This window comes from Salvelinus sp. IW2-2015, linkage group LG26, assembly GCF_002910315.2.
Source record: "Salvelinus sp. IW2-2015 linkage group LG26, ASM291031v2, whole genome shotgun sequence".
Taxonomy (NCBI): Eukaryota; Metazoa; Chordata; class Actinopteri; order Salmoniformes; family Salmonidae; genus Salvelinus; species Salvelinus sp. IW2-2015.
In genome coordinates, this window is record NC_036866.1 from 10,307,604 (window position 1) to 10,420,767 (window position 113,164).

General features: G+C 41.8%; 3 protein-coding genes across 3 annotated transcripts; 2 read left to right on the plus strand and 1 right to left on the minus strand.

The window, feature by feature from the left end:
* Positions 1 to 230: 230 nt before the first annotated feature.
* jak3 (Janus kinase 3 (a protein tyrosine kinase, leukocyte)) lies at positions 231 to 36,439 on the minus strand. Its single transcript, XM_023972118.2, has 24 exons — positions 36,250 to 36,439; positions 35,509 to 35,731; positions 34,996 to 35,113; positions 34,640 to 34,757; positions 32,836 to 32,981; positions 32,414 to 32,726; positions 21,839 to 21,961; positions 21,529 to 21,686; positions 21,334 to 21,445; positions 11,260 to 11,440; positions 10,887 to 11,011; positions 10,560 to 10,691; positions 9,512 to 9,599; positions 8,973 to 9,097; positions 8,564 to 8,702; positions 7,786 to 7,931; positions 7,286 to 7,436; positions 5,369 to 5,493; positions 4,477 to 4,666; positions 3,777 to 3,901; positions 3,498 to 3,670; positions 3,010 to 3,127; positions 2,684 to 2,797; positions 231 to 2,261 (listed from the first exon to the last, which is right to left on the minus strand). Exons 1-24 carry the CDS (start codon positions 36,343 to 36,345, stop codon positions 2,142 to 2,144), a joined length of 3,459 nt encoding a protein of 1,152 aa, XP_023827886.1. The 5' UTR covers positions 36,346 to 36,439; the 3' UTR covers positions 231 to 2,141.
* Positions 36,440 to 58,271: 21,832 nt separating this feature from the next.
* Positions 58,272 to 67,512, plus strand: slc5a5 (solute carrier family 5 member 5). Its single transcript, XM_023971785.2, has 14 exons — positions 58,272 to 58,694; positions 58,908 to 58,973; positions 59,592 to 59,643; positions 59,846 to 59,913; positions 60,010 to 60,164; positions 60,281 to 60,421; positions 61,590 to 61,719; positions 62,078 to 62,166; positions 62,263 to 62,375; positions 62,551 to 62,621; positions 62,833 to 62,919; positions 63,226 to 63,428; positions 63,664 to 63,767; positions 65,318 to 67,512. Exons 1-14 carry the CDS (start codon positions 58,329 to 58,331, stop codon positions 65,518 to 65,520), a joined length of 1,848 nt encoding a protein of 615 aa, XP_023827553.1. The 5' UTR covers positions 58,272 to 58,328; the 3' UTR covers positions 65,521 to 67,512.
* A 23,363-nt stretch (positions 67,513 to 90,875) lies between these two features.
* ccdc124 (coiled-coil domain containing 124) lies at positions 90,876 to 105,180 on the plus strand. Its single transcript, XM_023971128.2, has 5 exons — positions 90,876 to 90,964; positions 103,330 to 103,513; positions 103,701 to 103,902; positions 104,007 to 104,112; positions 104,388 to 105,180. Exons 2-5 carry the CDS (start codon positions 103,355 to 103,357, stop codon positions 104,587 to 104,589), a joined length of 669 nt encoding a protein of 222 aa, XP_023826896.1. The 5' UTR covers positions 90,876 to 90,964; positions 103,330 to 103,354; the 3' UTR covers positions 104,590 to 105,180.
* The last annotated feature ends 7,984 nt before the right edge of the window (positions 105,181 to 113,164 follow it).

Sequence of the window (113,164 nt, forward strand, 5' to 3'; positions counted from 1 at the left end):
AGACATTGAATGAATTCCAGGGTGGACTGAAGTTGTAAAATAGGCTACCTATTCTGTATTTTCTGTATATTCTGTATTTTATTTATGTATTTTGTATGTAAGGCTTTTGTGTGTGGGGATTTTGTGTGCAGGGCTCAATTGGAAAAGAGACCTGGGCCTCAATGTTGACTTCCCTGTTAAAATAATGGCTCAATTAAAAAAGTTTAAAAGTAAACCTGAAGATGACAAGCTCTTATAAGAGTATTGTTTATTTGTGTGCTTAGACACTCTAAAGATTACATCATGATTTATTATCAAAAGGTTTCTTTCCAGTCGTTGTTAGGTTGTGAACAAAAAGAGTAAAACTCACACGGATGATTAGAAAAAGCTCAAACAAATGTATTCAACCCACTGGACGCTACTGCAAACACAACATACAAGTCACTCAAACATGTGTGTATGCATTCTGACTAGGCTGAGTCACCTCCTTGTATGTATGAAATAAACAATCTGTCTATGTTGCTAGGTAAGAATTCAGTCTATTCCTCTTACTGGTATTGTCATGGCCCTGCCAAAGTTCCTTCTCTCTTCAACTGTTAACTGTAACTCGAGTTGAGTTCCACATGCTTCCTGGTACTACTTTCTTGGAAACTGGCCTGCCTTATCAGGAACTGAGACTAAACTGTTGCATGACACAAGTCATTTTTCCAACAATTGTTTACAGACAGATTATTTCACTTATATTTCACTGTATCACAATTTCAGTGGGTCAGAAGTTTACATACACTAAGTTGACTGTGCCTTTAAACAGCTTGGAAAATTCCAGAAAATGATGTCATGGCTGTAGAAGCTTCTGATAGGCTGATTGACATCATTTGAGTCAATTGGAGGTGTACCGATAGATGTACTTTAAGGCCTACCTTCAAACTCAGTGCCTCTTTTACTTGACATCATGGGAAAATCAAAAGAAATCAGCAAAGACCTCAGAAAATAAATAGTAGACCTCCACAAGTCTGTTTCATCCTTGGGAGCAATTTACAAACGTCTGAAGGTACCATGTTCATCTGTACAAACAATACTATAAGTATAAAGAATAAACACCATGGGACCACGCAGCCGTCATACTGCTCAGGAAGGAGATGCGTTCTGTCTCCTAGAGATGAACGTAATTTGGTGCGAAAAGTGCAAATCAATCCCAGAACAACAGCAAAGGGCCTTGTGAAGATGCTGGAGGCAACAGGTACAAAAGTATCTATATCCACAGAAAAACGAGTCCTATATCAACATAACCTGAACGGCCGCTCATCAAGGAAGAAGCCACTGCTCCAAAACCGCCACAAAAAAGCCAGACTACGGTTTGCAACTGCACATGGGGACAAAGATCGTACTTCTTTGAGAAATGTCCTCTGGTCTGATGAAACAAAAATAGAACTGTTTGGCCATAATGACCATTGTTATGTTTGGGGGGAAAAGGGGGAGGCTTGCAAGCCGAAGAACACAATCCCAACCGTGAAGCATGGGGGTGCCAGCATCATGTTGTTGGGGTGCTTTGCTGCAGGAGGGATTGGTGCACTTCACAAAATAGATGGCATCATGAGGGAGGACAATTATGTGGATATGTTGAAGCAACATCTCAAGACATCCGTCAAGAAGTTAAAGCTTGGTCGCAAATGGGTCTTCCAAATGGACAATGACCCCAAGCATACTTCCAAAGTTGTGGCAAAATGGCTGAAGGACAACTAAGTCAAGGTATTGGAGTGGCCATCACAAAGCCCTGACCTCAATCCTATAGAAAATTTGTGGGCAGAACTGAAAAAGCGTGTGCGAGCAAGGAGGCCGACAAACCTGACTCAGTTACACCAGCTATCTGAAATGTTTGACCCAAGTTAAACAATTTAAAGGCAATGCTACCAAATACTAATTGAGTGAGAAAGTGGTGATCCTAACTGACCTAAGACAGGGAATTTTTATTAGGATTAAATGTCAGGAATTGTGAAAAACTGAGTTTAAATCTATTTGGCTAACGTGTATGTAAACTTCCGACTTCAACTGTACATTTATTATACATGTAATGTAATCAATAAGTTCTAATATGGTAACAGGAATAAGTATATTTCAAGTTAGAATCCAACATTCTCTAATAGGGTTGGCTTCAGTTATATTCATCCCTTTGAACCTTCTCTCTCATCTTGGATGCTGGTCTCAATCTGATCTCCCAGGGTGGAGAAAGTTGGCCGTTCCTCAGCGCTGTATCCCCAGCACGTCGTCATCATACTATAAATCTGTTAAATAAAACAAGGGAAGGTTACAAAAACAGGCAAAATAATAACTTTCATACCTGAGACATCCCTATGTCTAGTGTCTATGCCTGTAAAAACTCAGGATAGGACCAGTAGTCATTTATTTATCTTAAACTTTGTGCACTCCTCAACACGCATTTAAAAGCATTGTGTTGTTGTAAGTTGTAAGTATGGACTAGCTAAAGCAGCATTTCCCAAACTTGGTCCTCGGGACCCCAAGGGCTACACATTTTAGTTTTTGGCAAATTAGGGTTAAGTGCCTTGTTCAAGGGCACATTGATGGATTTTTCACCTTGTCGGCTTAGGTATTTGAACCAGTGATCTTTCAGTTACTGGTCCAACAATCTAACCGCTACGCTACCTGCCACCCTAAGCGTGGCATATGGCTGTGGAAGGTGTCTTACTCTGGGAGGGCAGATTGGTGGAGCAGGCAACCTCCAGTTGTCCTTCAGGATATCAACCAGATGCATTGAAATGGAGAGACCCTGCATGTCATTGCCAATCTCCTGCATATATAGCTTTAAATGTGCAGTGGATGGGAGAGAAAATATGTCAGAATCAAATTAGGCATTTATGGGCAGGTAATGTACAATCATAATAATTTAGTTAAAATCATTGACACAAAAAAATGTAATGTCAGTGTTGGTAGATTTGAGATAGCTCAAGCTGAAACACACATATTTAATGAGACCAGTAGAACAAGGTATTAAGGCTTGGTTTAGCCACTTACCCTCTTTGGGTTGCAGTTGTGCTCACAATAGGAGAAGAGCTCATGAAGGACGACTCCAAAACTCCAGACATCTGACTTGTGGGAGAATTTAGACTCTGTGATGGACTCTGGGGCATACCTGGGTATGAACAGAAGCCTTATTAGAAGACAACTTGCCTTAGAGCTAATTTCCATAGAAAATGAAGATCCTCTCAGCAGCACTTCAAGTCTATTGACCTGGATTCATTGGAGAATCAGGTGCGTTAGTGCATGAACAGAAATATGCACACACTAATATCCGTTCCACACTATCGCGCTAACCCTAACAGTACTGTACTTTTACTTTGTGCCAGCAACATTGATGGATGTTCATCCAGCCTAGCGCAGGACAGCTCAGTTTGGATCAGTAGTGTGAAAAGGTAACAAGTGTCTCCAGGAAGAACACTGAAGTAGATCATGTCATTTCCACACATGAGTGGAAAGTAAATTCCAAATGCAATGGCAGTTACCAGAAAATTGGGCTTTCTCCAGGATGTGTCACACGGTAGTACTCCTTGTCAAAGGGAATGATCTTTGTCAGGCCAAAATCAGCTATTTTGACCAGTGTGTCACTTGCTACCAGAATGTTCCTAGCAGCCAGATCCCGGTGCACGTAGCGCATGCTCTGCAAGTACTCCAATCCCTAAGTGTGCAAAACAACACAATTAAGGTTTCCCCCTTTACAATGTAGAGATAAACAGTCTTTTATGGAATAGTCAGGATTTCTGCTATTTGAATTGGGCTCATACTTTACAGATTTGAGAGGCAAAAAGCAACATCCGCCTGTTGTTGACGTGCTGCCGGTTCTTCTCCAGGTATCCAATCAGACTGCCATAGGGCAAATATTCCATCACCAAGCTCATGCTGAGTCGACCTACCCAAAATGTGGATAAACATTTCAGAGAGTTAACACAAACATTCCTGCCTTGAAACAGCTATTATTTACATGTAGGCTGAAGGTTCTTACATCTAATACACTACCTAATCTTTTACATGTTTTTCCAAGAATAGGAAGAGAAAGAAGTTCCCTCTGGGGAAAAACAAATATTTATATTTTATTCAGTGTGTTGAGTATACATAACAAAAGGGGCACATTTAAGAAGCTAATAAAGATATGGAGGTTGACAAAGACAGTTTTTAGATGGTCTAAAGTTATCAAGTAATGGCATTTCTGGCATTTCAGCTATGATTATGAAAATCACAAAGATTTCAGCCCATTTTATGTTCCATTGACTGTTGCATGGTCTATTGACAATGACGGAAAGGATACCAAAAACCCCAACAAACTTCAAATATGAGTTTGTCTAGCGACACTTGATAGAACAGGTTAATTTCCCATGCTATCAACTGTGGTGCAGCTGCAGATAACCTTTATTTCATAGGTGTCATTATAGCCTACAAAAAGTGTTATTGGGGTCTTGGTGTATGAATGTATTTGCATGTTCTTACCCATGCTGTAGCAGACGCCCCTGTATTTGACAATGTAGTCACAATGCAGGGAGCGAATGGTGTTGATTTCCTTTTGAAAGTCTTCCAGGTTTGACTGCTTGTTGGGCTGTAGCTTCTTCACAGCAATCAGCTCGCCTGTGTTGTCCCCCAGAGGATCATATCGGCACAGCTCAACACTGCCAAAGTTCCCCTAAATACAATGAGGACAGAACGTTGTATATTAAAACATGTACTGTAATATACAGTACAACAGGGTGGGGGTGTTTGTATTTTAACCTAGTCAATTCTAGGATTGAGTTCTAAATTAGATTAAATTGATGTTTTGAAAACTGTCATAATTGAAAGTAATGTTCACCTCTCCAATTCCTGAATTCAAGTTACTGTACTGTATGTTGAAATAGATTTGACCCTTGGTACAGGATGCCTAAAATGTTTTGTTCAGAATAGTGTGGATTGCAGAAGGATAGGAGAACACTGTCCTCTTGTGGTACATGATAAAAAGTGAAGTGACCATTTATAGGGCTTCGTTTTTTTCTCATTATTTTCTTTTGTTCGCCAAATAACTTCTGAAAACAGAGAGTCGGTCGACTTGCGTTCAGCCATGCATTTTTTTAGAATCAACATAAAGGCACAATGTGTAATTTCAACTGCCTGACCCTGCCACTATGTTTGGTGAGCCAGGGGATAGGGCTGGGGAAATGCAACTACTCTCAATGTCATAGACGTAGCTACTGTATGGATGCAAGGACTGACAGTAGCCTATAAGAAATTAATCATCATAGCTTTTTAAAGCTATACAATGTTTGTTTACAAAGACTCAATTAATAACAAAAGGATATGAGGAGTGGAAGCACAGCATGTGGGAATGCAACTCATGCAGGTGACAAGTTACCTTCCCCAGAGGGGAGATGTAGCGCAGGTGTCTCTCCTCATACACTGATTGGTCCTGCTGGTGGGAGGGGCCTAATGCTCTGTCCCTGTCAGGGAGAGGCTCCGCAGCGTGGAGTATCACATAATCTATGGCACAGGAAGAAAGGCGCTCAGAGGCTATGTCACTACTGATGCCTTTCATAAATCTGTCTTACACATAGGGACAGATTTAAAAGTGTTTGCCTCAGAGCAAAGATATCTTACAAATGAAAGGAATAAAAGGTTATCAATAAGTAGAGGTCAGCTTAAGGTAACTGTCCAGTGTTTCCAGATTTCTATGAAATATGACCTATAATTACTTACAAAATGAGTGAAATAGTTTCCTTCCAAAAAATGCTAATTAAGTACGTTAAAAGCAGATTTTCTGTGTTGGAATGGGTTCTTCGGGCTATACACATAGGATAACCCTTTTTGGTTACAGATAGAACCCTTTTGGGTTCTATGTAAAGTCCTTTCCACTGAGGGTTCTACATGGAACCCAAAAAGGTTCTACCTGACACCAAAAAGGGTCCTACCTGGTAAGACTGCCCTGACAAAAATGTTTTGGGGTCAACCGAGAGTCTTTTAAAATGTGTAATAAAATCAACTATATGTAGGCTACTGAGCTTGTCTGATGCTTTAAGCACTGCGATTAAAAATGAAAACACACAAATTACTAAAGAGGGAGCCAGAGATCAATATAGCTAAACCAGAAGAAATAAACCTCTTCCCGACCTTCCTCCCACTGCTGCTGGCCTTTGCAGATTCTGCCTTTAAGCTCCTGAAGTTACCGGTAATAGGCTGCACCAGCGATCGGCAACCTTTTCCATTTGGAGTGCCAAGTTATCGTACCATTTCTACTGAGTTGTGTGCCAGTTATGATTTCATATGCACATTTTCGTGGAACAGTTTCAATTCATTTATAATAAAGTCTTTATATCTGAAAATCAATGTCGTGGTTAATCAAAATGTAATCTAAATGAAAATGATACAAATCTAAAAGTAACTTCTATTGCCATTGCTACGTTGAGGAACTATTGTCAGTCTCAATGGATGTAAAAACAGACTTGCTTTACTTACAGTGATGGTGAGTTGAGACAATCAGAAAAAGTATCAGATCCCCAAATGGGCCATTTATAGGCCTACATTTGCACGCAGGCCAGGTAGCCTAGGCCTACTTCTATGAGTAATCAGATGTGTTTCCTTACTCAAGATTGAACAGAGCACTACAAACAAAAGACAATTAATAAATTGCCAACTCGTAAATGGAATGAAATAAACCAAAACTTTGTTCTCAAAAGTGTAGCCTAGGTCGTGCGCTCTGCAAACAACTTGTCCACTTCTACAATGACAATGATAAGACTGGAGTAATAATAATATATTGAATGCATTAACAGAAATTACCCTAACCAAACAAACATTGTAGATTTGAAATCTTGGGAATTAACGGTAGGCTAAATGTAGCCTACTACTGGTGATACTGGTGTGCCATCCCCGCGGCCTCCGCAATGGATTAGTCCACTTAGACAGGCGTAAATCAGACAGGTGTCTTTTCTACCATCCATTTAAAAATATATATATCGACAAAATAAATCTTGGTTGACCAACAGCCTATCGACCAAACAATCAACCAGTCGACTAAATAGGGTCAGCCCTACTACCTGGAACCAAAAAGGGTTCTCTTATGTGGACAGCTGAAGAACCCCTTTGGAACCCTTTTTTCTAAGAGTGTAGAACAAATAGGTCAATAAAAGACAAAGCCCCTAAACTAAAGGGCAGTTTGTGTTTAGCTGTGTTTTATTAAACAAATTCCCACCTGAAAATAGCAGGTAGAAACTATAATTCTGGACCACACCAGGTGTTTTAAGTAACATAGTTTGGTTTCATTAGCGAGAAGTACCTGACGTTATCAGACTGTTCAGTTGGCGAATTATGCTTCGACAGGAGGGCCTGAATGCAGGCTGGTAGTTCATACACTGACTGATAAGATCCGCCAGCTCTGTCCACTCTGAGGAGGGTAACTGCTTGTAGGTCTCATAAAACTGCAGCTTCTGCTTGAAAGAAGCAGAGGTTAATTCAACATACTGGGTTTCTACAAAAACGCGGTGGTGAATTTGAGTGGAATTTGACCACAGATTTTCTGAAAACCGCTTAAAAAGTAATCAACATTGGATTAATGTAAGTGTAATACTCAGGATGTAGACAAAGTCTAATCCAAGGAGAATTAACAGTTGGTAATTTCATGTGGGTTTTACAGAGAAAATAAACTGCACCTGATTTTCCTGAAACTCTAATTGTATAGGTTTCATGAATACATTACTTTGGCCCTTATCCACAGGGTAAGTCAATATCAGATACTGTACATTGTTGTGTTAGTGGTAGTAAAAGGTAGGAGTTTACCCTCTCGAGGTCCAGGCCTTGTAGTGGTGCCTGTCCTCCATTGAATAGCTCCCACAGCGTGGCACCGAAGCTCCACTTATCACACTCCAGCTCTAGCCTCTCTGGATCCTCCAACACCTCCGGAGCTATCCACGATGGGGTAGATCCTGTAGCAGCGCACTGTAGTCCTGAGGTACAACGTCACACTCGAGCACCCAGCACAATTAGCACTACGTACACGCACAACAGAAAGCAGGAGGTGATCGAATGCACAGCGACGTATACTGCAGAGGAGGCCCAGGCTGCGGAGCAGCACACACACGCAGCACGGGTGCACCACAGCTTACACCATAGGAGCGAAGAGCAAGGACCCACAACACACCACACACATAGACTGCTGGAGGACGCGCCGATCACACGAACAGTATTCTTGAGCATCGAGTAGTCGAGACGATCGCACGGAGTCAGCGTCGAGTACTTGAATCGGACTCGAGTGCAGGCGAGAATAAAGCAAGCTCGCAGCCGATGAGAGTGGCGTATGAGTAGCTCCAGTTGGGTGGCAGCCAGCTACGGAGCACAAGCACCAGCCCACACTATCAGAGCATCACATGGGATCGGAGTGGTTACGGGATTCAACCCACAGCAACACACAACAACACACACACACACACAAGCACATACAGTATATCCAGAACAAAAACAGTTAAAAGCATGAGGTTCTTCAATAAAACATCACTTTTTCGAAGCCATTCCCAGTGTGCATGTATACTCTCTGCATTACATTATGATAACTGTTTACCATCTCTGCCCAACATTGCCACGTTGATGCCCGGGTCACTCAGCTTGATGAAAGGAGAACTTCCTTGGGATGCGTCCCCCTCTCTGGCCAAGAGCAGATTTTTGGCACAAATATTCCCATGAGTAATGTTCTTCTCTTCCTATTTGATGAAGGAAGAGACAGATTGTAACAGTTTATTTGAATAGTTCTTAACGAACGTGTATGCTCAAACATTGAGCAAGAAGTAGCAATTTAACTAGTGTATACACTAGTATTAACAATGAAGGAATGTCTAAGGATAGTTAATCAAACATCTAATGATAATCTATTTGAACAAAAGTGCTTCCACAGAAAACATACAAAATCCTTCCTCAGAAGTTAAGTATTATCAACTGAAGATAAATCAGGCCAAAGATCAGGTTCATCTCACCAGGAAATTGAGCGCACTAGCCAGCTGTTTGGCTACGTCAAGTTTCCAGCTGACCGACACTGACCCTTCCCTCTTCAGGTACAGGTCAAGGGCACCACACTTGACAAACTCCTGCACCATGACGTCTGCAAGGTTAAGAGATGACCAGCGTAGCATGATTAGATGTGTTACGATAGCAGCAGCTCCTTGAGAGAGAGTTGAGTCAGAACTGCTCAAAGCCCCCACAGAAAATGAAGTGGAACTGCGTTAGCAGACTCTGTAGCACTTTAGATTACAGTGCCCTTAATACCGTGTCACTACTCATATAATTACAATGTAACAAGTATTGTAATTACTCATTGTTACAATGAGTTACAGTGAATTTACGGCAGTAACCCTAACCCTGACCGTAGCCTTAACACTGACCTCAGCTCTAACACCATGAGTTGTAGTTAATTTAAATTGTGCCTGGATTTATTTTGAATTTTTTTAAGGTTTGGTGATTTTGTAGAAATCTGTGAGAAGTGGGATGTTAAGTTGAGAGGCTGATGCTTACTCACTCTTGGATCTGTGAACACTTATCCCATAGACAAGGAGAAGGTGCTTGTGGGAAATCTGGCTCATCAAGCTGGCAGCTTCAAAGAATGACTAGAAATGACAAGCAAACGAACACTTAGAATGGGTGACCACTGTAGCTACTCTCCTTCTATTTGTACAGGGTTTTCTTCAGTAAGGTGTAACAAGGGGTTGATACAAGCTTTGGTATCCTATCTTAGCTACTGTTTCATGTGGCAAAAAGCTAGGGCCACCTGCTCTAAAACATCCCGTAGGATTCAAGACAATGAAACACATCCGATAATACGTTTTTAGAATATTCCAAAAAGAGCTGATATAACATGACACAAGTTAACAAAACCCCTCCAAAAAGTTTTCTAATAGGGTCTGTGTCTTTAGATGTAAGTTTGCATACCTGCTTAGTTTGTTATACCATAGACCACCCCTTCCCAAATGGAAAAACCCTCCAACTGAAACTGGCTACTTGAATAATAATATATATATATTACCTTTATTTAACTAGGCAAGTCAGTTAAGAACAAATTCTTATTTACAATGACGATCTACACCAGCCAATCCCGGAGGACGCTGGGCAAATTGTACGCCGCCCTATGGAACTCCCAATTACAGCCGGTTGTGATACAGCCTGGAATCGAACCAGGGTGTCTGTAGTGACACCTCAAGCACTGAGATGCAGTGCCATAGACCACTGCACCACTAAATCATTTTTTTCTTTGACGTTGTAATTGTTGTCAAAGAGTAATTATATTGTGCCGAGTGTATTGCTCTTACGGTTGATCGGATCATTTGACTCAATACATGTCAATTAAAGTAAAGTAGGATATTAAAATGGTCCTCTTATTATTGATTAATAACTAAAAGGACTCATAACATCCAGAAAAAAACTCAGCACCTGGGTTTAAACAAGAACACCTTCTGGTAGATATGGACTAATGCCATGAATGGGGAAATTACAGTTCTGATCCATTCTGATGCAGCCACAGTATAACATTCTATTTGACTTCTGAAATGCACATGATCTGTTTTGCGTACCTCCCAGCAGTTTTTGTGGTTTGCATCCAGCTCCTTAAGCAGAACATCTGTCACATGTCTCTCCCCATCGCGGATGTCTATCTTGCTGCCTTTGAAGATTCGCGTGAAGGATCCCTGTCCCAAGCTTTCACACTGACAGAAATTATACACACAGTAAAGTGAGTAAACCATTCATTCACTCAAACTGTCAGTCATGGCCTTGCCTGTCTTCCCTTATACAGGATTTGTCATATGACGGAATCCATTTAAACTTGAATTGCATTAAACCCACATAACAGAGAACTGATAGGATGTTTGAGTAAAGCTCCAGGCTTCTACTGAACTCACCCATCGCAGATCCTCGTACTTGATCATGTGGAACTGGATGTGACTGGGTTTGGTCCTTTGCAGCGTTGGAGACCCCTGTGTCTCTACTGAGCTGCTACCGCGTATGATCACCATGTTTGAGAGTTCTACAGCAAGAAAGGTGTAGTTTTTGTGATGAATGATGTAGCATTACAATAACTATGCAGATGTATCATTGCTAATTGTTATGATTGAGATATGTATAATCAAATAAATATTATGTCTTCTGATTTCAAAATGAAATATATTTTAGTCTCATTTGATTGTGAAGTAACCAATGGTCAATGATCAGAATCCTACGATTTAGCTTTAAGTTTGAGCAATATAAATATTAAACTGGCTTGTTGTCCTGTACCTTTCGGTCGAGGTGGACAACATCTTTCCAGCTTGACAGGAACCTCAGCCAGGAGCAGCTTGCTTTGTTGGAAGAAGTCAGTGAGTTCCCTCAAGCTGAGGAAGGACTTGTGGACCCCCGAAAGACTGAATTGTTCATTCTTCATAATTAGACAGTCTTTGTAATCCAGCCCAAGAGGAGTCTAAGAGAATATCAAAAAGTACACCCCGTAACACTTTATTTGGGGCGGCAGTTAGCCTAGTGGTTAGAGCGTTGGACTAGTAACCGAAAGGTTGCAAGATCGAATCCCCGAGCTGACGTTCTGCCCCTGAACAAGGCAGTTAACCCACTGTTTCCTAGGCCGTCATTGAAAATAAGAATTTGTTCTTAACTGACTTGCTTAGTTAAATAAATGTAAAATATTCAGAAAATGCTGCTGTTGTCAATCTGCCGCCACAGGCGGCCTCCTGAGCAGGCCTGCTGTGAGTGAGACACACCCAGAATGTTACTGCTAGCTATCTAGCTAGCTACTTGTGTCAACACAAGCACTATTATGGATAACAGAACAACTAGCTAGGTAGCTAGCAAAGACTAGCTAGCTATATGCCTAAACTACAGAAATCATGATGACGATAACTAGGGGTAATGTAGAGTGTCTATGCCAAATTGTCATACATTCATCTTCCCTACCACAGATTCTCACAAGGTCAGACTCCAGGATGGGAAAATGCTTACAAGAAAGAGTCAGAGTTGTCGATTTCCATTGTTACATGTAATGTTAAAAAGGAAAGAAAAAGACAATCCCATTTTTCTAAATTAGATAGCTATCTAGGCTACTCACCATACTATAGGCTACAGATCTGAATCATCACTAGAATAGATATTTATATGTTATTGAGTAGGCCTGTATCTTTGTTTAATCTAATCTAATTATTAATCTAACAATACAAATCCTTATTGTTTTGTAAGATATGTAAGGTCTTTTATATGTTGCAATAAAGTTGACTAAAGTAGTAGCATTTTTTTAAACGTATTTTCACTTGGTAATGAGTAATAAGTAATTATATAGAAATTGCTTATAGGTAACTATAAAGTTACACTTCACTTTATATAGCTAAATCCTGTGTAACAACTAGCAAAAACCTTGTACTTATGCAGATATGTACTCTGTGTATCACTGTGTTTATTTTCTCACTTGGATGGCACTTTCAGAAGCTGACGATTAGATTGTCAGAATGGTTAACATAATTTGTAGGTACACTTCAAGTAAGTACACTTCAAGATATACTTAATTTTAAATAGATAAATCCTGTGTAACACCTATTAATTACATTGTACTCATGCAGATATTACACATACTCTGTAGTGTACTTGTGGGTTTATCCTCTCACAGCTATACAATTAGGGTCAGGTTGTCAGGATGGCTAACATACTATATGAGTACACATATATAAGTACACATGGGCTCCCGAGTGGCGCAGTGCAAGAGGCGTCACTACAGTCCCTGGTTTGAATCCAGGCTGTATCACATCCGGCTGTGATTGGGAGTGTCGAAGCGCGGCGCACAATTGGCCCAGCATCGTCCAGGTTTGGTCAGGATAGGCCGTCGTTGTAATTAAGAATTTGTTCTTAAATTACTTGCCTAGTTAAACAAAGGTAAAATAAAAAGCTGGACCTAAAGACGTCACAACTTTAAACAAAAAACATAGAATGTCAAAGTAAAATGAAGTGGTTGAAGTGTTTATATTACCCATTTAGTCCAAATCAAATAAAATTGTATTAGTCGTGGGGACGACGTCATTGATGCACTTATTGATGAAGCCAATGACTGATGTGGTGTACTCCTCAATGCCATCGGAGGAATCCCGGAACATATTCCAGTCTGTGCTAGAAAAACAGTCCTGTAGCTTAGCATCTGCTTCATCTGACCACTTTTTTATTGATCTAGTCACTAGTGCTTCCTGCTTTAATTTTGCTTGTAAGCAGGAATCAGGAGGATAGAATTATTGTCAGATTTGCCAAATGGAGGGTGAGGGAGAGCTTTGTACTTGTCTCTGTGTATGGAGTAAAGGTGGTCCAGAGTTTTTCCCCCTCTGGTTGCACATTTAACATTCTGATAGAAATTTGGTAAGACCGATTTAAGTTTCCCTGCATTAAAGTTCCCGGCCACTAGGAGTGGCCCTCTGGGTGGGCGTTTTCCTGTTTGCTTATGGCGGAATACAGCTCATTGATTGCGGTCTTAGTGCCAGCATCAGTCTGTGGTGGTATGTAAACAGCTACGAAAAATACAGATGAAAACTCTCTAGGTAGATAGTGTGGTCTACAGCTTATCATGAGATACTCTACCTCAGGCGAGCAAAACCTCAAGACTTCCTTAGATATCGTGCTCCAGCTGTTATTTACACAAATACATAGTCCGCAGCCCCTTGTCTTACCAGACACCGCTGTTCTATCCTGGCGATACAGCGCATAACCAGCCAGCTGTATGTTGATAATGTCGTCGTTCAGCCACAACTCTGTGAGGCATAAGATATTACAGTTTTGAATGTCCTGTTGGTAGTTTAATCTTCCACGTAGGTCATCGATTTTATTTTCCAAAGATTGCACGTTTGCTAGCAGAATGGAAAGCAGTGGGGGTTTATTCGATTGCCTACGAAATCTCAGAAGGCAGCCCGCCCTCCGGACCCTTTTTTTCCGCCTTCTCTTCACGCAAATGATGGGGATCTGGGCCTGTTCCCAGGGAACCAGTATATCATTCACGTCAGCTCGTTGGACTAGTTAAAGGAAAAGAGGATTCTGCCAGTTTGTGGTGAGTAATCGCAGTTCTGATGTCCAGAAGTTATTTTTGGTCATAAGAGATGGTAGCAGCAACATTATGTACAAAATAAGTTTAAAAATAAGTTACAAACAATGCAAAGAAACAAACAAAAAAACACAATTGGATAGGAACACGTAAAACGTCAGCCTTCTTCTCCGGTGCCATCTTTATTCACAAATTGCGCATTAACAAATTGACGACAGCCTGTATGCCATGCCCACCTATCTGTTTCATGTCTCAGGTAGCCCGCAAAAGCCAGTGGATAGAATGCAAGAATTGACTAATATTTGTCATAATCCTAATTGTCATGTGCCTATGCCTACTTATCGCCAGAGTCTGTGCCATGGTGAAACTTGAACTCATGTACTAAATCTGAAACAATATGATGGTGACATTTAAAATTGCTGACATTCTTGAAAGTCAAGACAATCCTTGTCCTGCAAAGAAACATACTTTTTTTTTATAGTTGAATAAATAGATTTTGCAAGCAGTAAGCGTTTTCGTGATGCCATCACTTGCCTCACATCTTCTAAATTAGAATTTTTTTTTTTTTAACACTGTTTTCATCATCAATTTTCACAATAAAGGAAGTTCGACAAAAGAAAATCCATCCCTGTTGAACGGATAAAATGTTAGTTGATCTTTAGAAAATGTATCTTACATCTGCCGTTTTCATTACGTAGCAATGATTTTTTTTGCCACATTGCTTAAATCGAATAAACCTGGGCCAATGGAAACCTGCCTACTGTTTTTGCTAGCACTTGCCCCCAAAAAGTGTACCATCTGTGTTAACTTGGTTGAGTTTACAGATATACTGTAGGTCAACCTCACTGACTGGATAACTACCAATACTGGTGGTATCCCAGATTATAATTAATGTGTATGTTACCTATTATGACAACTTGAACCTCCTTGCCATCCAAGTGAGAGGATAAACCCACAAGTACACCACAGAGTACATGTAATATCTGCAAAAGTACAATGTAATTACTAGGCGTTACACAGGATTTAGCTATTTAAAATTAAGTTTATCTTGAGGGACACTTACTTGTAATTTACATAAAAATATTTTAACCTTTATCTAACTAGGCAAGTCAGTTAAGAACACATTCTTATTTACAATGACGGCCTCCCAGGGAACAGTGGGTTTACTGCCTTGTTCATGGGCAGAATGACAGATTTTTACATTGTCAGTTTGGGGATTCAATCCAGCCACCTTTCGGTTACTGCTCGCCCAAGGCTACCTGCCGCCAGCAGTTTTAATCGGAACAAGATAGTTCAATGGAAATGCTCTGTGGCAGGCAATTTTCGCATCTACTTTCTATGCAAACTTTGTAAATGTCGCCAAAAAGGTAAGGTAATGGAAACATAGCGACTGAGTGGAGATTTTGAAGAGTGCACATTCACGGGTAGGTAATTAGTGCCTACTGAGTCTCCAACCATTGTAATCTCGGACAGCCAGAGCATCTGTCCACAAGAGATTACAACCCTGTGACAGTTATTAATGAAACAGATGCAGCTGAGAAGAAACTAAACACTAAATGGTGAATTTAGTGGAAACTTTCCCATTTGTAACAAGCATTTGTTGTTACACCTCTGTAATTACAGACTGCAATTACCACCAGTTACATGGTGTTATTATAGTGTAACGGAGTTATTACAATTAACTACAATAATTGTTACAGTGTAATTACACATGTAATTATACAGTACTAAGGACCCCTTAAAATTAAGTGTTACAAGAAAAAGTTTTAAACTGTAACCAGGGTATTTGCAAACAGCACAGGAATGAAATCATCCACATGTATTGATCTCATCTTTACTAATGCTGCAGAAATCTGCTCTAAAGCAGTATCCACATCCATTAGTGATCATAATATAGTAGCCATATCTAGGAAAAACAAAGTTCCAAAGGCTTGGCCTAATATAGTGTATGAGAGACCATACAAAAGGTTTTGTAGTGATTCCTATATTGAAGAGAATATTTGCTGATCTGTGGTGTGTAATGATGAGCAACCAGACGCTGCACTTGACACATGTATGTAATGTGTTATTCCAGTTATTAATAAGCATGCACCCATTAAGAAAATGACTGCAAAAACTGTTAAATCCCCAACGAATGACAAGGAATTAAAACATGGTATGGTTGAGAGGGACGAAGCAAAAGGAATGTCAAATAAATCTGTCTACACAGCTGGTACTGTAAATTGAGAAATCATGTGACTAAACTAAACAAAAAAGAAGAAGAAACTGTGAAACTATGAAACAAAGATAAATTATATAGAGAATGATAGTAAAAAGCTTTGAAGAAACTTAAACCCCCCTAAGGTTGGTGTCCGCGCCTCCGAGGAAATCAAATAAGCGTAATAAAGCAATCCCCATCAAAATCCGTCAGTTTAAGCTAGAGATATGTTTTTTTCAATCCACCATATCTGCCTATGTCGCACTTCTGAATCTGCGCTGAAAGGTGACAGAGCTAGAGCAGTGTTTGTCAGACCATGAGACATCCCGAAAATCGTTCTTCTCACAACATTGTCTGTAGTGTCCGAACAGGATGGTGTTCTCAATTTTGCTCTATGACCGCGACAATTGTCAGGAGACTCGTCTGAAGTCGGTACAGACCCTTTGCTATGAGACTCGAAATTGAGCTCAGGTGCATCCTGTTTCCATTGATCATTCTTGAGATGTTTCTACAACTTGATTGGAGTCCACCTGGGGTAAATTCAATTGATTGGACATGATTTGGAAAGGCAAGCCAAAAATGATTTGGAAAGGCAAGCGCAAAAACCAAGCCATGAGGTCGAAGGAATTGTCCGTAGAGCTCTGAGACAGGATTGTATCGAGGCACAGATCTGGGGAAGTGTAACAAAAAAAATCTGCAGCATTGAAGGTTCCCAAGAACACAGTGGCCTCCATCATTCTTAAATTGAATAAGTTTGGAACCACCAAGACTCTTCCTAGAGCCGGCCGCCCGGCCAAACTGAGCAACCGGGGGAGAAGGTCTTGGTCAGGGAGATGACCAAGAACCTGATGGTCACTCTGACAGAGCTCCAGAGTTCCTCTGTGGAGATGGGAGAACCTTCCAGAAGGACAACCATCTCTGCAGCACTCCACCAATCAGACCTTTATGGTAGAGGACTCTCAGACAATGAGAAACAAGATCTCTGGTCTGATAAAACCAAGATTGAACTCTTTGGCCAGAATGCCAAGCGTTACGGCAGGAGGAAACCTGACACCATCCATACAGTGAAGCAGGACTGTGAGACAAGGATCGAGGGAAAGAGGAACGCAGCAAAGTACAGAGAGATCCTTGTTGAAAACCTGCTCAAGAGCGCTCAGGACCTCAGACTGGGCCGAAGGTTCACCTTCCAACAGGACAACGACCCTAAGCACACAGACAAGACAACACAGGAATGACAAGTCTCTGAATGTCCTTGAGTGGATCAGCCAGAACCGGACTTGAACCTGATTGAACATCTCTGGAGAGACCTGAAAATAGCTGTGCAGCGACACTCCCCATCCAACCTGACAGAGCTTGAGAGGATCTGCAGAGAAGAATTAGAGAAACTCCCCAAATACACGTGTGCCAAACTTGTAGCCTCATACCCAAGAAGACTCAAGGCTGTAATCACTGCCAAAGGGGCTTCAACAAAGTACTGAGTAAAGGGTCTGAATACTTATGTAAATGTGACATTTCTGTTTTTTATTTGTAATAAATGTGCAACAATTTCTAAAAACCTGTTTTTGATTTGTGATTAATGGGGATTGTGTGTAGATTGATGAAAAAAACGATTTAATCCATTTTAGAATAAGCCTATAACAAAATGTGGAAAAAGTCAAGGGGTCTGAATACTTTCCAAATGCACTGTATGGAGACCATTTGCTGCCAAAAATAGAATTTAAATACATCTAAAGGAAAATAATTATAATTATAATAAAATGTTTCCTGATCTTCAATTTTATATATTTTGTGTGACTATCTGTTGTTCCATGTAGTGAATGTGTTATTCAAAGCATTTGTATGGGCTAATAGCAGTAATGCCCAAAATAATTTTTCATCAAAGAATTTGGTTCTATTTTTATTTGATAGTTCAAGGGGTCATAATATTCTAAATCAAATAGCTAAATGACCCTAGATTTGAGCTTTATTATGATGATAGTATTTCCATAAATTAAATTGTGTACTGAAGCATGTGTGTAACTGTATGAAGTGAAGGTCTTAAGTTAAACCATTCTACTGCAATGGTTTTACAAGTGTAAGGGCTATGAAATAAGGATCAGTTACTAGTCGGATTGTACAACACAGAATGAAGGGTTTGAAAGTGTGTGGTTTTATGTGTTGATTTCACTTACTTTTAGTATACAGTACCAGTCAAAAGTTTACACACATCTACTGATTCAAGAGTTTTTCTTAATTTTTACTATTTTGTAGAATAATAGCAAAGACATCAAAACTATGAAATAACACATATCGAATCATGTAGTAACTAAAAAAGTGTTAAACAAATCAAAATATATTTTATATTTGAGATACTTCAAAGTAGCCACCCTTTCCCTTGATGACAGCTTTGCACACTCTTTGTATTCTCTCAATCCGCTTCATGAGGTAGTCACCAGGAATGCATTTCAATTAACAGGTGTGCCTTGTTAAAAGTTCATTTGTGTAATTTCTTTCCTTCTTAATGCGTTTTAGCCAATAAGTTGTGTTGTGACAAGGTACGGGTGGTATACAGAAGATTGCCCTATTTGGTAAAAGACCAAGTCCATTTTATGGCAAGAACAGCTCAAATAAGCAAAGAGAAACGACAGTCCATCATTATTTTAAGGTCAGTCAATACGGAAAATGTCAAGAACTTTGAAAGTTTCTTCAAGTGCAGTCGCAAAAACCATCAATCACTATGATGAAACTGGCGCTCATGAGGACCACCACAGGAATGGAAGACGCAGAGTTACTTCTGCTGCAGAGGATAAGTTCATTAGAGTTACCAGCACCTCAGATTGCAGCCCACATAAATGCTTCACAGAGTTCAAGTAACAGCCTCCAGGCTGTGTAAGGGCTATTTGACCAAGAAGGAGAGTGATGGAGTGCTGCATCAGATAACCTGGCCTCCACAATCACCCGACCTCAACCGTATTGAGATGGTTTGGGATGAGTTGGACCGCAGAGTGAAGGCAAAGAAGCCAACAAATGCTCAGCATATGTGGGAACTCATTCAAGACTGTTGGAAAAGCATTCCAGGTGCAGCTGGGTGAGAGAATACCAAGAGGGTATAAAGCTGTCATCAAGGCAAAGGGTGGCTACTTTGAAGAATCTCAAATATAACATATATTTTGATTTGTTTAACACTTTTTTTGGTTACTACATGATTCCATATGTGTTATTTCGTAGTTTTGATGTTTTTACTATTATTATACAGTGTAGAAAATAGGAAAAATAAAGAAGGAACCCTTGAATGAGTAGGTGTGTCCAAACTTATGACTGGTACTGTGCGTATTTTGATAGAACCTCCTTTGATAGTTTAAGCCATAATCTAATGATTACCTTAATATTTAACAATCGCTATCACAGAAGTGATAAAAGGAGGGAGTGTAATTGTACACAGTATGCATCTACTCTCACTCTTTCTTGGTTCATGCAGGTGACTGTGATTTCCTCCTCAGACCAATTGGCAAAACACCCAGAATATGTTCTGGAAGTTGGGATAGGAGATATTGCTCAGTGTCTTGGGAAACTGAGCCCGCGCTATAATAGCCAGTCACCTGCAGGAACCAACCCTATGAGTCATGCCTATGTAGCTTTTTTGTGTAGCAGTATATAAGAGGACAGAAGGGACCGCCCTGGCGGAGCTTATGGCAGACTTGTACTTTGTATGTGTGTTGCTTGTAACCTCTCCAATTAACTGATAATAAAGAATGATTAATTTAATATTGACTTCAGGTGTTTCCTTGGTATTGAATTTCCACCACATACTGATAAGATGTTAGCTGTTTTGATAGACTTCAGTGCAGCTTTTGATATTATCGATAATAATCTGCTGCTGGAAAAACTAATGTGTTATGGCTTTACATCCGCTGCTATATCGTGGATTGAGAGTTACCTGTCTAACAGAACACAGAGGGTAACTCAACATTATACACGTCAGCTACCACAGCAAGTGAAATCACTGCAACACTTAACAAAGAGCTGCAGTAAGTTTTAGAATGGGTGGCAAGTAATAAGGTCGTACTAAATATTTCAAAAACTAAAAGGATTATATTTGGGTCAAATCATTAACTACTACCTTATTACTAAACCTAACTAAATCTTGTAATGAATAATGTGGAAATTGAGCAAGTTGAGAAGACTAAACTGCTTGGAGTAACCCTGGATTGTAAACTGTCATGGTAAAAACATATTGATGCAACGGTAGCTAAGATGGGGAGAGGTCTGTACTTAATAAAGCGCGACTCTGCTTTCTTGACAAAATAAGTCCTACAGGCCCTAGTTTTGTTACACCTGGACTACTGCCCAGTGGTATTGTCAAGTGCCACAAAGAGGGATATATGCAAATTACATTTGGCCCAAAACAGAGCAGCACGGCTGGCCCTTAAATGCATATTGTATATGCAGAGTAAACATCAATGACATGCATGTCAATCTATACTTCTCAAAGTAGAGGAGAGATTGAATGCATCACTACTTGTCTTTGTGAGAGCTATTGACATGTTGAAAGCACCGAGCTGTCTGTTCAAATGACTGGCATACAGCTCAGACACCCATGTATACCCCACAAGACATGCCACCAGAGGTCTCTTCACAGTCCCCAAGTCCAGAACAAGCTCTGGGAAACGCACAGTACTACATAGAGCCATTACTACATGGAACTCTATTCCACATCAAGTAACTGATGCAAGCAGTAAAATCTGATTTATAAAACAGGCACAACTAAACCTTATGGAACAACGCTAACTGTGAAGAGACACACACACACAGGCACACACACACACACGCATACGTGCACACAGACGCTGGCACACACACTCTACACACAGGTACATGGTAATATTGTTGTATGGTGGTATTATACATTTTCTATTGTAGATATGCAGTGGTGTAAAAATGTTATAAGATGTACAGTTATTTTATTTGTTTTGATTGTAAGGGGGATTCCTAATAAATACAATATAATACAATACAGGTGGACCATCAGGACTATCTAAATAAAGTGTGACCAAAAGTAAATCCAGATTAAAGCAATTTGAGGATTGATTATGTGTCATAATTGTCAACTTTTTACCTGAACGCAGACAGTGAGAAAGAACTTGTCATAGTCTTTGGGGCTGCGTCTTAGCAGAAACCTGCCATCTTTGGCGCCTACTTTTTTCAGCTTGTGCACTGCAAACTCAGACCTGAGAAAACAACATATAAAGGCACACAGATGTTAACATCTAATTTATCTCTATGGGTTTGATATAAGTCTGAAAGGACCTACGTGATTGGCCCATGGCAGTTGCTTTCAATGTCTTCAAGCAGGCTGGGAGGTGCAACGTCTTGACAGAAATAGTGACTGGAGTCTGTAGTCAGCCTGAAGTAGCCATCCACAAGTGAAACAAATGAAAGCGCCTCAGTCACTGTTTGAAACTCGGCCTCCTGTGGAGAAAAATGGTGACATGCACACTTTTTCTTTAGCCATACACCCCCCGAAATGGATGTTGCTCAGGTGCAATGAGTCAGCATCAATTGTTGTTGATTAAGCATTAATTAAGGATGTATTGAGCATTGATTCAGTGATATCAACCAACCAGGCATCTGTCGTCCTGCCGGGTGATCGTGACCACCCTGCTGTCCTGGGGAACCTGCTCGTGGCATGCCCTCTTGATGTTGATGTCGATGATCTCTGGGAAGTCACAGAATGTCTGCCACTCCTGTGAAAGAATGTACAGTTATGAAAATACTACAGTTCCCTGAAGGAGGGAACGAAGTATAACATACTTTGGGGAGTTAACCCTGAAGCAAACTGAAATCACGCCCAATGTGCCAATGAATGCCGAGCCCGCCCTTGGAAGCCCCGCTTTCCTGGCTATAATACCGGGGCTCGCATCCATTTCCTCAATTCAGTACCGCTCTTCAGCGAGCCCAAACCCCATTGACGGCTCGGGGCCAAAATATGTTATACCTCGTTCCCTCCTTCAGGGAACAGTAGTTATAGTCATAACTGTACGTTCCCTTGTTCCCTTTCAGTCAGTCACTTGATATAACATACTATGGGGACATACAATCAAGCCCCAAGCCGGCTCAGAGGGTACCAAACTAGGAGGCCCACGGCAGCCCAAGCACACACAGGTTCCTCCGGCTCAAAAAAGGCTACAGAAGCCACTTTTTTCCCTCAGACTTAACCGAGAAGCCTGAACTGTCAGAGAGAAGCCTGAACTGCAGTCTAAGTTCCTATAACCCACAGTTCCAATACCAATATTTACCTTGAGAGCCTGAAATGTCAGAACTCGTACAAGGAACTGCAAGTCCAAAACAACAAACACCTGTCGTAACTTGGTAAAGTGCACACGGGCGCTGCATAAACATCGACCAGAGACACACGACCCCGGCAGACCAAGGCTCAAACCCACAGGGAACAGTGGTAACCCGGACAAAATCCTGCATAACTTCGACCACGGCAGCCAAGTCCTTAAACCCCATCGGTTCCAAAAAGGCTCACACAAGACCTGAGTCTGGAATGCCAAAACTCACAAAAGGAACCGTAAGTCCAAAACAACAGGGAACCTGCTGTGACTTGATAATGCGCATTCGCACTCTGCCTCATCGAAGACACAAGGTAGCCCAAGGCTTAATCCCACAGGGGAACTGTTTCAGACTGTTTCAGACACCTCTGAAGACACTAGACACTTCCATGGCAATCGGAAGAGCTTAGGTGTTTTACCTCTGAACACTCAAATGCTGGTTTTTCAACCGACTGTTGGATAAGGGGAACCATGGGGTGTTTAACAACACTCGGTGGAGAATACAGATCCTGACTGCCAATGTGTCCAGCCTGAGACATTAAGTTGTCGGGTGTAGAGTATTGCAGACTCGAAGTACTGTTATAAATAGCCAGGACCAAAAAAAAATCACGATTTCACTAATATCATCGAAATCAATAAATCATAGCACGTTTTTGGGCTCATTCAGTAGTTTTAACCTGATAAAGTAGAATCCTGTTGAAAAATTATTTTAAAAGTAACATTTAGGTATATTCCTTAAACATACATTGAAAATGACACTGTTGCTGCTTCCTGTTGTTATGGGTTTTTGACACCGGTTTTAGATGTCCAAATTCATAATCAATATGCTGAAATAAGTTGTGATATTTTGAAGACCAATACATAAAGGTTGCTCCCTACACACACACACACGTGTCACACTTATGTTCAGATTACTTGTATTTTGCTAAATTAGTACCTTCTAAACTGCACACACACCAATATCTTTCAAGAAGCCACTCAAGACTGGAATTGATTAGCTTGTTCTATTGTAATCAATAACGCGTGCAAATGAATCACTAAAATTGATATTGGATTGAAATCAATGGAACAGGGACAATAACCGCGGCGACATGTACCGTTTGCGCTCTTCTAACAGAAATAAAGCTATGAACTTGGGCATACTATGTGTGTCTGTCGATAGATGACAACCTGTCGTAGCCATTTATCAACCTATATCTCTGTGAGAAAATTATTTTGGTAGATGGCCAATACGGAAGGATAGCTTAACCATCAATCCATGAATTCATGTGAGGCCAGAGACTTTTATGGAAGGGGCGCCTAACTGGGGCATATGACAAAAACACTTGTTCTAAACCAAAGATATTGATCTGTTTTAAATAATCGATTTTGTTAGATCTTGATGACGATAAAGTTTAATACTAACATCACCAATCTGAGGTTAAAAGGATGTGTATTGCCTGTAATTCTTGTGTTTTTTGTTGTTGCTATTTTTTCATTGATTTGTTATGTGGCTAATTCCTTAAGAGGATGCTCCTTTTGTGGTCATGCCATAGGTAGTGGTGGAAAAAGTACCCAATTGTCATACTTGAGTAAAAGTAAAGATACCTTAATAGAAAATGGCTCAAGTAATAGTATAAGTCCCCCAGTAAAATTCTACTTGAGTAAAAGTCTAAAAGTATTTGGTTTGAAATATACTTAAGTATCAAAAGTAAATGTAATTACTCAAATATACTTAAGTATCAAAAGTCAAAGTAAAAGTATAAATCATTTCAAATGTCTTAGCTTAAGCAAACCAGACAGCACCATTTTCTTGTTTTTTTACATTTATTTACGGATAGCCAGAGGCACACTCCAACATTCAGACATAACTTACAAATGAAGCATGTGTGTTTAGTGAGTCCGCCAGATCAGAGGCAGCAGGAATGACCAGGGATGTTCTGTTGATAAGTGCGTGGATTGAACAATTTTCCTGTCCTGCTAAGCATAAAAAATTTAATGAGTACTTTTGGGTGTCAAGGAAAATGTATGGAGTAAAAAGTACAATATTTTCTTTCGGGATGTAGTGAAGTAAAAGTAAAAGTAGTAAAAAATATAAATAGTAAAGTAAACTATAGATACCTAAACAAACTACTTAAGTAGTACTTTAAAGTATTTTTACTTAAGTACTTTACACCACTGGCCATAGGCTTATTGGGTTTTTGGCTGGGCGCTTGAGGGGTGGCAGCATTGAAACAGATTCACGGGATAGTCCCGGTTTCTTACCTGGGCCATGCCAATCGGCCACTGAAGGTGTGTTTTAGGACACTAAAGGCATGTTACGGGTATCAGGGCCATCAGACTGTTAAACAGCCACCACTAACATTTAGCGGCCGCTGCCAACATACTGACTCAACTCCAGCCACTTTAAAAATGGGAATTGATGGAAATTATGTAAAAATGTACCACTAGCCACTTTAAACAATGCCACTTAATATAATGTTTACATACCCTACATTACCCATCTCATATGTATATACTGTACTCTATATCATCTACTGCATCTTGCCATCTTTATGTAATACATGTACCACTAGCCACTTTAAACTATGCCACTTTATGTTTACATACCCTACAGTACTCATCTCATATGTATATACCGTACTCTATACCATCTACTGCATCTTGCCATGCCGTTCTGTACCACCACTCATTCATATATCTTTATGTACATATTCTTTATCCCTTTACACTTGTGTGTGTGTATAAGGTAGTAGTTGTGGAATTGTTAGGTTAGATTACTTGTTGGTTATTACTGCATTGTCGGAACTAGAAGCACAAGCATTTCGCTACACTCGCATTAACATCTGCTAACCATGTGTATGTGACTAATAAGATTTGATTTGATTTGATTTGATTTGATTTGGGTACAATAGTATCAGGGACAACACCCTCATCTGGGATGGGGGAGGTTTTTGCAGGAGGAATATTGGAAGACAATTGGAGGTTTAGTTGCAGCTACATGGATAGATGTCAGACATTGATTCTGGTAGTATTGGTACGTATGGATACATTAAGGGGGTCTAGCAGCTTGATCTTCATGGTACTTTTTGGTAGTAAAAACAGACCTCCATCCTCTGCCAGCTTGCTACCCATGGCCCGGCTAGCTGTCTGAATCAGCTAGCTGTCTGAATCGCCGTGACCCCAACCAACCTCACTACTCACTGGACCCTTATGATCACTCGGCTAAGCATGCCTCTCCTTAATGTCAATATGCCTTGTCCCTTGCTGTTCTGGTTAGTGTTTATTGGCTTATTTCACTGTAGAGCCTCTAGCCCTGCTCACTATACCTTATCCAACCTTTCAGTTCCACCACCCACACATGCAATGACATCACCTGGTTTCAATGATGTTTCTAGAGACAATATCTCTCTCATCATCACTCAATGCCTAGGTTTACCTCCACTGTATTCACATCCTACCCTACCTTTGTCTGTACATTATACCTTGAAGCTATTTTATCGCCCCCAGAAACCTGCTCCTTTTACTCTCTGTTCCAGAAGTCCTAGACGACCAATTCTCATAGCTTTTAGCCATACCCTTATCCTACTCCTCCTCTGTTCCTCTGGTGATGTAGAGGTGAATCCAGGCCCTGCAGTGCATAGCTCCACTCCTATTCCCCAGGCGCTCTCTTTTGATGACTTCTGTAACCATATAAGCCTTGGTTTCATGCATGTTAACATTAGAAGCCTCCTTCCTAAGTTTGTTTTATTCACTGCTTTAGCACACTCTGCCAACCCGGATGTCATAGCTGTGTCTGAATCCTGGCTTAGGAAGGCCACCAAAAACTCTGAAATTTTCATCCCTAACTATAACATTTTCAGACAAGATAGAACGGCCAAAGGGGGCGGTGTTGCAATCTACTGCAGAGGGAGCCTGCAGAGTTCTGTCCTACTATCCAGGTCTGTACCCAAACAATTTGAACTTCTACTTTTAAAAATCCACCTCTCTAAAAACAAGTCTCTCACTGTTGCCGCTTGCTATAGACCACCCTCTGCCCCCAGCTGTGCTCTGGACACCATATGTGAACTGATTGCCCCCCATCTATCTTCAGAGCTTGTGCTGCTAGGTGACCTAAACTGGGACATGCTTAACACCCCAGCCATCCTACAATCTAAGCTTGATGCCCTCAATCTCACACAAATTATCAATGAACCTACCAGGTACCACCCCAAAKCCRTAAACACGGGCACCCTCATAGATATCATCCKAACCAACTTGMYCTCTAAATACACCTCTGCTGTTTTCAACCAAGATCTCAGCGATCACTGCCTCATTGCCTGCATCCGTAATGGGTCAGCGGTCAAACGACCTCCACTCATCAATGTCAAACGCTCCCTGAAACACTTCAACGAGCAGGCCTTTCTAATCGACCTGGCCGGGGTATCCTGGAAGGATATTGACCTCATCCCGTCAGTAGAGGATGCCTGGGTATTTTTTTTAAATGCCCTCCTCACCATCCTAAATAAGCATGCCCCATTCAAGAAATTTAGAACCAGGAACAGATATAGCCCTTGGTTCTCTACAGACCGGACTGCCCTTAACCAACACAAAAACATCCTATGGCATTCTGCATTAGCATCGAACAGCCCCCGTGATATGCAACTTTTCAGGGAAGTTAGAAACCAATATACACAGGCAGTTAGAAAAGCCAAGTCTAGCTTTTTCAAGCAGAAATTTGCTTCCTGCAACACAAACTCAAAAAACTTCTGGGACACTGTAAAGTCCATGGAGAATAAGAACACCTCCACCCAGCTGCCCACTGCACTGAGGATAGGAAACTCTGTCACCACCGATAAATCCACTATAATTGAGAATTTCAATAAGCATTTTTCTACGGCTGGCCATGATTTCCACCTGGCTACCCCTACCCCGGTCAACAGCACTGCACCCCCCACAGCAACTCGCCCAAGCCTTCCCCATTTCTCCTTCTCCCAAATCCAGTCAGCTGGTGTTCTAAAATAGCTGCAAAATCTGGACCCCTACAAATCAGCCGGGGTTGACAATCTGGATCCTTTCTTTCTAAAATGATCTGCCAAAATTGTTGCAACCCCTATTACTAGCCTGTTCAACCTCTCTTTTGTATCGTCTGAGATTCCAAAAGATTGGAAAACAGCTGCGGTCATCCCCCTCTTCAAAGGGGGGGACACTCTTGACCCAAACTGCTACAGACCTATATCTATCCTACCCTGCCTTTCTAAGGTCTTTGAAAGCCAAGTCAACAAACAGATTACCGACCATTTCGATTCCCACCGCACCTTCTCCGCTATGCAATCTGGTTTCAGAGCTGGTCATGGGTGCACCTCAGCCACGCTCAAGGTCCTAAACGATATCWTAACCGCCATCGATAAGAAACAATACTGTGCAGCCRTATTCATTGACCTGGCCAAGGCTTTCGACTCTGTCAATCACCACATCCTCATCGGCAGACTCGATAGCCTTGGTTTCTCAAATGATTGCCTCGCCTGGTTCACCAACTACTTCTCTGATAGAGTTCAGTGTGTCAAATCGGAGGGCCTGTTGTCCGGACCTCTGGCAGTCTATGGGGGTGCCACAGGGTTCAATTCTTGGGACGACTCTCTTCTCTGTATACATCAATGATGTCGCTCTTGCTGCTGGTGAGTCTCTGATCCACCTCTACGCAGACGACACCATTCTGTATACTTCTGGCCCCTCTTTGAACACTGTGTTAACAACCCTCCAGACAAGCTTCAATGCCATACAACTCTCCTTCCGTGGCTTCCAACTGCTCTTAAACGCAAGTAAAACTAAATGCATGCTATTCAACCGATCGCTGCCTGCACCTGCCCGCCCGTCCAGCATCACTACTCTGGACGGTTCTGACTTAGAATATGTGGACAACTACAAATACCTAGGTGTCTGGTTAGACTGTAAACTCTCCTTCCAGACTCACATCAAACATCTCCAATCCAAAGTTAAATCTAGAATTGGCTTCCTATTTCGCAACCAAGCATCCTTCACTCATGCTGCCAAACATACCCTCGTAAAACTGACCATCCTACCGATCCTCGACTTCGGCGATGTCATTTAGAAAATAGCCTCCAATACCCTACTCAATAAATTGGATGCAGTCTTATCACAGTGCCATCCGTTTTATCACCAAAGCCCCATATACTACCCACCACTGCGACCTGTACGCTCTCGTTGGCTGGCACTTGCTTCATACTCATCGCCAAACCCACTGGCTCCAGGTCATCTACAAGACCGTGCTAGGTAAAGTCCCCCCTTATCTCAGCTCGCTGGTCACCATCGCAGCACCCACCTGTAGCACGCGCTCCAGCAGGTATATCTCTCTGGTCACCCCCAAAGCCAATTCCTCGTTTGGCCACCTCTCCTTCCAGTTCTCTGCTGCCAATGACTGGAACGAACTACAAAAATCTCTGAAACTGGAAACACTTATCTCCCTCACTAGCTTTAAGCACCAGCTGTCAGAGCAGCTCACAGATTACTGCACCTGTACATAGCCCATCTATAATTTAGCCCAAACAACTGTATTTATTTATTTTGCTCCTTTGCACCCCATTATTTATATTTCTACTTTGCACATTCTTCCTCTGCAAATCTACCATTCCAGTGTTATACTTGCTATATTGCATTTACTCCGCCACCATGGCCTTTTTTTGCCTTTACCTCCCTTATCTCACCTCATTTGCTCACATTGTATATAGACTTATTTTTCTACTGTATTATTGACTGTATGTTTGTTTTACTCCATGTGTAACTCTGTGTTGTTGTATGTGTTGAACTGCTTTGCTTTATCTTGGCCAGGTCGCAATTGTAAATGAGAACTTGTTCTCAACTTACCTACCTGGTTAAATAAAGGTTAAATAAATAAAAATATATATATTAATCAATAACAATTTTGATCCGAATGTGCAAACTGTCCAAACAGATTAGAAAGTAAGGTGGATCATTTTAAATATTCTATTGGACGATAAACAGATTTGGCCAATTAATCTATATACTATATACTGTACATGGTGGTGGCTTAATCAAGCTAGTCATCTTGATTTCTTTCTTGTATCCTTCATGCTGGCACCAAAAGTAAAAAAAAGCTTTATAGGGGGCAGAATGCAGTCGGACCATCAAATATAACTCTTACAGAATTTCCACGTGGGCGAGGATATTAGAAATGTAATCAAAGCCTACTGGATGACAACCTGTTTTTAACCAAGACAAAGAATTGTATAACTTTTTTTCCTGCATAACATAGGTACAGCAGATTCCCATATTGTATGGGACACTTTTAAATGTGCCATTAGAGGTCATGCAATTCAATACTCATCTTTAAAACAAAACATTTTGGTCAAAATAGTTAATATTATATTCAAAGGAAATAGTATAAATAACAGTACAGATGGATAGCAATAAAAACGGTACCATAGAGGCACAGAATAAGTTATGGAGGAACTTATTTGGGAACGATCAAGTATAATGTATTACAAAAGTAAAGCGAATTGGATGGAAAATCTTCAACATAGAAATGCTACCAATGCGGCCTCCTGAGTGGCGCAGCGGTCTAAGCCACTGCATCGCAGTGCTAGAGGCGTCACTACAGACCCAGGTTTGATTCCGGGCTGTGTCACAGCCGGCCGCGACCGGCGCACAATTGGCCTAGTGCGTCCGGGTTAGGGAGGGTTTGGCCGGTCGGGATGTCCCTGTCCTATTGCGCTCTAGCGACTCCTTGTGGTGGGCTGGGCGCATGCACGCTGACTTCAGTCGCCAGTTGTACGGTGTTTCCTCCGACACATTGGTGTGGCTGGCTTCCAGGTTAAGCAAGCAGTGTGTCAAGAAGCAGTGCGGCTTGGTTGGGTCGTGTTTCGGAGGACGCATGGCTCTCGACCTTCGCCTCTCCCGAGTCCGTACGGGAGTTGCAGCGATGAGACAAGACTGTAACTACCAATTGGATATCATGAAATTGAGGAGAAAAAGTGGTAAATAAGCATTTCATGGTAAGGTCTACACATGTTGTATTCAACGCAGGTGACAAATAAAAATATATTTTATTTAGCATGTGTAAAGATCCATGACCTTCCAAAGCCGACTAATCAAGACTGGTCAAGCTCTGTTTTTATTCTGACTTCTCAATACTGATCTTCTACTTCTTATCATTAAAGACATTCTGACTTACATGTACACACTCGGAACAGGCCATTTTACGGTGTTGCCTCCATTGACCGAGCCACTTGGGAGCACTGTTGCCACAGTAAATTATTGGGGAGGAGGGCCCCGAGCCAAACAACCTTGTTAGCGAAACTGGCTCATCAAAATACATCAGCCTGTCCCTCTCAGGAATCCAGAGAACTGGCTCTGTTAATTCAGAAGCACTGTGCTAGGATTACCCCTCTTGTTAGCCTCTTGAGCTAAGTAACGCGCCACTCATCAGCAAAATCTTTAAACAGGGGTTAGCAACGCTTCACAGCTGCAGGGACAGGAAGTAAATACCTTCCCCCAAACCTGGAGGAACCCCTATCAACTCTGACCACCGATCTTTCTCACAAAGTCAGCCCGACTCCCAGTGGAAGTTGAACCCAGCCGGAGACAATGGTCTTGCAAACTGGTCTGAGCCAAGGCCTCCTGAGCGTGTTTCCAACCCAGGCAAAAGGACAGCACTCGTGAGTATCTTACATTTTTCATTGTGAAACCACATGCCCTAGGGCACGGTCAGAGGTTCAAACTCGGCTGGTTAGCCTTTTCAAACGTACTCTTACCACTCAAGTAAGGAAGCATTAGCTACACAAGCAGAGCAGAAAGTAGTTAGCTTTCACCAAACACAAAAACCGATACCAAGACCCAAAACTCGCAACATCTAGGGGGACGAGTACTTTCTCCTCATAACGGACACATAAATCAGATCTGAATCTCCTAGCTATCATGTGCTTGAAACTGAAGAGCGAAGAATTGAGGAAATGGAGCGAGCCCCGGTATTATAGCCAAGAAGGCGAGGCTTCCGAGGGCGGGCTCGGCATCCATTGACAGGTTGGGCGTGATTTTAGTTTGCTTCAGGTGAATAGGATTGGTTATTGACTCCTGTGATAGAAAAATTACATATTTACCTGATTTGTTCGATATTTAGCAATTATTTACTTAACAAACAGTGAGATATTTTTGTCCTGCTAATACTGAGTTTGACTGTCCACTCTAGCTTCCTGCAGCTAGGCCGGGTGTCGTGGACATGGGTTTTACTAAAGATAGCTTGAAGCTGACAATTGATTGATGTCTCGGTGATAAAAAACCAAACAGCCAAATTCCATTCTATCATTAGTGGGGCATGTGACACATATGTCTCTCGTCTAACTGGGCCTACATTCTATCGAGGAGATTGTGGTTGTAACTGGGATAGAGAGGAGTAGAACAAAGGCCTCAATGGTTCTTAGACATCCTCGCATCTGGGAAATTAGGCCAGGGTCGGGGGTTTAAATAACGCCAGGTGCAGATAAAGACAGGATGAGACCAAAGTGGCTCATGGTGCCCCGCAATCTATATGGGAAGGGTGGAGCCAGCCATGGTTGAAGCATTTTTAGGTTTGGTATATAAAGATATGGTATTCTCTGTATGATTCAAGCACTCGGTCCGACAGTCAAGACTGCTGGGCTGACGGTTTCATTACTGCAATAATTAATAGATATAAAATAAAGATGATTGTTTGAAGAAATGACCAAGTCTCTCTCAGTACTGAATTTCCACGACACTCCCCATAGCATGTTATATCGAATGACCGACTGAAAGGGAACATTATTTATGTTTTGCGGTCAGTCAATGTAGATACAGCATGATAATCATGATCATGACCCACAGTAGGGACTTTGCACTTTCTCTCACCAGGACATCGGCAGGGCAGTGACTTCCACTGAATTGTATGCCGCTCTCCCCGGCGACCCGCATAAGGTTGAATGTTGGTTCCTTCTGCTGCAGCTGGGAGCCGGGGTGGTTCACCTGAAAGGTCTCAGTGCCGTGGGAAGGCTCCACCCCTGCCAGCTCCATCAGGTACTTCAGCTTTAGACTGCGTTCTCCCACCGAGCAGCGGCCAAGCTTCTTCAGGAACCGTTTCAGAGTGTTGCGGATTCTGTAGCGCGCAAGCCGGCTCAGTTGCTGGATTTCCTGCCGATGAGTCTCAGGAAGGCATGACTTGTAACTGAAAAAAATGGTAATTGATCTATTCTGCACAGCCAAATAAGAAACCAAGAGACCCGTTGGCATAAAGAAATGTACTCATTTTCATACCCTCTTTTCAGTATTCATACCTGACATTCTTGCACACCTCCCTTACACTCTGGTTGTGTTCCTTAGCCAGTCGCCATAGGTCGAGCACTGCCAGGCCAAGACACTCCTCCTGGACGCTCAAGGGAGGTGAGACCCCCGCCTGGCCAGCCACAAAGTCACTACGGGACTAAAGGGTCACAAAAAATTAAGACTATACACAGAACGCAGGAAGTAGTAGAACACTTACAGTGCCTTCGGAAAGTATTCAGACCCCTTGACTTTTTCCACATTTTGTTAGGTTACAGCCTTATTCTAAGATTGATTAAATTGTTAGCTTTTTTCATCAATCAACACACAATACCTTATAATGACAAAGCAAAACAGGTTTTAGAATTTTTTGCTAATTTATAAAAAATGTAAAACTGAAATATCACATAAGTATTCAGACCCTTTACTCAGTACTTTGTTGAAGCACCTTTGGCAGTGATTACAGCCTCAAGTCTTCTTGGGTATGACACTACATGTTGGGCACACCTGTATTCAGGGAGTTTTTCTCATTCTTCTCTGCAGATCCTCTCAAGCTCTGTCAGGTTGGATGGGGAGCGTTGCTGAACAGCTATTTTCAAGTCTCTCCAGATTTGTTAGATCTGGCTCAAGTCTGGGCTCTGGCTGGGCCACTCAAGGACATTCAGAGACTTGTCCCGAAGCAACTCCTGCATTGTCTTGTCTGTGTGCTTAGGGTCGTTGTCCTGTTGTAAGGTGAACCTTTGCCCCAGTCTGAGGTCCTGACCGATCTTGAGCAGGTTTTCATTAAGGATCTCTCTGTACTTTGCTCCATTCATCTTTGCTTCGATCCTGACTAGTCTCCCAGTCCCTGCCGCTGAAAAACATCCCCACAGCATGATGCTGCCACCACGATAATTCACGGTAGGGATGGTGCCAGGTTTCCTCCAGACGTGACGCTTAGCATTCAGGACAAAGAGTTCGTGATTGGTGGAGTGCTGCAGAGATGGTTGTTCTTCTGGTTCTTGGTCACCACCCTGACCAAGTCCCTTCTGCCCCGATTGCTCAGTTTGGCCTGGCGGCCAGCTTTAGGAAGAGTCTTGGTGGTTCCAAACTTTGTCCATTTAAGAATGATGGAGTCCACTGTGTTCTTGGGGACCTTCAATGCTGCAGAGTTTTTTTGGTACCCTTCCCCAGATCTGTGCCTCGACACAATCCTGTCTTGGAGCTCTACGGACAATTCCTTCGACTTCATGGCTTGGTTTTTGTTTTGATATGCACTGTCAACTGTGGGACCTTATATAGACAGATGTGTGCCTTTTCCAAATCATGTCCAATCAATTGAATTTACCACAGGTGGACTCCAATCAAGTTGTAGAAACATCTCAAGGATGATCAATGGAAACACGATGCACATGAGCTCAATTTCGAGTCTCATAGCAATGGGTCTGAATACTTATGCAAATTTGCTATTTCTGTTTTTGTGTTTTTATACAAAAAGTCTAAAAACCTGTTTTCGCTTTGTCATTATGGGGTATTGTGTGTAGATTATATTTTTATATAATCCATTTTAGAATAAGGCTGTAACATAACAAAATGTGTAAAATACAAAATGTCTGAATACTTTCCGAAGGCACTGTACATATACATGCATGTGTTCTGCCCTTGTGGACATTCTAAAGCTAATCATTCACAACAAATGGCCTTATGTAGTGTTGGAAAATCACAATTGTGCGATGATGTTATTTCACATTATTTATTGCAATATGTTAACGTCAAAATAGTCTATATCTAAATGTGAGATTTGGCTTACTGCAAAGGTTGGAAGTGTTTTCTATGTACCTGGGCAAAGAGATAATCAATGACACAGTAGTCGAGCACTGCACTGATTCTGCCTCTTCTCAGACAGTAGCGGTATGATGTTTTTGACCCCTCTCCAAACCAGTTGGCAAAGAAAAACCTTTGTAACAACAGGGGAAATAAAAAAGTACCATTTTATACATACATGAGTCATCCAGTTCACATTCACAGCTATTAAAATCCCTTTGTATGAGACAACAATATGGTGGTGCTATGCTGGTGCACTACACATGACTAAGACCAAATAAAGTCAAACATAATAGTTCATATTGGGCATAAAATGTATTTCTAGTCAAATGTTTGTTTTTTACACAAAAATTCATAAAGTTTTTTCTCACCTGACTCTGTAGTGAATGCTAATGCTTTCATCAGTGCTGAAAACATGTGTTGGGGGGTAAAAGTTGGACAGATCATCAAACGCCAAAGCAAATAGGCTGTGGTACACTGGTAGGATTCCTAAGGAGAGAGAAAAGTTATTGTCAAAACGTTTTTTTTGCAGGTTTGAACATCCATGCTAATACGTGACTGCATTCTCAAGAAATAGAAAGCTTAGAGACAGCAAGGTCCTGAAGGAAGATACACAAGGCTCCAATAAATATTTTGTAATTCCACAACAAATGGGTATGCACACTCAAAAGGTGGCGTAGTCAAGGAAATTTCCAAAATTCCTCCCTTAAAGGGGCAATCTGGGATTTAAACAACAACAAACTCGCCACTTTTTTGGTAAACAGCTGAATGCTGTTTATTTCACACCATATTACAATTATTCCTCAGACTGTTACAATATATGCTCTTCAACATGGTAAAATAAAAATATTACAACCATATTCACATAAAAACACATATCTTACCACATTTTTTTGCTGCCAGGACACAGACCCTTTCAGCAGAGATTTGTCCAGAGGATATGTTGAACGTTGTTCCTGCCTTTGTGGCAGGGAGGAAGTAGAGATGGACTTGTAAACCAGAGCCAGAACCAGACCTTTGGCTGCCCCCCCTCTCCCTGTCCATTAGAGGTGCTGTCTCCTCCTCAGTGAGATCCATTGGCAGAACCACTCCTGAAACACAAATTACCTGAGAAACTGCAAGTAAATTGAGGGGAGAGGAAGGATAGTGACGTCCTAGATTTTACAAGAAGAGGATGACATCAACAAGCTCGCTACTGAAGCCACAAGGGGATATGAAATGTTATTAAAAGCTAGGGGTTTCCAAAACAGAGGAACTAAACCATGGGAATCTACACAATACATTTTGTTGAATCTATTTCAACAAGACCAGGTTGAGGCTTTTTGGATCAGAAAACTGAAAATATATGTTGAAAAATATATACAATAGTGAAAAACATACCATGTGGAGAGCAACATTGTCATTTAAACAAACCTAACATTCCAACACAGTTGTGAGTCTTAACATTCAAAGTTTAACATTTGAACTGGACTCAAGCACTTAATCACATAACCCTAATTACTTAATCAATGTTGTCTTGACACTACCTAGTGTCAGCTTGACAAAAATAAGCAGTAAAAGACATCAATTTAAGTTCAGTCTTCACCACTACATCCACACAGTAGCCTATGTACGTACTCCATTACCTCAAAATATGATGGACAGCAAGGTGTCTTCTTTCTGATCAGGCATCCATGTCTTCGATGTCTCTTGTTGATGAGGCTTTTGCTTCTATGTTTCATGGTGGTGGGAGGAGGAAAGTAATACAGTTTCCTGTTTGAGACAGAGCAACATATTTCCAGACCAAAAAATGTATCTTGATTAGTATCGTCAACCTGTTTTAACCTCACTCTGTTCTAGTTTGCAGAAGAGACTTAACAATAAATTACATCTGTCAATACCATTTCCTCTGTGGGGAAAGGGAATTTAAGAAGTGAAAGTGTGACAATAATTGTGTGTACATTTTCTTGCAATAGTATTTGAGAAATTATTTTTGTCTTTTTCACATGTAGCAGATATAGACAGAAAATGTGTAAACAGACTTGAACATGAGTTGGAATGTTATTCAACTGACTTGTTCAAGACAAAAAGAAAGCTCTTTGAAGCTGTACCGTGGTTTCCTCTTTCACTGACAAGCAGTGGGTTCTTGTAGTTTCCTGTCGCGAACCAAACAAAAAAAGATACCCAAGTTATATGAAAGTGAAAACCCTGTGTTGTTCAATGGGCACACTTAGTTTCCCATTAGGCATTGACTGTATTTGCCATTCGAGGTTATGTTTCTCTTAATGTCATTTAGATTTCACCATAGCCTCGCAAACCTCTCTATCGGTATATGATATTATTCAATATTGCCCTTGATTATTTTAATCAGGTGTGTTGATGCTGTACTACAGTTGGTCATCATCCATTGTTTAGACTATAGGGCCATACCATTATGAGTCTTCCGTTAAGAATTCATATCATATTTGCTGAGTGTACCATAAACTGCAAAGGCAGTCTAACTTGAAGATGTTCATCCGAATGTTGTAAGTAGAGTGCGGGTTTGCTATTACTCTTTATGGAGTGCAGGAGCACTTCAAGATTTCTGGTCTGCCAGATTTCAGAGACCTTGTTAGTTCCAACTGTTTACAGAGTTTCAAGCACATCAGCTAGTTGACATGAATGGCTCATGGGGTGGAAAAGTGAGAGGTTCTAGGTCAGATTGAGCAGGAAGCAGGAAGCAAAGGCAGAACACAAAACACAGTTTAACATTTATTTTCTTAAGGCATGATTTTCAGTTTCAGCATACAGCTTCCAGCACATTCTCAATACAGTTAAATTCCTTTGTTTCCAAACTCTGTTCCATAAATATCACTTCTTACTTTTACTATAAAACCATGCTACTTAAAATCAGACACTTAGTCAATTACAGCACAAACTCATTTGTCACGTGCTCTTCTATGGTATATTGGCGTCGCACAATTTAGTGTGCATGCTGCCACCTACTGTGTAGAATGGAAACAGGATTCCATACAAACTAGCAAAATAAATAAACTACACTAAATCAAACTGCTTTTCTGTTCAAAATAAAAACAGATATTATCCCTACATAGGCTCAAGGGGAGCCTAGGAGGGCGGGCCGTCATCTGGCGCCAGTACCCCTTGCAAGTCCTCTGTTGTAAACTCCTGAAGTCCCAAAAAACTTTTCTGCCGAGGCCACAATAACGTCCAGTTTCTTTGACACTTGAGCTATACAGTTTATAACTGTGGCAATGAACGCCACAGAATCTAACTTTTTAACACACAGGGTCTATTTTGACTGGCAGCAAACGTTTACAACTGGCTGTGGTACATCCAATACCATATCTTCACTAGTCACTTTTTCTCAATGCTTTTATAATCACTGCCGCATAGGAGATTCGATTGACCACTCAAACTTTTGCCACCTCAATCTCCTTCACCCTTACAGGGCACTTCAGGAACTCAGGATCATGATCCCCACCACAATTTCAACATTGTCATCCTTCACACCTTTCTTCAGTATACTCTGTCCGTCTGCACACACTTTCAAATCAAATTTTATTGGTCACATACACATGTTTAGCAGATGTTAATGTGAGTGTAGCAAAATGCTTGTGCTTCTAGTTCTGACAGTGCAGTAATATCTAACAAGTAATCTAATAATTCCCCAACAACGACCTAATACACACAAATCTAAAGGTGTGAAGGAGTATGTACATATAAGTATCTGGATTAGCGATGGCCGAGCGGCATAGACAAGGTGCAGCAGATGTTATAAAATACAGTATATACATGTGATATTAGTAATGTAAGATATGTAACATTATTAAAGTGGCATTATTTAAAGTGACTACTGATCCATTTATTAAAGTGTCCAGTGGTTAGGTCTCAATGTAGGCAGCAGCCTCTGAGTTAGTGATTGCTGTTTAGCAGTCTGATAGCCTTGAGATAGAAGAGTTTTTTCAATCTCTCGGTCCCAGCTTTGATGCACATGTACTGACATCCCCTTCTGGATGATAGCGGTGTGAACAGGCATCGCTCTTGAAACATGCCCAAATCCTTACATTTTTTTACACTGCAATGGTTGGGGAATGAAAGCTCTTACAGCAAATCTTAAGTAACCAAGCTTCACCTGTGTAAGTAAATCTCTATTAAAACACAGAACCGGTCTCCCGAGTGGCGCAGTGGTCTAAGGCACGGCATCGCAGTGCTAGCTGTGCCACTAGAGATTCTGGGTTTGAGTCCAGGCTCTGTCTCAGCCGGCTGCGACCAGGAGACCCATCGGGTGGTGCTCAATTGGTCCAGCGTCGTCCGGGTTAGGCCGGCAGGGATGTCCTTGCCCCATCGCGCACTAGTGAGTCCTGTGGAGGGCCGGGCGCAGTGCATGCTGACCCGGTTGCCAGGTGTACGGTGTTTCCTCTGACACATTGGTGCGGCTAGCTTCCAGGTTAAGTGGTCATTGTGTCAAGAAGCAGTTGGGTTGTGTTTCGGAAGATGCACGGCTCTCGATTTTCGCCTCTCCTGAGTCCGTATGGGAATTGCAGTGACAAGACTAACTACCAATTGGATACCATGAAAAAGGGGTAACAACTTTTTTTTTAAACACAGAACCGACACTTGCCTCCATTCACCTAGTGGGTAAGGTGTTGGGCACCAACTACCCCTAGAATTCTCTTCAGGTATTTAATGTTAACATCTGTTGTCACCCCTGAAATGACTCCTTTAACAGGCACTCTGCTCCAAAGTTCAAAGCACAATACTTCTGTTGTATGGATTATTTTGAGGCCAACTGCAATATATCTCTATTCTTCATAAACACAATTAATCAGTATATGACCAATCCACCATGCCTCTGGACTGCATCACCTCCTGTGGGCAGCCACCAACAAACACAAAAACAGGGGGTTTAAATACGTTTAGCACAAATCACATGACCAGTCAATTATCCAAAATAAATAATTGTTTCTGATTACATGCAAATGAGTCACACCTGTGACACACATGTACGATATTGTTAAGTAATCACCAGAGTTTTGGACTCAAGCGACAAATTTGATGACTTGAGACTTGACTTTATAGAAAATAAAATAACTTGAGACTTGACATGGAGCCTCAGGACTCGACTTTGACTGATGACTTGAACTTATCTGGACAGGTTTTGTAATGTTTTGTAAATTATTTTGTGGCACGGAGTCTACGTGGATTACTCTACACACACAGCCAGAGACAGTAAGCAGCATCGCTCTTGCAAAAAAAAATGCAACAGATTGGCTAGTGAAACACATACACAGCACTCTGATTGGACCAGCAAACTGACAATCAACATAGATCGGGTGAGCTAGCAAACGTCATATTGCAGGAAGAGAGGATTGCCATATAAATATGTAGCTCAAAGTTTTGGGTGATTAAGAATATTAACTGTTTACTTTGCTAGCTCACCAGCAATGGGGCAACAATTACTAGCATAGGCCTACTGGTCTTTTGGTATGTAACAAATGCTTGAAAATTATGATTTACTTATGAAGTTTGCATTTGGAATGTTTTGTTTAAAATAAATTACTGTGGTGAAGACGTACCATAGGCACAGATCTTCACTTGCGCTCACCAAACTCCTGCCAGAGGAGAGTGCTTTTTTTCTCTTGTTGAAATGTTTGCTTTCGCACGTTTAAATGCATAGGCCCTATGTGGTAAATCTATATTCCATTTAATACTACAATAATTGCTAGCGTTTCATCATTCCAACCCTGTACCGTTTATTGCAACACCTAGACATTTCTGTTTCATGTTTGATAGGCCTACGATGCATTTTAATTTAGCCAACCATTTCAAATAATTGTAATTCACCACTTCTGAGGATCACTTAGAAGGTCACACAGACACTTTTCAGAATGAGGTCCTTCTTCCAATAGGGTTTCACCAGGTACCGTGCTTCACAAAGAACCCACAGTCACCCTGGCCCCTCACCCCTACAGACCGCACCAATCCCCACTGTGATCAATTCAGTGTCAGGACGGCTCTAGGTCGCCCGCAACTGACCAGTGGCAGAGTATCTTTGAGTTCACAAACTCTCAGATTACTCTCCTCTGACTCGGCTCTGCTTACGCCTCCAAGGTGCCCCCCTCAGACAGGAATACACACTCAGAGCCTACGTAATAGAGGCTTTTCTTAAAAACTTGACTTTGTGTGTTTCGCTCAACTCTTTATTTTTTTAAAACTAAGTTCGAGATGTGGTATCCACTCGACTCTCAGATCTTAGGTTGGTCCATCTGCTCTGTTCCCGAAGTGTGGTCTCCCTGAGATCCCAAGTTTGAGGGATCCCTCGTGCACGATTTAGCCAGGTCGTCAGGAGCGGTCATCAAGTGAAGATTCACATCCCATTCCCCTCGCCAAAAGTGGTGGTTAATTTCTTTACTATCAAATGAGGAGAGACAAACTTATCACACAAGTCAGAGTTATACTTAAACTAAATCTTTAATCACTTATTAATAAGGGAGCAGGTCAATACAACGCACACATATAAAGTGAATTGATTGAGTGCTCTACGATAATGAAGGCTGGTCATGGCTGGTCGACGATTCATGCTCAGATGATTCGTTGAGAGCCCAGAGATAAAAGTACCAAGGTCTTTTATAGCCAAGATACACCCCTTTCAACCAACATGACAAACAGATATGTAGAATGGGTCACAAGGTTAAGATCTGTATGAAAGATACCTATAATACATCGCAGACAGTATCTGCTGTGTCAACAGTTCTTATTGTATAGAGACCAGTGTCCGGCCCCGTATAGAACAGAAACATTAACTCATTGCTCTGGAATGCTTTTTAGGTTTTATCACCCAAAAGACATCGTAAATCTCCTGTCAGTGTTATCTCCCAGAGGCCCATCCTCAGTAGAACACACACACACAATAGTTAACAGAATACTCTATTCTGTTGCATAAAACAACCATTTGATGCAATAAAAGTATTATAACATAATCTTGCAATTTTCCACCATAGTGGGAGCAATGTTTATTGTGCACCTGGACATTCACAAGACTCAAGGTAGAAGTTCTATTTATGTAATTCAATGTATTGTTTCCTTTGTTCATGTTTCCCGGGTTATGTCGGAGTTCCGCGTGTCTTTGTCCTATGTCTCTATCTTTCTGGTTGTTGGTAATAGGAGCATGCGTGCCTCTGTGTGCATAGAAATAGGCTACATGGCCGAGCGCCACGCTTTGGAGTCATGAAGTTGAATAAGATTAAATGAGTGTTCCATGTATTCATGGTGTCGAAATATCATTAAGTCTGATTAAGACAATTGTAACAATGGATGTGGAAATCGCCTTTGACCTTGTAGAACCAGTTTATTGGTTGTAATTGCCAATTGGGTAAGTGTATGGTCCTGGGGGCTTATGTAGGCCTACCTGTTTGAGCTCCTGTTAGACAGATTCTATTTTTGGTTTCTCAAGGGGAGGCTGTACAGTCTTGCCCTCTATCTGCGTCCGTTCAGATAGGACAGGTTAAGCCTGATACAGAGGCTATTTCCTTTGGGCTATTGCCCGTGTATATTTGGTAAATCTACTTGTATTGTTTATTTACTTATTTATTTTTCTCCCCAATTTCGTGGTATCCAATTGGTAGTAGTTACAGTCTTGTCTCATCGCTGCAACTCCCGTACGGACTCGGGAGAGGCGACGGTCGAGAGCCTCCGAAACACAACCCAACCTAGCCGCACTGCTTCTTGGCACAATGCCCATCCAACCCGGAAGCCAGCCGCACCAATGTGTCAGAGGAAACACCGTACACCTGGCGACCGTGTCAGCGTGCACTGCGCCCGACCCGCCACAGGAGTCACTAGTGCGCGACGAGACAAGGATATCCCTCCCGGCCAAACCCTCCCTAACCCGGACGACGCTGGGCGAATTGTGCGCCGCCCCATGGTCCTCCCGGTCGCGGCCAGCTGCGACAGAGCCTGGACTCAAACCCAGAATCTCTAGTGGCACAGCTATCACTGCGATGCAGTGCCTTAGAACACTGCACCACTCGGGAGGCCCTTACTTGTATATTTTGTATGATATGGTGTTTTTGTATTTATTAAGGATCCCCATTTGCAGCAGCAACTCTTCCTGGGGTCCAGCAACATTAAGGCAGTTATTTATAATAAAAAATATTACATGACATTACATTTCATAACACTTTTCACAAAGTAGTGTGTGTGCCCACTACTCTATTACCACATTTACAATACAAAATCCATGTGTATGTGTATGTAGTTTGTATGCGTGTGTCTGTGCCTGTGTGTCTGCTTGAATCAGTTACCTGATGTGAAATAGAGTTCCATGTAGCCATGGCTCTATGTAGCACTGTGTGCCTCCCATAGTCTACTCTAGACTTTGGGATTGTGAAAAGACCCCTGGTGGCATGTCTTGTGGAGTATGCATGGGTGTACGAGCTGTATGCTAGTAGTTTAAAACAGACAGCTCGGTGCAATCAGCTTGTCAATACTTCTTACAAAAACAAGTGATGAAGTCAATCTCTCCTCTACTTTGAGCCATGAGTTTGAGATGCATATTTATTCATATTAGCTCTCCGTGTACATTTAAGGGCCAGCCGTGCTGCCCTGTTCGGAGCCAATTGTAATTTTCCTAAGTCCCTCTTTGTGGCACCTGACCACACGACTGGACAGTAGTCCAGGTGTGACAAAACTAGGGCCTGTAGGACCTGCCTTGTTGATAGTGTTGTTAAGAAGACAGAGCAGGTCTCCCGAGTGGCGCAACAATCTAAGGCACTACATTGCTGTGCTTGAGGCATCACTACAGCCCCGGGTTCGATCCCAGGCTGTGTTGGAGCCGGTCGTGACCGGGAGACCCATGAGGCGGTACACAATTGGCCCAGCAACATCCGGGTAAGGGGAGGGTTTGGTGGCCAGGATGTCCTTGTCCCACTCTAGCGACTCCTTGTGGCGGGCCGGGCGCATGTACGCTGACTTCAGTCGCCAGTTGTACAGCGTTTCCTCCGACACATTGGTGCGGCTGACCTCCGGGTTAAGCGAGCAGTGTATCAAGAAGCAGTGCGGCTTGGCAGGGTTGTGTTTTGGAGGACGCATGGCTCTCGACTCTCCCGAGTCCGTAAGGTAGTTGCAGTGATGGGACAAGACTGTAACTACCAATTGGATATCACATCACGAAAAAGGGGTAAAAAATAAATCTTAGCTACTGTTGCATCAACATGTTTTGACCATGACAGTTTACAATCCAGGGTTATTCCAGGCAGTTTAGTCACCTAAACTTTCTCAATTTCCACATTATTCATTGCAAGATATAGTTGAGGTTGAGTGAATGATTTGTCCCAAATACAATGCTTTTATTTTTTTTAAATATTTTGTCATGTAGACACACTGGCTTTACTCAAAGACAGTGGAATGTCATTAGTATGTCATGTCATGTCAAATAGACAAATATTTGTAGTTGAACAAGTCATTGCATGTATAGATTCCATTTTTTTTTACTTGACTTGAGACTTGTGACTCGACTTGACATGCTCTTAGAATGCAACTTCGACTTGACTCGAGTCTTGACCTACTTCAGACTCAAACCTTGTGACTTGAGACTTTCTTGTGACTCGAATAATAGTGACTTAGTCCCATCTCTGGTGATCACAAATAATCATAATTCATGTTGATAACACTGTCCTTTCTCATTGGCTGTGGTTTGCATTCTGTTGTGGAATTATTCTGTAATGAGCAATATCGTTGTTGTCCTACAGTGCATTCCTAAGTGTCAGGAACAGTCAAAATCATGTTTTTTCCCTTTTTTTCATGAAATTTGATGAAATCAGATCAAAGTATGAAACATTTCTACATTGATAGTTTTATCAAAGTTAGTGGTCCCCTCCCCCATGTCAAATACTTGGATTCAGGAGGCAGTATTATAAAGGGGATAGGGTGACATCACCCTAACTCTCATTTTAATATACCAATGGTAAGATGATATATATTCTCTTACCTAATTTAAATAAGTACCGCCTTGTAACCAACACAGGAGAAGGTGTGGTTTATATAAACTGAGCAAAAAAATAAACGTTCTCTCACTGTCAACTGCGTTTATTTTCAGAAAACTTAACATGTGTAAATATTTGTATGAACATAACAAGACTCAACAACTGAGACAAATTGAACAAGTTCCACAGACATGTGACTAACAAAAATGGAATAAGGTGTCCATGAACAAAGGGGGGGCCAAAATAAAAAATAACAGTCAGTATCTGGTGTGGCCACCAGCTGCATTAAGTACTGCAGTGGATCTTCTCCTCATGGACTGCACCAGATTTGCCCGTTTTTGCTGTGAGAAGTTACCTCACTCTTCCACCAAGGTACCTGCAAGTTGCCGGACATTGCTGGGGGGAATGGCCCTAGCCCTCACCCTCCGATCCAACAGGTCCCAGACGTACTCAATGGGATTGAGATCTGGACTCTTCGCTGGCCATGGCAGAACACTGACATTCCTGTCTTGCAGGAAATCACTCACAGAACGAGCAGTATGGCTGGTGGCATTGTCATGCTGGAGGGTCATGTCAGGATGAGCCTGCAGGAAGGGTACCACATGAGGGAGGAGGATGTCTTCCCTGTAACGCACAGTGTTGAGATTGCCTGCAATGACAACAAGCTCAGGCCGATGATGCTGTGACACACCACCCCAGACCATGACGGACCCTCCACCTCAAAATCGATCCCGCTCCAGAGTACAGGCCTCGGTGTAACGATCATTCCTTCGACGATATACGCGAATTCGACCATCACCTCTGGTGAGACAAAACCGCGACTCGTCAGTGAAGAGCACTTTTTGCCAGTCCTGTCTGGTCCAGCGACGGTGGGTTTGTGCCCATAGGCAACGTTTTTGCCGGTGAGGACCTGCCTTACAACAGGCCTGCAAGCCCTCAGTCCAGCCTCTCTCAGCCTATTGCGTACAGTCTGAGCACTGATGTAGGGATTGTGCGTTCCTGGTGTAACTCGGGCAGTTGTTGTTGCCATCCTGTACTTGTCCCGCTCGTGTGCTGTTCGGATGTACCGATCCTGTGCAGGTGTTGTTACATGTGGTCTGCGAGGACGATCAGCTGTCCGTCCTGTCTCCCTGTAGCGCTGTCTTAGGCATCTCACAGTACGGACATGGCAATTTATTGCCCTGGCCACATCTGCAGTCCTCATGACTCCTTGCAGCATGCCTAAGGCACATTCACGCAGATGAGCAGGGACTCTGGGTATCTTTCTTTTGGTGTATTTCAAATCAAATCAAATCAAATCAAATGTTATTTGTCACATACTGTCACGTTCCTGACCTGTTTTCTCTTGTTTTGTATGTCTTTATTGGTCAGGGCGTGAGTGTTGGGTGGGTAGTCTATGTTTTGTATTTCTATGTTGGGTTTTGTGTTCGGCCTGGTATGATTCTCAATTAGAGACAGGTGTGTATCGTTTGTCTCTGATTGAGAGTCATACTAAGGCAGCCAGGGTTTCACTGGGGTTTTGTGGGTGTTTGTTCCTGTGTCAGTGTTTGGGCCACACAGGACGGTTGAAGGTTAGTCACGTTTGTTGTTTTGTAGTTTTGTAGTGTCTTGTTTTACGTTTGTTGCTGTTCTGTGCACTTGCGTTATTTAGCTTCACGATCATTTGTTGTTTTTTGTTTGTTTGTATAGTGTTTTTGTTTCATGTTCATCTTCGGTCATTTATTAAAAGAAGATGGCTTATTTTCCTCATGCTGCGTTTTGGTCCGAATCTCTTCCACACGATCGTGACACATACACATGGTTAGCAGATGTTAATGCGAGTGTAGCGAAATGCTTGTGCTTCTAGTTCCGACAATGCAGTAATAACCAACAAGTAATCTAACCTAACAATTCCACAACTACTACATTATACACACAAGTGTACGGGATAAGGAATATGTAATAAGATATATGAATGAGTGATGGTACACAACAGCATAGGCAAGATGCAGTAGATGGTATAGAGTACAGTATTACATATGAGATGAGTAATGTAGGGTATGTAAACATAAAGTGGCATAGTTTAAAGTGGCTAGTGATACATGTATTACATAAAGATGGCAAGATGCTAGATGATATGAGTACAGTATTATACATATACATATGAGATGAGTAATGTAGGGTATGTAAACATTATATTAAGTGCATTGTTTAAAGTGGCTAGTGGTACATTTTTACATAATTTCCATCAATTCCATTATTAAAGTGGCTGGAGTTGAGTCAGTATGTTGGCAGCGGCCGCTAAATGTTAGTGGTGGCTGTTTAACAGTCTGATGGCCTTGAAATAGAAGCTGTTTTTCAGTTCTCTGGTCCCTGCTTTGATGCACCTGTACTGACCTCGCCTTCTGGATGATAGCAGGGTGAACAGGCAGTGGCTTGGGTGGTTGTTGTCCTTGATGATCTTTTAGGCCTTCCTGTGACATCGGGTGGTGTAGGTGTCCTGGAGGGCAGGTAGTTTGCCCCGGTGATGCGTTGTGCAGACCTCACTACCCTCTGGAGAGCCTTACGGTTGTGGGGAGCAGTTGCCGTACCAGGCGGTGATACAGCCGACAGGATGCTCTCGATTGTGCATCTGTAGAAGTTTGTGAGTGTTTTTTGGGACAAGCCAAATTTCTTAGCTCCTGGGTTGAAGAGGCGCTGCTGGCCTTCTTCACAACGCGTCTGTGTGGGTGGACAATTCAGTTTGTCCGTGATGTGTACACCGAGGAACTTAAAACTTTCACCTTCTCCACTACTGTCCCGTCGATGTGGATAGGGGGGTGCTCCTCTGCTGTTTCCTGAAGTCACAATCATTCTCCTTTTTTTTGTTGACGTTGAGTGTGAGGTTATTTTCCTGACACACACTCCGAGGCTCACCTCCTCCCTGTAGGCCGTCTCGTCGTTGTTGGTAATCAAGCTACACTGTAGTGTCATCCGCAAATTGATGATTGAGTTGGAGGCGTGCAGGGCCACGCAATCGTGGGTGAACAGGGAGCAGGAAGGGCTCAAAGCACCCTTGTGGGGCGCCAGTGTTTAGGATCAGCGGGGTGGAGATGTTGTTACCTGCCTACCACCTGGGGGCGGCCCGTCAGGAAGTCCAGGACCCAGTTGCACAGGCGGGGTCGAGACCCAGGGTCTGAGCTTGATGCCGAGTTTGGAGGGTACTATGGTGTTAAATGCTGAGCTGTAGTCGATGAACAGCATTCTCACATAGGTATTCCTCTTGTCCAGATGGGTTAGGGCAGTGTGCAGTGTGGTTGCGATTGCGTCGTCTGTGGCTTATTGGGTCGGTAAGCAAATTGGAGTGGTCTAGGGTGTCCGGTAGGGTGGAGGTGATATGGTCCTTGACTAGTCTCTCAAAGCACTTCATGATGACGGAAGTGATGCTACGGGGCGGTAGTCCTTTAGCTCAGTTACCTTAGCCTTCTTGGGAACAGGAACAATGGTGGCCTCTTGAAGCATGTGGGACAGCAGACTGGATAACGATTGATTGAATATGTCCGTAAACACCTAGCCAGCTGGTCTGCGCATGCTCTGAGGACGCGGCTGGGAATGCCGTCTGGACCTGCAGCTTTGCGAGGGTCAACACGTTTAAATGTTTTACTCACCTCGGCTGCAGTGAAGGAGAGCCGCAGGTTTTGGTAGCGGGCCGTGTCAGTGGCACTGTATTGTCTCTAAAGTGAGCAAAAAGTTATTTAGCCTGTCTGGGAGCAGACATCCTGGTCCGTGACGGGGCTGGTTTTCTTTTTGTAATCCGTGATTGACTGTAGACCTGCCATATACCTCTTGTGTCTGAGCTGTTGAATTGCGACTCTATTTTGACTCTATACGGGATTAGCTTGTTTGATTGCCTTGCGGAGAGAATAGCTACACTGTTTGTATTCGGTCATGTTTCGGTCACCTTGCCTGGTTAAAAGCGTGGTTCGCGCTTTCAGTTTCACGCGAATGCTGCCGTCAATCCACGGTTTCTGGTTTGGGAATGTTTTAATCGTTGCTGTGGGTACGACATCGTCATGCACTTTCTAATGAACTCACTCACCGAATCAGCGTATTCGTCAATATTGTTGTTGGACGCAATGCGGAACATATTCAATCCGCGTGATCGAAGCAGTCTTGAAGCGTGGAATCAGATTGGTCGGACCAGCGTTGAACAGACTGAGCGAGGGAGCTTGTTTTTTGGTTTAGTTTCTGTTTGTAGGCTGGAAGCAACAAAATGGAGTCGTGGTCAGCTTTTCCGAAAGGAGGGCGGGGGAGGGCCTTATATGCGTCGCGGAAGTTAGTATAACAATGATCCAAGGTTTTACCAGCCCTGGTAGCACAATCGATATGCTGATAGAATTTAGGGAGTTTTGTTTTCAGATTAGCCTTGTTAAAATCCCCAGTATAACAATGATCCAAGGTTTTACCAGCCCTGGTAGCACAATCGATATGCTGATAGAATTTAGGGAGTTTTGATTTCAGATTAGCCTTGTTAAAATCCCCAGCTACGATGAATGCCGCCTCAGGGTGTGTGGTTTCCAGTTTACAAAGAGTCAGATAAAGTTCGTTCAGGGCCATCGATGTGTCTGCTTGGGGGGGAATATATACGGCTGTGATTATAATCGAAGAGAATTCCCTTGGTAGATAATGCGGTCGACATTTGATTGTGAGGARTTCTAGATCAGGTGAACAGAATGACTTGAGTTCCTGTATGTTGTTATGATCACACCACGTCTCGTTAATCATAAGGCATACACCCCCGCCCCTCTTCTTACCAGAAAGATGTATGTTTCTGTCGGCGCGATGCRTGAAGAAACCAGCTGGCTGCACCGACTCCGTTAGCGTCTCTTGAGTTAGCCATGTTTCCGTGAAGCAGAGAACGTTACAATCTCTGATGTCTCTCTGGAATGTTACCCTTGCTTGGATTTCATCAACSTTATTGTCAAGAGACTGGACATTGGCGAGTAGTATGCTAGGGAGTGGAGCGCGATGTGCCCGTCTCCGAAGCCTGACCAGGAGACCGCTACGTTTKCCCCTTTTACGGCGTCGCATAGGGTCGCCGGCTGGGATCAGATCCATTGTATTGGGTGGAAGGCAAAACACTGGATCCGTTTCGGGAAAGTCATATTCCTGGTTGTAACGGTGGTGAGTTGACGTTGCTCTTATATTCAGTAGTTCCTCCCGACTGTATGTAATGAAACCTAAGATTACCTGGGGTACCGATGTAAGAAATAACACATAAAAAAACAAAATACTGCATATTTTCCAAAGAACGTGAAGCGAGGCGGCCATCTCGGTCGGCGCCGGAAGTAGGAAGTAGTCAGTAGAAAGGCTTCTTTAGTATCCTAAGTTTTCATAACTGTGACCTTAATTGCCTACCGTCTGTAAACGGTTAGTGTCTTAACGACCGTTCCACAGGTACATGTTCATTAGTTGTTTATGGTTCATTGAACAAGCATGGGAAACGGTGTTTAAACCCTTCACAATGAATATCCGTGAAGTTATTTTTACGAATTATCTTTGAAAGACAGGGTCCTGAAAAAGGGACGTTTCTTTTTTGCAGAGTTTAGCTAGACAGTTAATCTACTGGTGCCAAAATTTGACTGTACAGTTGTGGCCAAAAGTTTAGAGAATGACACAAATATAAATTTTCATAAAGTTTGCCGCTTCAGTGTCTTTAGATATTTTTGTCAGATGTTACTATGGAATACTGAAGTATAATTACAAGCATTTCATAAGTGTCAAAGGCTTTTATTGACAATTACATGAAGTTGATGCAAAGAGTCAATATTTGCGGTGTTGACCCTTCTTTTTCAAGACCTCTGCAATCCGCCCTGGCATGTTGTCAATTAACTTCTGGGCCACATCCTGACTGATGGCAGCCCATTCTTGCATAATCAATGCTTGGAATTTGTCAGAATTTGTGGGTTTTTGTTTGTCCACCCGCCTCTTGAGGATGGACCACAAGTTCTCAATGGGATTAAGGTCAGGGGAGTTTCCTGGCCATGGACCCAAAATATCAATGTTTTGTTCCCCGAGCCACTTAGTTATCACTTTTGCCTTATGGCAAGGTGCCGCATCATGCTGGAAAAGGCATTGTTCATCACCAAACTGTTCCTGGATGGTTGGGAGAAGTTGCTCTCGGAGGATGTGTTGGTACCATTCTATATTCATGGCTGTGTTCGTAGGCAAAATTGTGAGTGAGCCCACTCCCTTGGCTGAGAAGCAACCCCACACATGAATGGTCTCAGGATGCTTTACTGTTGGCATGACACAGGACTGATGGTAGCACTCACCGTGTCTTCTCCGGACAAGCTTTTTTCCGTATGCCCCAAACAATCGGAAAGGGGATTCATCAGAGAAAATGACTTTACCCCAGTCCTCAGCAGTCCAATCCCTGTACCTTTTGCAGAATATCAGTCTGTCCCTGATGTTTTTCCTGGCGAGAAGTGGCTTCTTTGCTGCCCGTCTTGACACCAGGCCATCCTCCAAAAGTCTTCGCCTCACTGTGCGTGCAGATGCACTCACACCTGCCTGCTGCCATTCCTGAGCAAGCTCTGTACTGGTGGTGCCCCGATCCCGCAGCTGAATCAACTTTAGGTGATGGTCCTGGCGCTTGCTGGACTTTCTTGGGTGCCCTGAAGCCTTCTTCACAACAATTGAACCGCTCTCCTTGAAGTTCTTGATGATCCGATAAATGGTTTATTTAGGTGCAATCTTACTGGCAGCAATATCCTTGACTGTGAAGCCCTTTTTGTGCAAAGCAATGATGACAAAGCAATTCCTTGCAGGTAACCATGATTGACAGAGGAAGAACAATGATTCCAAGCACCACCCTCCGTTTGAAGCTTCCAGTTTGTTATTCGAACTCAATCAGCATGACAGAGTGATCTCCAGCCTTGTCCTCGTCAACACTCACACCTGTGCCTGTGTTAACGAGAGAATCACTGACATGATGCCAGCTGGTCCTGTGGCAGGGCGGTAATGCAGTGGAAATGTTTTTGGGGGATTCAGTCATTTGCATGGCAAAGAGGGACTTTGCAATTAATTGCAATTCATCTGATCATTCTTCATAACATTCTGGAGTATATGCAAATTGCCATTATACAAACTGAGGCTGCAGACTTTGTGAAAATTAACATTTGTGTCATTCTCCAAACTTTTGGCCACGACTGTAGGGTATCAGATAATTTAATTATTTTTTTACCATAGATGAATAGTGTGAACTTATGTTTTCCCTTTCATCTGTCTAGTGTTAGTTAGTTACTGGCTATAGTAGCTAGGTCTTCAGCCAGCATGAAACAAAAAGGGGGGGGGGACAAGGTTTGTTCAAAACTCTGACGCAGTTGTCATGTCAGGGCACACACTTAATGTATTGTGAAATCTGTTTTAAAATGCATTTAAATGTTTAAAAATTGTATTATTTGCTTTGGCAGCAGCTAATGGGGATCTATAATAACCACAAATGTCAACACATCCCTCAGTGCTGCTGTGAACCGCATCACAAGAGACATGCCAAACGAGAGATGTAAAAAAAAAAATCTAAAATGGGCATCATTGATGCAATTTCAATGTTGCTTTGTGTATCACCAAATTTGCTTAAGATGATTTTACTGCAACACTTCTCACTGCATCCAAGTTTCTTAACATAGCTGTTTCAAAGAACTGTCAGTCAAGGCGAGCACATTGTTATAAGCTTCCCGCCCATTCAGTCTGTCTCTAAGGGCTTACAAAAGTCTTCAGAGTACACTTTTTTGTAGACATTGTCGATACAACTCTGCAACCAGCTGTTTTCTTCAATATTGGATGACGTACCAGATATTTGGTAGCTGGTGAAGGGACCAATTGTGTAGGCTTGTAGGGAAGAAGCAAACGAGTCAATTAGGTATGTGTACGTTTTTGGAGCCTTGACGGTAGCTGTTGGTCAGCCAGAGCTAGTGAAGTGTTTCTACATCAGGAGTCATACAATTCTCATTTGTCAAGTGCAGCTGTATTCAGTTGGATAGTCTTCAAAGAGGCATTGCGACAACTAGTATTGTGACAAAAGCTGAGTCGTTGTGAGTTTTCCAAGACATTTACACTGCCGGATCTCCTGTACTTTTGGTGTTCAGGCCCTTTATGGCTAAACTAATATCGTGAAATGCATTCAATGGGAACTCAAGACTCCCATGTAAAGGTGATTTGTAGCATGAAACAGAATTAACCTGTACTATCTGTAAAATAGGGTAACTTAAAGCTAAAGAGGGGAGTCACAAATACCACAACCTCTCTTTGTGAATTGTATTTGTAAAGCAAGTTTGTGTTGAATATTCTCCATTGTGTTTAGTTCTTAAAAGGTACAGTCTGCAGATGCTACATCCATTTTTGGACTTATGAAATCTTAAGTGATATCATGGATGGTCAGTCCTTGCATCCCAATGCTCTGTCTATGAATTTGAAAGTATTTTTTTTCGCAAGCTCCATCCCTCAGCTTTTTACAGAAATGGGGCAGGGAAGATGCTTTATCTTTTTAACTGCTGGTTGTTGCTTTAAAGATGTGTCTGCATACACAAGGACATGTAATTAAATGTTTTACATATTGATCTATTTATGGACGTCAATTAGTATATTATGCCCATGGATTTCAGCCTGTGTTGACTCATATGGGCATCAAAAGAACTGAACTTGAATGTTTTTATAAAATCCTGAAATGTTAGCACATTTTAAATGTAGGTGAAAGTGAACTGCATATACTCAATTAAACATAATCAAGATCTAAACCAGTGTTAATTCTGATGCATTTACAGTGTTTTTAACACAACATACGATTGCCCATTCCTTTCCCATTAGTTAATTTCAGCAGCATGACAATAAGGAACAATTCAACTTATTAAAATCCCTCTTATTCTAATCCTCCTGACCTATTTTACTCGTGCTCCTCCCCCAATACCTTGTTCAACACACGAAGCACCTTCCACTCACCAAGTTTGCAAAGCCACTTTTAATGAAAGGTTCTGCTATTCTTTGTCCTCACTTGGCATTCTACAAATGTCCTAATGTCTTAGGCTATTGCCAATTGAAACTCTGCAGAAGAAGAAGGTTAGAAGGTAAAGGGTTTTCAGAGACTGGGAATTTGAGTTTTAGAGGACACAGGTAAGGTTTTTTGAACTTTTTCAAGTTTGTCAAATTGTTTTGTGGTTTTAATCTGATCATGGATACAGGTTATAATGGTATGAGTTTCCCGCTTAACCTGTATAATGGTCTCATAACCAAATGTTGGGTTATTGAGACAATATTTATGAACCCACTATGGTTTTAGAGGTAGGGGAGACAGAAAGTGGCGGGGTCCTCCCTGAGACATTTCTCTTGCCACCTAAAGCCCATTTCCTGCATTTCTAGACAATTTTGACATGATCCATGGCACTTCTATTCAGTTATTTTTTTGAAAATCAAAAATAAGCAAAAAGGGGTCACTGTCATCAAGCTAGCTAAGAGATCATTATTAAACATGTTAAAGGATTGATAAAATAACAAACTAGAGCAAAGGTAATTCAATAATCAATATTGTATTGCACCTTGAACCAAATAGCCTAACAAATGGAACTTAACGCAAAGTACAATGACTTTTGATGGTCTTTATGAAGACTTCCTCTATATCAAACAAATTTAGTCAGACAATTGTTAAAGTTTTCATGAATATATAGTTATAGTCTTCACTCTTTCCGACTCTGTTTTGTCATTTACCCAGAAAGTAATCCATGGGACCAAGAGAGACAGTCATCTATGGTTCAAATTTGTTTCAAAAGCCACAGCCAACTTAAGCTAACTTAAGGCAACAATAACCAAAAAACTATGGGAGTGATAGGGACCAGCTCACCATGTAAAAGTAACTCAGAACCAAGTTTTTCAGTTGATTTGGTCATGCCATTTTAAACATGGCGATGTTGCCCCTATCTGTTGTTTTTTTTTGTTAAGTTAGCAGTGTCTTTTGAAACAAAACAAAACTGTGGATGACAGTCTCTCCTGGCCCCATTGACTTCTTTCAGGGCACATGGACAAATTGAAGTAAAAAAATGTTAAGATCCTTTAACATTTTACTTGGTCCCTTCAAATTGAAACACTTTAGCCCCAGAACATTTAGTTTCATACCCTCAGCATATAATCAAATGATGTGCCAGAACAGGAGCTATACAGACCTTTATCTGAAGGAGTACTTCACTGATTCACGTTATATAGGCTGCATTTTGTGATGACATTGGCCTACTTTTGACTACTTTGATACACAAACTTGATACACAAACTGTAAGTGAATGTCACAATAGTTTTGGTCCCCTAAAATGGGTGGACTACATACAAAAAGTGCTTTAATTTCTAAACGGTTCACACAAAATGGATGAAAATACCCTCAAATTAAATCTGACAATCAGCACTTAACCTCAGAGTCATTGTATCATTTCAAATCCAAAGTGTTGGAGTACAGAGCCATAACAACAACAAATTCACTGTCACAATACTTTTCGAGCTCTGTAAGTTCCTGGGAGTCTTAGCTTTCAGGAATGGGGTCATAATAGGTAATAACCCAAACTGCCAAATTCCCACACTGTCACGCTGGCTATAGAAGCCGCTGGTTGCGGTGTCAAACTTGCCTGGCTACCCATCCACATCGCTCTGGCAAAACACCACGCACACTAACATTTCTTCTCTACGATGAGTATGGATTTGATTCACCTCCGACGACTTCTTGAATCGGAACACATTCAAACCGTTCTGATTGGTCCGAGAAACCGAATCCTGAACCATGTCATTTTGACTTAAACACAAACGACTTCTTGGATAGCAGGTTCACACTGGCGCAATCGATAGAGCATCGAAATTCAATTCAGGATGAGTCGCCAGGCAAGTGTTAAGGGTTGCATTGCTGCAGCACTTTTTGTATAACAGTGAAATTATAATAATTGTGGGGGGGGGTTGTCGGGGAAGTTGTGCCCCAGTTTATTATACAGTATAAAGTTTTGTCCTGCAGTGGCTTCAGAAAGTATTCATATCCCTTGACTTATCCCACATTTTGTTGTTACAGCCTGAAAAAAACAAATTATTAAATATTATTTTCTCATCCATCTACATACAACACCCCATAATGACAAAATGAAACCATGTTTTTAGACATTTTGCAAATCATTGAAAAGGAAATGCAGAAATATCTAATTTGCACAAGTATTCACACCCCTGAGTCAATACATGTTAGAATCACCTTTTTGGCAGCGATTATAGCTGTCTTTTTTTTTTTATTCACCATTCAAAGTGTAATTAATAACTTTACCATGCTCAAAGAGATATTTGTCATTTTTTACCCATCAACCAATAGGTGCCCTTCTTTGTGACACATTGGAAAACCTCTCTGGTCTTTGTGTTGATTCTGTGTTAAATTCACTGCTCGGCTGAGGGACCTTACAATTATCTGCATGTGTGGGGTATGTTAAACATTATTATTGCACACAGAGTGAGTCTATGCAACTTATTATGTGACTTGTTTGCAAATCTTTACTCCGTAACTTATTTAGGCATGCCATAACAAAGGGGTAGAATACTTATTGACTCAAGACATTTCAGCTTTTCTTTTTTTAATTAATTTGTGAAAATTTCTAAAAACAATATGGGGTATTACAGTTGAAGTCGGAAGTTTACAGTTTAGGTTGGCGTCATTAAAACTCGTTTTTCAACCACTCCACAAATTTCTTGTTAACAAACTATAGTTTTGGCAAGTCGGTTAGGACATCTACTTTGTGAATGACACAAGTAATTTTTCCAACAATTGTTTACAGACAGATTATTTCACTCATAATTCACTGTATCACATTTCCAGTGGGAGTTACATACACTTAGTTGACTGTGCCTTTAAACAGCTTGGAAAATCCCTGAAAATTATGTCATGGCTTTAGAAGCTTCTGATAGGCTAATTGACATAATTTGAGGCAATTGGGGGTGTACCTGTGAATGTATTTCAAGGCCTACCTTCAAACTCAGTGCCTCTTTACTTGACATCATGGGAAATCAAAAGAAATCAGCAAAGACCTCAGATAAAAAATGGTAGACCTCCACAAGTCTGGTTCATCCTTGGGAGCAATTTCCAAACGCCTGAAGGCACCATGTTCATCTGTACAAATAAAAGTACGCAAGTATGAATACCATGGGACCACGCAGCCATCATAACGCGCAGCCGTCATAACGCTCAGGAAGGAGGAGCGTTCTGTCTCCTAGAGATGAACGTACTTTGGTGCAAAAGTGCAATCAATCCCAGAGCAACAGCAAAGGACCTTGTAAAGATGCTGGAGGAAACGGGTACAAAAGTATCTATATCCACAGTAAAATGAGTCCTATATCAACATAACCTGAACGGCCGCTCAGCAAGGAAGAAGCCACTGCTCCAAAACCGCCACAAAAAAGCCAGACTACCGTTTGCAACTGCACATGGGGACAAAGATCGTACTTTTTGGAGAAATGTCCTCTAGTCTGATGAAACAAAAATAGAACTGTTTGGCCATAATGACCATCGTTATGTTTGGAGGAAAAAGGGGGAGGCTTGCAAGCCGAAGAACACCATCCCGACCGTGAAGCACGGGGGTGGCAGCATCATGTTGTGGGGGTGCTTTGCTGCAGGAGGGACTGGTGCACTTCACAAAATAGATGGCATCATGAGGATGGAAGATTATGTGGATACATTGAAGCAACATCTCAAGACATCAGTCAGGAAGTTAAAGCTTGGTTGCTAAATGGTCTTCCACATGGACAATGACCCCAAGCATACTTCCAAAGTTGTGGCAAAATGGCTTAAGGACAACAAAGTCAAGGTATTGGAGTGGCCATCACAAAGCCCTGACCTCAATCCTATAGAAAATGTGTGTGCAGAACTGAAAAAGCGTGTGTGAGCATGGAGGCCTACAAACCTGACTCAGTTACACCAGCTCTGTCAGGAGGAATGGGCCAAAATTCACCCAACTTATTGTGGGAAGCTTGTGGAAGGCTACCCAAAACGTTTGATCCAAGTTAAACAATTTAAAGGCAATGCTTCAAATACTAATTGAGTGTATGTAAACTTCTGACCCACTGGGAATGTGATGAAAGAAATACAAATATTCTCTCTACTAATATTCTGACATTTCACATTCTTAAAATAAAGTGGTGATCCTAACTGACCTAAGACAGGGAATTTTTACTAGAGTTTAAATGTATTTGGCTAAGGTGTATGTGAACTTCCGACTTCAACTGTATGTGTATCCATTTAAAAAAAGGAACTGGATGTGTATCCATTTGGAAAAAGGAAAGGGTTGTGAATACTTGCTGAAGGCACTATATATGACTGGGACTCATTTTATCTGTAAATGTAAAGTTTCTTTCATTCAATACATTTTTCCTAGAAACCTTTTATCAGATGCATCAATTGCAGTTGAAAGGTCAAAACAGCAGTTTAAAGGTGCGGTATCAAATCAAATTTCAAATCAAATTTATTTATATAGCCCTTCTTATATCAGCTGATATCTCATAGTGCTGTACAGAAACCCAGCCTAAAACCCCCAACAGCAAGCAATGCAGGTGTAGAAGCACGGTGGCTAGGAAAAACTCCCTAGAAAGGTCAAAACCTAGTATTAGTATTTGTATCATATCCTCTACGTCGTAATTTATACTCATTATGCATACATCCTATTCAGTCCCAAGAAACACCTGGAGCATCTGATTCTACCATCCAACACGACAAGGAGGACAAAGCAATGGATGGAGAACATATCACCGAACGACCCCGACCAGGCTTTGTCCTGGCAGACTACGTCGTCTTTGCTGCCATGCTGCTCGTTTCCATGGGAATAGGGCTTTTCCAGGCCCTGAAGAAGAAACCGGGTGATGCTAAGGTGGATGACTTCTTCACCGGTGGCCGTAGTATGCCAGCCGTACCCGTGGGAATGTCACTGTGTGCCAGCTTCATGTCAGCTGTCCAGGTCCTGGGAGTGCCAGCCGAAGCCTCCCTCTATGGTTTTAAGTTCCTCTACATGTGCCTCGGGCAAACCATCAACTCCTGTCTGACTGCATACCTGTTCCTGCCAGTATTCTACCGCCTTGGTATCACCAGCACCAATGAGGTTTTGTTACCCTTTACATTGACAGTATTCATAGAGATGCCATGCACATACAACACATAGCTACTAGATCTATGCAAGTAAGAAATAGGGTTATGGCCAAGCAACTGTTGAAATTTAAATGTTTGTGTGTGTGGGAAAGGCAGGGGGAGGGATAGGAAGAACAGTATGTGTGGAAGGATGATGTTTTGTTTACTCTTTGCTTTGCTGTCACAGTACCTCAAGATGAGATTTGGCAGAGAGATGCAGCTGCTTGGAAGTGTCCAGTTTATAGTCTCAACAGTAAGTAAGGCAAACTGATAGAGCATGCGCAAAGTCATCCTCATGTGACTTATGCATAATGTTGAGGACAGAATGTGTATGTATGTATGTACGTACATACATACATACCTACATATTAGATATGTGTGTGTGTATAACATATAGCGTCAATTGGCCATTGTGTCACGACCGTTATATGACGAATGAGTGGACCAAGGCGCAGCATGAAAGAAAGCCATCTTCTTTTAATGAAGAAAAACAAACACTTACTAAACGAACAAAAAACAAACGTGAAGCTAAACCGAACTAAGTGCACACATGCAACATAGAACATAGACAATTACCCACAATCACCTAAAGCCTATGGCTGCCTTAAATATGGCTCCCAATCAGAGACAACAATAAACAGCTGTCTCTGATTGAGAACCAAACCAGGCATCCATAGACTTTCCTAAACCTCTCTACTGAACACAACCCCATACACTATACAAAACCCCCTAAACAATACACACACCCTAAACTAGACAAAACACACAAACATCCCATGTCACACCCTGACCTAACTAAACTAATAAAGAAAATCAATATAACAGAGGCCAGGGTGTGACACATTGATTTATACTTTATCATTTTTTCCAGCTGCTCTACACAGGAATTGTGATCTATGCTCCAGCCTTAATCCTGAGCCAAGGTATGACCTCTGGAGAAGCAAAATAATGTGTATGCAACCTCATGTATGTAATTCATTATAAATGCATGTATGACTATAGAGACCATGAGCTGTTGTGAAGGTTTAGTAAGCGTTATAATGCTCTATACCACCTGTGTGTGTGATACATTATCAATGTGTTACGTACAATTGTTATTAATATGTTTTAATTATTGTATTCCAGCCACTGGGCTCAATATGTGGGCATCCCTCTTCTCAACTGGGTTCATTTGTACTCTTTACACCACATTGGTAAGACTTCTCCATACTTCATAGTAAATGGACTGTATTGGCGCAGGGTGCTACTCTGAATCTATCTTGTCTGTCTGTCTGTCCTCCGCACCACAGGGGGGCATGAAAGCAGTCATCTGGACAGACGTGTTCCAGATCCTGGTCATGCTCTCGGGCTTCATCGCCATCTTCATCCAGGGCACTGTTTTGGTTGGTGGGCCAGCAATGGTTTTGGAGATTGCCAACAATGGATCACGAATTAACTTTAATGAGTAAAAAACGGCCTTTTATTCAACTAACAATATGCCTTTCAGCTATCCATTGCACAATCGCCCCAAAAAATCACACTTACCGTTACTACACCATCAATACCTTCTCTTTTGATCAGTTTTGACTTCGACCCAAGGAGGCGATACACATTCTGGAGCTTTACTGTTGGCGGTACACTGTTGTGGCTGTCCATGTATGGTGTGAACCAGGCACAGGTACAACGCTACATCTCCTGCAGAACTGAGCGACAGGCCCAGTGGTGAGTGCAGACATCCGCTTTCAGCAAAGCCTAAGGATCACAGTTTCTTATTTTCACATAAGATAAAGCAAGATAATGTAAGATTAAGATCATATGCAAATTCACATTTTGTGAAATATATTAATGTATTTTTAACGCTGCCAATGAATAAAAGCAGATTCTAGATTCTTTAGACCTTCCTATATAAAAAAGGGAGGGATATAACTGTAACCAACTGGACTAGTAGTTACAGGAAATGGAATAAAATAAACTGGTAATACGCAACCCCTTGGTTTATACAGAAGCAAAGGGGAGTTCTGAAATACTAAGGAACCCTGACGCATACAGGCTATCAAATTAACGTTAAGAGAAGCACAGTGCATGTTCAATAGTTTGTTATACAGTAAGTCAAATGAGCAATGGTGTTTTTATTATTTACAAATAAGAGCCACAAATCACAATCAGTTCACACATGAAAGGCTGATTACTGATAGGAATGTTCAGAGTAATTATAACCAGAAGGATGTAATGATTCCCAAATCACTCCAGAATGACTCACTTTACTCTATAAGACGCACAGCACTTCTGTAAGAAAAATGTTCAGTATATGTTTAGACAAGGGCTCTCCAACCCTGTTCCTGGAGAGCTACTCTCCTGTAGGATTTCAATCCAACCCCAGTTGTAACTAACCTGATTCAACCAGCTGATTGTTAGAATCAGGTGCGCTAGATTAGGGTTGGAGTGAAAAACGTACAGGACAGTAACTCTCCAGGAACAGGGATGGAGAGCCCTGGTTTAGACCATCACTCAAATGATGGCAGTCCAGCACAGTCCCTGTCCCAGATTAGTTGGATTAGAGGGAAGGGTGTCCATGTCTTACCCACAAGACCAGGGTCCTTATTCATAAAGTGTGATCCTCAGATAACGAGTGCTGATCTAGGATAAGTTTTACCTTTTATTATGTAATGAATAAGATCAGCACTCCTACTCTGAAACTGTTTATGAATATGGTCCCTGGAAATGATCATTTATGATAATTCAACTGTTTGGCTACAAGGAGGAACAGGACGTCTACTGATAAAACACTGTCTATTGACCGATAATATAAAACAAGGATGTTTGCTGAAAAATAATGTCCCACAAGGCTGTGCTGGACTAAACGTAGATGGTTGCTTGTCCTTCTCTGCAGGGCGTTGTTTGTCAACCAAGTGGGCTTGTGTCTCGTTGTGGGCAGTGCAGCCACCTGCGGCATTGTCATGTTTGCCTTGTACTCCCACTGTGACCCTTTGAAGTCTGGAAAGATTGCTGCTCCAGACCAGGTAATGAGTAATGACATAACTACTACAATCTACACCAGTGGTTCCCAACTTTTGTTGTAGCCTCAGACAAACACACCTGATTCAACTCATTGAGGGCCTGATGATTAGTTGACAAGTTGAATCAGGTGTGCTTGACAAGGACTACAATAAAAATGTGTACTGTTGGGGGTATTCAGGGACCGGGGTGGTCCTAAAGTGAAATCTACATCCACTTGAGGTACCAGGAGAGCTAAAGTAAATGCACCCAATGGACTTTCACAGAATTGTAAACATTTTTTTTTTCTCCCTTTTTATGAATTTATTGCGCTTGTGTTAATATTTGGGCTCTCATACATTTCCCCTCTTCTCTCTTTCAAAGTATATGCCATACTTGGTGCTGGACATCTTTCAAGACCACCCTGGTTTTCCCGGTCTTTTTCTGGCTTGTGCATACAGTGGCACCCTGAGGTATCCAATCCCTATCTGTAATATGCATCAAGTCATAAATCAGCATATGACTGACACCACTGATGACATCATTGCTGGTAATTCACTGCTTTACAGTACCGCCTCCACCAGCATCAACGCCATGGCAGCTGTTACCATGGATGATCTACTGAAACCAACTCTAGCCAACATGTCACAGAAGAGGTTGATTTTAATTTCCAGAGGGCTGTGTAAGCGCAATTTTAAAGTTATATTTTTGTATTAGGTCAGCAACTATTTCTCTAAAGTGAAAAACACCCTAAATAGTTAGTTTGTGTACCAAATTATTAAATAATCAATGTGGTACAAAACAATGTGACCTTATCAAGCCGGCGTTGTAGCATCTAATGTGTCGCTGTGTTTTAGCTTTCATGTATGGGGCTGGATGTATCACGGTGGCTGCTCTCTCATCCTTCTTGGACTGGGGAGTTCTTCAAGTAGGTTCCTCCCTTCACCATATTACATCCCTCCTCATGTTTAAAGTCTCTGTAGGCCACGGACTCAGATCAGGTACACAAAAGGCTTTCTTATGGACACCAATACAAGTATACCAAAATGCTGTCCTGACATCCAGCCATAAGCCTTGGGGACTGAGAATAATGAAGGATTTGTCCAGTGTCACATTGTCCCTATTCTTCTCCTCCTCAGGGGTCCTTCACAGTCATGGGAGTGGTCAGTGGCCCACTTCTTGGGGCTTTCATCCTGGGGATGTTTGTTCCCGCTAGTAACAGGCCGGTGAGTTGGACAAGATGCTGTTTGCACAATGGGAACATTTGGGAAGAGAGAGAAGATCAGCTGCTCATGTAATAAGAGTTACAGGGGTGTCCATCCATGGTTCTATTTTGATGCTTAGGAGGGTGCCATGATTTGATATGGGGGTATTGCCCAGTACCCTTTTTCACCTTTGTAATTCTAACCCTCCATAGGAAGATTGTTGGTACAGCTAATGCCACAGTTTTGTTTTAGCTCATTCCAGAGAATTTCATAATGACTGATTGCCTTCAGAGATTATATTACAAGTCTTTTTACTTGTGTCTTCAGGGCGTGTTTAGTGGCGTGGCGGTGGGCTTCTCCATCTCCTTGTGGCTGGTCATTGGATCAACCCTCCATCCTCCCAGTCTGCAGACCATGGGAGTCCTGCCCACCTATACAGATCAATGTCCATCAAGTAACAGCACAGTCAACAGCAGCCTGGGCATGGACACACCCTCCGCCTCCACGCCGCTTCCCCTATATCAACATGGGTGAGGAAGACATATGGAGAGATACTAACAAACTGAGAGTAGTACCACCAGTAGAAGTAGCAAAAGTGTGTTATCATCAATCATATATCTCATTAAAGTGTTCATAACTCAATAACTTGTCTCTTATCTTGAATGTTTGATAGTATATGGCCCAGATGTTCCTGGTCCGGTCACATGGTTAGGAAAGGCTCTTGGCCTTATGAGGTACGCTGACCAAGGAAACATTTCTCCACAGACTGACGAGTCTGCAGAACTTTTATTCCATGTCCTACCTCTACTTTGGTGCTGTGGGGACAATTTCAGTGGTGCTGGTTGGGGTAGCTGTGAGCTATGCAACAGGTAATAAAAGTACAATTTCTTTATCGTTTCCTCAATGTTTTTATTGTTTAATACCATGTCTTGACCATTCAGCTCAGACAGACATACAGTGCATTCGGAAAGTATTCAGACCCCTTGACTTTTTCCACATTTTGTTACATTACAGCCTTATTCTAAAATTGATTCAATTAATTTTTTTACCTCAATCAACCTACACATAATACCCCATAATGAGAAAGCAAAAAACGTTTTTTAATTTTTTATGTTTGCATATTTACATAAGTATTCAGACCCTTTACTCAATACTTTGTTGAAGCACCTTAGGCAGTGATTACAGCCTTGATTCTTCTTGGGTATGATGCTACAAGCTTAGCACACCTGTATTTGAGGAGTTTCTCCTATTCTGCTCTGCATATCCTCTCAAGCTCTGTCAGGTTGGATGGAGAGCGTCGCTGCACAGCTATTTTTCAGGTTTCTCCAGAGATGTTAGATTGGGTTCAAGTCTGGGCTCTGGCTGGGCCACTCAAGGACATTCAGAGACTTGTCCCAAAGCCTCTCCTGCGTTGTCTTGGCTGTGTGCTTAGGGTCATTGTCCTATTGGAAGGTGAACCTTCACCCCAGTCTGAGGTCCTGAGCACTCTGGAGCAGGTTTTCATCAAGGATCTCTCTGTACTTTGCTCCGTTCATCTTTCCTTCGATCCTGACTAGTCTCCCAGTCCCTGCCGCTGAAAAACATCCCCACAGCATGATGCTGTCACCACACTTCACCATAGGGATGGTGCCTGGTATCCTCCAGATGTGACGCTTGGCATTCAAGCGAAAGAGTAAAATCTTAATTTCATCAGACCAGAGAATCATGTTGGTGGTGTGCTGCAAATATGGTTGTCCTTCTAGAAGGTTCTCCCATCTCCACAGAGGAACTCTGGAACTCTGTCAGAGTGACCATCAGTTTCTTGGTCACCACCCTGACCAAGGCCCTTCTGCCCCGATTGCTCAGTTTGGCCAGGCGGCCAGCTCTAGGAAGAGTCTTGGTGGTTCAAAACTTCTTCCATTTAAGAATGATGGAGGCTATTGTGTTCTTGGGGACCTTCCTTGCTGCAGACATTTTTTCTTACCCTTGCCCAGATCTGTGCCTCGACACAATCTTGTCTCGGAGCTCTACGGACAATTCCTTCGACCTCATGGCTTGGTTTTTGCTCTGACATGCACTGTCAACTATGGGACCTTATATAGACAGGAGTGTGCCTTTCCAAATCATGTCCAATCAATTGAATTAACCACATGTGGACTCCAATCAAGTTGTAGAAACATGCACCTGAGCTCAATTTCGAGTTTCACAGCAAAGGGTCTGAATAGTTATGTAAATAAGGTATTTTTGTTTTTTTATAAATTAGCAAAATATTCTACAAAACTGTTTTTTGCTTTGTCGTTATTGTGTGTAGATTGAAGAAAAAATGTAATTTAATCCAGAATAAGGCTGTAACCTAACAAAGTGGGGAAGGGGTCTGAATACTTTCCGAATGCACTGTATATATACACACTGTGTGTAATTATATTTTCTGTTTAAACAGGACCTACCAAGAGAAATACCATTGACCCTGGCTTGCTCTGGTGGGACTTACAACAGAAAACCCTGGACAGTCAGATGGACAATCCACAGATAGTGCCTCTACACCACTTGCACAATGAAGATGTTGGTGAAAAAGAGGCCCTGAGCGCTACGCGGAAAACTACCTTAACTCAATGTTCCCCAATAAAGTATAGAGAGCTTTGAGAGAAGAGAGGTGGACACACACACACAGTACCAGTCAAAAGTTTGGACACGTACTCATTTAAGTGTTTTTCTTTATTTGACTATTTTCTACATTGTATAATAATAGTGAAGATATCAAAACTATGAAATAACACACATGGAATCATGTAGTAACCCAAAAAGTGTTGAACAAATCTAAATATATTTTTATATTCTTCAAAGTTGCCTCCCTTTGCCTTGATGACAGCTTTGCACATTCTAGGCATTCTCAAAACCTGCTTCACCTGGAATGCTTTTTCAACAGTCTTGAAGGAGTTTCCACAAATGCTGAGCACTTGTTGTCTGCTTTTTCTTCACTCTATGGTCCAACTCCTCCCAAACAATCTCAATTAGGTTGAGGTTGGGTTATTGTGGAGGCCAGGTCATCTGAAGCAGCACTCCATCACTCTCCTTCTTGGTCAAATATTTCCACTGGTGTAATGTCCATTGTTTGTGTTTCTTGGCCCAAGCAAGTCTCTTATTATTATTGGTGTACTTTAGTAGCGGTTTCTTTTCAGCAATTCAACCATGAAGGCCTGATTCACGCAGTCTCCTCTGAACAGTTGATGTTGAAATGTGTCATTACTTGGACTCTGTGAAGCATTTCTTTGTGCTGCAATCTCTGAGGCTGGTAACTCTAATGAACTTATCCTCTGCAGCAGAGATAACTCCGGGTCTTCCTTTCCTGTGGCGGTCCTCGAGAGACAGTTTCATCATAGCGCTTGATGGTTTTTGTCACAGTACTTGAAGAAACTTTCAAAGTTCTTGACATTTTCCAGATTGACTGACCTTCATGTAATGATAGACTGTCATTTCTCTTTGCTTATTTGAGCTGTTCTTGCTATAATATGGACTTGGTCTTTTACCAAATAGTGCAATCTTCTGTACTATTTGTGTCACAACACAACTGATTGGCTCAAACTCATTAAGAAGGAAGGAAATTCCACAAATTAACTTTTAACAAGGCACTACCTCATGAAGCCACCCTTTACCTCATGAAGCTGATTGAGAGAATGCCAAGAGTGTGCAAAGCTGTCATCTTGGCAAAGGGTGGCTACTTTGAAGAATCTCAAATATAAAATATATTTTGGTTTTGTTTAACACTTTTTTGGATACATGATTCCATATGTGTTATTTCATAGTTGAAGTCTTCACTATTATTCTATAATGTAGAAAATAGTCAAAATAAAGAAAAACCCTTGAATGAGTAGGTGTGTCAACTTCTGACTGGTACTGTATATCTCTATATCGAAAGGGACAGAAATTGTCATCCTCAGGCACAGCAGTTTAATTGAGGTCCTTCAGCAACATGTACATCATGTACAATTATCTGAGGTAGCCAGTATATGTTCATATCATGGGTTTTGAATAGAATATTTTGTATGGGACACATGGTCTTTCATTTTAAAATGAGATTTCATTGTGGTTATATAAGGGGATATAGCAGACCTAGATAAATACTGATTTAGCTTGGAGTATGCACTTTTGGGACATAGTACCGGGAAAACTAAATCAAGTGCAGCTCAATTATTTGAAAGCATTTTAACCTTGGTCTGTAATGTATAGTACCGTAATGTATAGTATACTATGTTACATAGTTGTAAGCAATATAACAATGTCTGACTAAACACTACAGTTTTACAGTAGCTGCCTATGTAACTACCATGCAAATACAGTTATAGCAACACTTAAGTAGAATGGAAAGGTTTTCATTTAATTTTAGTCAGTTGGCATTCAGTTGAATGGAATCAATCAATAGAATCAAATGAAGCCACAGACGTGTTTTGTCATTGATCAAAGGACCTTTCACAAAGGAGTCCATTATGGTTCTGTCCACATGCCTTATCAGCTACACACACACCTGCAATTCCAACAGTGGCGATGATAAACATGAAACCCAATGAGAGCATCCCGAAACCAAAGTGTTGACGCATCATATCGCCTAGTCTCCTTTCCTCCTGATATAAACTATAAAAAAAACTGAAATGAAAGAACTGGACAGATGAATGGACATTCCCAGCAGTTATTTATTATAATGCCTTCAGTGCAGATGAATGAAAGGAGACAAGTATAGGAATCCACTTTAGACTATTGAGATGTAGCTTTATGCTCAGGGACATTCTTTGAAATCCAGGAATATAGACTGGATGATTGTTTAGCAACAAAACCGACGAGTGCGCAACTACTGTATGGGGCAAAACAGACAGGATTGGCTTAGATTGTTCACAACATATAAACTATATTTGAAAACATAAATGTGCACAATGAGCACTTGTCTCAAATAAATCGGTACAGTTGTTGGTTAGTTAGCTAGCAAATGTTTCGCCATATTAGCATTGATATGAAATCAGTCAAAACACCTCAAAACAAGAACAAGAAAAGTAGCTGAAACGAGCCCCCGACACAAAACTAGAGTTGCTACCCAAGCCGGCTGGTCGTTCGTTCTATCGGTTCAGTTGCCAAGAATTTCTAAGTCTTTTTGTTCTGTATCAATGGACGTGACCCAGTTGTTTGTTCAAACTGTTTTATTGCCATACTGGCTGGCAACGTTTTTATCCCATGCTTGCTAGCTAGCCAACTACGGCTAACTTAGTCACGCCAAACAGTGCAGCCAGAGTAACAGCAAAGTAGCAGCATTTGCATTTGTTTAAGCTGTTTTCTAGTGACATTTATTTGGAAACATCCATAACAATGGGCTAATGATGCGTGATTTCACCTGACATAGACAATGTGCTCTCTCATCACTGTTGTTCAGAGGAGCTAGCCAACACAGCTAACAAAATCACTTCAAACTGAAGCTGGAAAGACTGCAGACTAGCTGCATTTCTTTTAAAATGTCTTTGTATATATCCATAAAAATTTGCTGATTCATGATGTTGGATTCTAGCTGTAAATATACTCACTATTCTAGAAGTTAATGGTTACATTGGGGCGGCAGGTAGCCTAGTGGTTAGAGTGTTGGACTAGTAACCGAAAGGTTGCAAGATTGAATCCCTGAGCTGACAAGGTAAAAATCTGTCTTCTGAACAAAGCAGTTAACTCACTGTTCCTAGGCCGTCATTGAAAATAAGATTATGTACTTAACTGACTTGCCTAGTTAAATAAAGGTAAAATAAAGTATAAGGAATGTATATGTTGGGGTCAATGGAGGGTGGATAAGAATTTAGTATTTCTTAGGGATCCCCAACGCAGTAGCTACTCTTCCTGGGGTCCAAACACATTAAAGCACTTACATTACATATAAAACAGTACATCATAACATTATTACACCACTACATATTTACAATACAAAATGTATAATACCACCATACAACAATATTACAATGTACGCGTGTCTGTACCTTTTGTGTGTGTCTCTTCACAGTCCCCGCTGTTCCATAAGGTGTATTTTTACCTGTTTAAAAAAAATCTGATTTCACTGCTTGCATCAGTTACCTGATGTGGAAAAGAGTTCCATGTAGTCATGGCTCTATGTAGTACTGTGTGCCTCCCATAGTCTGTTCTGGACATGGGGATTGTGAAGAGACTTCTGGTGGCATGTCTTGTGGGGTATGCATGGGTGTCCAAGCTGTGTGCTAGTAGTTTAAAGACTGCTCGGTTCATTCAGCTTGTCAACACTTCTTACAAAAACAGGTAGTGATGACGTCAATCTCTCTTCCACTTTGAGCCATGATAGATTGACATGCATATCATTAATGTTAGCTCTCAGTGTACTTTTAAGGGCCAGCCGTGCTGCCCTGTTCTGAGCCAACTGCAATTTTCCTAAGTCCCTCTTTGTGGCACCTGACCACATTACAGAAGTCTAGGTGCTACAAAACTAGGGCCTGTAGTACCTGCCTTGTTGATAGTGTTGTTAAGAAGGCATAGAAGCTCTTTTTTTATGGACAGACTTCTCCCCATCTTAGCTACTTTTGTATCAATATGTTTTGACCATGACAGTTTACAATCCAGGGTTACAAGCAGTTTAGTCACTTAACTTGCTCAATGTCCACATTATTCACTATGAGATTTAGTTGAGGTTTAGAGTTAAGTGAATGATTCGTCCCAAATACAATGCTTTTAGTTTTGGAAATATTTAGGACTAACTTATTCCTTGCCACCCATTCTGAAACTAACTGCAGCTCTTTAAGTGTTGCGGTTATTTCAGTTGCTGTAGTAGCTGATGTGTACTGTATAGTGTTGAGTCATCCTCATACATAGACACAATGGCTTTACTAAAAGCCAGTAGTATGTCGTTAGTGGATATTGAAAAAAGTAAGGGGTCTAAACAGCTACCGTGGGGAATTCCTGATTCTACCTGGATTATGTTGGGGAGGCTTCCATTAAAGAACACCTTCTCTGTTCTGTTAGACAAGTATATATCCACAATATAGCAGGGGGAGTATACAGCCAAGTCTGTTGTAAAATAGCATTGTATCTAGTCAAACACAATTTTTTCCAGACGTTTACTAAGGGTTGGTAACAGGCTGATGACTTTTGCTTTGCTCCAGGCCTGAGGGAACACACTTTCTAGTATGCTTAAATTGAAGATATGGCAAATAGGAGTGGCAAAATCGTCGGCAATTATCCTCAGTAATTTTACATCCAGACCCCGGTGGCTTGTTATTGTTGATAGACAACAATAATTATTTCACCTCTTCCACACACTCTACGGAATTCAAAAGTACAACGCTTATCTTTCATAATTTGGTCAGATATACTTGGATATGTAGCGTCAGTGTTTGTCGATCGTATGTCATTCCTAAGTTAGATTTTCTTGCCAATGAAAAAGTCATTAAAGTAGTTGGTGTAATGAACGAGGGGAGACAGAGCTGGTTTCAAGCGCAGGGCACAGCAGGTGTTTATTGCGAAGGACCACAGGAGGAGGCAGGTAGCTGGATCCAGGGGCAGGCAGAAGGTCATACACAGGGGGTCCAAAAGGGCAACAGTACAGGCTGGGAAAAGGCTAGTAACGTAGTCCGGGAGATCAGACAAAAACTATCATACACAGGAGGAGTAAATCACAGGGAAAAACAGAGCTCTGGAAGACGTGTATCACAAAACAAACAATGCCTTATAGTGATGGGGTGCAAAGAACTGAACTAAATAGTGTGTGATAATGACATACAGGTGTGTGAACAGGTGATTGGGATCTGGAGAGTGAGCTGCGTTCAGGGGATCTAGGTGTTTTGAGAGTGTGAGTTGGAAGCAGACTTTACAGTTGGCAATATCAGTGGGTTTTGTGATGAATGAGCCATCTGATTCAATGAATAATGAGGCCAAGTTTACCCTTTTCCCTAAATTTAATCTAAGATGCTCCAAAGCTTTTTACTATCATTCATTTTCATTTCATAGTATAGTTTATTTTTATTTAGTTCAGTCACATGATTTCTTAATTCGTAATACGTTTGCCAATCGATTGGGCTGCCAGACTTATTTGCCATACCTTTTGCCTCATCTCTCTCAACCATACAATTGTTCAATTCCTCATCAATCCAAGGGGTTTAACAGTTTTTACAGTACATTTCTTAATGGGTGCATGCTTATTAGCAACTGAAATAAGCAATTTCATAAATGTGTCAATTGCAGCGTCTGGTTGCTCATCATTACACACCACAGACCAGCAAATATTCATTACATCATCAACATAAGAATCACTAGGAAACTTATTGTATGACCTTTTATACACTATATTAAGCCCAGGCTTTGGCACTTCGGTTTTCCTAGATATGGCTACTATATTGTGATCACTACATCCTATGGATTTGAATACTGTCCCCACAGTGACCGTACGTGTATATACCACAACCAGAAGCCATGGATTACATGCAACATCCGCACTGAGCTAAAGGCTAGAGCTGCTGCATTCAAGGAGCGGCACTAACACGGAAGCTTATAATAAATCCTGCTATGCCCTCCGACGAACCATCAAACAGGCAAAGCGTCAATACAGGACTAAGATTGAATCGTACTACACCGGCTCGTCGGATGTGGCAGGGCTTGCAAACCATTACAGACTACAAAGGGAAACACAGCCGAGAGCTGCCCAGTGACACGAGCCTACCAGACGAGCTAAACTACTTCTGTGCTCGCTTCGAGGCAAATAACACTGAAACATGCATGAGAGCACCAGCTGTTCCAGAAGACTGTGTGATAACGCTCTCCACAGCTGATGTGAGTAAGACCTTTAAACAGGTCAACATTCACAAGGCCAGACGGATTACCAGGACGTGTACTGCGAGCATGCGCTGATGAACTGGCAAGTGTTATCACTGACATTTTCAAACTCTCCCTGTCCGAGTCTGTAATACCAACATGTTTTAAGCAGACCACCATAGTGCCCAAGAACATTAACATTAGTAACCTGCCTAAATGACTACCGACCCGTAGCACTCACGTATGTAGCCATGAAGTGCTTTGAAAGGCTGGTCATGGTTCACATCAACACAATCATCCCAGAAATCCTAGATCTATTCCAATTTGCATACCACCCCAACAGATCCACAGATGATGCAATCTCTATATTGCACTCCACACTACCCTTTCCCACCTGGACAAAAGGAACACCTATGTGAGAATGCTATTCATTGACTACAGCTCAGTGTTCAATACCATTGTGCCCTCAAAGCTTATCAATAAGCTAAGGACCCTGGGACTAAACACCTCCCTCTGCAACTGGATCCTGCACTTCCTGACGGGCTGCCCCCAGGTGGTAAGGGTAGGTAACAACACATCCGCCGCCCTGAACCTCAACACAGGGGCCCTTCAGGGGTGCGTGCTCAGTCCCCTCCTGTACTCCCTGTTCACTCATGACTGCATGGCCAGGCACGACTTCAACGCCATCAATAAGTTTGCAAATGACACAACAGTGGTAGGCTTGAACACATACGACGAGACAGCATATAGGGAGGAGGTCAGAGACCTGGCCATGTGGTGCCAGGAAAACAACCTCTCCCTCAATGTGATCAAGACAAAGGAGATGATTGTGGACTACAGGAAAAAGAGAACCGAGCACACGCCCATTCTCATCGACGGGGCTGCAGTGGAGCAGGTTGAGAGCTTCAAGTTCCTTGGTGTCCACATCACCAACAAACTAACATGTTCCAAGCACACCAATACAGTCGTGAAGAGGGCACAACAAAACCTATTCCCGTTCAGGAGACTGAAAAGATTTGTCATGGGTCCTCAGATCCTCAAAAGGTTCTACAGCTGCACCATCGAGAGCATCATGACTAATTGCATCACTGCCTGGTATGGTAACTGCTCGGCCTTCGACCGCAAGGCACTACAGAGCGTAGTGTGAACGGCCCAGTACATCACTGGGGCCAAGCATCCTGCCATCCATGACCTCTATACCAGGCGGTGTCAGAGGAAGGCCCTAAAATTTGCCAAAGGAAGGCCCTAAAAATCGCCAAAGACTCCAGCCACCCTAGTCATAGACTGTTCTCTCTGCTGCCGCACGGCAAGTGGTACCAGAGTGCCAAGTCTAGGTCCAAGAAGCTTCTAAACAGCTTCTACCCCCAAGCCATAAGACTCCTGAACATCTAGTCAAATGGCTACTCAGACTATTTGCATCTACCTACATGTACATATTACCTCATGTCAAGTGTCAGTTGTGCAGAGGCGCAGGACACAGAACTGAGTAAAATAATGTACTTTACTCTGAAAAATAATCAGCCAATAAATCCATGCAGGGATAACAAACCCTAACACAAAAGACTAACACAAAACCAGGAACAATCACGCACAAAACATAATGAGAACCAGAGGGTTAAATAGGGAAATAATAATAACGTAATGGGAACCAGGTGTGTACAATCAAGACATTACAAATGGAAAAAGAAATGTGGATCGGTGGCAGCTAGAAAGCCGGTGACGACGACCGCCGAACGCCGCCCGAACAAGGAGAGGCACCAACTTCGGCGGAAGTCGTGACACCTCAACTAAACGGTGCCCCCACACATTGACTCTGTACCGGTACCCCCCGTATATAGTCTCGCTATTGTTATTTTACTGCTGCTCTTAAATTACTTGGCACTTTTATTTCTTATCTGTATTTTTTTTAACTGCATTGTTGGTTAAGGGCTCGTAAGTAAGCACTTCACTGTAAGGTCTACACCTGTGGTATACGGCACATGTGACTAATACAATGTGATGATTTCATTCCTGTGCTATTTGTAACTTCCCTGGTAGGTTGACTGATAACCTGAACCAGGTTGCAGGCACTGGTTACAGTTTTACGTTTTTTCTTGAGCGGGCAGCTTGATGAAAGCCAGTCAATATTTAAATCACCCAGAAAATATACTTCTCTGCTGATATCCCATACATTATCAAGCATTTCACACATATCCAGACACTGACTGTTAGCACTCGGTGGTCTATAGCAGCTTCCCATAAGAATGGGCTTGAGGTGAGGCAGATTAACCTGTAGCCATATTATTTTTTATTTATTTAACATTTATTTAACTAGTCAAGTCAGTTAAGAACAAATTCTTATTTACAAATGACGGCCTACCAAAAGGCAAAAGGCCTCCTGCGAGGACTGGAGCTGGGATTAAAAATAAATATAGGACAAAACACACATCACGACAAGAGAGACAACACAACACTACATAATGAGAGACCTAAGACAACAACATAGCATGGCAGCAACACAACATGGCAGCAGCTCAACATGGTAGCAGTACAAAACATGATACAAACATTATTTGGCACAGACAACAGAACAAAGGGCAAGAACAATAAATCATGCAAAGCAGCCACAACTGTCAGTAAGTGTCCATGATTGAGCCTTTGAATGAAGAGATTGAGATAAAACTGTCCAGTTTGAGTGTTTGTTGCAGCTTGTTCCAGTCGCTAGCTGCAGCCAACTGAAAAGACGAGCGACCCAGGGATGTGTGTGCTTTGGGGACCTTTAACAGAATGTGACTGGCAGAGCGGGTGTTGTATGTAGAGGATGAGGGCTGCAGTCGATATCTCAGATAGGGAGGAGTGAGGCCTACGAGGGTTTTATAAATAAGCATCAACCAGTGGGTCTTGCGACAGGTATACAGAGATGACCAGTTTACAGAAGAGTATTACTTCAACAGTATTGAACATGAGATCCTCTAACCTTTACAGGAATGTGGTTCTGAATATAGACCGCAACACCGCCATTGGCATTTCTGTCTTTACATGTTAGCAATGTATTACTACCACTGTATCATCAAAGGTATTATCTAAGTGAGTTTCAGAGAGTCAGAATATGAATGTCATCTGTTACAAGAAAATTATTGACTTCATGAACCTTGTTTCTTAGGCTACATACGTTAATATAGGCTATTTTTAGCACTTTTCTGGGTTGCTTGATTGTTTTTAATGCTTTACTGGGAAGCTTATCAGAAGTAGACTTGCTCATGTTATTTATATTGGAGCTAATAGTGCATGGTGAGTTGAACACAGTGTACTTCCAAATAGGACACACCGCCTCAGTGCTAACAGTGTAACTCTAGTTCATAGGCACATGATTACTGCATAAAACAGCTATGTTCAAAAGAGTTATTCTGGGGGACATAAATTAAGTTACTTACATTGTGTCTGCCAACGCCCCTGGGATAATGTACATTTGATGCAGCATTATGACAACTCATTGTCACAATGGTAGGGATTAACTGAGCTGGTCTTGGGTCATTGAGAAGTGATTGTCTAAACAAAGCCTTGAAATGCGTGGACAGAGTCCAGGAGTCAATATGATTTGGATGGACTCAGTAATTCCTGTAGAGTATCTTCTGTTTCCTGAAGGTGCCAAAATGATCTATAAAAGTGATTCCAACAGAGCTACAGTAATATTTTAGCCAGATGTGTAATGCCAGTAGTCTGCTGAATATTTTATACCCGCGGCCCAATGATGTTACCGGACCTGAAATTATTGGACGCTTTTTGGAATCTTTCAATGCTAGAATCAGTTCTGTAAAATCAATTCTCAGAAGTTCAGAGCTAGCCCTCCTGATATAATTTGACCCCTCATGGACTACGCCAGCGTAAGCTCTTGGCATCTGTCGTAGAATGGTCGGAGGCAGCCTTGTAATGTCCTTTACGCATGCTCCTGGGTAGCACAGGGTTTTTGCACTGGGAACAAAAATGTTTCTCCCCATACAGCTGCCGATGATGACAGCTGTTGAAACAGCCGGGGAAGTTCGGCTGTTCTTTCGCCTCGAGTGGTTTAAAAGACCCCTCGAGGACCGAAGGGGGGTGGTGCCCGATGGACCAGACCGGGTGTAGTATTTTTGGTAGAGACCCACTGGGCTGGAGACAGGGTAGAGGATGAAGGAGCAGGAATCTGTTGTTCAGCAGGATGGGATCCCCAAAAGCCATTTCAGCCCCATTCACCAATGGGGTGAATGGGTTTACGGCGTGTGACGTGTCTCCACTGGGATGCAGGATTGATAACCGTGGCATCCGCCAGCTCCTCTTAAAGCTTCCTTGCTCATTTATTCTCAGAGGGGGATGGGGGGGGGGGGGGGGGGGGCAGGTGAGATGGGAGGAGAGATGACTTCACTAGGGAGGGGTCTCTGCAGGGCAGCTCTGGCCAGTCAGTCAGAGAGTGGTAACATGGTGGCGAGGGCAGTGGCACGATGACCAGGTTGAGAAGTGGAAAGGAAAAAGGTCTTAGTGAGCCCTATCCAGGATACGCTGCAATGTCCCTCAATTTGCTTCCTCTGGCCGTTCAACTCAGACATATTATCCTCAGTAAGCTGACAGGTTCCCTTGGAGAGTTCATCAATGAGCTTGACGCCCTGATAAGTTCCTTTCCTGAGGATGGCTCACCTCTCACAGTTCTGGGTGACTTTAACCTCCCCACGTCTACCTTTGACTCATTCCTCTCTGCCTCCTTCTTTCCACTCCTCTCCTCTTTTGACCATCACCCTCTCACTTCCCCCCTACTCACAAGGCAGGCAATACGCTTGACCTCATCTTTACTAGATGCTGTTCTTCCACTAATCTCATTGCAACTCCCTCCAAGTCTCCGACACACTACCTTGTATCCTTTTCCCTCTCGCTCTCATCCAACACTTCCCACACTGCCCCTACTCGGATGGTATCGCGCCGTCCCAACCTTCGCTCTCTCTCCCCCGCTACTCTCTCCTCTCCATCCTATCATCTCTTCCCTCTGCTCAAACCTTCTCAACCTATCTCCTGATTCTGCCTCCTCAACCCTCCTCTCCTCCCTTTCTGCATCCTTTGACTCTCTATGTCCCCTATCCTCCAGGCCGGCTCGGTCTCTCCTTCCTGCTCCGTGCTCGACGACTCATTGCGAGCTCACAGAACAGGGCTCCGGGCAGCCGAGCGGAAATGGAGGAAAACTCGCCTCCCTGCGGACCTGGCATCCTTTCACTCCCTCCTCTCTACATTCTTCCTCTTCTGTCTCTGCTGCTAAAGCCAATTTCTACCACTTCTAAATTCCAAGCATCTGCCTCTAACCCTAGGAAGCTTTGCCACCTTCTCCTCCCTCCTGAATCCTCTCTCCCCCTCTCCCCCTCCTCCCTCTCTGCTGATGACTTCGTCAACCATTTTGAAAAGAAGGTCGACGATCCGATCCTCATTTGCTAAGTCAAACGACACCGCTGGTTCTGCTCACACTGCCCTACCCTGTGCTTTGACCTCTTTCTCCCTCCCTCTTCTCAGATGAAATCTCGCGTCTTGTGACGGCCGCCGCCCAACAACCTGCCCGCTTGACCCTATCCCCTCCTCTCTTCTCCAGACCATTTCCGGAGACCTTCTCCCTTACCTCACCTCGCTCATCAACTCATCCTTGACCGCTGGCTACGTCCCTTCCGTCTTCAAGAGAGCGAGAGTTGCACCCCTTCTGAAAAAAACTACACTCGATCCCTCCGATGTCAACAACTACAGAACCAGTATCCCTTCTTTCTTTTCTCTCCAAAACTCTTGAACGTGCCGTCCTTGGCCAGCTCTCCTGCTATCTCTCTCAGAATGACCTTCTTATCCAAATCAGTCAGGTTTCAAGACTAGTCATTCAATCTGAGACTGCTCTTCTCTGTGTCACGGAGGCGCTCCGCACTGCTAAAGCTAACTCTCTCTCCTCTGCTCTCATCCTTCTAGACCTATCGGCTGCCTTTGATACTGTGACCATCAGATCCTCCTCTCACCCTCTCTCCGAGCTGGGCATCTCCGGCGCGGCCCACGCTTGGATTGCGTCCTACCTGACAGGTCGCTCCTACCGAGGTGGCGTGGCGAGAATCTGTCTCCGCACCACGTGCTCTCACCACTGGTGTCCCCCAGGCTCTGTTCTAGCCCTCTCCTATTCTCGCTATACACCAAGTCACTTGGCTCGTGTCATATCCTCACATGGTCTCTCCTATCATTGCTATGCAGACGACACACAATTAATCTTCTCCTTTCCCCCTCTGATAACCAGGTGGTGAATCGCATCTCTGCATGTCTGGCAGACATATCAGTGTGGATGACGGATCACCACCTCAAGCTGAACCTCGGCAAGACGGAGCTGCTCTTCCTCCCGGGGAAGGACTGCCCGTTCCATGATCTCGCCATCACGGTTGACAACTCCATTGTGTCCTCCTCCCAGAGTGCTAAGAACCTTGGCGTGATCCTGGACAACACCCTGTCGTTCTCAACTAACATCAAGGCGGTGACCCGTTCCTGTAGTTCATGCTCTACAACATTCGCAGAGTACGACCCTGCCTCACGCAGGAAGCGCGCGCAGGTCCTAATCCAGGCACTTGTTCATCTCCCGTCTGGATTACTGCAACTCGCTGTTGGCTGGCTCCCTGCCTGTGCCATTAAACCCCTACAACTCATCCAGAACGCCGCAGCCCGTCTGGTGTTCAACTTTCCCAAGTTCTCTCACGTCACCCCGCTCCTCCGCTCTCTCACTGGCTTCCAGTTGAAGCTCGCATCCGTTACAAGACCATGGTGCTTGCCTACGGAGCTGTGAGGGGAACGGCACCTCCGTACCTTCAGGCTCTGATCAGGCCCTACACCCAAACAAGGGCACTGCGTTCATCCACCTCTGGCCTGCTCGCCTCCCTACCTCTGAGGAAGTACAGTTCCCGCTCAGCCCAGTCAAAACTGTTCGCTGCTCTGGCACCCCAATGGTGGAACAAACTCCCTCACGACCGACCAGGTCAGCGGAGTCAATCACCACCTTCCGGAGACACCTGAAACCCCACCTCTTTAAGGAATACCTAGGATAGGTAAAGTAATCCTTCTAACCCCCCCCCCTTAAAAGGTTAGATGCACTATTGTAAAGTGGTTGTTCCACTGGATATCATAAGGTGAATGCACCAATTTGTAAGTCGCTCTGGATAAGAGCGTCTGCTAAATGACTTAAATGTAATGTAAATGTTTCTACATTTGAAATTTGTCCCAAAAATATTATCCCTGAACTTAAGTTCCTGCCTAGCAACAGAGATGTATTGGCTGTTTAGATGTACAAGGATTTGCCTCCGCCTAGTAGGGGGGTATAAGTGCTGGTGGAAACATGTCTTTGTCTTTGTAGCTGTTTGACCCAGTGGGTGAATAAACTTGGTTTGATCTTTTACTAGTTGTCCGTGAGTTTTCACTCTGTTTGTTCAGAACTTAACAGTTGGCGTTATCAGCAGGATTCACCACGATTTATAGGTTTAGGGTAGGTTCATTTAGGATAGGTCCGAAGTGGGGGTATTCCTCTGCGAGATCCGTAAATGGGACGAAAGTCTCAGCCGCGGTGGCTGTGAGGCCATAGAGTGTGTGTATGGATAAATTATCATGCTTGTGTACTAGTACAACATTTTGTAGAGAAGTAGTCCATGTAGAAGGACAAAGGAAAGAAGTGCATACGGTGGAGAATAGGATATTTCTGAGAATATCTGTTCTTAAAGATGAAACATTGTCAGTGAGTGGGAATGTGGATAGTGATAAAATGTTGCCTACAAGTTATGGAGGAGAGCGTCATCCATGGTTAGAAAAGCAAAAAGATATTTGAACGTTGTTTGAACATGATTCGAGTATATTAGCAGTAGCAATAAGGAGAGAGGTTGGTTTATGCGCTATTGGGGCGGGGAACCGTGACAGATTATGTGACAGATTATGTGGAAATAGGAAGACAACTGTGAATAATTTTAGCAATGTGTGTTGTCAACAACAATGATATTTGAAGCATGACACTGGTATAAGACATTAGGTCTCCTGTATTCTCCAGTAGTGAACTGGCAGATGCTTTATTATTGGTTCTAATACAAGGTATCCGGTGCAATAACCAATTAATAGGCACACATACCATAACTGCTCTAAGGGGAAGTGGGTATCACTACCTTGAAAAATGTTAGAGGGTGTGTATTAGAGCTGTGAGTGAGGAAATCTGAACACCCTAGACATAACCAACATTGAAATGACATCCATGGATTCTGACACTCATGTAAAAGGGGTAATAGAAGAGGAAAACTATAGCAAAGCCATTGATGCGCTAAAAGAAACGCACAAGCATTCTACCAATTTGGCTAGAATATGGGAAAAATGAGGCCAAAAAATTTGTCAGCATTTCCCTGCTGATGAAAAATTCCAATCTAATAAAGAATTCATAGATACTATTGTGAGTTGGCACAATGACATAAAAGAAAAATCAAAAGCTCAATAGACCGTGTTGACAGCGTTTTGATGTCAGCGTTCTATCAACAGAAAAGCAAAACCGATGGAACCAAACTTTGTAGATGTACTTAGCATCAAAAGGAATGGGTATTTGAGTACCTTGATAGAATTTGTACGTCTGCTTTGATGGCAGGTTTGAAACCTATTATCAAAACGGCTATTGCGGGGATAGTGGACCAATATTTTCACTGGGATGAGATAGTAAAGGCGCCTTTGAGAGTGGAATCTAATTCTGCTCACTTTGCAGCCGTGCATGTGGTTAATACAGCCACAGTGAAAGTCAGTAACAGAGGTTTCAATGGCCAAGGTAAAACAAAGACACAGGGAGGAAAGGTCAGTGAATCCGTCCCAAGGTGCAAGACGTCTGAGCCCTGTTTTAGGTATGGGGCTGTTGGTCATTGGAAAGGGGAGTGTGCGATGGTACGGGAGCCTACTGCACCTGCTGCCTTTGGAGGATATGCTAAGATGCAGGCGTTTGCAGCATTAACAGACGAGCAGCAGCGAACTCTCTTGAAGGCAGTGGGACAGGAAAACTTTACATAGGGCTGGCTGGCCTCTATATAGTCGATTGTGGTTCGGCGAGAGGACGGTTTCTATGTGGAGGGGGGGGCTGTAGGAGGCCACGTCTCACACAACTTTCTAATAGATACCGGCGCTCAGATATCACTGATTCCTTACGATGAGAAATTGGCTCAAATTGCGACAGGAAAAACTATTACATTTAGCGGAGTAACAGGGGAAGAATTGAAAGTAATACAACTAATACCCATGTCTCTGACCATAGGACCAGTATCAATACCCAGATAATTTTACATGGCGACGGGTGTGGAACCAATTTTGGGGTTGGATAATATATGTGAAATGACAGGGGAATGGATTCTAAAAGGTAACAAGGTAAAATTGACATGGCCAAACACTCCTTGCAAGGTCAGAAAGGATAGATTAAAAGACAAATGATTAACCTCTCTTGGGTAGGGGGCAGTATTTTCACGTCCGGATGAAAAGCGTGCCCAAAGTAAACTGCCTGTTACTCAGGCCCAGAAGCTAGGATATGCATATAATTGGTAGATTTGGATAGAAAACACTCTAAGGTTTCTAAAACCATTAAAGTAATGTCTGTGAGTATAACAGAACTGATATGGCCGGCAAAATCCTGAGGACAAACCACCCTCAAATTAGTTTTTTTTAGCCTACCACTATTTTCAATGGCTGTCACTTTTATTATAAGGCTAAGTCCTCCCAGATTGCAGTTCCTAGGGCTTCCACTAGATGTCAACAGTCTTTAGAGAGAGTTTCAGGCTGGTTTTTAGAAAAATGAGCCAGAAATTGTAGTTTTTCTAGGTGGCTCCCATTTTGGCTGTAGTGTTTCCAAGCGTGTGAATGAGAGCGCGTTGTTTGACGTGTTTGGAAAAGTTTATTAGTAACGTTTGGGATTCATTTTGTATGCATTTTGTATGCAATCCATTTTGGGTGGATTATTGACTGAAGCGCGCCAGCTAAACTTAGTTTTTATGGATATAAAGAAGGACATTATCGAACAAAAGGACCATTTGTGATGTAACTGGGACCTTTTGGAGTGCCAACAGAAGAAGATAATCAAAGGTAAGGCCTTTATTATATCGCTATTTCTGACTTTCGTGTCGCACCTGCCTGGTTGAAATACACTGCTCAAAAAATAAAGGGAAACTTAAACAACACAATGTAACTCCAAGTCAATCACACTTCTGTGAAATCAAACTGTCCACTTAGGAGCAACACTGATTGACAATAAATTTCACATGCTGTTGTGCAAATGGAATAGACAAAAGGTGGAAATTATAGGCAATTAGCAAAACCCCCAATAAAGAGTGATTCTACAGGTGGTGACCACAGACCACTTCTCAGTTCTATGCTTCCTGGCTGATGTTTTGGTCACTTTTGAATGCTGGCGGTGCTCCTCACTCTAGTGGTAGCATGAGACGGAGTCTACAACCCACACAAGTGGCTCAGGTAGTGCAGBTCATCCAGGATGGCACATCAATGCGAGCTGTGGCAAGAAGGTTTGCTGTGTCTGTCAGCGTAGTGTCCAGAGCATGGAGGCGCTACCAGGAGACAGGCCAGTACATCAGGAGACGTGGAGGAGGCCGTAGGAGGGCAACAACCCAGCAGCAGGACCGCTACCTCCGCCTTTGAGCAGGAGGAGCACTGCCAGAGCCCTGCAAAATGACCTCCAGCAGGCCACAAATGTACATGTGTCAGCATATGGTCTCACAAGGGGTCTGAGGATCTCATCTCGGTACCTAATGGCAGTCAGGCTACCTCTGGCGAGCACATGGAGGGCTGTGCGGCCCCACAAAGAAATGCCACCCCACACCATGACTGACCCACCGCCAAACCGGTCATGCTGGAGGATGTTGCAGGCAGCAGAACGTTCTCCACGGCGTCTCCAGACTCTGGGAGAGCAGTTAGTGAAATTCTGCAGTTTTATAAAGTATAAAGGTACCCAGATCCGGCTGTAAACTGAGCTTCCAATTAAGTAAGGCCTGGCCATTTGCTTGTTTTTGCCCTACGTTTTACCACACACACCAGCACATGCACACACAGCCCACCGGTTATGAGTATTTGTTGGTGGTGTTAATACCGTGTCTGATTTAATTGTGTGGCGTCTTTTAATTTGGTTTTTGTAGGTTCTTCATGGGTTAGAAAGGATGCACCTTAAAGAGCACACAAATGACATTTTCAGAAGTATTTAATGCCCGAATTTTGGGTTGCACACATGTAAGTTCTCCGGATATGAAATGTACTGAGAAACCCTGGAGTTTTTTTGTTAGACTTCAGTGAAGCTTTTGACATTATCCACCATAATCTGCTGCTGGAAAAACTCATGTGTTATGGCTTTACATCCCCTGCAGGGCCGGATTAAGAAATCATAGGCCCTGAGGCTTTGGTTGTTTTATAACCTCCCCCCCATAACGTTTGCCATAATAACGTTTGCCATGTGGCATAAACTACAGTTGAGCAGAGGCGTTTTAGGATTTCCACACATGGGGAACATTTTTTAGCTGGGTCCGGAAAAAATAAGTATTTGAAAAATGCAGTTTCATGCAATTCAACGTCATTTACATAACAGAAGAACTTAGCTGAATCTTTTTAATACCACACAAATGACTGAAATTAGTGGCTACTCTGACTGACAAACTGAGAACAATCTGGTCTTGAATTCAAAACAAACAATTACATTTTTTTTTATTTAGCTAGGCAAGTCAGTTAAGAACAAATTCTTATTTACAATGACGGCCTACAGTGGCCAAACTCGGATGACACTGGGCCAATTGTGCGCCACCCTATGGGACTCCCAATCATAGCCGGTTGTGAAACAGCCTGGATTCGAACCAGGGTGTCTGTAGTGACGCCTCAAGCACTGAGATGCAGTGCCTTAGACCGCTGCGCCACTCGGTATAACCCAGGCCAATGAAGCGACACACAGATTGTACAGTATTAGGAGGAAATACATAGTTGGACCGCAGAGTGAAGGAAAAGCAGCCAACAAGTGCTCAGCATATGTGGGAACTCCTTCAAGAGTGTTGGAAAACCATTCCAGGTAAAGCTGTTTGAGAGAATGCCAAGAGTGTGCAAAGCTGTCATCAAGGCAAAGGGTGGCTACTTTGAAGAATCTCAAATATAAAATGTATTTTGATTTGTTTAACACTTTTTTGGATACTACATGATTCCATATGTGTTATTTCATAGTTGTTGATGTCTTCTACAATGTAGAAAATAGTAAAAATTAAGAAAAACCCTTGAATGAGTAGGTGTGTCCAAACTTTTGACTGGTACTGTATATGGGTCAAAGACGAGACGTGTAAATTTGGTGTCCGAAGGCCATTCATTTAACATAAAAAGATAAATGTATAAATATAATATTAAATTCACTCAACTCTTACCCAACTATATTAAATACGAAAAGTAAGGATAAACTTTATAGGTCAAGGTCATTCATTTATATAGGTGGCCAAGGAACTGCCTGTTAAATATATTTATGTATGAAATCCGTCCTTCAGTATAACGCTTTTGTCCTTCAGCACAACAAAAGTTTCATGTTATACCACAATGTCACCTGTTATGCGGAAGGACAGTAGCTTTGTTATCCCATGTTTTCACTAGTTTACAACATTTAATCATGTGTTACGTTCCCCAGTTTCAGTGTTGTAGTTTGTATTTGAGAGTGTGTGTTTCAGGAGATGGCTTCCTGAAATTCTCCCCAAGCAGCTGATTGGTAAGCTGATTTCCGCGCTTATAAACCAAGGGTCGTTACACTATTGTTTTCATGCTACTGTCAGCAACAGTTCAATGCTGATTTAATCCTACGTAAATGAAATTGTGCCTCGTGTCAGTTAAACTATGTTGCATAGTAAAACCCATGTTCTTTATGTGTGTGGCGTATGGGTAATTTCTCTTGCTCTCTCTAGTATGGAAGCGATCTAAGTTCAGCTAGCCTGCACATTTTAAACATCGTATCCTGTTTTTTTACACAGTTTTATAACTTAAAAAATAGCTAAAAGAAAAATACTATTGCTGCTACTTATAATAGTTCATAGGATCATTATTGTTAATGCTGAAGGAATCACATTTAATCAATATTTGTGGGCCGTAGTGATGTGTCATTCAGGGTAAGAAAATATTCTCATACAGTATAATACCAGTATTTTATATTAAAATACAATAACTTTGTTTTGTTGACTGAGAGACATAAACAAATCTCAAAGGGTGAAGTGAAAGATATTTTCATAGATTTTGGAATTTTTTTCAGTGTAAGGCAGGAAGTTTTTGTAAAAAACCCTCAACCGATTTAGAGTTGGACCCGTGACACATCAAATATGTGGTACTCAAAATAAAAGTGTCATTTATTCTGGGTAGTTATATTTCTGCCATTCTAAGCATGATAATCTAACCTTATGATTTTTTTTTAAACACTTAGTTATACTGAATTACATTTTACTAGGGTACATTCATATGAATCACAATAAAAAATGAATTAACTTTTATTCTTGAATATAACTAATACAAGGCCATAAGTGACACTCCAATGAACATAAAAAAATACTTTTAGGGAATTGTAACTGCTGTTTTATTTTTTTGCTACTTTGAAAACAGCAACTTCTCACCTGCCTTGAGAGGAGGGACAAAGACTTCAAGCAGGAGGTCTGAGGCCTACGCCAATCTATCCTCACAGCTCCTCACCTAGCAGAACTTGTCAGAACTTGTCGTCCAACTCCAGGACGACAAAGGCTCGACGCAGCAGGGACTTCAACTCCAGAGCAGGATCCTCAAGCAGTGATGAGGCCAGCCCCAGCACCAGGAGACCAGTCCAGCAGTGCTGACGTCCACCCCCCAACATTCCTGAGTAAGGAGCCGAAGATGCCTTCCTACCAGAAGAGGGAGGACATTGAAAACTACCTGCTGAGGTTTGAACGAATGGCCAAGACGTGGCGGTGGCCGGAGGTAGAGTGGGCCTACAGGCTTGTCCCATTGCTCACAGGCAAGGCCTTAGAGGCGTACACAGCAATGGATGAGGCGTTGTCCAACGTCTACAAGGACTTGAAGGAAGCGCTGCTGGTGTAGTTCGACATCTCCCTGGAGACCTACCGTCCACGCTTCAGAGCTGCATCGACATCATCGGGTGAGTCAATGTGTGATCAGAAAATGTAATGTACCTGTTAATGGCATTGATTATGGTCACCAGACACTGATCCAATGTGTCCACGGTGACCAGTCGCAGCAGCCCACAGCTGAGCTCACAGTTGAGATTCAGGGTCAGAAATACCTCCTCAAAGTTGGGGTAATGGAGACGCTACCTTTTGAGATGATTTTGGGGAGGAATGTGCCTATACTCTCTGATCTGTTGGGAAGTGTAGGGGGTCAGCTATTTGAGCAGTCAGTTTGCCAGTCTGATGTTCATGTGCCATGCTCAGTTGTCACTCGTGCCCAGGCCAAAGCTGGTTTACAACCTCTGCCTGACTTGTGTGACAGTCTGTGCGAGGGGGGGACCAAAGGTCCCAGAAAGTCATGACGCCAGAGGTGTCTTGAGAAGTATGTGGGGGTACCTGTTGCTGATTTGTCTGGGTTAGAGGTGCAATGGGATGTTCCACAAAATGTTGCTACACTTCAGAAGTCTGATGCAACCTTGAAACTTTTGTTTGGCTGTCCCCTGCTAAGGCCTTGTCAATCTTCATGTGGGGGGGATTTACACAGTAGACAACCACATACTCTACGTTGGGTCCGAAGCAGATATCAGGAAGTTAGTGGTGCTGTTTAGTTGTAGACCACTTGTTCTCAACCTTGCACATACAGCTCCAGAGCCCTGATTTTCAGAAGAGGTTTCTCGTTCAGGTGGACGCTTCAGCTATGGGAATTGGAGCTGTACTGACCCAAGGGGAGCCAGGAGAAGATCTCCCGTGCTGTACCTGAGTCACCATGTCAGTAGTGATGGGGTTTTGTAAATGTGTTATATTGTATCATGAGAAATAGACTGCAAAGGTGCAATGTATATAATTCATGATGTTTAGCTGAGTGGAAAATGTAGGCTTTGATGATGGTAATTGCTTAATGAATTAGTGTTTGGTATGTTCTAATGGGATGGGCTTCCCCTACAAAAGGATCCTCTCTTTCAGTTCAAAGGGGGGGGGGGGTACCATTTTGGATTGAGCTGTTGCTGGGGCAGCATTGTTTTTAGCTGTCCCATAATGTATACTTTTGGTGGCAGTACTGTTGTTTTTCACTCCCAGATTCACTACGTAAATAAACACCCTTGATGGCTCCGCCATCTTTTTATTTGATAGAGGTTAGGTTTTTCAGTTTAGCCTTCTGGCCTACTCTACGCGACAAGGACCAACCTTGAGTCCTCCTGTGGTTGGCGATTGCAGTAAAAATAAACAATATAATATATACTGTACATATAATATATACAGTATATCTGGGAGTGTGGTGCCAGGAAAATAACCTCTCACTCAACATCAACAAAACTAAGGAGATGATCGTGGACTTCAGGAAACAGCAGAGGGAGCATCCCCATATCCACACCGCAGTGGAGAAGGTGGAAAGCTTCAAGTTCCTCGATGTACACATCACTGACAAACTGAAATGGTCCACCCACACAGACAGTGTGGTGAAGAAGGTGCAACAGCGCCTCTTCAACCTCAGGAGGCTAAAGAAATTTAGCGTAACACCTAAAACCCTCACAAACTTTTACAGATGCACAATTGAGAGCATCCTGTCGGGCTGTATCAACGCCTGGTACAGCAAATGCACCGCCCACAACCGCAAAGCTCTCCAGAGGATGATGCGGTCTGCCAAACGCATCACCTGGGGTAAACTTACCACCCTCCTGGACACCTACAGCACCTGATGCCATAGGAAGGCCAAAAAGATCATCAAGGACATCAACCACCCGAGCCACTGCCTGTTCACCCCGCTATCATCCAGAAGGCGAGGCCAGTACAGGTGCATCAAAGCTGGGGCCGAAAGACTGAAAAACAGCTTCTATCTCAAGGCCATCAGACTGCTAAACAGCCAACACTAGCACATCAGAGGCGACTGCCTATAGACATAGATTAGGAATCACTGGCCACTTTTAGAAATGGATCACTAGCCACTTGAATAATGTTTCCCTTTCTATATTATGGTCAAGTGCCACAAGCTGGCTCTTAAATGTACACAGAGAGCTAACATCAATGACATGCATGTCAATCTCTCCTGGCTCAACATAGAGGAGAGATTGACTGCATCACTACTTGTCTGTGAGAGGTATTGACATGTTGAAAGCACCTAGCTGTCTGTTCAAATGACTGGCATACAGCTCAGACACCCATGCATACTCCACAAGACATGCCACCAGAGGTCTCTTCACAGTCCCCAAGTACAAAACTGATTTGGAAAATGCACAGTACTACACAGAGCCATGACTACATGGAACTCTATTCAACATCAAGTAACTCATACAAGCAGTAAAATCAGATTTAGAAAACATAAGTACACCTTATGGAATAATGCAGACTGAAGAGACACACACACAGGCACACAAATTCTAGCACACACACTACACACATGTATGTATGGTGGTATTATAAATGTTGTATTGTAGATATGTCATGGTGTAATATGTACTGTTATTTGATTTTTGGCTTAATTTGTTTGGACCCCAGGAAGAGTAGCTGCTGCCTTGGCATCAGCTAATGGGAATACTTAATAAATACAATACAAATTAAAGAGTAACTTATTTCTGACAAGATGCTCTTAAGTGACAATTTCCACAACTTCTAATAGAATAAGCCATTGACAAAGAATGCTTTCAAAATATTTTAGTTCATGGAATTGATGTAATGAATACTATGTGCAAGCATTTGTAATATATAACAGCCTTGGACAGTGAAGTCAAAATTTGAATTTTTGCTCTATTCCAGCAATTTGGATTTGAGATCAATTATCCTAATGGGCTGATTGAGGCAAACGTACACCTTCTGCTTTTAATTTTTTTTTTTTTTAACAAATTTAAATACTATTACACCTTCTGCTTTTTTTGCCTATGGTTACACAATTTTACTAATTGAAAAACCTTAAGAGGTAGGACAACTTTATAGCTTGATAAATCCAACTGAACGTGCTACCTATGCAATAGATCAGATGTATCAATATCAACTATTTTAAAGGTAGGTCATTTTTATAGGATGAGTGGGCTACTGATGAAATGTTGCAACACCTATCTCAAAATTATGTAATTTATTTACCAGATTTTGTGTCTAATAGACAAACTTGTGCATGCATTAGCTGTGTAATGTTGCCATGGCCATAGGCTATATATTGATAGGGAAAAACACATGTATGCTTAAATTCTGGACAGAATGTGTAGTTTATTTCAATCACCGAGATCAAAACATGGACTAGCAAATATAATGCTGACGAATATTGTTGAGGATTCAACATAGGTTACACGTCTTTGTTTTCTTGCCGTCACCACGGTCCTTGGCCCGCTTTTAGCTAAATTGACGACAAATACATTTGGGACAAACAGCGACCAAGACGCTCAATCTTAAACGACACGAGGCTTGTAATTATGAATGAAATAAACCCCAAGTTGTTGTGAAATTAATGTTGCTGCCTGTCCACATTGATAGCATCAGCTACTGGAGGTCCGTGTTCCTTTCTCGTGCCAGATATCTCCCAACTCCATCACCATTCTTCCGCGGCCCGGTTAGAATCCTCGTCTGCGACAGCGCAGTCCAGGCGTTGAATACCGGGAAGAGCCAAGTCTCTTTGATTCAATTTATCAAGAAATGATGAGAGGAGACGTTTATTTAAGTGGTCTGTAAGGGTCCTTTCTTCTTCAACATTTGTATCGGATTCTTCTACTGCCTCAGGCCTTGGGGTTTGTGGTGGTAAGGCCCCCGACTCATTGGACGACAAGCCGTTCGAATATTCCTCCTCCCCGGACTCTTGGCCTCTCTTACTCCCGGTATCTGTGGCTGATTCCGACTCCATTCGTAGAGAATTCAAGCTCGTTTGCAACGCAGCATTTTCCAACTCTTTTAATCTTTTGCTGTGTGTAGTGCCTGCGTTAGAGCATGCATGACTAGCTTCATTTCCAGACAACTCAACTTCGTTGTCGAGAGCTTCTTCAGCTGGCTCCATAATGCTTCATGTGACGTCATGAAAATAGATACGTCTGCTCCTCCAATTTTGACTGTTTAAATGTTCTATTTCTCTGAGTAGTAAGAAGGCTTGTTTGTTTGTGTTGAAAATAAATTGGGTTTATTTTTTAGATTCATTCTAATAATATCAACAAGCTGGTATGAAACTGGTGGAAAAAGCAAGTCCTTTTACTTTTGAAATTTCAAAACCTTTGCTTGGAAACCATAACAATACTAAATATATAACTAGAATTTATTAGACACAAAGTGTAAATCTAAAAAACAAGTCAATCAAACAGATTGGGTTAGTTTGGGACGTCACTTAAACGAGCCATTTAAAAAAATGTTTTATTAACAAATATCAACAAACAAAAGAGGATTAGTCACGTACAAGCATACATACAAACTATTTACATTGCCAGGAATCCTAAACAAACATATCATATTCATTAATAATACAAGTTTTAATTGCCTTTTTGTTTTTCATTTTAGTTAAAGTAGTGCCATATTGTTTAAATTCATTTATAAAGTGAAAACAGTTAGGTTTTGAATTAGACCATTTTCATTTGTGAATATGAAATGTACCTAGTATTATTAGCAGTTGAATTAAATATACTACATATTTATGTAGTAATAAACAGAAATAGGAATATTGTTTGTGATACTACAATTCCCTCAGCAATATTCTTTTCGTCAAATATCTATGGTGATATACAAATGGGGGAAAGCATGGAAAATTGCTAACAAATATTGTATCAGTAACAAAGTAAAGGAAGTTTCATTTAAAATGTTACATCGAATTTATCCTTTGAAACATGTTTTGGAAAGATTCAAGCTGAATATTGACTATAAATGTGATTTCTGTGGAATGGAGAAGGAGAACATTTTGCATTTGTTTTTTGTCTGTATTTATAGTATACATTTTTGGATTGACATACAGAATTATGTTACAAAAAAATAGGACCGGTTGTACTATTTAATGGTTTTGATATAATGATTTATTTCAGAAATTATGACATTTATCTCTTAAACAAGCCATTTCGTTCAGCACGTCATCACGGTGCGTCGTCACGAAAGGGTTATTTCATAGCTCAATGGTCTGACACTCAGATGCCTTTTTCGAAACAACATCTGTCGCTCAGGTATAGCCCTTCTCCTTTCACACTTTTATTTATTTTTACATTTGTTAAGAGATTCAATTGGCACGGAGACACTGAAATATTGGTCTTGGCTAGCTAACTTGCTCATAACAGGCTGGTTAGCTAGCTAGCAGTAACTTGCTCATTTATACAGCCATCGCTATGGAAGCTGGAAACTAGCTAGGTTGCAAGACGTTTTATGTGTGGTTACTGGTAATATGTTGGGTAAATACATAACTCGTATGACTAAAGTATCTTGCTAGGTAGTTAACGTTTGTCGAATGTTTTGTAAGCTTGTTACTAACGTTACCTTGCAGGATTGCTAGAGTTAGGCTACATGGTTGATATGTATAACTTCTAATGTAATGTTACTTATATCAGCTAGCCAGTGTGTAACATGCGTTTGCCCGGTTTCCCAAAAACATCTGAAGGCAAAGTTCATCCTTCGAAGGTGCATCATTAAATGTCCGAGCTGTTAACCAAAACCATCGTTAACGTTGCCTGCCTTATAACACTAGGCTGGACAATAGAACGAGTTAAAATTCGCCTAATGCTTAAGAACGTTGGCTAAACTGGAACACTAGCGCGATCCCATAGCAAATTAATGGAATCAAACGTTCGCAGATCCTGTTTTGACTGGGGTGATGTTTAGAACTAAATTTCGCCTAAATGGCACAAAATGTATCCCTTTTTATTTTACCACTACAATCTGTTCTTCGGACGAAACTGGGGGAAAAAAACTTGTGTAGAAAGTAAACATCCGCACCTCAATGGTGTCAACTGTGCTTATGTCTGCGTAATGAGATAGTAAGGAAAAAATAAAAAGGTATATTTCTGGTTTAGCGATCGCCGCCCAAGACTTATATAATTACAGAGGAGATTCTCCCGATTTTAAAATGGTGTCCGACTTGAAGAAAATCTAAATATACACTGAGATATTTGGCTAAATAGACCGGCATGCCTCTCCATAGGAAAACAATGGTGGGAGCTCAGCTTTCCATGGCAAAAAGTATTTTGGGGGCTAGCATTTGATGACAACCGAGCTAGCTGCCCAGGCTTACGTAATTAGAAAGAGGAGGTTCACATGATTAAAATGGCGTCCGACTTGAAAAAAATAAAAATACACACATTGCGAGATATTTGGCGAAATGGACAGACATGCCTATATTTCCCCCATAGGAAACGATGGGAAGACCGCAGAATTCCAATATAATTTTTGTTTAAATTTTAACTATTAACAACGTGAGCAGGTATCATTGCCAACAATAGCCAAGCAGGTATTGTGACGTTGAACAATAAACTGGGAATAGAACGTTCGGAAGGCAAGTTGGTGGTGCCACAGTGCTCAATAGAACTAATAGGGGCTGGCAGGGTGAACAATGCACTAAAATAAGGCCTGTTTTTTCGCGATTACTTCAAAACACCGAGGTAAACACAGTTTCAAGTTGGATATTCGACGGATATTCGCTCTTTCAAACCTCAATAGTTTTCAAACAACTTGACCCACATACTCCAAAAAAGTTTCACGATGTTGGAACAATTGCGCACAACATTGCACAGGTCTTATTTTCACGATTTGGACATTAATTCGCTTTCCAAAACTAATACACGTGGAAATGTGTCCAGCATTTTGTATTTCTAGTTGAATTAGTTAGGGAGGTAAACAAAGTACAAACTTTTGTTTACATTCGAACTTCAATAGCTCCTTGGTCATGTGACCTACTTGACTCAAACAAGGTTCAGAATGTCCACTGACTGCCCTTCTATATTGCACACCTTTAGTTTGTCATTTTTCATCTCACGTTTTTACATACATTTTTCAAAATTTAAAATTTCAATAGCTCCTTTGTCATTTGACCTACTGACTTCAAACAAGGTGCAGAATGTACCCTTCTATATTGCACACTCGTGTTTGTGTAGTGTAAAATCACGTGGTGTAACGTACATTTTTCATAATTTTAAATTGCAATAGCCCCTTGGTCATGTCAATTACACACCTAAGAAGCGTGCAGTGGATATACACCCATATTGCATAACCTCTAGTCATGTATCTTCTATATTGTTGTACATTAATATTAGTTTGACAATTAGGGGGTCAGTCCAGTGTTGTGTTTACCCTTTTCTTTCATATTTATCTAATAATAATTGGTAGTTCTAAGTAGTTATTTTCCCAGTTTTTAAAATATTTTCCCACAGTATTTAACAGCGGTACACAATAGGAGAGAGACAGATAATCTCTTTTCATCGTTAATATCAACCATAAAGGAAAAGGGCAAAAAGTACGAGTGTCATGTTATTAATTGTCCAAAACAGGGATGGAGAGTGAGCTAGTGAGGTAGGCTGCAGTGGGTTTGCTGGTCAATACATATAATGAACATGTAACCATAGTAATGGTGGCCAGTAAATCAATGAGTAAAAATGTAATATTGACAAATGAAACATAAATTGTAGACCTTTAATCTTTTCCAACATGTCAACAGACACTTCAAATAGGTCTTTCTCTTTATCCCTGGTTGATGTACATTTCAGAGCCTATTCAGTGTGGATGGGGTATAGCATACATTTTCAACAACAAAGACTGCACTTCCAGTTTGTGTTCTTTACTCTGTTGAACTATTTTGTCTTCATTCCTAGGCACAGGACATGGAACCACCGTTGGCATGCAAAACATTCAATCTAAAACAAAACAAAGCGTAACACGTTATAAATAATATCAATGCAGTATGACAAATTAGCCATCCATTGGGTTATATCTTAAATTGTCTTACATGAAGCAGTTGTTGGCTTTGTTGAACTCTGAAATCATGGGCATGAACTGAACATATGGCTGTCCCACACAACTACATACAAATATAGAATTTACATTTACTTTGAATTAAATGTCATTACATACCAGAAAGTTTTAGTATATCCTCAGCCATTTCTTTTTGCAGTTGCTCCATGTGTTTTTGAAGGTTCTATATCAATTTGGAAAGGGATGTTGGGGAAGTTCTGTGCAAATTCCTTGGCCATCTACACCAAAAAAATAAAATAGTTTTTGACCTAATTGTCACATAACAGCTAACCATTCATTATTGAAAATATAACTATTTTTATGCATTACAAAGACCCCGCAGCTGAAGGTGTCCTGCTGCATGGTGTGAGTTATTACCCCTCCTTTCCACTTTATGTCCGCCCAGTTGTCTTTTCCATGGCAGGATCTTCTCATTTTGAAGTATTCTCTTTTTTTTATGTAAACATAATGGAATTCTGATTAATTATAGGCAAATGAATACACAAGCCACATTTGTATGCTGTTTTCCTTATCACTATAATCTAGTAATTTATTAGTAGAGGTAATTTCCTTTATGCCCCATTCTACACTCAGCCTAAATGATAGGCACTGAACCATTTACAGGACAATAATAAAAGTAGCATATAGGATCCAACCCTATCACAGAGTGAATAAATGTAGAGCGTTTGTAGACTTTAAGAAAAAAATATTAAGTGACAGTTTCATCAGTACGTGCTTAAAGAAAGTCATATCACAAAGATCACAGATGACAGTGCCCACCAAATCTGACTTGTAAGCACAAAGGGTGTTAAAGTGTGTTCTGAAAATGTCAGTTGTTGAACATAATACTTCTATTTGCAATAGTAATTTATGACAAATGCAGTTGAGGAATATTCCATGTATCAAAACTACATGTAGGACGGACATAAGACATTCCCACATACAGTATACACATGCATAGAGGCATTTTTCAGCTATGATTTTACCACTCAGAATCCAGAATGGATATGACAATGGGGCCAGCACAGGACGTAATACACCCTTACAACAATCTACTTTTTGATCTTCTTGACTTCTTATCTGGTAAACTGCTACTATGTGTCAAGAAAAGAGCCCCAATTAGAGGTTAGTGTACTCTAGTAAAAAAGGGCTGGTTTAGATTAAAAATTATTGCCCTGTGTCCCCGTTCATAGGGGCATGAGAGACTAGTCAGTGGTAGAATTGAGTTGGCACTTTATTGACCCACAAGGTTGAGGTTACTCTCTTTTGTTTTGTTGTTGCATTGATGCATTGTGACTTCTAACTGTCCAAGAATTGGATCCAAAGTGTTAGGACATTTGTTCCCATAAATACAAAGGAGGTTGTCTCTCCTCATACCTCTGGCACTTTGGTCAGACTGCCAGACTGTGTAAACTTTATGATGGGGCCGGCAACGGAGTTCACATTGACTAAGCACCACAGAGCCAATCAGGAGAGAATGCACAGGTCAAGGGTGCCAATTGAAAGTCAAGGGGTGTGTCTGTGCCTTTTTGGATTACTCTCGCTTTACAGAGAACCCCTGTGGTTCAAGTCAAGAGCTACCCTTCCCCTTTCAGTCTGCTCTGTGCAAGTCTGAAAGTGACAGAGCCAGCATCCAAGCGTTTTTCACAGTATGTCATAAAAAAGTATTACACTTATGAATGTATGTAAAATGCTAATATGTATTAGATCCAGTACAATGGAATAACTAAGACCTGAATTTGAATGCAGCGTGTTGCGATTCCTCCTTCTCTTTCTGTCCAGCAGATTCAAACAAAAATACTTGGCCTGATGGTTCATGCAGATACTGGGGGAGCAATATAGAAATGTATTGATCAATTAAATTATTTAACTATTAAATGACCCATATCACAAAAAATGTATTTTGGAAAAAGGATTTTACTCACAATGAACTTCCAGTGGTTCTGGTTCACATTCAAGAAACTCATGACAGCATTGTAGTTACTGAAGTTCACCTGAAATAAATAATTTCACATGCTTGCCACTAAGCCAATTCCACTAACAGATTGTATTAGTACCTTGGGCAGACTTTGCTTGCACACTAAACTTCTTTCTCCATTTAGAATGACTTGGGCTGAGTAGTGATTTAGGATGTAAATCTTTGTCCCGTGACCACAGATTTTTGGGGTTGCTTGAAAGTACCATTCGATTGTCTGTATAAGGAGAGAAAGTAAAACTACAAATGCTTTGAATGTGAAGAACATTATACAAATAATTAAGCATAAACTAAAATGCATAGACATTTCAGAGAATATTGGTTAGTTAGAAGGATTGTTTATCGAGATTTAAAACAAACGTAATTACATGTACCTTTTTATTTGTCTAATATATTCTGGCTACATGCAATTTAATGGGTAATTGTCACATACAATTGAAGTCGAAGTTTACATACTCTTAGGTTGGAATCATTAAAACTCGTATTTTCAACCACTCCACAAGTGTCTTGTTGACAAACTATAGTTTTGGCAAGTCAGTTAGGACATCTAAGTTGTCTGCAGGTGGCTTGTGAATGCACTCAAATATCAAGTCATTATCAGGTTATGTAAACTGTGTGCTAATACTCAGAGTAGAAGGATTTGTGTTAATGTACAGTATATGAAAGTGATGCTTAGAAAATTATTATTTCACGTCATCAATCTCACTCTGACTGACAAATCCCTGCCTATTACTGTGATTAAAAAGAGCATATGAAACATTGTTTTTCATGAGGCCTACCTGTGCACCTTCCTTTAAGCACTTCTGTTTGAACACCTCTCCTGTCCTTGATCCATTCCACATACAGACATTTTTGCGGATCTTTTCAGTGTCCATGTGAAAGATAGTTATTGCGAGGATGGAACATTTGTTGACTTCAAATTTTTTTTAACACCCATGTAAAATGAAGGCCTGCAAGCTTACAGATTTAAGTCTAATAGCATGAGATGAAAGTAGACAAACATCAAAGTGTACGATATGAAGGTATAGTCAGTGGACATTCTGAACCTTGTTTGAAGTCATTAGGTCACATGACCAAGGAGCTATTGAAATTTTACATTTAGAAAAATTAATGTGAGATGAAAATGGACAAACTAAAGGGTGTGCAATATAGAAGGGTAGTCAGTGGTGGACATTCTGAACCTTGTTTGAAGTCAGTAGGTCATATGACCAATGAGCTATTGAAATTAAAAAATGTAAATAAATAATTTAAAATAGTGCGAGATGTAAATCGAAGAAAAAAAGTTTGTGCAATGTGTGTCTATGCCAGTGGGTTAGCTACAACCAGTTTTAGGAGTAATTGTTAAAGAGCTATTGAAACGTGAACATTTTGATTTGTCACTATGTTGACTGTCCCTAACTGCTGTTGGTGGACATAAGGAAAACTACAGGCAAATATGTGTCGAATATCCAACCTGAAACTGTCTTTACCTCGGTCTTCAAAACGACGGCAAGCAACTGGGAAATATGGTCATATTATGAAACTGGGTTCCACGGCGGATGCAACTAGTTTTTCTCAGAAAAGAACGTTGTTAAAAATGTAATGTGTCCAGCCTAATAACACCATGCCCAAACCGCGGACTTCATCGTGCGCAAATTGATTTTGTCCCCCCCACACCAAACGCGATCACGACACGCAGGTTGAAATATTAAAATAAACTCTGAACCAGTTATTATATTAATTTGGGGACAGGTTAAAAAGCATTAAACATTTTATGGTAATTTAGCTAGCTAGCTTGCAGTTGCTAGCTAATTTGTCCTATTTTGCTAGCTTGCTGTTGCTGGCTAATTTGTCATGGGATATAAAGGTTGAGTTGTTATCTTACCTGAAATGCACAAGGTCCTCTACTCTGACAATTAATACACACACAAAACGGTCAACTGAATTGTTTCTAGTCATCTCTCCTCCTTCCAGGCTTTTTGTTGTTTGGACTTTATATGGCGATTGGCATCTAACTTTCATAAGGTGTATTACCACAACTGACCGGCCTCATTTCATCATTCAATCACCCACGTCGGTATAACCAATGCTTCTATAAACCAAAGATGAGATGGGAGTGGCAGGACTTGCACCGCATTCAGCGTCACAAATAGAACTGACTTCTATTTTAGCACTTGGCAGCGCATGAGCAGCATGGGTGCAATGATTGAATAACATGTATGTGTACATTTATTTTGCAACGCGAGTGGTGTGGTTAGCATGTTACACGCTGCCCAAACCGGACATGTCGCGTGCGCTGCAAAATACATTTACACATGTTATTAAATCATTGCATCCACACTGCTCGCGAGGGTCTGCGTTGCCAGGTGCTAAAATAGAAGTTGATTATATTTGTGGTACAGAACGTGCTGCAAGTTCTGCCTCCCCATATCCTCATTGGCTTTTAGAAGCATATACCCACGTAGGTGACTGAAAAATGAACTGAGCTCAGTTATGGTAATACACCTTATTATGATAGTTAGTTGCCAATCGCCATATAAAGTCCAAAGAAGAAAAAGCCTGGAAGGAGGAGAGATGACTAGATACGATTCGGTTGACCGTTTTGTGTGGATTAATTGTCGGAGTAGAGGACCTTGTGTATTTCAGGTAAAATAACAAATCAATGTCTATATCCCAGGACAAATTAGCTAGCAACTGCAAGCTAGCTAAATTGGCATAAATGTTTAATGCTTGTCGACCTGTCCCCAAACTAATATAATTGGTTCAGACTTTGTTATGATATTTCAACCTGTGTGTTGTGATCGCGTCTGGTGTGGGGGGACAAAATCTCTTTGTGCACGCGGTTGTCCGGTTTGGGCATGGTGTCACATGCTGACCAGACCGCGCGTGCGCATGTTGATTTTGTCCACCCACACCAAACGATCAGGACACGCAGGTTGAAATGTCAAAACAAACTCTGAACCAACTATATTAATTTGGGGACAGGTCGAAAAGCATTAAACATCCTGGGATATAAACATTGGGCTGTTATTTTATCTGAAATGCACAAGGTCCTCTACTCCGACCATCCACAGATAAAAGGGTAAACCGAGTTCGTTTCTAGTAATCTCTCATCCTTCAGACTTCTTCTTTGGACTTTATATGCCTGTTGGCAACCAACTTTAAGGTGCATTACCACTACCAACTGGCCTGGAGTGTGGACCTCAGTTCATCTTTCAATCACCCACGTGGGTATATGCTCCTAAAAACCAATGGGGAGAGGTGGGACTTGCAGCGTGTCACAAATAGAACCAAGTTCTAGTTTAGCGCCTGGCTACGCAGACGCTCATTGACGCGCGCAATGATTGAATAACGTGTACATTTATTTAGCAGCGCATGCGATGCAGTGTGGTCAGCATGTCAGCCACTCGTCGAACTAGCGGGTGTCGTGGATGATTTTTTTTGTTAAGTGCATTTTTATTGGTTCTGCCTAAAGAATTAGAATAAGCAGCGTCAATATTTGCAACCGTAAAGGGATTCTAAAGGGATTTGCAGACAGTACGATTTTGGCTGTTTTATGCCACGATTTTGCCATCCCAGACAACATTTCAAAGGTGGTCAAATTCTTAGGTCGGACATCTTGGCTCGTTCAGTGTGACAGGGTCTAGGTCTGCCAATCTTTTTTTTTTTAAGTACCGCAACCTGCGGTCATAGGCTCTGACAAAGTTCTAGCAGTGTACGATTTTATTTTTTTGTTGCCTTTATCGTGTAGTCTGGCTGGTGTTATGAGCCGATCCCAGTGACTGACCAATAGAAACATGGCCGGCACCAAGATTTAAACGTTTAGTCTACATGCTGTCAAGAAGAACGATTTCCATAATAATGACACATCTGAAATCAGGCTACCTGATGGTGATTTTGCGCATTTATCAAAATCCCAATCAAAATAAACGTTCTACCACTGCAACCATGTTATTTCGGGGAAGCCTATTTGATTCTGAGTTCAGACATATGAAGTTTGTATGTGAGAACTAATTCTAAGATGCATAATTACTCACTTTATAATTTTAATTGTCACACGCTTCATAAACAACAGGTGTAGACTAACAGTGAAAAGCTTACTTACAGGCCCTTCCCAACAATGCACTATACTCCCTCCAAAAAATTGCTTGGCTATATACATGGCTATATACATGGGGTATATACATGGCTATATACATGGGGTACCAGTGCTGAGTCGATGTGCAGGGGAACAAGGAAATTGAGGCAGATATGTACATATAGGTAGGGATAAAGTGACTAGGCAACAGGATAGATAAGACAGTAGCAGCAGTGTGTGGCGATTGTGTGTATGTGTTTGGGTAGTGTCCAGTGTGTGTGCATAGTTAAAAAGAGTTGGTGCAAAAAGGGCCGATGCAGATAACCCAATAGCTACTCGGACTAACTATTTAGCAGTATTATAGCTTGGGTGTAGAACCTGTTCAGGAGCCTTTTGGTCCCAGACTTAGCGCTCCGGTACGGTTTGCCGTGCGGTAGCAGAGAGAAGTCTATGACTTTGGTGGCTGGAGTCTTTCACAATTTTTAGGGCCTTCCTCTGACACCGCCTGGTATAAAGGTCCTGGGTGGCAGGGAGTTCGACTCCAGTGATGTACTGGGCTGTAGGCACTACCCTCTGTAGCGCCTTACAGTCGGATGCCGAGCAGTTGCCATACCAAGCGGTGATTCAGCCAGTCAAGATGCTCTCAATGGTGCAGCTGTATAACTTTTTGAGGATCTAAGGGACCATGCCATATCTTTTCAGCCTCCTGAGGGGGAAGAGGCATTGTCATGACCTCTTCACGACTGTGTTGGTGTGTTTGGACCATGATAAGTCCTTAGCGATGTGGACACAGGAGCTTGAAGCTCTCGACCCGTTCCATTACAGCCCCGTTGATGTGAATGAGGGCATATTCGTCTCTCTGTTTCTTGTAGTCCACGATAAGCGCCTACCCTCACTACCCGGCCCATCAGGAAGTCCAGGAATCAGTTGAGGAAGATGTTCATTCATTACCAGGGAGCTTAGATTGGAGGGCATTATGGTGTTGAACGTTGAGATGTAGTCTATGAACAGCATTCTCACCTAGGTGTTCCTTTTGTCCAGGTGGGAAAGGGCAGTGTGGAGTGCAGTAGAGATTGTCATCTGTTAGGACTGTATGGAATTGGAGTGAGTCGAGCGTTTCTGGGATGATGGTGTTGATGTGAGCCATGGCCAGTCTTTAAAGCATTTCATGACTACAGATGGGAGTGCTACGGTGTGGTAGTTGTTTAGACAAGTTACCTTGGCGTTCTTGGGCACAGGGAATATGGTGGTCTGCTTGAAACATGTAGGTATTACAGACTGTGTCAGAGAGAGGTTGAAAATGTCAGTGAAGACACTGAGTACTCGTCCTGGTAATCTGTCTGGTCCTGCGTCCTTGTGAATGTGAACCTGTTCAAAGGTGACATCACATCGGCTACGGAGAGCGTGATCACAGTCGTCCGGAACGGCTGGTGCTCTCACGAATGGTTCAGTGTTGCTTGCCTCAACGTGAGCATAGAAGGAATGTTGCTTGTCAGTGAAGCTCTCAGTTGGGTTTCCCTTTGTAATCTGTGATGGATGTGGCAGGGCTTGTAAACTGACGAGCATCCTGTATTGTTTAATGGTTTGCCTGAGGGCGTAGCGGGATTTCTTTATAAGCATCTGGATTAGTGTCCCGCTCCATGAAAGTGGCAGCTCTAGCCTTTAGCTCAGTGCGGATGTTGCCTGTAATCCATGGCTTCTGGTTGGGATATGTACCTACTGTCACTGTGGGGATGACTTTGTCAATGCTCTTATTAATGAAGCCGGTGACTGATGTGGTAAACTCCTCAATGCCATCTGATGAATTCTGGAACATATTCCAGTCTGTGCTAGCAAAACAGTCGTGTAGTTTAGCATCCGCTTCATCGGACCACTTCTGTATTGAGTGCGTCATTGATACTTCCTGTTTTGAGTTTTTGCTTGTTAGAAAGAATCCGGAAGATAGATTAATGTAAGATTTGCCAAATGGAGGGTGAGGGAGAGCTTTGTATGCGTCTCTGTGGAGTAAAGGTGATCTAGAGTTTATTTTACTCTAGTTGCACAGGTGACATGCTGGTAGAAATGAGGCATCCCCCCCTGCATTAAAATCACCGGCCGCTAGGGGCACCCTCTGGATGAGCATTTTCTTGTTGGCTTATGGCCCTAAACAGCTTCTTGAGTGCGGTCTTAGTGCCAACATCAGTTTGAGGTGGTAAATAGACAGCTACGAAAATATAGATGAAAACTCTTGGTAAATAGTAGGGTCTACTGTTTATTATTGTTAGGTATTCTAACTCAGGCAAGCAGAACCTTGAGACTTCCTTAATATTTTGGATCGCATACCAGTCTTTGTTGACAAAGAGAGACACCCCATGAGCAGAGTGAGGCTTGCGCTGCTGTCACATGCGCAGATCAAATACACCGCTGCAGTTGACGTAGCCTACGTCGACTTACGTAGCATCGCAAGTAGTACTGACTCAGATCTTTTAAACTTGTTCAGTCAAAATAACTGATCTTTCTACTAATTTTGTTCATTTAAGTAATGCCCAGAACACGCAAAACCCCCTACCGGTGAACGATGAACTGGAAATTCGAGTCATGATTCTACAAGACTCTCGTTCACCATAAGGGTCATATTGGAGCTGTCATTTGTGACTGAGACTTGCAAACGTGTGCTTTAAAACAATGTACATTTGTTGATTGCTAGGCATACAAATAAGATTATTTCTTGATACATTTGAAACTGTTTAGTTGTGGCCGCAACCGGACTAGATTGTGATTGACTCTCTGCGGAATGCATTGCTTGACTGCCGTGAGGGTGATGAGCACAATGTCGTTTGCGAACTGCAGCCCCCCCCCCCCCCCCAGGCGATTTGTTCTCAAGTTCGAGTTTGTTGAGCAGAGGCTGTGTACGTTTTGGTTCTACAGAGCTGTGTCCATAACATTCAGTAATCAATTAATTGCGTTAATTCTTGCACCATGCGATCAATTATGAGTTCTAAACATGTATTTTTCTTTATACTCATGATCTATTTCCCTGCACTCATATGACAGAGTTGGTAGTCTGAGCACATCTCTGGAGATGCTGAGCTGGAAGAGCGTGTATTAGTCCTGCTGTAGGACTCATTGCAGCTAGCACTAGCAGGTCAAACGAACGATTAACATTAAGTCTTTTCAGAAAAGCTAATCATGATTCTAGTCAATATAAAGAGTAGTTGGAAAAAAAAACAATTGTTCGAACTGATCATCACTACTCGTAAGCCAATCGCAGAATGTGATGACAGAACTGAAGCAAATCGTACAATCTGGCCAGGTTGATATCAAGATTTTGATTAGGTAACATTACACAGTGTGACCTGATAATTGTAAAAGACTAACACAGCCTTTAAGGCCTTTGCAGACTAAGTTCATCGTTAGAATTGTACGGTTCTATGGTTCTAATGATGATCTTAGCCTTAAGATGCTTTTGGTTTGTTTAGTCTTATCTTTGGCCCATGGCTCAATTAGATGGTGACTCGGTAAGTTAGCTTGCCACCTGGTTTGGTTTATGATAGAATGTCTAAATAATACTTTGTTTGTGTCAGCTGAAGAGTAGGCCTAGTCTTAGGAATGCCGAAGAAGTTCCAGGGCGAGAACTCCAAGGCGATGACTGCCAAGGCCCGCAAGGCAGAGGCCAAAGCTGTGGAAGACTCCCGCAAGAAGAAGGAGCTGGAGGATGCTTTATGGCAGGAGAACGATAAACATGTCCTGAAGAAAGAACAGAGGAAGGTGACTTTTCTTGCTCTGTTTCTTATTCCCACACTGGGTCAAATAGTCTGCAGCACTATTCAATTGGGCTATATCACAATCCAATATCTGGCTATGTATGTACAGACCAGACGAATCTGTAATTCCCTGATATGTTGAAGTGGGTCTGATCATTTAGGCTTTAAATGTCTCCTCTCTGAACCTGCAGGACGACAAGGAGAAGAAGCGCCTTGAGGCCCTGGAGAGAAAGAAAGAGAACCAGCGGCTCTTGGATGAGGAGGCTGCAAAGATTAAGGGCAAGGCCAAGGAGGCGGCTGCTGTGGCGGCGTGCAAAGTGACCCGGGCCCAGATTGAGGAGACGCTGCGTATTGAGCAGGCGCTACAACAGCAGGAGCAACCCAAAGAGAAAGGCAACGACCTCACCATTATTCCTTTAAGCATTAACCAGGCTCTTTTTCCTCTCAGGGTTCTGTTGTATTTTTATGTTCCCCCTCTCCTATGTTCGTGTCCACAGAGAAGAGTCAACTGGAGTCACCCCTGGAGGAGAATGTGAATCGCATCATCCCTGAGGAAGGTGCAGTGGATGCTAGATCCATAGAGGATGCCATTGCTGTGCTCAGGTACAGAATACTAAAGAGGCATAACCTCTCAATGTTACCCCCTACAAAAGCAATATTGAAATTACTGTATAGAACTAGGGGAGCCTTTCCATCAGTTTACCATACGTTATCAACATAAAGTGGGTTTGGTGTGACCTACAATGTAGACGTATAACAAGTTACTTTTCATACTCCAGGCTATATAAAGCAGACATGACAGGTATCATAACAAGTATGGGGTTCCATAGAGAACCAAGTTTCAGCCCTGTCCTCGTGTTTGTTTGTTTCTTTCCCAGCACGGCTGAAGAGCTCGACCGCCACCCCGAGCGCAGGGTGAAGGCAGCGTTCGCCTCGTACGAGGAACTGAACATGCCCCTCCTTAAAAAAGAGAACCCCAACATGCGGCTGTCGCAGCTCAAGCAGCAACTGAAAAAGGAGTGGATGAAGTCGCCAGAGAACCCCCTGAACCAGCGCTTTGCCAACTACAATGCCAAGTGAACCAACTCCAGCAGCAGCTAACACAAAACTGTTACCTATGCATATTGGACCTTACAATGGAAGATGCCTCCAACCTAGAATTATTCCCCCATTATGAATACGTTGCTGGAAAAGCTGCACTCACTCCCTAGGAAGGACCTCTGACTGATGCAAGGATTCACCTTGGGACTTCAGCTTGTTTCATTTAGAGGAAAAGCAAATTCCCCCCATGTTCCTGATGATTTTTCTGTTACTGTGAATTCCCACTTGTGAAGCATCTCAGCGGTTTATGGATTTTATTCCCATTATCAGTTTTTGGTACTTAAGTTGAAAACGGGCGGGGGGTGTGACAGAAGTTTGAGATTAAAAGTAATTTATTACAGTTCACAATACTAGCATCTAATTGTTTCTGAGCGTGAGACTACAGGTATGTCGCTCTGTATAAGAGCGTCTACTAAATGACTCAAATGTGGTCTGCACTCTTGCTATAGTAACCGCCTCCTTTTAAAGGCCCGATGGAGCTGTTTTATACAATTATGACATTTCTGGGTTACAATTAAGTACCTTACTGTACTAGTTTTCCATTAAAATTGTAAATTATTTTTAGCAAAACTTTCTCAGACTTTTCCTAGGACTGTCTGGGAGTGGTCTGAGTGGGGAGGGGAAAACTCAAAACTAGCTGTTTGGAACTCTTTGTTATTGGTCTAATTTACCACCTGGTGATGACCCAGGCAAGCTGAAAATCACCTGTTTCCATACATTTCATTTTAAAACCTGCTGATTTTAGATGGTCTTGTGTATATTGTATTTTCAACCAGCAATTATCAGGAAATTACTTATGAAATGTTTTATACTTTTACAGTGTTAGTTTCATCAGCTGTTGTACAATATGATACGAAGCATACAAACTGAGTTGTCTGCACTGGGCCTTTAACCCTTAATGATAATAATGACCCACAAAAGAAAATATCATGACCAGAGCCAGCTGTGGACTTATAAGAGCACTGCCCTGTTATAAACTGATATTTTCAGCACCATTGGAAATGACTACCCCTTTACCTATGATAGTGTCTTGTTGCACCTGTTTCCCATCCTAACAGGGCCTTATTAGGTGTACCTAGGGTTGCAAAGGGTCGGAAGCTTTCTTGTAAATTTCCATGGGAAGTTACAGTAAGCCTGGGAATTTTGGGAATTTTGCTTAAATTCATCAAAAAAGTTAGCTTATAACAGTGAACCTTTTTTTGTGGGATACACAAGGCAATTCTAGGTCTTGTGGCATATTTTGGTTGAACTATCCCCAATTCAATGGAATTGCAACCCTCTGCATGCACAATGAATTCTTCCATCAAATGTGCAGTGCACTCTTCATCACATGTACAGCTGATTCTCTAGCTCTTGCACACTAATGAGATGCTATTGAGCCCACATTACTACACTGTCTGAGCCAAGGACTGTATGCTTTCTGGTAAGTTTTGATTACAATACTGGGTGGGGGGAATATATTTTGACCATTTTTTGTTAACTAGTAAATAGTAGCCTACAGCAAAGTGTGTTTAAATAATTTCTAACTTAACCATTTCTGATAGTTTTTGCTACCATATGGTTTTAGCTTGCTTGAGCGTGTTAACTGAGTGTTAATTCACCTGTTTCCATACATTTCATTTTAACACATTTATTTAACAAAGGAGTTGTTTAATCTAACTGCTTAACTATTTATCTGTACATGGAATTGTATTAGGGTTTTCCCCCCCAAAATTCTAACCTTTACAGGAAAATGCCACGGGTACTATCTGATGTGTGGAGACATTTCACTGCAGCTAATGTAGAAGGAAAAGCTGTGTACATTTGCAAATACTGTGCCAAATCATATGTGACGAATGCAAGAAAGATGCAGAATCTGATCAAGTGCATAAAGTTCCCTCAGCGCTCACAACAAGCAACCTCTGACAAAAGTCCCTGTACTTCTATTCGAGGTGAAAATGATGAATTGGACATCTTATCGATAACAACAGCTCATGGTCCTCCTGGAATCAGAAGTGTTTTTGACTCAATGGAGGAACGTAGACAGAGAAATGCTGATGAATGTCTTGCTCGAGCTGTGTATTGGAAGAGATTTCTGAATGTTCTTCGCCCAGCATACACCCCTCCATCCAGACATGCTTTATCTACTAATTTGATGGATACAGAGTTCAAGTGACGGTCAAGCAAATCATAGAGAAAGCAGACTGTATTGAAATCATCTCTGATGGGTGATCGAATGTTCGTGGGCAAGGAATAATTAACTACATTTCCACCCCTCAACCAGTATTCTACAAGAGAACAGACACAAGGGACAACAGACACACCGGTCTCTACATTGCAGATGAGCTGAAGGCAGTCATCAATGACCTTGRACCACAGAAGGTATTTGCACTGGTGACAGGCAATGCTGTGAACATGAAGGCTGCTTGGTCTAAAGTGGAGGAGTCCTACCCTCACATCACACCCATTGGCTGTGCTGCTCATGCATTGAATCTGTTCCTCAAGGACGACATGGCACTGAACAATGGATACACTCTACAAGAGAGCCAAGGAAATGGTTAGGTATGTGAAGGGTCAAGTTATAGCAGCAATCTAACTCACCAAGCAAAGTGTGAAGAATAAGAGCACCACATTGAAGCTGCCCAGCAACACCCGTTGGGGTGGTGTTATCATCATGTTTGACAGTCTCCTGGAGGGGAAGGAGTCTCTCCAAGAAATGGCCATATCACAGTCTGCCAATATCAAGAGGATCCTTCTGGATGATGTATTTTGGGAGAGAGTGGTAAGCAGCCTGAAACTCCTGAAACCTATAGCAGTAGCCATTGCACAGATTGAGGGAGACAATGTCATCCTGTCTGATGTTCAGACTTTGCTTGCAGATGTAGGAGGAGAAATCCATACTGCCCTGCCCACTTCACTGTTGCTCCAAGCAGAGGAAACTGCAGTTCTGAAATGCATCAAAAAGCGTGAAGACTTCTGCCTGAAGCCCATACAAGCTGCAGCGTACATGTTGGACTCCAAGTATGCTGGCAAGTGCATCCTGTCTGGTGCAGAGATCAACAAGGCCTATGGTGTCATCACTACCGTGTCTCACCACCTTGGGCCTGGATGAGGGCAAGGTTCTCGGCAGTCTGGCAAAGTACACTTCCAAGCAAAGGCTTTGGGATGGAGATGCAATATGGCAGTCGTGCCAGCATATCTCATCAGCCACCTGGTGGAAGGGACTTTGTGGATCTGAGGCTCTGTTGCCTCCATCTTCCAAATCCCACCATCATCAGCCGCCTCAGAGCGCAACTGGTCCTTGTTTGGGAACACACACACACCAAAGCACACAACAGGCTGACCAATACAAGGGTTGGAAAATTGATGGCCATCTGGGCAAATTTTGGGCTTTTTGAGCCTGACAATGAGCCATCATCAACAATGTTTTAAAGTGACAGTGAAGATGAAGCGTCAGTCTGATGTTCAAGAGGTGGACATTGAGGAGGTCCGGGGAGAAGACATGGAACCCTGAGAGGAAGACAACCAAAGCTTTAGTCTAGAAACTATCATTTTACAGATGTATGTTGAAAATGTTTTTGGGAGATGCGATGGATCATTGGTTCATTCAATATTCCCTCTTGTTCAGTGAAGTCAATTAATTTCAAGTTCAATTGTTTTTTACAATTTCTATTGGAAGGATTTAATCATTTGCAATTGTCTACTTATGACAGAAACATAAACTTTTTACCCTGTCTCCATATGATATGGTAAATATATCCAATGCAAAAAAACATCCACATTTTAAATGGTATTAATTCCCACGGAAAGTTTCCACCTCTGAATTTTCCCCAAAATGTGCAATCCTAGGTGTACCTGATCAATACTGTTGTTCCTAATCCTGTTAGCATGCTAAATTTGGTCTGAATTCTGCATCTGCTTGCAGGTTACAGCAAGTAAAGACTTTAATATAGACTGAATTGTATGGAGATTGCTTTTCCTAAGTGAGATTTGAAAAGACTATGAAAAAAGATCTTTCAACTCCAGTGATCTGTCTAACTCCAAATACCAGAAACATTTTAAATGCAGGTTTACGTACCATTTTCTCACCTTTGTTTTCAAGAGACTCCTGTATGGAGTTCCTATTTCATTTATGGAGGCTTAAAGCTCCACATCTCTTGTCAGTTGTTTTAGTAGCTGCTGGTAAGTGTCTTTCAAACCCACCACTGTTATGTATCAAAACCATTATTAATTTAGCACAAATGGGTATTTAAAATGGACCAATCTAGTGCTTTTAAATGCATGACGGAGTCAATTTATGGGAAAGGAGAATTGGAACTCATCTTTGTTTCCCAGTGGCTCCTGAATGGGACACTCATGCTCTAACACTGGATGACAGTCATCTGACTACATTCACATCCTCTCCATTTATACTGAGCAAAAATAAAGTGTTGGTCCCATGTTTCATGAGCTGAAATAAAAGATCTCAGAAATGTTCCATATACACAAAAAGCTTATTCCTTTTGAGTTTTGTGCACAAATGTGTTTTCATCCATGTTAGTGACCATTTCTCCTAGCCAAGATAATCCATCCACCTCACCTGACAGGTGTGGCATATCAAGAAGCTGATTAAGCAGCATGATGATTAACAGTGCAGTTTTGGCACAACACAACACAATGCCACAGATGTATCAAGTTTTGAGGGAGTGTGCAATTGGCATGCTAACTGCAGGAAAGTCCACCAGAGCTGTTGCAACAGAGTTGAATATTAATTTCTTTACCCTAAGCCGCCTCCAATGTAATTTTAGATAATTTGGCAGTACAACCACAGACTGTGTAACCATGCCAGCCCAGGACCTCCACATCTGGCTTCTTCACCTGCAGGATCTTCTTAGACAAGCCACCTGGACAGCTGATGAAACTGAGGATTATTTCTGTCTGTGATAAAGCCCTTTTGTCAGAAAAAACTCATTCTGATTGGCTGGGTCTGGATCCCCAGTGGGTGGGCCTATGCCCTCCCAGGCCCACCCATGGCTGCGCCCCTTCCCAGTCATGTGAAATCCATAGATTAGAGCCTAATTTATTTATTTCAATTGACTGATTTTCTTATATGAACTGTAACTCAGTGAAATTGTTGTATGTTGTTTTTATATTTTTATTCAGCATAGTTAATGAATTGCTTATCTAGAAGACATCAATGTTATAAATATAAGGTTGTATCGGCTGTTTGCGTTTACAGAGGAATACAGTGTTGTTGTAGCCATGCCTTTTACTCTGCTACAATACTGTTATACATACCAATACCATACAGGTGTAAGAAAATACTGTTACTGTAGAATATAATAGTCAAAACCCTCTGATCCAAATAATTATGCATAGGTAGTGTTCCTTCTTAGTTTCAATGAACGTTGTAACTGAGGCTGACCAATACATTTGCTGTGAAATCAACTGCCTTTTGATATTAATTTGTGTCACAATATTACAATTCACTTGGAACACAATAGACATTGAGCTTTGATGAAGCGTGGCAATAGTATATTTGGCTTATGACAGTGTCCTGTGCTGCCTTAATCTATAACGTTTTTTTGTGTTTTTTTTACAGCACAGCTACATTCAAATGGTAGCCTGCTGACCAAACACACCACAGTCTTTGTAGCGTTGCCTGCCACCAGTTTGAAAGTGTGTGACCACAACGTATTACTTAAAGGAAATGTTTGTAGCTTCATCTCACTGGCTTCTTGAAAGTAGAATTTATTATGATCGTTTAATTATAATAGTGAATATGAGTGTTCATTCAAATGTCATAACTCCATGCATGATTTTGAACCTCCAGAGTCTCTTTTGGTTTTTGAGAGACTCACTGGTATCCATTGTGTTAAAGCCCTTAACTCCATAGCTACATTAAGCATAATATAACACTTATATTAAGCCTATAGGTTTAATAATGTATACATTAGTCAATGACTGCATTAAGCAGTGTGCATGTTATCAAATGCTTTATTACACTGAACAAAAATCTAAACGCAACATGCAGCTATTTCAACGATTTTACTGAGTTACAGTTTTTATAAGGAAATCAGTCAATTGAAATAAATTCATTAGGCCCTAATCTATGGATTTCACATGACTGGGCAGGGGCGCAGCCATGGGTGAGCCTAGCTCCCAAGTGGGTGGGCCTATGCCCTCCCTGGCCCAGTCATATGGAGGTCCGAGGCTGGCGTGGTTACACTTCTTCTGCGTTTGTGAGGCCGGTTGGACGCATTGCCAAATTCTCTAAAATGACGTTGGAGGCAGCTTATGGTAGAGAAATTAACATTCAATTCTCTGGCAACAGCTTTGGTGGACATTCCTGCAGTCAGCATGCCAATTGCACGCTCCCTCAAAACTTGACACATCTGTGGCATTGTGTTGTGTGTCAAAAATGTACATTTTAGTGTGATCTTTTATTGTCCCCAGCACAAGGTGCACATGTGTAATGATCATGCTGTTTAATAATCAACTTCTTGATATGTCACACCTGTCATGTGGATGGATTCTCTTGGCAAAGGAGAAATGCTCACTAAGATGGATGTAAACAAATGTGTGATCAAAATTTGAGAGAAATAAGCTTTTTGTGTGTATGAGAGAGAATGTGAGGAATCGAGGAAAGATGAATAAGAAAAAGGCTTTGTATGGTCTGTCCTTGAGGGAGGAGATAAGAGGCTCTGTGTTGGCCTTTGAACTACAAAGCATCAATGACAAATTTCTCTGACCGCTAATTGACAATTCTGCTTTGAAGAATCAACAGTTCTTTTAGCTATTTATGGGCCTGCTTTGAGTCCATGTATGTGTGATCTGTGATGTGGTCCTTATTGCTTAGATCCAATGTCACACCCTTTTCTGTATCCTGTTGCTTTGTCCTCCATTCTATTTGCATGCCAAGCCTTTAATAAGCCCAGCAGCTGCCCTTTCTTCAATTTGAATCCTAATGATCACTTTCAAAGGAAAGCGGCCCTATCTCAAGTGTAGGAAGAGCCTGTCTAAGAAGAGCCTGTTGTCTGGCTCCCACTTCAGATGCCTTTCCCCGGCACTGGCCAAGATCACCTCCAAGTTGTGTCTGGATTTCTACAAGGACAGGGAGAGAAATGTATCTGAAGGAATAAGGTAAGAGTCCAGGCTATGACTACTGGTCTGGTCAGTTGTCTCATGCTTTGGGTCGATAGAGCAGAGAAAATGACAATAATACATGCAATAGTTTTTATTTTTCCTTAAAAGTCACACGATTGGGTACATTTTTTTTGAGCTAGCAAAGAGAGGGTCGATAGCAGTTCAGTTTAAAGGCAATAACTTAAAATGCATTTAACCAGTTCCTTGTGGAGTTTCTTGAATATTGTGTAGTTGCTTGATAAATTAGACTAGGTTTCTTGTCCTGAAATGCTTTCAAAGGTTATCCGTTATATGTGGAGGGCAAGTATTTGTGGTGCAGTTGTTAAAATAATGGAAAACTCACTAAGTCAGGAGACGGAAATTATGAATCATGACTAATCTGTGATATTGATTCTAATCATTTTCTTAAATAAATAGTACTGTGGATGTTTTAGCACAGTTGTCAAATACACAAGGCTACATAACGACAAAAAAGATTTGAGTACAAACAAAAAGCAATGTAAAAATGTCTAAATAGTGTATTCAACATTGATGCGGCAGTTATTGTTGACAAGTTTTATTTTATTCAAGCCAGCCCTACATCCTTTCAGTAGCAATGGTGATATCCCTGTTGGAGGAGGATTCATATCAGAGGGGCTCTCATCTGGTTTTGACAGGGGCTCTCCAGTCTCACAAAATGTCTCTGTTAGAAGTCCTATGTTTGCTTTATATCTTTGTTAGCTTTTGCCCTCAACTGTAGTGCACACTGCTTTAATTCACTTAAAAAGCCTTCAGAAAATTGTCTTTATGATCAGATATGACACTTTACAACTTTGAGGGAGTTGAGTCAATGTCTTTGTATTGTATTTGTTCATGTTTTCTCTACTTTCTTGCAGATTATTCTTGTGTTAACGCAACACCCTTTTAGCTGGATGACTGTAATACACCATGCATTGGCAAGTGCATATGGTTACACCAATATAAGAGGTTGCTTTGGGAAACATTTTTATTAGAATCTGGATTCCTTCCTAGCAAACTCTTTGCAGTTCATCAATGTAAACAGTGTTAAAAGTGACGATATTTTCCCAACTGCCTTCCCAGCATCACAGTATTGAAAAACCTGGACAAAATCATCGGATTATTAATAAATTCTTAGTTAACTAACAAAAACAAAAAGTTTAATAAAAAGACAATTAAAAACAACTAAATATGCATAACATTTTCAAAACGTACAGGAGCCATTAAGTTAAGCTTCCAGCGGATCTGGGGCATCATCCAACTGGGTGCTACACATTAGTAGTGTAGAGGAGTAGTTAGCCAGCTAGCTATGGAGTCCATAAGGAGAGGCTGAGGACAATGAGGTGTGCTAAATGTTCCGGACCTGACTCTGACTGACTCTGATATGACCACTGACTTCCCTCGCTGTAACCAAGAGGCTCCCCCCTCCCACCACCGTTTGGATCGTTCTACT

Bases quoted from the DNA above. Each gene is read 5' to 3' on its own strand.
- jak3 (XM_023972118.2), bottom strand. From the start codon at position 36,345: ATGAAACATAGAAGCAAAAGCCTCATCAACAAGAGACATCGAAGACAT. The intron at 35,114-35,508 runs GTAAGATATGTG...CTCTCTCCTTAG, and splicing joins CCTGGCAGCAAAAAAATGTG to GAATCCTACCAGTGTACCAC. The intron at 21,962-32,413 runs GTGAGAGAAAGT...ATTCTTTCACAG, and splicing joins ACTGCCCTGCCGATGTCCTG to GAGTGGCAGACATTCTGTGA.
- ccdc124 (XM_023971128.2), top strand. From the start codon at position 103,355: ATGCCGAAGAAGTTCCAGGGCGAGAACTCCAAGGCGATGACTGCCAAG. The intron at 103,903-104,006 runs GCAACGACCTCA...TCGTGTCCACAG, and splicing joins GGAGCAACCCAAAGAGAAAG to AGAAGAGTCAACTGGAGTCA. The intron at 104,113-104,387 runs GTACAGAATACT...TTTCTTTCCCAG, and splicing joins GATGCCATTGCTGTGCTCAG to CACGGCTGAAGAGCTCGACC.
- slc5a5 (XM_023971785.2), top strand. From the start codon at position 58,329: ATGGATGGAGAACATATCACCGAACGACCCCGACCAGGCTTTGTCCTG. The intron at 58,974-59,591 runs GTAAGTAAGGCA...CATTTTTTCCAG, and splicing joins TCCAGTTTATAGTCTCAACA to CTGCTCTACACAGGAATTGT. The intron at 62,622-62,832 runs GTAGGTTCCTCC...TCTCCTCCTCAG, and splicing joins TGGACTGGGGAGTTCTTCAA to GGGTCCTTCACAGTCATGGG.